Source organism: Oncorhynchus mykiss, chromosome 15 (genome assembly GCF_057628025.1).
Source record: "Oncorhynchus mykiss isolate SJ-2025 chromosome 15, ASM5762802v1, whole genome shotgun sequence".
Classification (NCBI taxonomy): Eukaryota; Metazoa; Chordata; class Actinopteri; order Salmoniformes; family Salmonidae; genus Oncorhynchus; species Oncorhynchus mykiss.
The window spans coordinates 14,446,842-14,589,966 of NC_143036.1; the positions used below are offsets into that span (position 1 = coordinate 14,446,842).

Genomic DNA, 143,125 nt, shown 5'->3' on the forward strand with positions numbered 1-143,125 from the left:
AATATTGACTGCTATTGATGTAAAAGATTACCAGGTCTTTAAGAGTTTATTCGGAAGATAGCAGCTCTATAAACATTCTTTCGTGGTGCCCCGACTTTCTAGTTAATTATTTACATGATTAGCTTAATCAGGTAATATTAATTACAGAGAAATTATTTTATAGAATAGCATGTCATATCACTTAATCCGGCATAGCCAAATACACAACATGTGTGTAGAATCAATACAGTACCAATCAAAAGTTTGGACACACCTACTCATTCAAGGGTTTTTCTTATGTGGTAACTCCTTCAAGACTGTTGGAAAATAATTGCAGGTGAAGCTGGTTGAGAGAATGCCAAGAGTGTGCAAAGCTGTCATCAAAGTATTGAAGAATTTAATATATTTTGATTTGTTTAACACCTTTTGGTTACTACATGATTCCACATGTGTTATTTCATAGTTTTGATGTATTCACTATTATTCTACAATGTAGAAAATAGTACAAATAAAGAAACCCTGGACTGAGTAGGTGTGTCCAAACTTTCGCCTGGTACTGTGTGTGGGGGGAGCATAAATATAAACACAACATGTAAAGTGTTGGTCCAATGAGCTGAAATAAAAATCCCAGAAATGTTCCATATGCACAAAAAGCTTATTTCACTCAAATGGTGTGCACAAATTTGTCTACATCCCTGCTAGTGAACATGTTTTCTTTGCCAAGATAATCCATCCACCTGACAGGTTTGGCATATCAAGAAGCTGATTAAACAGTATGATCATTACACAGGTGCACCCTGTGCTGGGAACAATAACAGGTAACTTTTGTCACAATGCCACAGATGTCCCAAGTTGAGGGAAAGTGCAATTGGCATGCTAACTGCAAGAATGCCCACCAGAGCTGTTGCCAGATAATTTAATGTTCATTTCTCTACCATAAGCCGCCTCCAACGTCATTTTAGAGAATTTGGCAGTATGTTCAACTAGCCTCACAACCGAAGACCACGTGTAACCAAGCCAGTCCAGGACCTCCACATCCGGCTTTCTTCACCTGCGGGATCGTCTGAGGGAGTGCTGAGGAGTATTTATTTATGTAATAAAGCTCTTTTGTGTGGAAAAACTCATTCTGATTGGCTGGGCCTGGCTCCCCAGTGGGTGGGCCTATGCCCTATCAGGCCCACCCATGGCTGCGCTTTATTACAATTGACTGATTTCCTTATATTAATTGTAACTCAGTAAAGTATTTGAATCTTTTAAAATCTATTTTTGTTCAGTATGAATAGAGAGGAGAATGTGCTTAACCAGTGCAGGCCGCAGACACAATCTACTAATTCAGGCTCTGGACATCTGACTGCAAGTTACCAGACACTGACAGCTGACTATGAACTCTGTACAGGGAAATGAGACGTACAGTTAGTTGCCTGCCTATGAAGCTTGTTGCACCACATTTGCAGACAGATTTTGAAAGATCAGTCAGTGACACAGTTGGCTTTGTGAGAGCATTCATGTCAATTTGGACTAAGGGCTCTAGTCAATCTGTAAAGCTGACGTGTTACAGATTCCGCGATATAAATTGTTAAGTCATTTACGACTGAACCTAAATATGCGTTTAACGTGAATGTAGTTTCCGCTAAAGCAGCAACATTGCATTTAAGTTTCAATCACGCTGTAAAGCGGATTTCCGTGATGCGGTTTGAATAGAGCGCTTGTTTGACTAATAACGTTACATATAATTTGGGCGAGGGAATTTTTGTGACTAGCCTACATAAGATGACTAAATAGCTAAAGTTAACTTTGCAAAATAGAGGTCGATAACATGCCAGCATTAGCTAATGGTGAGCTGCCACTTGCCAGCACATGACTCATTCACCTGGGGCGTATTCATTACGCCGAATATGTTGCAAAAGTTTCTAAAACGGAAGCAACCGGGACGAAACGTGGAGTGACATATAGCGGCTGTATTTATGCAATGGTAAATTCATTTTCCGTTTTGCGACGGTTTGGACAAATAATTACACCCCTGATTAGCCCTGTAGCGAAAACAGCTGACGTTAGCTAACTAGCGGTAACTACTTACTGTCCACATTGACATTAACCTAGCTAGTTAGTCACCGTCAACGAATGTTAGTACCCAGTGGCCGTTGCTTAATCTGGCAAAGTTAGCTAGATAGGTGCGCATCCAACTAGCCATATATAATGTAGCTAATTACAGTAACAAAATAAACCAGCAGGGACAAGTTTCTTTGATCGGTTCACAACATATGGTGAGAATAACAATGATGTATCAGCTAACGTTAACGTTCACAGTCATTGACCAAATAACTTATTGAAACAGTTTGCTTTGCGAACTAACGTTACATAGGCAAAGCAACTCACCTGGCCAATGTTGGCTAATATTCTCCTCTGCATACGATGTTAGCTAGTTTAGCCGTGTGTGTTGCTTTTCAGACCGCCCGTCAAGTCTACCTCCTCCAAAATGACATGTAAACAAAACGTTTCAGTAACCATGGGCACCAACAGCCTACGGAGAGCAAAAAAAAATCGATATTATTTTTAAAGGTTAAGTTTGTGTTAACGAACAATCTGAGGAATTTGAAAAATGTTTGTTTAAATTAGCAAACATTTATATTCGAAAAAAATCTCTGAACTTCTTTGCATTATTTTCAGGTGTAACCAGCAGATCCGACTCGCTTGTGACCATTAGCACTCGTTCATTCTTCTCTGTGTAACAATTGGGATGATGGGCCAATTCGGAGTACAATGTATTTCTGCTCCCTGGATTGGGGTACATTTTCCCGAGCCATATCTCGCGCCGGATCCGTGGTGTTTTAATCTACACAGGAAGATTGTCCGACCAGCTGTAAACCATAAGGTCGGATCTGCTGCCTATGGCAGGTCACAGGTGCTGTCTGGAATGTTGGCTGATAGAGAGGTTTGAACAATGAATACAAATGACAGATTTCAATAATGTTTATTTCTGAACATACAGTACACGACTGACATAATAAGATACACCATTCATTCACCACAAAATGAAATGAAAAAACATAAATCACTCAACAGTTATAGTGATAAAGCGTAGAAAGGTTTTCCCCTAATATTCCTTGGTGATAGTAAGCAGTGAACATCTATTGTTTCAACCTGGGCAGGGGATTGTACACATTAAAGTGCCATCTAGACTATTTTAAAGTAGGGTCCCAGTGGTAAGCATTTTCACAAAGTAGGAGTCCATAGGGCCCCTCAGGAGGAGGCCATACTCAGAAGGGTCCCTCAGGAGGAGGCCATACTCAGAAGGGTCCCTCAGGAGGAGGCCATACTCAGAAGGGCCCCTCAGGAGGAGGCCATACTCAGAAGGGTTCCTCAGGAGGAGGCCATACTCAGAAGGGTCCCTCAGGAGGGTCCCAGCGGTATGATCAGTAGGGTCCCTCAGGAGGAGTTATAGTCCGTATGGTCCCAGTAGTATGCTCAGTAGGGCCCCTCAGGAGGAGTTCATACTCCAGTAGATGGTATTGAATAGCAGGCAGGACATAGTGAAGGCCATGCGAGGAGTACGAGTCGATCAAGTAGGTGTAGCTAAGTAGCAGGTCCACGTTCTGCCGCACCAGCCGTTGTCGGTGGAGACATGTCCCCTCGGTTGGGGGGGGGGGGGGGGGGGTTGGGGGGGGTCCCTCAGGGTTCTGGGGTGGAGTTCCGTGGGAGTTTGACAGATGGGGGAACAGGGTCCACTTGATGTCATTGCCGTGGAAACAGCCGTCGAAGGCCATGGCCTGGCTGGCGTTATAAGAGGTTGGGAGCTGAATGGGGGGACAGACACGCACACATATAGAATACATCTCGATACACTGTGTGGATCATATAGAACATACTAGGAAAGAAACTTGTGGTGATTTCATGGAGTCATAATTTCTCATATCTAAACACTAGAGAGCAGTGTGGTGTAGAGAGAATACTCTCTCAACAAATATCCTGGAAATTAATGACCTCTGACCTTTCCTCTATTCAGTCGTCTCATGTCCTCTAGCATAGAACAGTAGTTGACAGCAGCGTATTCTATCACTGACAGGAACACAGACAGGAAGCTGGTCCATAGGTAGATGTCCACCACCTTCACGTTAGGACACCTGAATCACACACACATGCAGTGTACACACGCACACACACACACACAAACAAACACGCATGCAGGCACACACACACAATTACACTTACTTGTGGCATGGAGGAGGACACCCCAGTAATGATGGTGGACATGGTCAGTACTGTAGTGATAACTGAAGGAAGAGGACATGTGTGTGGGGGGAGGGGGACAGCAGGTGTGTTAGGACTCACTTCTGTCATCATGAAGTGCTTTGAGAGAATCACATCACCTCTACCTTACCTGACACCCTAGACCCACTTCAATTTGCTTACCGCCCCAATAGATCCAAAGACGATGCATTCACCATCGCACTGCACACTGCCCTATCCCTTCTGGACAAGAGGAATACCTATGTAAGAATGCTGTTCATGAACTATAGCTTAGCATTCAAAACCATAGTACCCTCAAAGGTCATCATTAAGTTCAAGGCCCTGGGTCTGAACCCCGCCCTGTGCAACTGGGTCCTGGACTTCCTGACGGGCCGCTCCCAGTTGGTGAACGTAGGAAACAACTGCTTCACTTCGCTAATCCTCAACACTGGGGCCCCACAAGGATGCGTACTCAGCCCCCTCTTGTACTCCCTGTTCACCCATGACTGCGTGGCCACGCACACCTCCAACTCTATCATCAAGTTTGCAGATGACACAACATTAGTAGGCCTGATTACCAACAATGATGATACATCGTACAGGGAGGAGGTGTGGGCCCTGGGAATGTGGTGCCAGGAAAATAACCTCTAACCCAACATCAACAAAACAAAGGAGCTGATTGTGGACTTCAGGAAACAGCAGAGGTAACATCTCCCTATCCACATCTACGGGACCACAGTGGAGAATGTGGTAAGCTTTGAGTTCCTCGGCGTACACATCACTGACAAACTGAAATTGTCCACCCACACAGACAGTGTGGTGAAGAAGGCGCAACAGCACCTCTTCAACATCAGGAGGCTGAAGAAATTTGTCTTGGCACCTAAAACCCTCACAAACTTTTACAGATGCACAACTGAGAGCATCCTGTCAGGCTGTATCACTGTCTGGTATGACAACTGCACCGCCCGCAACTGCAGGGCTCTCCAGAAGGTGGTGCGGTCTGCCCAACGCATCACCGGGGGCAAAATACCTGCCCTCCAGGACACCTACACCACCCAATGTCACAGGAAGGCCAAAAAGATCATTGAGGACAACAACCACCCTAGCCACTGCCTGTTCACCCCACTATCATCCAGAAGGCGAGGTCAGTACAGGTGCATCAAAGCTGGGGCCGAGAGACTGAAAAACAGCTTTTATCTCAAGGCCTCAAATAGCCATCACTAGCACATTAGAGGCTGTTGCCCTATATACATAGACTTGAAATCACTGGCCGCTTTAATAATGGTACACTAGTCACTTTAATAATGTTGACATATTTTGCATTACTCATCTCATATGAATATACTGTATTCTGTCCTATTCTACTGTATCTTAGTCTATGTCGCTCTGACATTGCTCCATTCCTTTACTTAGATTTGTGTGTATTGTTGTGAAATTGTTAGAGATTATTTGTTAGATATTACTGCACTTTTGGAGCTAGAAACACAAGACCTCTGAGATGCATCTGCTAAACACGTGTATGGGACAAATTCAATTGGATTTGATTGGATTTGGATTTAAATTGGATTTGAGATCTCTAAAGGGAGAGGTCTGTGTGGGGGACAGCAGGCGTGTAAGGTTGGATAGCTCTAATTTTGTATTTATTTATTTAACCTTTATTTAACTAGGCAAGTCAGTTAAGAACAATTTCTTATTTTCAATGACGGCCTACACTGGCCAAACCCGGACGACTCTTTGCCAATTGTGCGCCGCCCTATGTGACTCCCAATCACAGCCAGTTGTGATACAGCCTGGAATCGAACTAGGTTGTCTGTAGTGACGCCTCAAGCACTGAGATGCAGACCGCTGCGCCAACTCGGGAGCTCCTAAAGGGGGAGGTGTGTGTGTATAAACTACTATGTACTGTATTTAGTATGTAGAAGTATAATCATGTGAATTGGTCTGTGTGTGTGTGTTTAAACTATTATGTACTGTTTTTAGTATGTAGAAGTATAATCACATGAATTGGTCTGTGTGTGTGTTTAGCTCTAGCCAGGTGTGTTCAGCGGTGTGTGTGTGTGTGTTAACCCAGGGAGACCCGGCAGGCTGGGGAAATAGGTCTGCAGCATGAAGAAGAAGTGTCTCCCCAGGATGAAGTTTATTAACAAGCTGTTACACCAACCTGGAGAGATACAGAAAGGAAAGGTGATGGAGAGATACAGAAAGGAAAGGTGATGGAGAGATACAGAAAGGAAAGGTGATGGAGAGAGACAGAAAGGAAAGGTGATGAGAGAGACCGAAAGGAAAGGTGATGAGAGATACAGAAAGGAAAGGTGATGGAGAGATACAGAAAGGAAAGGTGATGGAGAGAGACAGAAAGGAAAGGTGATGGAGAGATACAGAAAGGAAAGGTGATGGAGAGATACAGAAAGGAAAGGTGATGGAGAGATACAGAAAGGAAAGGTGATGGAGAGAGACAGAAAGGAAAGGTGATGGAGAGATACAGAAAGGAAAGGTGATGGAGAGAGACAGAAAGGAAAGGTGATGGAGAGATACAGAAAGGAAAGGTGATGGAGAGATACAGAAAGGAAAGGTGATGGAGAGATACAGAAAGGAAAGGTGATGGAGAGATACAGAAAGGAAAGGTGATGGAGAGAGACAGAAAGGAAAGGTGATGAGAGATACAGAAAGGAAAGGTGATGAGAGAGACAGAAAGGAAAGGTGATGGAGAGATACAGAAAGGAAAGGTGATGGAGAGATACAGAAAGGAAAGGTGATGGAGAGAGACAGAAAGGAAAGGTGATGAGAGATACAGAAAGGAAAGGTGATGAGAGAGACAGAAAGGAAAGGTGATGAGAGAGACAGAAAGGAAAGGTGATGAGAGAGACAGAAAGGAAAGGTGATGAGAGAGACAGAAAGGAAAGGTGATGGAGAGAGACAGAAAGGAAAGGTGAAGGAGAGAGACAGAAAGGAAAGGTGATGAGAGAGACAGAAAGGAAAGGTGATGAGAGAGACAGAAAGGAAAGGTGATGAGAGAGACAGAAAGGAAAGGTGATGGAGAGAGACAGAAAGGAAAGGTGATGAGAGAGACAGAAAGGAAAGGTGATGAGAGAGACAGAAAGGAAAGGTGATGGAGAGAGACAGAAAGGAAAGGTGATGGAGAGAGACAGAAAGGAAAGGTGATGGAGAGAGACAGAAAGGAAAGGTGATGGAGAGAGACAGGAAGGAAAGGTGATGGATAGAGACAGTAAGGAAAGGTGATGAGAGAGACAGAAAGGAAAGGTGATGGAGAGAGACAGAAAGTGAGAAGATAATGGGGGGAGAGACAGAAAGGAAAGGTGATGAGAGAGACAGAAAGGAAAGGTGATGGAGAGAGACAGAAAGGAAAGGTGATGAGAGAGACAGAAAGGAAAGGTGATGGAGAGAAACAGAAAGGAAAGGTGATGAGAGAGACAGAAAGGAAAGGTGATGAGAGAGACAGAAAGGAAAGGTGATGAGAGAGACAGAAAGGAAAGGTGATGGATAGAGACAGTAAGGAAAGGTGATGAGAGAGACAGAAAGGAAAGGTGATGGAGAGAGACAGAAAGTGAGAAGATAATGGGGGGAGAGACAGAAAGGAAAGGTGATGAGAGAGACAGAAAGGAAAGGTGATGGAGAGAGACAGAAAGGAAAGGTGATGAGAGAGACAGAAAGGAAAGGTGATGGAGAGAAACAGAAAGGAAAGGTGATGAGAGAGACAGAAAGGAAACGTGATGGAGAGAGACAGAAAGGAAAGGTGATGGATAGAGACAGTAAGGAAAGGTGATGAGAGAGACAGAAAGGAAAGGTGATGAGAGAGACAGAAAGGAAAGGTGATGAGAGAGACAGAAAGGAAAGGTGATGGATAGAGACAGTAAGGAAAGGTGATGAGAGAGACAGAAAGGAAAGGTGATGGAGAGAGACAGAAAGTGAGAGGATAATGGGGGGAGAGACAGAAAGGAAAGGTGATGAGAGAGACAGAAAGGAAAGGTGATGGAGAGAGACAGAAAGGAAAGGTGATGGAGAGAGACAGAAATGAAAGGTGATGAGAGATACAGAAAGGAAAGGTGATGGAGAGATACAGAAAGGAAAGGTGATGGAGAGATACAGAAAGGAAAGGTGATGAGAGAGACAGAAAGGAAAGGTGATGAGAGAGACAGAAAGGAAAGGTGATGGAGAGAGACAGAAATGAAAGGTGATGAGAGAGACAGAAAGTGAGAGGATAATGGGGGGAGAGACAGAAAGGAAAGGTGATGAGAGAGACAGAAATGAAAGGTGATGAGAGAGACAGAAAGGAAAGGTGATGAGAGAGACAGAAAGGAAAGGTGATGGAGAGAGACAGAAAGGAAAGGTGATGGAGAGAGACAGAAATGAAAGGTGATGAGAGAGACAGAAAGGAAAGGTGATGAGAGAGACAGAAAGGAAAGGTGATGGAGAGAGACAGAAAGGAAAGGTGATGAGAGAGACAGAAAGGAAAGGTGATGAGAGAGACAGAAAGGAAAGGTGATGGAGAGAGACAGAAAGGAAAGGTGATGGAGAGAGACAGAAAGGAAAGGTGATGAGAGAGACAGAAAGGAAAGGTCATGAGAGAGACAGAAAGGAAAGGTGATGGAGAGAGACAGAAAGTGAGAGGATAATGGGGGGAGAGAGAGAGAAAAGTTGAGGGTTTTCTTAAAGAAGCAGTACGTTAGCCTAATAGTTACAAGAGACGAGACACACAAAGAACGCAAAACAGACACATATAAATACTCAGACAGACCCGTGCTGCTGTAGAAGGCAAGGCCGCTGGAAGGGTGGAACTTCTTGATGAATAACTGAGAGAGAACAATCTCATCTGTCCTCAGAGACTCGTTGCCATTCTTCCAAAACAACATCAGATCATTGTCATTATACGCTTCTAGAAAGGGGGAGAGAGAAAGTGTGGTGTGTATTTGTGTAACCAATCAATCAGCAATCAGATGTTTAGTGTGGGTGAATGTTTATTTATGTAAATATGTGTGTGCATGTCTGTGTTAGTGTGTGTGTGTGTGTGTGTGTGTGTGTGTGTGTGTGTGTGTGTGTGTGTGTGTGTGTGTGTGTGTGTGTGTGTGTGTGTGTGTGTGTGTGTGTGTGTGACTCAATGCTCTCTAGTTGTAGTAAACAGTTCTGAAGTCTATGGAGTAGAGAGCAGTCACTGGGATCCTGAACAACATAATAATCATATAAAAAGAGATAAGATATAGTATACCTACATACAGCATAGTAATATACACACAGACGCTGATGCTCTACCTGACGCTGTAGAGTATGGTTCCGTCAGGAGAGACCCTGATCATGGTGTTCTCCACGGTGGTGTCCTGGATGAAGGACCTCTTCGAGTGGGCAAAGAACACATCAGGAACCCACGTCTTCTTCACCAGACACCCACCAAACGTCCTGCTAACTTTGCTACGAGACATAAAAGCCAGCCACTCAGGAGTGACGCAGGTACAGGGTCATGGTGATACCCTCGGCAGAACACAGAAGATTGTTCAGATACACATGTGGATTGATTATACACACACGTGTATAGATTACACACCCATGTTGACCTCTGAGATGATGTCGATACTCTCCACCTGGACATCAATGCCCACAGGGATGGCTGCACCTGAGAACACACACACACACACACACACACACACACACACACACACACACACACACACACACACATATATATAGCTCGTCAGGACCGGAGGAGCTCCTCACCACGACCCAAACCACCAAACCAGAGCAACAAACACAAACACCCACAAATTCCTGCTACACCCACACACATGACATCACACTGAAGTCATTAATCAGGGCTATTCTCTGGTTGTCTCCAACCCTGGTCCTGGAGAGCTGTAATGTGTACACTTAGAAAAAATGGTTCCAAAAGGGTTCTTTAGCTGTCCCCATAGGAGAATCAAATCAAATTGTATTTGTCACATGCACTGTGTAGACCTTACCGTGAAATGCTTACTTACAAGCCCTTAAACAACAATGCAGTTAAAAAAATAGAGTTAATCAAATATAGGGTTGGTGACCATTGCGCTACTCTGAATATGGATCAGGATCAGGGTTGGTGTTCACTTCTCTACTCTGTATCAGGATCAGGATCAGGGTTGGTGACCACTGCTCTACTCTGTATATAGATCAGGATCAAAGTTGGTGACCACTGCTCTACTCTGTATATGGATCAAGATCAGGGTTGGTGTTCACTACTCTACTCTGTATCAGGATCAGGATCAGGGTTGGTGACCACTCCTCTACTCTGTATATAGATCAGGATCAGGGTTGGTGACCATTGCTCTACTCTGTATATGGATCAGGGTTGGTGACCACTGTCCTACTCTGTATCAGGATCAGGATCAGGGTTGGTGCCCACTGCTCTACTCTGTATATAGATCAGGATCAGGCTTGGTGACCACTGCTCTATTCTGTGTCAAGATCAGTATTGGTGACCACTGCTCTACACTGTATCAGGATCAAGATCAGGGTTGGTGATCACTGCTCTACACTGTATCAGGATCAAGATCAGTATTGGTGACCACTGCTCTACACTGTATCAGGATCAAGATCAGGGTTGGTGATCACTGCTCTACACTGTGTATAGATCGGGATCAGGGTTTGTGATCACTGCTCTACTCTGTATATAGATCAGGATCAGGCTTGGTGATCACTGCTCTACGCTGTTTCAGTGTCAGGATAAGGGTTGGTGATCACTGCTCAACTCTGTATATAGATCAGGATCAGGCTTGGTGATCACTGCTCTACTCTGTTTCAGTGTCAGGATAAGGGTTGGTGATCACTGCTCTACACTGTGTATAGATCAGGATCAGGCTTGGTGATCACTGCTCTACGCTGTTTCAGTGTCAGGATAAGGGTTGGTGATCACTGCTCAACTCTGTATATAGATCAGGATCAGGCTTGGTGATCACTGCTCTACTCTGTTTCAGGATCAGGGTTGGTGACCACCGCTCTACTCTGTGTCAGGATCAGGATCAGGGTAGGTGACCACTGCTCTACTCTGTTTCAGGATCAGGATCAGGGTTTGTGACCACTGCTCTACTCTGTATATAGATCAGGATCAGGGTCGGTGACCACTGCTCTACTCTGTGTCAGGATCAGTGTCGGTGACGACTGCTCTACTCTGTGTCAGGATCAGGGTTGGTGACCACTGCTCTACTCTGTTTCAGGATCAGGATCAGGGTTTGTGACCACTGCTCTACTCTGTATATAGATCAGGATCAGGGTCGGTGACCACTGCTCTACTCTGTGTCAGGATCAGTGTCGGTGACGACTGCTCTACTCTGTGTCAGGATCAGGGTTGGTGACCACTGCTCTACTCTGTTTCAGGATCAGGATCAGGGTTTGTGACCACTGCTCTACTCTGTGTCAGGATCAGGATCAGGGTTGGTGACTACTGCTCTACTCTGTATCAGGATCAGTGTCGATGACGACTGCTCTACTCTGTGTCAGGATCAGGGTTGGTGACCACTGCTCTACTCTGTGTCAGGATCAGGATCAGGGTTGGTGACTACTGCTCTACTCTGTATCAGGATCAGTGTCGATGACGACTGCTCTACTCTGTGTCAGGATCAGGGTTGGTGACCACTGCTCTACTCTGTTTCAGGATCAGGATCAGGGTTTGTGACCACTGCTCTACTCTGTGTCAGGATCAGGATCAGGGTTGGTGACTACTGCTCTACTCTGTATCAGGATCAGTGTCGATGACGACTGCTCTACTCTGTGTCAGGATCAGGGTTGGTGACCACTGCTCTACTCTGTGTCAGGATCAGGATCAGGGTTGGTGACTACTGCTCTACTCTGTATCAGGATCAGTGTCGATGACGACTGCTCTACTCTGTGTCAGGATCAGGGTTGGTGACCACTGCTCTACTCTGTTTCAGGATCAGGATCAGGGTTTGTGACCACTGCTCTACTCTGTGTCAGGATCAGGATCAGGGTTGGTGACTACTGCTCTACTCTGTATCAGGATCAGTGTCGATGACGACTGCTCTACTCTGTGTCAGGATCAGGGTTGGTGACCACCGCTCTACTCTGTATCAGGATCAGTGTCGATGACGACTGCTCTACTCTGTGTCAGGATCAGGGTTGGTGACCACCGCTCTACTCTGTACAATTGTTTTATACTGTCAACATCATAAACTGGTCGGGAACCCTCTCACAACCTCTGTTCCAAAAAGACTAGCTCAATATGGACAAGGGATCACACACACACACACACACACACACACACACACACACACACACACACACACACACACACACACATACACACACAGTGAGTATAATGTGAGCCAGTGTTGGTTTGGGAGCGATGTGTTCAATGTCTCAGAAACTCATTGGCCAGCACATCTTCTCATAACGCAGCTATTGCATGCATCATCAAAGGGGGGCAGAGATTGACTGATTGGATTAGTTTCATTGGGAGACAGAGAGCAGGTTAGCGATTTTCGTCATGGATCTTGTTCTGGAGGCAGCTAGGCAAAACCCTAACCTTAAATGAAGACCAAAAAGCACAGTTTGGTTTTCATGAATGTTTCCAATATAGCCCATTTTGACGTTGCAGCTGGCCTACCTAGCGGAATCTTTCAGTTCTGCCTCCAGGACAAGACCCATCACAATAAATGTCAACCTGCCAACAGAGATGGAGGTGTTTCCTGTGTATGTGGCACATGTGTGTTTCTGACCTCCAAAGCCAGGTCTCGTAGCGATGTCGTGTTCCTCGATCCTCAGCAGCCGTTCAGTCTTGATGAGTAGAGAGTTGGTGCTGTCCTGCCTCTTCAGCTTATGGTCTATAGGCCTGGAAAGACAACACACATTACAAACACACACAAACACGCCCTGCGATAGTTGAGTGATGTGTCTCTTTAATAAGCCTGTAATTGTAGGGTGTGATTGGAGAAACACTGCCTGCGGTTTCTGCAACAACCTTCCCACATACACACACTGCCTGATTTGGGTAATCAGCTACTCCCTAGAATCACTCCAGATTCCTTCCCGCATTCCGTAACTTAATGAAGACTGATATAGCCAGAAGCCAGTTGAAACGCAGGTCAGGCAGTAAGAATGACAGAATGTGTGGAGTTACAGGGGGTATGGGGGTTATGTGTGTACATGCATGAATGCCCATTGTACAGGGCATTCGGGAAAGTATTCAGACACCTTGACTTGTTCCACATTTTGTTACGTTACAGCCTTATTCTAAAATGGATTCAATATTTGTTTTTCCTCATCACACAATACTCCATAATGACAAAGAGAAAACACGTTTTTAGAAATCTTTGCAAATGTATCTACATTTTTTTTTAAATACCTTAGTTACGTAAGTATTCAGACCCTTTGCAATGAGTTTGCTGAAAATAAACGCAGTTGACAGTGAGGACGTTTATTTTTTTACTGAGTTTATAAGTGTATATACAGAGCCTTCGGGAAATTATTCAGACTCCATTTTGTTACATTACAGCCTTATTATAAAATGGATTCAATTAAATACAAATCCTCAGAAATGTACACAAAATGTATTGACAAAGTAATTTTTGCAAATTATTATTATTAAATAAAAAACTGAAATTCCTTCTTTACATGAGTATTCAGACCCTTAGCTATGAGACTCGAAAATGAGCTCAGGTGCATCCTGTTTCCATTGATCATCCTTGAGATGTTTCTTCAACTTGATTGAATTCCACCTGTGGCCAATTCAATTGTTTGGACATGATTTAGAAAGAAACAAGCGTGTCTATATACTGTATACAAGTGTGTCTATATACAGAAACTATACCATGAAGTCAAAGGAACTGTCCGTAGATCTCAGAATTGTGATGAGGCATATATCTGGGAAGGGTATTAAACCATTTCTAGAGTCTTGAAAGTTTCCAAGAGCACAGTGGTCTCCATCATTGGTAAATTGAAAAAAAAAGTATGGAACTACCCAGATTCTGCCTAGAGCTCTCCGTCCAACCAAACTGAGCAACCGAAGGACCTTGGTCAGGGAGGTGACCAAGAACCCAATGACCGCTCTGACAGAACTGCAGAGTTCCTTGGCTGAGAACCTGCCAGAAGGCCAACAGTCTCTACAGCACTTCACAAATATGGGCTTTATTGGAAAGTGGCCAGATGGAAGCCACTCCTGAGAAAAAGGCAGATGACAGCATGCCTGCATTTTGCCAAAAGGCACGTGAAGGACTGAGAGCATAAGGCAAAAGATTTGTGGTCTGATGAGACAAAAATGTAACTCTTTGGCCTGAATGCAAAGTGCTATGTCTGGAGAAAATTAGGCATAACTCATCACCCGTCTAACACATTCCTATCGTGAAGCATGGTGGTGGCAGCATCATGCTATGGGGATGCTTTTCAGCGACAGGGACTGGGAGACTGGTAAGGATAGATGGGAACAATGAATGGAGCCAAATGCAGGCAAATCCTTGATGAGAACCTGCTTCAGAGTGCAAACGACCTTAGACTGGGACCAAGATTTACGTTCCAACAGGACAATGACCCCAAGCACACAGCCAAAGCAACGCTGGAATGGCTTCAGAATAAGAATGTGAAAGTCCTTGAGTGGCCCAGCCAAAGCCCAGACTTCAATCCTATTAAAAATCTGTGGAAAAATGTGAAGATTGCTGTCCACCGCCGCTCCCCATCTAACCCATTAACAGAGTTTGAGAAAATCTGGAAGGAAGAACGGGAGAAAATCCCCAAATCCAGATGTGCAAAGCTGATACAGACATACCCAAGACGACTCAAAGCTGATACAGACATACCCAAGACGACTCAAAGCTGATACAGACATACCCAAGACGACTCAAAGCTGATACAGACATACCCAAGACGACTCAAAGCTGATACAGACATACCCAAGACGACTCAAAGCTGATACAGACATACCCAAGACGACTCAAAGCTGATACAGACATACCCAAGACGACTCAAAGCTGATGCAGACATACCCAAGACGACTCAAAGCTGATGCAGACATACCCAAGACAACTCAAAGCTGATACAGACATATCCAAGACGATTCAAAGCTGATACAGACATACCCAAGACGACTCAAAGCTGTTACAGACATACCCAAGACGACTCAAAGCTGATACAGACATACCCAAGACGACTCAAAGCTGATACAGACATATCCAAGACGACTCAAAGCTGTAATCGCCGCCAAAGGTGTATCTACAAAGTATTGACTCTGTGGTGTGAATACTTACAATATGTAATTGAGATATTTCTGTATTTAATTTTCAATCAATTTGCTAACATTTCTAAAAACACGTTTTCAATTTGTCATTATGGCTTATTGTGTGGCTGTATCACAACAAAATGCTGAATAAGCCAAGGGGTATGAATACATTCTGAAGGCCCTGTGTAGCCACTGTATATCCACTGTATGACCAAATCAGTACTTGACTTCTCTCTAAGGGGTTTGTGTTTTTCGCCCCTCTAACTCCGCCCATCCAGAGGGGTGTGTGTAATTACCCCCCTGTCTCTCCTTCAGTACATTGGGAAATGTGTGTGGCGTGTGCGAGAGAGGAAAGAGAGGGGGCTGGTGTGTGTGCGTGCACGTGTGCTTTAAGTAACCTGTTAGTCCAGTCAAACTCCTAACCCTTCAAAAGAAGTAGGGAGCAGCTCTCTCTCTCCTTCTCTCTCACATCTCCCTCTCCGCTTGACGTGGAACTCACGTAAGTCTGCTTTTCATTCTCTTATTCTCTCCGTTTTCTAGAAGATAACTTTATCTTCATCACTAGAGAGCCATACACCACACGGCACTGAACACACACACACACACACTTCATAGACTTGTAATATCTCTATACTTATTTGGTTTTTATCGATGTAGTTCTGTCCTTGAGCTGTTCTTGTCTAATAATGTTCTGCATTATGTCATGTTTCATGTTCTGTGTGGAACCCCAGGAAGAGTAGCTGCTGTTTTTTGCGACAGCTAATGAGGATCCTAATAAAATACCAAATACTATTAATACATTTTGTATGAAAACTAGTATGGGGAATCAGTCATGTAGTCCATTCCTTAAACAAACCCTTACAATCCTAACTAGAGCAAACACCAGGGCTGTTTTCCACCCACCATGATCAATATCTGATCAGCACCTTATAAAGTAAGCTACAGTTGACTGCTGTTAGGTATCAAGTCCGTATGGCCATGTCAAGACTATCTGCTTTTATGAACAGGGTAAACATAGTTATTTCTGTTAGCTCTGGGACATTATTGTGCTACACTAGGTCAGTATTGGTTTGTTTTTTAAATTCTGGTATCACCAAGGATATACGTTTTTGTTGTAGCCCTTCACTACAACACCTGATTCAGTTAATCGACAAATCATCAAGCCCATGATTAGTTGAATGTGCCCGTGTGGGGAGCTAGAACAAAAGTGTGAAATGGTGTGCAAGAGGAGGAGCAGAAAATACAAATATTGCACCAGATGACAATGACTCCATGGGTGTGTGATTATTCTGTGTTTGATGTCTAACCTCACTCTAACTGTTTCCATGTGATGCTCTGCCCTCTGTCCTGTGTTTTCTCTGTCCTGTGATCTATATCATTTATGGTGTGTGTGTGTGTGTGTATGTGTGTGTGTGTGTGTGTGTGTGTGTGTGTGTGTGTGTGTGTGTGTGTGTGTGTGTGTGTGTGTTTGTAGGTGCGTGAGTGTGTTTGTGTTTGTGTGTGTGTGTGTGTGTGTGTGTGTGTGTGTGTGTGTGTGTGTGTGTGTGTGTGTGTGTGTGTATGTGTGTGTGTGTGTGTGTGTGTGTGTGTGTGTGTGTGTGTGTGTGTGTGTGTGTGTGTGTTTGTAGGTGCGTGAGTGTGTTTGTGTTTGTGTGTGCGTGTAACTATGTGTGTGTGTGTGTGTGTGTGTGTGTGTGTGTGTGTGTGTGTGTGTGTGTGTGTGTGTGTGTGTGTGTGTGTGTGTGTGTGTGTGTGTGTGTGTGTGTGTTTGTGTGTGCGTGTAACTATGTGTGTGTGTGTGTGTGTGTGTGTGTGTGTGTGTGTGTGTAGGTGCGTGAGTGTGTTTGTGTTTGTGTGTGTGTGTAACTATGTGTGGGTGTGTGTGGGTGTTTTGATGTGATTGAATAAAGATGATTTGGACTCTTACATTACAGTGAATAGACTGTAGAATATGTAGCAGATGTGACCTACTCTCATCTCCTCTCTTCGCTTCGCTTCGCTTCGCTTCACTTCTCTTCTCTTGCCTTCCCTTCCCTTCTCTTCCCTTCTTCTCTTCTCTTCCCTTCTTCTCTTCTCTTCCCTTCTTCTCTTCTCTTCCCTTCTCTTCCCTTCTCTCTTCTCTTCCCTTCTCTTCCCTTCTCTCTTCTCTTCCGCTCTGTCATGCTCTACTCTACATCTTGAACTATCACATAAAGAAAGAGCGAGATAAGATATGATAAGGAAAGAGAGAGAAGATGTGATTAAGAAAGAGAGAAGATATTATAAGGAAAGAGAGAGATAAGATATGAGAAAAGAGAGAGATAAGATATGAGGAAAGAGAGAATATATAATTAAGAAAGGGAAGATATGATAAGGAAAGAGAGAGGTAAGATATGATTAAGAAAGAGAGAGCTAATATGTGATAAGGAAAGAGAGGGGAAACACACACAGGAAGACGTGGAGGGAGGGGAGAATAAAGGAAACCTCAACCAGATGTCTCTCTTAGCACACCCCCCCCAACCCCCCACCCCCCAATTAGGAGATCAAACTCTATTAGCCACAGCCTCCTGAACATGTCCTGTCCCGTTATTGCTACCACACCGCATGTCTCTCATTAGCTCTGAATGTGTGTGTGTTTCTACACTGCAAAGAGAAGAGAGACACAGGAGAACGAGAGAGAGGCTCGTGAAGAAAGATTAACCTTGAGGAAGAGACGGTGACCACAGAAGTGAAGATTGGACGGACGTGTGTGTCACTGTCTCTGGATGTGTGTTTTTGTGAGTATGTGTACATGTGTACACATGTGTGAGAGAGATTGACATGGCAGTGACATACACCTGGACCTGCCTCCTTCTGTGGATCAGCATCTCAACTCAGACCACAATCCCAGGTGAGACTGCCTCTGATTGGCCTTGATTGACATGGTGAGTTTAGGTGATTTGGTAACTGGTTGGTTAGAGCAGGTGGTTAGAACCCTGATCCTGGAGCAGCCAGGTCACACCAGACCAGTGCAGTATTCCAGGTCCCCGGGATGTCAGGAGATGCCTTCAGGACTGGCCAGTAGGGGCAGCAGTGAGCACTATTAGGATCAAGTAGGTCCACTGCTTGCTAGGTCATTATGGATGGAGATGGGCGGATGGGCGTAAGCCGCGTGCTCCAGCTTCCAAGATCACAGGTTCAATCCCAGTGCTACTCTACCCAATCACAAGCTCTAGCTCTGAAGATCACAGGTTCAATCCCAGTGCTAGGCACACATTTTATGTTTCTTTTATTTTTTTACCCTATCCCAAACCTTAGCTTAACTAATTGGAAAGAATGCCTAAACTTAACCGTCAAAACACAATGTTCACCCCCCACTTTCCCTGGACAAACTTTGAATACTGAAGTCAGACCGTATCAGACCGTATCAGACCGTGTGAGATCTGGTTCCCAGATGGAACTGCTCCACCACACCTGACTTTACTAATTACCTCACTAACTGAGATAATTCATCATTAAGCGATTGGTCAGATTTCACCTATTTGGCCTCCCAGTTCTAAAGCAAAAAAGGTCAACTCAAAAAGTTGAAGTACCTTCTGTTCTCCAGGAAGAACGTTGACTAACCCTGTGTTCAATGATCAATAACGGTTAAAGGTTGTGGTAAGCAGGCAGGTGACTCACAGAGCTGAGTAAGAATTGTGACATGTAGCACAATAGGGAGGTGTGTGTGTCTGACAGGAGTACGTGACTTCATGCTTGGCTGCAGATAATAAAAGCCAAGAATGATCATCGGAGCGTACCATGTTTGTTTAAGTTGGTTGGTTGGAGATGTGTTCAGGTAAGATGAAGAGCACACACACCACACACACTCACAAAGAAAGAGGAGTCTATCTGTTGTTTGTACAGTGAACTACTATGGTTTCATTCCACCACAAGGTGTTTATATGAATGCAATGCAGGTTTACTTGACTGAATTCCTCTGATTGCCAATAGGCCCTGAGGTGTATTGACAGGTGTGTGTGATCTCTTTACAGATGCTCACGTGACGTGTGTGTTCTTGGAGGAGTGTGTCCTGCCCTGCAGCTTCCAAACAGACCGTGATGAGGTCATCCGCTGGCTCAAACAGGAAGTGCCTGTCCACTCCTTCCAGCGAGGAGGGGAGTGGAGTGAGCATGAGCAGTATGCTGGCCGCACCTCCCTCTTCACACACCTGGTATCCCGTGGTAACGCATCGCTGCACCTGAGGGGGTGTGGCCCCAGGGACCGCGGCATATACAAGTGTCACGTGCGTACCTCTGCAGGCGTGCACGAAGCCCATGTCATCGTCAGGGTGGAGGGTGAGTCAAGCGGTCAATCGAATGGTAGACACAACCACAGTGACTGTCAATGTTCTATCAATGTATGATCAGTTGGTGTGTGTATATATATATATATATGTAACAGTACAGTATAGCTTCCGTCCCTCTCCTCGCCCCAACCTGGGCTCAAACCAGGGACCCTCTGCACACATCAATCACAGTCACTCACGAAGCATCGTTAGCCCTCGCATTACCCCTTCAAGGTCTCAGAGCAAGTGACGTCACCGATTGAAACGCTATTAGCACGCACCACCGCTAACTAGCTAACCATTTCACATCGGTTACATATATACACACCGACTTATATATATATATATGTGTGTGTGTGTAGCGCCCGTCCGGGCCCTGTCTCTGGAGTTGTCCAGACTAAGTGGCTATGAAGAGGTGAAGTGTACCACTCGACATGTCTACCCCGCCCCTCACGTTGCCTGGGCAACTGACCCACCCACCGCCCAGCCACTTCGACCAATAACGCGTAAACTGGCTGACCGACAGGGGCTGTATGCGGTGGAGAGCCGGCTGAGGAGGCTGAACAGCCAATCAGAGCTCACCTACATCTGTACTGTCATCTCCTCCTATGGATCACAGACCTGGACCGCTTCACTCAGAGAAAGAGGTATTACACACTCACATACACTGTTTTGTAAAACTTTAAAAGCTTTTTGTAATCTCTCGCTCTCGCTCTCTCTCAGAGATCAATGGAGTAGAAGGGAAGGATCTGACCATTCCTTGCCATGCCCCACCCTACCAGCCTAAATCCTCCGTCTCCTGGAGTTTCACAAATCACAACGAAGAGGCCCTCATCCTCACCTACGACAGCCAATCACAGCTCAGTTTTGCCTCAGCACCCTGGGAGGCCTGTGCAAGACTGGACGTCCTCAGGGTTCCGCTCGGTGACGGATCGCTGCAATTGGTCAACCCAGTCAGTCTGGAACACACAGGGACCTATACCTGTGTTTACTCTTCCCCCCAGAACACACACACAGAACACACCGGGGTCAACATCTCAGCTGTCACTGGTGAGAGAACACTCACACCTACACACTAAATTAAATCAAAAATCTAATCAAATTGTATTTGTCACATGCGCCGAATACAACAGGTGTAAACCTTACAATGAAATCCTTACTTACCAGCCCTTAACCAACAATGCAGTTAAGGAAAAAAAAGTAAGAGATAAGAATAACAAATGATTAAAGAGCAGCAGTAAATAACAATAGCGGGGCTTTATACAAGGGGTACCGGTACAGAGTCAATGTTTGGGGGCACCGGTGTCGAGGAAATTGAGGTAATATGTACATGTAGGTAAAGTTATTAAAGTGACTATGCATAGATAATAAGAGCATGCAAATATTCAAATAGTCTGGGTAGCATTTGATTAGCTGTTCAGGAGTCTTATGGCTTGGCGGTAGAAGCTATTTAAGAGCCTCTTGGACCTAAACTTGGTGCTTCGGTACTGCTTGCCGTGCGGTAGCAGGGAGAACAGTCTATGACTAGGGTGGCTGGAGTCTTTGACAATTGTTGGGCCTTCCTCTGGCACCGCCTGGTATAGGGGTCCTGGATGGCAGGAAGCTTGGCCCTGGTGATGTACTGGGCCACACGCACTACCCTCTGTAGTGCCTTGCGATTGGAGGCCAAGCAGTTGCCATATCAGGCGGTGATGCAACCCGTCAGGATGCTCTCGATGGTGCAGCTTTAAAACCTTTTGAGGATCTGAGGACCCATGCCAAATCTTTTCAGTCTCCTGAGGGGGAATAGGTTTTGCTGTGCCCTCTTCATGACTGTCTTGGTGTGCTTGGACCATGTTAGTTTGTTGGCGATTTGAATGCCAAGGAACTCTTGAAGCTCTCAACCTGCCCCACTACAGCCCCGTCGATGAAAAGGGGGGCATGCTTGGTCCTCCTTTTCCTGTAGTCCACAATCATCTCCTTTGTCTTGATCACGTTGAGGGAGAAGTTGTTGTCCTTTCACCACATGGTCAAGTCTCTGACCTCCCTATAGGCTGTCTCAGGCCTACCACTGTTTTGTCATCAGCAATCTTAGTGATGGTGTTGGAGTTGTGCCTGGCCGTGCAGTCATGAGTGAAAAGGGAGTACAGGAGGGGACTGAGCACGCACCCCTGAGGGGCCACCGTGTTGAAGATCCGCGTGGTGAATGTGTTGTTACCTACCCTTACCACCTGGGAGCAGCCCATCAGGAAGTCCAGGATCCAGTTGCAGAAGGAGGTGTTTAGTCTCAGGGTCCTTAGCTTAGTGATGAGCTTTGAGGGTACTATGGTGTTGAACGCTGAGCTGTAGTCAATTAATAACGTTCTCACATAGGTGTTCCTTATGTCCAGGTGGGAAAGGGCAGTGTGGAGTGCAATATAGTTTGCATCATCTGTGGATCTGTTGGTGCGGTATGCAAATTGGAGTGGGTCTAGGGTTTCTGGGATAATGGTGTTGATGTGAGCCATGACCACCACATCTATTGTTAGGGGTTTACTGTCTTTTTATGCTACCTGTGTGTCTGTTACCTGTGTGTCTGTTACTTGTGTGTATCAGAACTAAGAATAAGACCCAGATGCAGACAGCTTGAGTCCCAGACGTTTATTGACACAAACAAGGGGTAGGCAAAAGACAGGTCAAAGGCAGGCAGAGGTCCGTTATCCAGGGCAGAGTCAATAAGGTACAGAATGGCAGGCAGGCTCAGGGTCAGGGCAGGCAGAATGGTCAGAACCGGGGACACTAGGCAACATTTGAGAAAGCAGGGAGATATGAAAACATTCTGGTAAGACCTGACAAGACGAACTTTCAACAGACAAACAGAGAACACGGGTACAAATACACTGGGGTTAATGAGGAAGATGGGTGACACCTGGAGGGAGGTGGAAACAAGCACAAAGACAGGTGAAACAGATCAGGGCGTGTGTATATTACCTGTGTGTATTTTACCTGTGTATTTTATCTGTGTGTAGGTGAGCGTATGCGAAGTCAAGAGGAGTCTCGGTGGTGGATCTTTGCCGTGGTGATAGCAGTGCTGGCTCTCGCCCTCACAGGAATTCTGGGATATCTTAAAGTCAGAGGTAAGGAGTATGGGCAGGGGGAAAGGTTAACTATAATAATACACCTAACATTATCTGTCTATAATCACAAATGTGTAGTAATTACTGAGAGAACTAAGGCTGAATGAGCTTGCAGGTAAATTATGGTTTAAATACTTCTACATTTACCCTATCTGTACCTGACGCCCCTTTTCCTGTCACCAGGTGACCAGTCCAAGCCCAGAAAGAGACCAGAGGAAACCAGTGAGATGAAGCCAATGAAAGGTAAGTCACAGTCCACCCTTACTGTGGAGTGTATGTGTAGTACCCGGCCAGACCATCAACTAACTGTAGTATCCAGGACAGACCACAAGAAGGTGTAAGAGGATCATGAAGAACATTAGGCAGGAAGGAGTATGGTGGTCAGAACAAAGTGAATACTTACATCAGGAGTCAGGAGTATTGTTATATCTAGAAGCCTGTGTAGCAGAATCCAATGTACCTGTAGAGCTAGAGGATGCATTTACACCAGGGGTTGGAACTGGTTCAAAGAACCGAAAAAATAACATTTAGAGGAACAGAATCAGAACAGGTAACAAGTGATCTGTACTGTTCCGGAAGACAACTGTTATTTAAAAGCATGGAAACGGTTAATAAAGTTATTTTACATTCCGTAAAAAAAATTCAGTCCCCCCCCCCCCCCCCAAAAAAAGCAACAAAGTGCATATACCGTACAAGCCCTCCCTTGGTCACTCAGAAACGTATTCCAGTGTCTGCCTGCCAGCTGAGTATCTTTGCCAGTGTGTCTGCAAGCTGTGTGTTAGCAAGCTACTCTTTTCACACTGATTTGTGAAGTATTTCATGTTCAGCTAAATGTAAAAAAACAGATTGAAGTTTAAAAAGGAACATAAACGTAACGATGACGCTGTGAGTCGAAAAGCAGGTGCAACGTTTGTTTTATTAAACATGAAACGAGACAGTGTAAGTGGCGACATTGCATGAACAATACCGACCGAGGAATGAACGTAAGGGAAGGACAGATAAAGGGGAGGTAATGGAGTCCAGGTGTGAATCATAACGATCTGCAGCTGTACATAATGATGAATCCCAGGACCGGTGGTTAATACTCCGGCGACGAACGAGAGAAACAGCAGTAGACATGACAGTACCCCCCACACCCCCCCACCCGGTCCGGGCAGCGAAGGTGGAAATCACGGATGATGTTGGGATCCAGAATGTCCTCCACTGGAACCCGACACCGCTCCTCTGGGCCATACCCCTCCCAGTCCACCAGGTACTGTAGCCGACCCCCACGACGCCGGTAGTTCAGTAGAGATCTGACAGCATATGCCGGACTCTCCTCTATGTCTGGGGGGGGGGGGGGGACAGCATCAGCTAATGGAACAGGCACCACCGGCCTGAGAAGGGAAACATGAAGAGGGTGAGATCTAATAGTGACTGGGAAGCTGTAACCTACATGTCACCTCGTTGACTCTCCGGAGAACCTTGAATGGCCCCACAAACTGGGGGCTCAGTTTCTTGCAGGACTGGCAGAGTGGGAGGTTCCTGGTAGAGAGCCAGATGTGATCCCAGGGTGGAACACAGGGGTCTCACTGCAGTGGCGGTCTGCCTGTTCCTTTTGATGCTGGACGGTGTCAAACCACTCATCAACCGCAGGAGTGTCGGTCTGGCCCGGGGTCCACAGAGCCAGGGCCGTCTGAAAATCCAGAACACACTAGAAGGGGGTCAACCCAGTGCAGGAGTGACGTAGCTAGTTCTGGGCATACTCTGCCCATGGAAGGAATCGTGCCCACTCACGCTGCCGGCCCTGACAGTGACTCCTCAGGAACCTCCCCAGCTCCTGGTTCATCCTTCCCACCTGCCCGTTGGACTGAGGCCGGTACCCGGAATTGAGTCTGACCATGACCCCGAGCTTCTCCATAAAGGCCCTCCATACTCATGATGTGAAATGGGGGCAATGGTTGGAGACGATCAAATCAAATCAAATTTATTTATATAGCCCTTCGTACATCAGGTGATATCTCAAAGTGCTGTACAGAAACCCAGCCTAAAACCCCAAACAGCAAGCAATGCAGGTGTAGAAGCACGGTGGCTAGGAAAAACTCCCTAGAAAGGCCAAAACCTAGGAAGAAACCTAGAGAGGAACCAGGCTATGTGGGGTGGCCAGTCCTCTTCTGGCTGTGCCGAGTGGAGATTATAACAGAACATGGCCAAGATGTTCAAATGTTCATAAATGACCAGCATGGTCCAATAATATGGCAGAGCAGTTGAAACTGGAGCAGCAGCACGGCCAGGTGGACTGGGGACTGCAAGGAGTCATCATGTCAGGTAGTCCTGAGGCATGGTCCTAGGGCTCAGGTCCTCCGAGAGAGAGAAAAAAAGAGAGAAAGAGAGAATTAGAGAGAGCACGGAGACGATGTCCTCTGGAAGGCCATAATGCCGGAAGACCTGCTGGAAGAGTGTCTCAGTGACCTGGAGAGCAGTGGGGAGACCAGGAAGAGGGATTAAAACGACAGGGCTTAGAAAATATATTGACCACAACCAAAATGGTGATGAAACCGTCAGATGAGAGATTGGTTAAAGTCAATGGATAGATGTGACCAGGGTTGCTCGGGCATGGGAAGCGGCAGGAGCTTCACTGCTGGAGCGTTCCGGGGAGACTTGGTTTGAGCACATACGGAGCAGGAGTTGACATGGCGAGTGATGTCCTGCGCTAATGTGGGCCACCAGTATTTCCCAGAGATGGGTTGGATAGTGTGAAATACCTGGATGTGAAACGACAACAGCTGTGTGCGCCCAGGTCAGCAGCCGGTCCCGCTCGCTAACCTGAGCGGGTTGCTGAACGGGTTGTTGTGCTAGCTCGACTGGTTAAAAAGTGTCCTCCGCTAGTCGAAGCCAACGCCTCCGGGGTTGTTCTAGACGTTGCAAACTGCGAAGAACCTCCTCCATAGCCGTCCCCAGTTTTGCCAGCTGGTCATGGTGTTGATGTAGAAGATAAGCTTGTTCGTTGACTGTCAGAGACATTTGATTCTCCTGCTGCTTCCATAGTTTTGTGAGACAGTATTCTGTAACAATGACGCTGTGAGTCGAGAAGCAGGTGAAATGTTTAATCAAATATGAAACAAGACAGCGTAACAGTGGCGATATAGCATGAACACAGGAACAATGCCACCTGAGAAATGAACGTAAGGGAGGGACAGATAAAGGGGAGGTAATGAGGAAGGTAATGGTGTGAATCATAATGATCTGCAGATGCGGGTAATGATGGATGCCAGGTGTGCGTAATGATGGATGCCAGGTGTGCATAATGATGAATCCCAGGACCGGGGGTTAGGGGAGGAGCAGGAGTAAACGTGACAACAAAGAAACAATATAAACCGTTAGTGTTTTAGGGTTTGAACCGGGTCAGAACTTTATTTTTCTGGTCAGAACAGTGGAACGGAACAAGAACAAAAATAATGGTTCTGTTCAGAGTGAACCGATTAGAAAATAATTTTGTTTCCAACCGAAACGTAAACATCCGTACTGCTAGACTTAGCCTTGACGGCATGTTAACTAGTGTATGATGTGTGTACTTCTGTTTGGTGAGTAATCTCTCCCTTCCATATTGTCTCTTATCCCAGAAACCACAGCCAATGAGAGAGGCTTGTCTGTGAGCAGTCCCCTTACCACAGGAGAGACCTTGTCGACAAATGTCAACATCCTCACCCCCAAACATGTTCCCGCGGCCATGCCAGAGACGGCATGACCTACACAGCTGGTAGATGGAGCAGCAGTACCATGAGTAGGTCTACCTGAAGCCTTGGGATGCCTTGGGATCACCATCAGCTGGCCTGGAAGTGATCTACAGTTACAGCAGTGAACTGTAATATTTAGGACACATAACTGCAAGGGACTTCCTTCACCTGGAGTCTGCTGATATTGGCCTTTTACAGTTTGTCTCTGTTTTTACCTACCTGTGGTGAGCAGTATGTCAAAACTTTTTTTAAATGTTTGACAAAAAATAAATCTAAGTAATGAATGTTGAAGAACTTTAATTATATCCAGGAAATAATTGGCAACCATATCCTTGGTGGATATCCATGGAGAGTATGTGGAGGGGAGGCCAATTCATTGTCATGTCATTCATACAGACTTTAAAGATCTAATCGGCCAACCAGTAAAATGCTACATAGTCAGACAGATTCACTGAGTTGTTCAGTCATTATCTGCTTACCTTGCAGTCTATCCATGACATTTTGCTTTAGCACAGTCACTGCTTTGTCGTGCAAACCAAGCTCAGTCACAACTTCACAAGGGGGGAGTGTTTGTCTAAGAGCAGAAAGGCCCTATCTAATCTATAAATGTTTCACAATGCAGTACACTTTGCCCTACAATTATTTGGCCAATAGTAAAAAAACTGGAATGACAAGCACAGGTACTGTATTCTTTACAATCCATTAAGAGGGAGAGGAGTTTGTTTCCACAACGATAAACCTGGGGTCTGGTCTCCATGGAGATGGCCTGGGTTCTGGTTTCCATGACATTAAGGGGTCTGATGTTGGTGGTGATTCTGCTGTGGACTGTCACACCCACAGATGGGGGAGGTGAGTAACAACCATCATCAGTCTGTCTTAGTTCATCTGTCTTTACCTTCTGTCTGCCTCAAAAAATTGCATTCCAAAATAACTCCAATAGATGTACGATCTTAATTTGATCACTCTTTTGTTGCTGTGAATTTTATTGCACAATAGGAAATGCAAAGCTTTAGTGTACTCAAGTTTCAAAAAAGGCGTAACTATAATCCACATAATAATTCACATTTCCTGTTGCTGCAGGATTATTTTCCTGCTGTAGCAAACAGGCTCAAGGTAGATCATACATCTGTAGTCCTAGGTCTGTTTGACAGTAAGTGCTGAGCTAGCAGCACCTGGGAGGAGGGAAGTTGTTATCACACAGGACAGACAGGGTTTTACTGATATAAACTCACTGGAATCACCTCACATCAGTTTAACTGTAAAACAAGCTTCTCTGAAACATGAATTACTTAATTCAAGAACAGACTTTTCCTGTTGTGCGTAGTGATCTTTGGCCACTTCCACTCTAAGGCAAAGTGTTATACAGATGAAGGATCATGTGACTGAAAATGAGGTTTCATCAACGTCTCTCTGTGATTGTTTGAACATCTTCAAAGTAGGAATCTGTGATTCAACTTAACAGACAAGACAGGCTAAGATGGTTTATCAATGTAAATTATTACTGAATGGGTGTGTGGTATGATTAGAGGCATGAAGGAAGTGTAGTCATTCAGGTCTGACTGGAGTCTTTATTTTAGATTGTGATTTTAGTTAGAGGTTAGGTGCTGTGGGTGTGGAGGGGGGCAGGTGGAGGACCGAGGATGACCACAATGACAGAATGGACTCAGGTTAATATTAACAATAATAACAGGTTAATAACACTCTGATATAAACAAAGAGCCTACTCACTTTCCCAGGGTATCTGACTATTGGGGAGTGTAGGAGTCTGTGTTTGAATCCTCTCTTGTCCAGATGCTCACTTAACGTGTGTTTATTGTTTGTTCTCAGAGGATTGTGTCCTGCCCTGCAGCTTCCAGCGTGGCAGTGATGAACTCAGCCACTGGCTGAAAGTAGAAGACAAGGACCTGAACATCCACTCCCACTACAACAGTACAGATCAGCTCAAACAGCAGAGCCAGCGTTACAGAGGGAGAACAGCCCTGTTCAATGACCAGATCCCCAAAGGAAACGCTTCACTACTGCTGAGAGGGATCACACTCCAGGACCAGGGCAGATACAAGTGTTACACCAGCACTATTAAAGGCAACATGGAGTCCTTCATTAACATAGCAGTGGAAGGTACAGAATGTCTATCTGTCTGTCTATGATGATCACTTCATGCTGCTCCATGTGTAATGTCTACTTTGTTGCAGCTCCAGTCCGCTTGGTGGACATACAGTTATCAGATGACATCATCACCTGCAGTTCTACAGGTATCTACCCTGAGCCTAAACTCACCTGGTCCACTGGCTCACCTGGTCCACTGCATTTACTCATACTAGCTGTTTGTGTGTCTGAATCCTGCTAACTCACCCTAAACTCACCTATCCCCCTCCAGCAAATACAAATGGTCCAAATGAAAACGATCAGAGTGGAAAACCACTTCAGAATGAAGAAGGAAGAGAGGAAGACATAGAAAGACAACAAGGTCAGCCACTGCAGACACACTAGTGCCTCAGACAGAAGAGGAGACATAGACCCAGGGGAGGACAAAGAGGAAAGGTCACAATTGGATACTTTAAGTTGCAGATAAGCAAATAAGCAATGATGGCACCTACAAAAGGCAGTGGATCCTTCAGATCTACATGGAGTGCCTAGCCAGGGGTTTGTGGCTATTACAATACATTGGGAGAAGTAGTTGATTTATTGTGGAACATAGTTTAAGTTTTAGTTAAATTTATTGTGTGTGTGTGTGTGTGTGTGTGTGTGTGTGTGTGTGTGTGTGTGTGTGTGTGTGTGTGTGTGTGTGTGTGTGTGTGTGTGTGTGTGATGTTGTTGATTATGCACCAAGTTGCACACAAGGACCAATTCAAATTGGCCAGGTCAAGAGGGGATGTTTATAATTTGATAATAATAATAATAATAATAATAATAATAATATATATAAATAAAAAGTATATATATTTTTTATTACAGCTGCATGGCTAATGTTATTTTTTGGTGTACAAACACTTTTTCATATCAATATTGTAAAAGTTGTATATTTTAGTTTGGCCCCATCGCGGGTTATCTGTGTACCCCCTTATTGTTCTGTTTTGCCTGACCTTCGGCTAGCAAGGTATGTTGTCCTTGGCTCCAAAATTGTTCAATATAAAACTGTGGCAATGATACACAATGTACTGTTATGCTACCATAGGTTTGTTACAATGTGGACAATATAAAGATTTATGGTAACAAGTTTCACTGAGCTCGCTAACTAGGGTATCTATTGTAACTTGTGAGTACTTGGGACAGTGTTTGAGTGAGTGTCCATGTGCTTGCGCAGGTGCCTGAGAACTGTGAATGTGCCAAGGGCTAAAATATTGTGTGTTGTCTCTTCGTGTGCAGGTATGTCTTTTATTTTGTCTGAATTATGTTCTATATCATTTTACTTGTATTTTATGGTGTGCTGTTGTGCACTGAATGTGTGTACGCAGCATCCGCTATTCCTTTTTGGTTCTCTCCTGACCTTCAGCTAGCAAGGTGCCTGAGAGCTCCAACTGCGCCAAGGGCTAAAATATTGTGTGTTGTCTCTTTGTGTGCAGGGCAAATAAAAAATAATCCAACCAGCAGACATATAGTTGTGGCAGTGTCCTATTTAAAAGTACACAATGCAGAATGAACCATGCTACATGTGCACATGCATTTTGCTATGGGATGAGGAAGTAGCTACACTGTGATAGCATCACACCCACACCCACACCTTGAGGAATGTTCTTTACCTGTATATAGCAGGAAGTCCCAGACAGTCTCTCTCTGAAGAGAAGCAGGAACAATAAGTTACCTAAAATGGTTTGGGCTGCCGAGTGGCGCAGTGGTCTAAGACACTGCATCTCAGTGCAGCATGTGTCACTGCAGTTCCTGATTCAAATCCAGGCTGCATCACATCTGGCTGTGATTGGGAGTCCCATAGGGCGGTGCACAATTGGCCCGGGGTAGGCTGTCATTGTAAATAAAAATTTGTTCTAAACTGACTTGCCTATTTAAATAAAGGTAAAAAAAAAAAATAACCATAGTCAACTTCTTTTTAGCCATTTAACACACCATAATGTCCCGAATTTAGTAGAGAACGACAGTGGGAAAAAAATATGTAATTAACAGAAAATGTTAAATTTTTATTGCAGAGGATCTCAACATTTCTGTACAAGAAACACTTGGGACAAACTTTTTTTTAAACGAATGTTAGGCTATTTCCTGGCAATTGTGCCATTATTATGTTCCAGATGTTAAGATTACAAACCATTATAAATGGCCTATTTGCAAGTTTGACTTTCATTTTAATAGACACTGACTAAAATCTGGGTTTATAAATTGCAATTTAACATTGTCATGGTCTGCTGAGCTAGATGCAGCTAGCGTCTAGTATAGCATCTAGCATAGCCTCTGACAGTTCAACATCTCATTTCAGAGAAAAGTCCACAGGGAAACTGACATGACATGTGGAGAATGATACATTTGCGATAGAGCTGTGACCATGATCACAATTGACACATTTCAATTTAATTAACTAAACATGACCAGCTGTGCTGCCCTGTTCTGAGCCAACTGCAATTTTCCTAATTCCTTTTTTGTGGCACCTGACCACATGTTTTAACAGTAGTCCAGGTGCAACAATACTAGGTCCTGTAGGACCTGCCTTGATGATAATGCTGTTAAGAAGGTAGAGCAGCATTTTATGATGGACAGACTTCTTCACATCTTAGCTACTGTTGTATCAATATTTTTTAGTACATTTTTTTATTCAACCTTTATTTAACCAGGTAGGCTAGTTGAGAACAAGTTCTCATTTACAACTACGACCTGGCCAAGATAAAGCAAAGCAGCGCGACACTAAACAACAACACAGAGTTACACATGGAATAAACAAACCTACAGTCAATAACACACTAGAAAAAAAGTATTATTCAGTGTGTGCAAACAAGGGAGGTAAGGCAATAAATAGGCCATAGTCATAAAATAATTACAATTTAGCACTTAAACACTGGAGTGATAGAGACTGGAGTGATAGATTAGCAGAACATGAATGTGCAAGTAGAGATACTGGGGTGCAAAGGAGCAAAAAAATAACAGTACGGGGATGAGGTAGTTTGATGGGCTATTTACAGATGGGCTATGTACAGGTGCAGTTATCTGTGAGCTGCTCTGACAGCTAGCTAGTGCTTAAAGTTAGTGAGGGAGATATGAGTCTCCAGCTTCTGTGATTTTGAAATTCGTTCCAGTCATTGGCAGCAGAGAACTGGAAGGAAAGGTGGGAAAAGTAGGAATTGGCTTTGGGGGTGACCAGTGAAATGTACCTGCTGGAGCGCGTGCTACGGGTGGGTGCTGCTATGGTGACCAGTGAGCTGAGATAAGGCGGGGCTTTACCTAGCAAAGACTTATAGATGACCTGGAGCCAGTGGGTTTGGCAACAAATATGAAGCGAGGGCCAGCCAACGAGAGCATACAGGTCCCAGTGGTGGGTAGTATATGGGGTTTTGGTGACAAAATGGGTGGCTCCTGCTTCATATTCGTCGCCAAACCCACTGGCTCCAGGTCATCTATAAGTCTTTGCTAGGTAAAGCCCCGTCTTATCTCAGCTCTGATAGACTGCATCCAATTTGCTGAGTAGAGTGTTGGAGGCTATTTTTTAAATGACATCGCCAAAGTCGAGGATCGGTAGTGTTACGAGGGTATGTTTGGCAGCATGAGTGAAGTATGCTTTATTACGAAATAGGAAGCCAATTCTAGATTTAATTTTGGAATGTAAATGCTTAATATGAGTCTGGAAGGAGAGTTTAGTCTAACCAGACACCTAGGTATTTGCAGTTGTCCACATATTCTAGGTCAGAACTGTCCAGAGTAGTGATGCTGGACGGGCGGGCAGGTGATGGTAGCGATCAGTTGAAGTTTTACTTGCATTTAAGAGCAGTTGGAGGCCACGGAAGGAGAGTTGTACGGCATTGAAGCTTGTCTGGAGGTTAGTTAACACAGTGTCCAAAGGGCCAGAAGTATACAGAATGGTGTCTGAATAGAGGTGGATCATAGAATCACCAGCAGCAAGACAACATCATTGATGTATACAGAGAAAAGAGTCGGCCCGAGAATTGAACCCTGCGGCACACCAATAGAGACTGCCAAAGGTCCGGACAACAGGCCTTCCGATTTGACACACTGAACTCTGTCTGAGAAGTAGTTGGTGAACCAGGCGAGGCAGTCATTTGAGAAACCAAGGCTGTTGAGTCTGCCGATAAGAATGTAGTGATTGACAGAGTCGAAAGCCTTGGCCTACTCTACCATAGAAAATAAAGGCTCTCTATGGTCAGGACGTGACAGTGGAACCAGTCCGTGGACATTTAAGGAACAGTCATGTCGGGTTTGTTTCATTTGGTGACTTCATGAAGAACAGGAAACACACATTACTGTATCTTTGTTTGTATACACTTCTCAATTATGGGGTTTGCATCTGAATGTTGTATAAAATGAATGATTAAGCATAAGAATACTTTTGGTTAGGATAATGTGATCTTAGTCTTCTGAAGGAGAATTGTTTTAATTTGAGGTCTTGACCAAGTCAGTGGCCATGCCCACGTGAGCAGAGACATTACATCAGGCGTCATGGAACTCCCTTTTCCCATAAGTGTATCAAACCACTGGTGACAAAATGTACATTAGACCAGAAAGCATGGAGCTGTGTTACGCTCGTTGATTGAATGATCGGATCAAGGTGCAGCGTGGTAGGCGAACATCTTACATTTATTAAAATGAACACCGAAAAACAACAAAATACAAAACAAACGTAAAGTTCTGCAGCCTACACAACAACTATACAAAGTCAAGATCCCACAATCTAAGGTTGGAAAAAGGGCTGCCTAAGTATGATCCCAATCAGAGGCAACGATAGACAGCTGCCTCTGATTTTGGAACCATACCAGGCCAACAAATAAATAGAAAAACTTGTATGCCCACCCAAATCACACCCCGACCAAACCAAATAGAGAAATAAAAAGGCTCTCTAAGGTCGCTACATTTTGAAGTGGTTTGCTATTTATGATAATCCAGCCAATCTCAATTGATTGGATATCATCATCTCATTCAATTTAACTCGAGGTAAAATTACCAGACTTACCTTTTTCAAATAGGCATTTTGAATAATATCCAAATTGATTGGCTTCTATAAATGAGACAATTTCAACATTAACCTTGATACTGCTATGCTTTCAGGTTAATCAAAGTTTAATTCCCAAATAGCCTATACAGGTTTGATTTATCAGTCAAATTTGCTTTTGCAAAGCTCATTGAGTACAACCCCCAGTACTGACGGAAGCCCCGCCTTCACGGGAATCCCATGTAGCTTCAGCCTTTGGGATAAGTGACCCTGGTGGTGAATGTACCCTCACATTTGATTTACTGGTTACACTTATGATAATCCAGCCAATCTCAATTGATTGGATATCATCTCAATCAATTTAATAAGAAATTGTCTAACATACCTTTCAGGTTCTTCCAATTAAAATGAGATATTTTAAACATTCCCATATTAACCTAGATCAGTGGTTCCCAACCCTTTTACAGTCCCGTACCCCTTCAAACATTCAACCTCCAGCTGCATACCCCCCTCTAACACCAGGGTCAGCGCACTCTCAAATGTTATTTTTTCCCATTATTGTAAGCCTGCCACACACTATACGATACATTTATAATACATAATGAGTGTGAGTTGTCACAACCCAGCTTGTGGGAAGTGACAGAGCTCTTATAGGACCAGGGCACAAATAATAATCAACATATTTGCTATTCATTTAACCATCTTACATATAAAACCTTATTTGTACATTGAAAATTGTGAATAACTCATGTTAATGAGAAGGGTGTGCTTGAAAGGATGCACATAACGCTGTAATGTTGGGTTGTATTGGAGAGAGTCCGTCTTAAATCATTTTCCACACAGTCTGTGCTTGTATTTAGTTTTCCTGCTAGTGAGGGCCGAGAATCCATTCTCCCATAGGTAACGGGGTTGCAAAGGGCATCAGTATCTTAACAATACAATTTGCCAAGGCAGGATACTCGGAGCACAGCCCAATTCAGAAATCTGGCAGTGGCTACTGATTAAATTCAATTTTCACAGAACCACTTCTTGCAATTTCAATGAGCCTCTCTTTTTCAGATATCTGTAAGTGGACTGGAGGCAGGGCATGAAAGGGATAACGAATCCAGTTGTTTGTATTATCGGTTTTGGAGAAGTACCTGCATAATTGCGTACCCAACTCACTCAGGTGCTTCGCTATATCACATTTGACATTGTCCGTAAGCTTGAGTTCATTTGCGCACAACAAAAAAGCATACAATGATGGAAAGACCTGTGTGTTTTCCTTGTTAATGCAGACATAGAAGAGCTCCAACTTCTTAATCATAGCCTAATTCTTGTCCCGCACATCAAATATAGTTGCGAAGAGTCTAATCCTAGATTCAGATCATTCAGGCGAGAAAAAAACATCACCCAAATAGGCCAGTCGTGTGAGAAACTCGTCATCATGCAAGCGGTCAAACAAGTGAAAATTATGGTCAGTAAAGACAAATTTAAACTGGTCTCTCAATTATAAAAAAAAATAAGGATGACAAACGCAGAGAATATTACCGTTTACAGATAATTTATTCTTCCTTCACACAGTAAGGTGGGGAAAAGGGGCTGGACAGAACCAAAGCAAAGAAAGTCAAAGTTAAAGTTCCCCCTCATCTACATTACCTGCCTACCCAGTGGTTACCTATTCGTAATGCCACCTGGCGCGCTAACCAAAATACAAGGGGTGGTCCACAGTAATTACTACGGGTATATGTATGCCTGCAGCCCTCTTGCCTAAACTCTCCCAAGGTGCCGTCCCCTGGGAACAAATGAAACAGAATAATTCAAACTTAGTGAACAATTTGAATAAACCAAAAACACTAGGCACTATGGTATACACATACCTTTTGTAGGAGCAGCTACAAAATACTTTACAAATTATACCAGACTAACAACCAACACAGGACATACAAAGAAACTCCCTTTCCTAACAAAGGAACACTTGCTTTTCAAGCTGCAGAAGGAGTCGGTAATTGCAGACAGCTGTATCCCCTGACGAGAGGGCGGGGTCAGAGCTCTAATTAGTGATGGGCCGACCAATCAGCTGCTTTGGAATCCAGGAAGCCATCCTGAAATACACACATACAAACCCACAACAACACAGAAACTGTGGAACGTAACAGATACCACGAAATTGAGGAGAAAAAAGGGCTAAAAAAATGTATATATACATAAAAAAATATATATAATAATATATATTTTTTGAAAATACATGAGAGTTCAGGGGCCTTGCTTTAGCAAAGTGAACCATTTTCACTGTAGTGTCCAAAATGTCTTTCAAGCTATGAGGCATCCCCTTGGCAGCAAGAGCCTCTCGGTGGACGCTGCAGTGTACCCAAGTGGCATCGGGAGCAACTGCTTGCACGCGCGTTACCGCTCCACTATGTCTCCCTGTCATGGCTTTTGTGTAATCAGTACAGATACCAACATGAGCAGCAGCTACGTTTGGATTTCCCATGAGATAGCAATGGTTAATGTGATTGGATGTTAATTATTTGACTAGGCTACCTGTATGTGACGTGTTGTTATTTCTCTAATAAAACTTTTTCTAGATGGTATAATTGTATTTTTGGCAGTGAAACGAGGCTACTAAAACTCGTTGAAACGAGGCTACTAAAACTCGTTGAAACGAGGCTACTAAAACTCACCCAAATGTAAAGCCCCGTTGGAAAATATAAATGGACTGAGTAATCTTGTTTTTATTTTTATGTGAATCACGATTTTATTTTGCAAATTCATTCACGTCCAACTCCCGCATTGCTGATAGTATTGATGGTTAATTAACGTCTATAAATAGATAAAAATAAATCCAAACTCAAACTTTAAAATCATAGGGACATTTTTCCTCTCAAATGTTCTAATAATGTGCAAGCTATCAGAAGGGGTGGTCCATACTCCCCCGCTAATTAGTGACCCTCACCCCTAAAAGGATTGATCACTGACCTCAGCAGCAATTCAAACCCTAATTATGACATTAGCGGAACAATAGCAGGAATTGCGAACAACGCTCTCCAAAATCAACCAACGAACACAGGCTTTGTACGCTTCTCTCCACTTTAGCCCTGATGTATCGCCATCAAAGATTGGCATCGGTCCAGTACCGCAGTGCTCAGCAGAAGCAGGTGCCAGACATGGCTGACATGAAGGGACAGGTGGAGAGAACTGAGCAACTACTGACAAAAGCAGGAAATGAAAACATTCTGCTAGCCGAGGAACTGTGTTTCAAATCTGAACAATTAAAAGTAATTGCAAATACTTATGATGAATGAGCACAAACTCTAAAACAAAATAGTTTTCTACAGGAACAACTCGATTTAGCCAAAACTAAATACGATGTAGTCCACTTCAAACGTGCAATTTGATAACATGCAAGCAGTTTTGTTGAACGTTTCTCAAAGTAACATTACTGCAGACCAAAGACGATCAGTTAATGAACACAATGACGAAGTTGGATGACAAATCAGCAGAACTCATTGAAGTTGTTGACCCATGAATGATGAGCGAACTCAGGTGATGAAGATGGTCAAGTATTGATTTTCTAAGCAAGCGGAGGAAATCTCATCACTGAATCTCTCGCTCCATACTGAAGACCTCTATCTGCAAACCATGACAGATAAGTATGATACCGAACGGAGCAAGTGCCTCTAAGCGCTCAAGTTGACTCTGCTAGGCAGCAGAATATCACCCTTAGGTACCATCTGAAGGAATTTCAGAACGGTCATGCGCTACAGCGTGACTACCCAACCAAGCAACTGGAGCTCGGTACTCAAAGGAGTAAAGACATAGAAGGTTTCAGACTTTGCCTCCCTCATGTGTCCCTCAGTCTTATCCTCTTGGACTTTCGACCTCAATTTTCCCACATGATGAAGCCAACCCTCTCCGCCAAGTTGACACAGAGCGCCTTGACAAACTTGTCAAAAATGTCCCCACCTTTGACCCCATTCCAGGTCAGCCAAATGATACTGAGATGTTCCTAGCTGACATAGAGGACGCATTGGATGGCTACCTGAACGCTATGGATTCTGACAGGGTTACCTGTTGAAACGAACGTCAAATAGACAGGTGACGAGGTTAATGGTCTACAACAGCAACACATGCTAAACAACAACTGTCACAGGCGTCGTAAGTAGCGGTCCAAAGTGCAGCGTTGTGAGCGTACATATTCCTTTTATTTATAGAAAATGTAGCCAACAAAACAAGAAACGACTGTGATGCTTAACTTCGGTTATAATGCCTCTAACAAAGTCAACTGCCCACAAAACAACAGGGAAAGAAGGCTGCCTAAGTATGATTCCCAATCAGAGACAACGATAGACAGCTGTCCCTGATTGAGAACCATACCCGGCCAAAACATAGAAGCACAATCCTAGAAAACAAAACATAGAATGCCCACCCAAATCACACCCTGACCAAACCAAAATAGAGACAATAAAAGGCTCTCTCAGGTCAGGGTGTGACAACAATGCTAAACTTGCCACAGCTTTGAAATTAGAATTCAGTGGTTCTGCGACTTGCACACACATCAGCTCACTGGCTAACAATGTCAAATAACCTCAGAATGAACACACACGAGATTACTATCATAGGCTTTGTTCATCTTACTGTGGCCTACTCACTGAAACAGGAATGGAAGAGCTGTTACCATTTAAAGAAATGTTTCTGTTGAACATGTATCCCAATTTCATTACCTACTTGGGACCTACAGCCCACGATGGCTTGCCTATCTTACAAATCAGAGAGCTTGCAAGCACAGCTTTTGAAGCATCAAAAGCACACAACTCTAAGAGCCCTGACGTCTCAGTTTTGAAGTTTGACCAGGAGCATTCACTCCAGTTATAGAGGGTGCATTATCAGGTATTGGAGTGTTGAGAGATGACGCACAACAGCGGTTTCTACCACGAAATCACGACTCCAATAACCACAGCGGTCGAAATAACTGTAAAGTACGTCAACATGACTACCGCTACACTCGACCTGTTCACTACGTTCCTGCACCCAACCGACACAAAGGGTCAGAGCACAAGGGTAACAAAACGTTAAAGGATGATCAAAACATAGACCTATGTTCTCTAGAAGTTCCACTACGTGAAGAACTAAAGCGAGAAAAATGTGAGAAAAGGTTAAAAGATAAGTCACAAGGACTAGACGGGGAATTACCGGACACCAGGTCTGCAAGAATTAACACCCGTAGCAAGGAAGTTAAAAGTCTAATTTCTCCCGCTCGATCAAGAAACAAGCCCACAGGCTTTGTCTATATACTGTTACAAACGTTGCGAAGAAAAAGGTCCAAAGCTTCACTAAAGCCAAGCCCACTCAACATCCGAAAAGTTTATCTGCTTTCATCTTGAACAGATATGGCACATCACATCGTTGCGAACGACCACTCCACTTTGTGGGGAATATGTTCACTAAATGCAACTCTAAGCGGCCATACCTGGAAACAGTCCTGGAGGACTGCTTAACTTGTCATGCGCTGATTAATTCAAGCACAAAAATATCGGTCATCTCTCAAACATTGTTCAACGATCTCAAAATGGCTTTGAAGCCAACGTTTAGTTGGTTAAAAGTGGAACGATGCGACACTACCATTCCAGGTTTTACTCAGACTACCTCTCACATGCTGAAACCACACTTCCAGGACTTATCGCTTGAACACCCTGTGCATGTTACCAGCCTCGAATCTGAAACCCTGCTCCTCGGTGCAGACTTAATAGTTAGTTGTTACTGTTGTTGTATGCTGACTTTTATTTATTTCTGTAATATTTTATATGGGGGTAGTATTGTGTACAGTGTATTCATTTTCTCCTGTTTCAGAACCACTACCATTCCACTAGCTTTCCCATTTTTCATCCCAATGTCAATCACCATGTTTATCTTCCTTAGTGTGTTTAAGTACTTGTTCTGAGAACGGAAGTGATATTACAGGTTATTTGAAGTGTCGTATCATTAAATGTGAAGACTTCATTTATCAACTCAATTCTCTATGTAATTTAATTATGCTATTAAACTAATCATGTAACGTGAATTAACAAAGAAGTTGGGGCACCACAGGAAAATGTTTAAAAAGTTTCTATTTCCGAACTAACTCTCCAGATATTTTCATATCTTATCGATTACAGTCACTTATGAATGTAACATTACCTCATCAGTCAAATTCTGAATGTCGCAAACCCTTAGATATCTGCACGAACCCATAGATCATGAATCAGCGATATACAAATATACAGATCTATTGTAATATATTGTGTTTCCTTTCAAATGGTACCAAGAATATGCATATCCTTGCTTCAGGGCCTGAGCTACAGGCAGTCACATTTGGGTATGTCATTGTAGGCAAAAATGTTTTAAAAAAAAGGGCTAATCCTTAAGGAACAAAAGTTGTTCCAGTTGTTGATGGGCAGAGACGTTGCTCTCTGCCACTGCTTGAGATTTAGACCAAAACATTCCCCTCGTCTGTAGTTACCAGTTAAATAACATGTTACTACTGTATAGGTACAGGCACACACACACACACACACACACACACACATCCAATCATCATATAAGCTGCTGCTACTCCTGAGGCCGAGGTCACCTTACCCCTATACATATTGAGCCCTTCCTCTCCAGTACCCCTGCACATTGTAAATATGGTTTTGGAACGGACCCTGTATTTAGCTTACTTACACTCTCATGTTCTTCTTATTTCTATTTCCCATTTGTTTTTCTTCTACTTTACTTTATAGTACTATACTGTATATTGATATTGATTACTTACTGTATATTGATATTTATACTGTTACTGGGAAAAGAGCTGGTGTCACGACTTCCGCCGAAGTTGGTCCCTCTCCTTGTTCGGGCGGCGTTCGGCGGTCGAAGTTGCCGACCTTCTAGCCATCGCTGATCCTCTTTTCATTTTCCTTTGGTTTTGTCTTGTCTTGTATCACACCTGGTTCCAATACCATTCATTACATGTTATGTATTTAACCCTCTGTTCCCCCTCATGTCTTTGTCGGTGATTGTTTGTTTGTAAACATTGTGCCAGATATGTTCTGGTGTGCCACGGGTTTTGTTCCCACTTGTATTATTTTGTATATTTTGTTTTTCAGAGTTTTTGAGCACTTATTAAACTGCTCCGTTTTATACCAAGTTCGATCTCTTGCGCCTGGCTTCCCTGCCACCAGCACGCACCCTTACAGCTGACAAGAAAGGCATTGCACTGAACTGGTGCACGTGACAATACAAACTTGATACCTGAAAATATTAGCATGTGGAAACAGTGCCAGAAACTAAACCAAAGCATGAATTGCTGTCATACCTTGTCCATAGACTACTTACAGGGTAAGGAAACCAATGTGTCATTTTGTAATTTGAGTGAACTATCCTTTTACCTGGTCTACCAATGGCACTGCTCTTGAAGAGTGAAACTAGGCTTACTGCTAAGGAATGACATTCGCATACCAACACAAAACCGGAATGGGCACTTTACTCTGTGACTAACTGGATTTGGCTAAGTGTGACAACACAGCTACTAGATTCTGACAGAGAGGAGTTTGTATCCACAACGATAACACTGTGGTCTGGTCTCTGTGGAGATGGCCTGGGGTCTGGTTTCCATGACATTAAGGGGTCTGTTGTCTGGGGTCTGTTGTCTGGTGATTCTGCTGTGGACTGTCACATCCACAGATGGGGGAGGTGAGTAACAACCATCATCATTCTGTCTTAGTTCATCTGTCTTTACCTTATGTTTGTCTCAAAATATTACAGTGCAGACTCCAGACTCCATATCATATGATACCGTAAAACAAGCTTCTCAGACACATTAATTACTGTAGATCATAAACATGTTGGTCATTGCCGAAGACTGACAAATTAATTTAAGAGCTGAGTTTTCCTGTTGCGTGTAGTGATCTTTGGCCACTTCCACCCTAAGGCTAAGTGTTATACACTGATCATACCAATTTGGGCAGTAAACCCCCATTTTGCCCTCAGGACAGCTTCAATTCATCGGGGCATGGACTTTACAAGGTGTCGACAGCATTCCAAAGGGATGCTGGCCCATGTTGAATCCAATGCTTCCCACAATTCTGTCAAGTTGGCTGGATGTCCTTTGGGTGGTGGACCATTCTTAAAACACACAGGAAACTGTTGGTTGTGGAAACCCAGCAGCTTTGCAATTCTTGACACAAACCGGTGCGCTTGGCACCTACTATCATATCCTGTTCAAAGGTACTTGCATACAGTGGGGAGAACAAGTATTTGATACACTGCCGATTTTGCAGGTTTTCCTACTTACAAAGCATGTAGAGGTCTGTCATTTTTATCATAGGTACACTTCAACTGTGAGAGACGGAATCTAAAACAAAAATCCAGAAAATCACATTGTATGGTCTTAAGTAATTAATTTGCATTTTATTAACAAGTGACATCAGTAAAGGATCAATAAGCTTTCATCAATAAGCTTTCACCTGTACTCACCTGGTAAGTGAGGAAAGAGCCGGTGTCTTTAATGTTTTGTGTAGTCAGTGTTGATGAATCTGTGTTCTGTGTTTATTCTCTTCCAGACGTCCATGTAACATGTGTGTTCTCAGATGATTGTATCCTGCCCTGCAGCTTCCTGCCTGGCAGTGAGGAAGTCATCCATTGGATGAAACCAGAAGACAAGGACCTGATCATCCACTCCTACTACTACAGTACAGATCAGCTCAAACAGCAGAGCCAGCGTTTCAGAGGGAGAACAGCCCTGTTCAATGACCAGATCCCCAAAGGAAACGCTTCACTACTGCTGAGAGGGATCACACTCCAGGACCAGGGCAGATACAAGTGTTACACCAGCACTATTAAAGGCAACAAGGAGTCCTTCATTAACATAGCAGTGGAAGGTACAGAATGTCTATCTTTCTGTCTATGATGATCACTTCATGCTGCTCCATGTGTAATGTCTACTTTGTTGCAGCTCCAGTCCGCTTGGTGGACATACAGTTATCAGATGACATCATCACCTGCAGTTCTACAGGTATCTACCCTGAGCCTAAACTCACCTGGTCCACTGACCCCCCCTCTGACCTTTCATTTGACCCTGGAACCATCCAGAACTCCACCAGCATCAAGGTGGATGACCAGGGCCTCTATGACATCACCAGCACAAAACAGTTTAGCAGAGACCGAACCAACATCTGTACCGTGACCTCTGGGACAGTAGAAAGGACAGCAACTCTGAAACAGCAAGGTAATCAATCAATCAATTCATAAATCAATGAATAAATTCATCAATATATTTATCTGGCTGCAAACTGTACAAACACAACACATCAATGTGAGACAGAATATGCAAAGACCATCCTAAAAAGGCTCTTTCTCATGACCTCATCTCAGCTCCTGTCCAAGGATCTCCAAGCAGTGAGGTGTCCATCCCCTGCAGTGTCTCTCAGTCTGACCTCCTGACCTTTGACCTCACCTGGACGTTCAAGCAGATAGTCACCATCCTTACCTCCACCTTCACCAACGGTACAGCTCAGATGTATGTTGTTGACAAGTGGAAGGAGCAGGTTCAGAATTTGTCTGACTCTGGCAGCCTTCAGCTCCACAAGTTAACCATGGTCCACCAGGGGACCTACAGCTGTGAACTCTCTACTGCCAGAGACACACACCTGATCCTCACCTACCTGCAGATCACACCTGATAAACTATCTGATGGTACAAAGTTTACTCTTACTGTTTCCCCTCACTGTAAGTCACAGGATCACATTCAACAATAAAACTGATACTCTGTATTTTCTCCTTCAGTTTCAGATGGACTGAGTCCAGGTTCAATCACTGGTATAATAATAGTAGCAGTGATTATAGCAGCAGTGATATGTTACCTGCTGAGAGGTAAGTTATGATGATGATGATGACATCATAATCTGTTGAACCATTTAACACAACCACCTCCTGATGAACAGAGAGGAGGGTTACATTGGTGGCTTTTGATGAACAGCTTTCAGTTTCTGATATTTTTCTGTTTCCTGTCTCAAGGTTTTCTGTGCAAATCCAAAAAGCCCACAAGGTCTCAAGAGATGAACACCATCTCACCTGAAGAGGAAGAGTCACTCTCTGCCGCAGGTAGACCTTCATGGAATATTCATTTCCTTATGGTTACATGCATTTACTCATACTAGCTATTTGTGTGTCTGAATCCTGCTAACTCACACTAAACTCACCTATCCCCCTCCAGCAAATACAAATGGTCCAAATGAAAACGATCAGAGTGGAAAACCACTTCAGAATGAAGAAGGAAGAGAGGAAGACAGAGAAAGACAACAACAAGATCAAGGAGAAGAGGGATCAGTCACAGCAGACATACCAGTGCCTCAGACAGAGGGGGAGGATATTGATCCTGGGTAAGACAAAAAAGACATTCTAGAACTCTCTATGGTGTGTAAGCAGAGTCAAAAGTCAAGAAAAATATGATAAGAAATGTGTCAGTGTTCTACAGGATGTGGTCTTGGTGTCTCTTAATGGCTATTATTGATTAGCTAACACATTGATGACAAAACCACTACTGGCTTAGACACTAGAATCTTGTAGAGACTTGAATGAATTCAGTAACTATAACTATAAGCATTTTTTAAAATGTTTCCTACAGAAGACAAGGTGAAGTTATAATCAGAATCATTTAGGATCCATATGGAGTGGCAAGCAGGAGGGTAGGAGCTAGGGGTTCTTTCTGGACCAGCACCATATTTGATACAAAAAGCACTTTGTTTTGCAAATACAAAATGTGCATTTACCAATGACTGTCTTCTGTATTCATAATACTTACTATTCAGTGACAGTATATTATCCCCTGCTTTGTCTCATTCAACTTCATTGTGTCTTCGAGAGGCCTGTCAGCCTTTACACACACTGAATGGACAGGACAGGACCTGTTTCATTATCAGAAGTAACTTGCTGTTAATCAATTAGTTACTATACATTATTAGGAGAGGTAGTTGATTGATTGTGGGACATAATTTTTTAAAGTATTGGTTTACTTTATTGTGTGCGTGTGCATGGTGCACATATATATTGCCATGGGATGAGGAAGTAGCTACACTGTGATCTCTAGGTTATTTACTGTAGCATCACACCCACACCTTGATGAATGTAGGTTCTTTACCTGTATATAACAGGGTCCCTCTGGAAGTCCCAGACAGTCTCTCTCTGAAGAGAGAGGAGCTGTAGTAGCTGGGACAATAAGTTACCTGAAACAGAAAGGGAAGCTATTATGATGATAATACAGTGAGGGAAAAATGTATTTGATCCCCTGCTGATTTTGTACCTTTGCCCACTGACAAAGAAATGATCAGTCTATAATTGTAATGGTTTTAAAAGGTTTATTTGAACAGTGAGAGACAGAATAACAACAAATAAATCCAGAAAAACGCATGTCAAAAATGTTATAAATTGATTTACATTTTAATGAGGGAAATAAGTATTTGACCCCTCTGCAAAACATGACTTAGTACTTTGGTGGCAAAACCCTTGTTGACAATCACAGAGGTCAGATGTTTCTTGTAGTTGGCCACCAGGTTTGCACACATCTCAGGAGGGATTTTGTCCCACTCCTCTTTGCAGATCTTCACCAAGTCATTAAGGTTTCGAGGCTGACGTTTGGCAACTCAAACCTTCAGCTCCCTCCACAGATTTTCTATGGGATTAAGGTCTGGAGACTGGCTAGGCCACTCCAGGACCTTATTAATGTGCTTCTTCTTGAGCCACTCCTTTGTTGCCTTGGCCGTGTGTTTTGGGTCATTGTCATGCTGAAATACCCTTCCAGGGCCCATTTTCAATGCCCTGGCTGAGGGAAGGAGGTTCTCACCCAAGATTTGACGGTACATGGCCCCGTCCATCATCCCTTTGATGCGGTGAGGTCGTCCTGTCCCCTTTGCAGAAAAACACCCCCAAAGCATAATTTTTCCACCTCCATGTTTGACGGTGGGGGATGGTGTTCTTGGGGTCATGGGCAGCATTCCTCCTCCTCCAAACACGGCGAGTTGAGTTGATGCCAAAGTGCTCCATTTTGGTCTCATCTGACCACAACACTTTCACCCAGTTGTCCTCTGAATCATTCAGATGTTCATTGGCAAACTTCAGACGGGCATGTATATGTGCTTTCTTGAGCAGGGGGACCTTGCGGGCACTGCAAGATTTCAGTCCTTCACGGCATAGTGTGTTACCAATTGTTTTCTTGGTGACTATGGTCCCAGCTGTCTTGAGATCATTGACAAGATCCTCCCGTGTAGTTCTGGGCTGATTCCTCACCGTTCTCATGATCATTGCAACTCCACGAGGTGAGATCTTGCATGGAGCCCCAGGCCGAGGGAAATTGACAGTTCTTTTGTGTTTCTTCCATTTGCGAAAAATCGCACCAACTGTTGTCACCTTCTCACCAAGCTGCTTGGCGATGGTCTTGTAGCCCATTCCAGCCTTGTGTAGGTCTACAATCTTGTCCCTGACATCCTTGGAGAGCTCTTTGGTCTTGGCCATGGTGGAGAGTTTGGAATCTGATTGATTGATTACTTATGTGGACTCCCTTTAAGAGTGTGCTCCTAATCTCAGCTCGTTACCTGAGAGGGGGTCAAATACTTATTTCCCTCCTTAAAATACAAATCAATTTATAACATTTTTAGACATGCGTTTTTCTGGATTTTTTTGTTGTTATTCTGTCACTCACTGTTCAAATAAACCTACCATTAAAATTATAGACTGATCATGTCTTTGTCAGTGGGCAAATGTACAAAATCAGCAGGGGAACAAATACTTTTTTCCCTCACTGTAACAATCATAGTTAGCCTCTATTGAGCCATTTAACAAATCAAAATGTTCTGAATTTAGAATGATAGTGACTAATGGTTCTGATTGGGTTCTACAGAGAATGTCACCAGCAGCTGAATGTGAGATGACTGCCTCCACCACAGGTACTGTAGGAATGTTGTCTGTATACAGTGATATAAAGCTCTGTTCGTGGGATGAAATGAAACCGACTTATCCACCTATCTTTCTCTGTGCAGCTAATGAAAACGGCCCATTTGGAAAACAACTTCTGAATCGGGGACAAAAAGGGGGAGATATTTTGATGAACACCAAGGTGAAGTGCTAACATAGCAGCAATACTGTTGCAGTGTCTCAAGAATTAAGAAGAGGTTGACCTAGAGGTGAAAATGGACCTTATTCACAGTGGACATTCAAACATCTCACAGCAGGCAAATATATGTTTCCCATGCTAACCAACAGAGACTTTTAAAAACCAACAGAAGATTCACCTAGGCTGGAGTTACCAGTCAAATAACACATTCTGATTGGTTTCTTTACTTAAAGAGTGTCCTAATGTCCTTTGAGAAAATATTCATACAAGCCTTATCATTCCACGTAATACTATGAACAATGTTATTAAATATGTTAACTTCACTATACTTTGTTTGCTTCTAGTTCACGTTGCCTGCTCAACCCCAAACCAAACCTCTGTTTTCCACCTCTTAACAAGTGGATCAGTGAGTAGGCCTAGTCAATAATGCCTGGTCTCCAAGGAAACACTGCCCCAGTGTCTGAAAGGTTGTTGATGCATTACAGAGCCTGAATGGTATTCATGGGAACTGTCCACAGGTGAATGCAACCATTTTCCTGATCTCGTGTCCACATCAACCTGCCAGTAACCAGAAGACACTGGTCTAATACCATTGGTCCTGCTTGAGACTGGTCAGTGACTCCTGGATTCTGGGAGGAGGCTTGCAACCTTGCAGGATCATGTGCTGAACTTGTGTTCATGTTGGAGTAAGATAAAGGTCCCTCTAGAGAATCTGAGGTCAGTTTTGTATTCTCATTCAGGGTTTAGGATAAGACTTTAGGAAGGGAAATCTGATTGTAGATCTGTGCCTCAGGGCAACTCCTACCCAGAGATGGATCAGGTCAAAGACAGCCGAACATCGCCATCTAGTGGCCTGACAGCCTCGGCACCATATGCCCACACCTGATTGAACACAGATACATTAGGCCAGTGGTTCCCAAACGTATTCCCATTCTGATAACTGAAAATTCTCACGACCCCAACCATGTAAGAAAAAAAATATGTAATTAACAGAATGTTATTTTTTTTTATTTGGGGCTATGGCAGTCGATTGAGGAACATTGTAACAGTATTTCTAATTGTCTTCTCAACTCACCATCACATAATTGTAATGTGGGACTATGACAGTCGATTGCTAAGTAGTCTGACATAATGTTTCTTATCTCACCACCACTAATGAGTTAGGTGTGCCTGATGCATGTTGTGTAGGAGCTTCTCAAAGTCAATGGGCGTGGTCGACGTTGAGCACCTCATCTCTGCTGTCACATTAAACCTGGATCGATATTTGGTTTTAATGGAGACGAGAGCACTAATGGTTCTTTCAAGACTCCTGGGAACTCAGAAAAATCATAACGTCAGTGGTCTTCAGGTTGGAAAGTTGGAGCTCTAGAAACAGGCCTGAGTTCCCGAGTTGGAATTCCGGGTCAAAACTATTTATTTTCCCAGTTCCCATTTGCCTTGGATGCACTGAAGTCGGATGTCAGATATTTCCAAGTTCCCAGTTCCCAGTTAATTAAGGACAGACCCTCAACTAACTGTAGTATCCAGGAAGACCATCAACTAACTGTCGTATTCAGGACAGACCATCAACCAACTGTAGTATCCAGGACAGACCATCAACTAACTGTCGTATCCAGGACCCTCAACTAACTGTAGGATCCAGGAAGACCCTCAACTAACTGTAGTATCCAGGACAGACCATCAACTAACTGTAGTATCCAGGACCCTCAACTAACTGTAGTATCCAGGACAGACCCTCAACTAACTGTAGGATCCAGGACAGACCCTCAACTAACTGTAGTATCCAGGACAGACCATCAACTAACTGTAGTATCCAGGACAGACCCTCAACTAACTGTAGGATCCAGGACAGACCCTCAACTAACTGTAGTATCCAGGACAGACCATCAACTAACTGTCGTATCCAGGACAGACCCTCAACTAACTGTAGTATCCAGGACAGACCATCAACTAACTGTAGTATCCAGGACTCTCAACTAACTGTAGTATCCAGGACAGACCATCAACTAACTGTAGGATCCAGGACAGACCCTCAACTAACTGTAGTATCCAGGACAGACCCTCAACTAACTGTAGTATCCAGGACAGACCATCAACTAACTGTAGGATCCAGGAAGACCCTCAACTAACTGTAGTATCCAGGACAGACCATCAACTAACTGTAGTATCCAGGACAGACCATCAACTAACTGTAGTATCCAGGACAGACCATCAACTAACTGTAGTATCCAGGACTCTCAACTAACTGTAGTATCCAGGACAGACCATCAACTAACTGTAGTATCCAGGACAGACCATCAACTAACTGTAGTATCCAGGGAAAACCATCAACTAACTGTCGTATCCAGGACTCTCAACTAACTGTAGTATCCAGGGAAAACCATCAACTAACTGTAGTATCCAGGACAGACCCTCAACAATAGTTACTCACCATCAGCTGGCCTGGAAGTGATCTACAGTTACAGCAGTAAACTGTAATATTTAGGACACATAACTGCAAGAGACTTCCTTCACCTGGAGTCTGCTGATATTGGCCTTTTAGAGTTTGTCTCTGTTTTTACCTTAATAAATGTTGAAGAACATGAATTATATCCAGGAATTAGTTGGCAAGACTTAGTCTTTTCTAATCGTTTGGCTCCGAACAGTAGCCTTATTTTTGTTGTTGTTCCATTTCACTATTCCGACCAGCTAAATAAAGTTCTGAACCGGTTCAAACCCTAAAAAGGAACGGTTTATATAGTTTATTTCTGTTCACTATTAAACCTCTGAAAACATTTTATTTTTACATTTAGCAGAACATTAAATGACTTCACCATTCAGTGAGGAAAGAGCAGCTTACTATGGAGCAGGCAAGCGATAGTTACATGAAGCTTGGATTGAAGCGCTGGACATCTTGTTATGACATGCATTCTCTGAATTAGACCCACATAATTATACCTACATAGGAGCGGCATCTATGAAGGAACTTTTAATGTCTTTGAACTTCAGAGAGTTGGCTTAACGTTGATGCTAGCTTGCTTGTGTGCAGAGCGGCACAAGAATTCAAGTCTAGCAGTACGGACATTTTGCTTTAACACAGTCGCTGCCCTGTCTTGCACACCAAGCTCAGTCACAACTTCACAATGGGGGGAGGGGTCATTTGTCTAGGGAGGAAAGTCCACTCTGTAAATATTTCACAGTGCACTAATCTTTGCCCTACACTCATTCGGTAAATAGTGAAAGCACTTGTGTAAGGAGCAGCACACTCCTCACTTCACAACCTGGATGGAATAATCAGCGACAAAACTAGAATGACAAGCACAGGATCCTTTACAATCCATTAAGAGGGAGAGGACTTCATTTCCACAACAATAACCCTGTGGTCTGATCTCTGTGGAGATGGCCTGGGGTCTGGTTTCCATGACATTAAGGGGTCTGTTATCAGTGGTGATTCTACTGTCGACTGCCACATCCACAGATGGGAGAGGTGAGAGACAACCATCGTCTTAGTTAATCCATCTTTGAATTATACCTCTATTTAAGTCAGTTAAGAACAAATTCTTATTTACAATGATGGCCTACCCCGGCTAAACCCGGACCAATTGTGCGCAGCCCTATGGGACTCCCAATCACGGCTGGATTTGAACCAGGTGCTGCAGTGACACCTCTTGCAGTGATAGGCAGTGTCTTAGACCACTGCACCACTCAGGAGCCACTCTTTACCTTCTGTGTGACTCAAAATATTACATTCCAAAATATCTCCAACAGATGTAAGATCTTAATTTGATCAGTCTTTTGTTGCTGTGAATTATCCTGCACAGTAGGAAAAAAAACTTATAGTCTATTCAAGTGTAAAGGCTTCTAAAGATTGTGATTTCCACTTTAAAATGGCAGACATGATTTGCCCTAACGAAAACTGTATCAATATATTAATGTATCATGTCCATTAATTACAATCCACATAATAATTCACATTTCCTGTTGCTGCAGGATTATTTTCCTGCAGTAGCAAACAGGCTCAAGGTAGATCCTACATCTGTAGTCCTAGGTCTGTTTGACAGTAAGTGCTGAGCTAGCAGCACCTGGGAGGAGGGAAGTTGTTATCACACAGGACAGATAGGGTTTTACTGATACAAACTCACTGGAATCTCCTCACATCAGTTTGGGTGTGTGGTAAGATTAGAGGCATGAAGGAAGTGTAGTCATTCAGGTCTGTCTTTACTTTAGATTGTGATTTTAGTTAGAGGTTAGGTGCTGTGGGTGTGGAAAGGGGCAGGTGGAGGACCGAGGAAGACCACAATGAGAGAATATTAACAATAATAACAGGTTACTCACTTTACCAAGGTATCTGACTATTGGGGAGAATAGGAGTCTGTGTTTGAATCCCATCTTGTCCAGATGGTCATTAAATGTGTGTTTTTATTCTCTTCCAGATGTCCATGTAACCTGTGTGTTCTCAGAGGATTGTGTCCTGCCCTGCAGCTTCCTGCCTGGCAGTGAGGAAGTCATCCACTGGATGAAACCAGAAGACAAGGACCTGACCATCCACTCCTACTACTACAGTACAGATCAGCTCAAACAGCAGAGCCAGCGTTTCAGAGGGAGAACAGCCCTGTTCAATGACCAGATCCCCAAAGGAAACGCTTCACTACTGCTGAGAGGGATCACACTCCAGGACCAGGGCAGATACAAGTGTTATACCAGCACTATTAAAGGCAACATGGAGTCCTTCATTAACATAGCAGTGGAAGGTACAGAATGTCTGTCTGTCTGTCTATGATGATCACTTCATGCTGCTCCATGTGTAATGTCTACTTTGTTGCAGCTCCAGTCCGCTTGGTGGACATACAGTTATCAGATGACATCATCACCTGCAGTTCTACAGGTATCTACCCTGAGCCTAAACTCACCTGGTCCAGTGACCCCCCCTCTGACCTTTCATTTGACCCTGGAACCATCCAGAACTCCACCAGCATCAAGGTGGATGACCGGGGCCTCTATGACATCACCAGCACAAAACAGTTTAGCAGAGACCGAACCAACATCTGTACCGTGACCTCTGGGACAGTAGAAAGGACAGCAACCCTGAAACAGCATGGTAATTAATCAATCAATTCATAAATAAATGAATAAATTCATCAATATATTTATCTGCCTGCAAACTGTACAAAAACAAGACATCACTGTGAGATAAAATACACAAATATCAAGCTAAAAAGGCTCTTTCTCATGACATCATTTCAGATCCGGTCCAGGGTTCTCCAAGCAGTGAGGTTTCCATCCTCTGCAGTGTCTCTCAGTCTGACCTCCTGACCTTTGACCTCACCTGGAGGTTCAACCAGATAGACACCATCCTTACCTCCACCTACACCAACAGTACATCTCAGATGTATGTTGATGACCAGTGGAAGGATCAGGTTCAGAGTTTGTCTGACTCTGGCAGCCTTCAGCTCCACAAGTTAACCATGGTCCACCAGGGGACCTACAGCTGTGAACTCTCTACTGCCAGAGACACACACCTGATCCTCACCTACCTGCAGATCACACCTGATAAACTATCTGATGGTACAAAGTTTACTCTTACTGTTTCCCCTCACTGTAAGTCACAGGATCACATTCAACAATAAAACTGATACTCTGTATTTTCTCCTTCAGTTTCAGATGGACTGAGTCCAGGTTCAATCACTGGTATAATAATAGCAGCAGTGATTATAGCAGCAGTGATATGTTACCTGCTGAGAGGTAAGATTATGATGATGTTGTGTCTTTACTGTCATTAACTGAAAACTTATAGTTTTTATCAAAGATTCTCTGTAATTAGTGTTACACGATCAAACTGATTAATCATGTAACCGTAGTTACTAGGAAGTCGGGGCACCAAGGAAAAATATTCAAATTACAAAGTTATCATTTCCTAATTAACCTTTCAGATATTTTCATATCTGATCCATAGTCTTCTGATTAATGAATTATTTACTTTACCTCACGTTAGTCTCATTCCAAACGTCGTAAATTGTTGGTTATCTGCACAAACCCAATCTTCACTATGAGTCATCCATACATCAATTGTCTTAAATAATTTATTTAATACAAACTAAGTAATTCACAGAAATGCATGACCAAACAAACAAACAAGGTACATGTGGTTACAAGAAATGATAGGAGAATGTGCCCTAGTGGGCTAAACCGGCATGGCAGCTTGTTTGACAAAAGGGGAAGTGGGGGTCGACTAAGAAATCACTACAGAGTGACGATTATAACAATTGACATGCTAATCCTTTTCACATGAACGCTCACTCATTCGGGAACAATCAATATGTATATATTTATGCTCGGTGTGTCATCTTGTTCGCTGGTGAAAAGTTTGTTTCTGTTGGAGAGTTTTGTCCTCTCTCTCTCTCTCTCTCTCTCTCTCTCTCTCTCTCTCTATCTCTCTCTCTCTCTCTCTCTCTCCCTCCATCTCTCTCTCTCTCTCTCTCTCTCTCTCTCTCTCTCTCTCTCTCTCTCTCTCTCTCTCTCCCTCCATCTCTCTCTCTCTCTCTCTCTCTCTCTCTCTCTCTCTCTCTCTCTCTCTCTCTCTCTCTCTCTCTCTGTCTTGGTTAGAGGGGATAGTTCAGAGTGACATTCATTAATTTGTTATAGAATGGATGTTTCGGCGGTTGTCGTTCTTCTCGTTCAATGACACCGAATTCCTAGCTGCAGACTAGTAATTAATATCAAAGACTTGTTCTTATTCTGTCGGTATCGATAGTCTAAGAGTTTAACCACGTGTTATGGTTAAAAGATTCAACAATGGTCAACAACCTTTGTCCTCCCCTAATGGAGAAAAACATGGTCTGCTGATAATTTCTCAAAGTTGGGTTTTATTCAGAATGGCAGAAAAGGGCTGTCCCAGGACACCTGACCCTAACTGAGCTCAGGGGCGGTCCTCTGATTTAGTTAACTCTAATCCCCTTTTTGAGTTTTCCTTCATTAAACAGTCCAAAATCATATTACACAATTTTACAAACAGTATCATACTCACTCATTCATCTTATACAACAATTAGATGTAAACCTCATATCTGAGGCTATTATATAAACAGCGTTATGGTAATGTGGCCACACCGTCTCCCATGAGCTTCCCCAAGTTGTGACAAACGGACCAGTTCGTAGCTGGATTCTTCACCGATCTTTTATACTTTCTCCGGAACATGAAATTTGTTCATACCTCAAGTTCTGTGAGGTGGAAGGAATTGCTTTGTTCTCTATGAAAATTTACTCTCTATACTGTGTCGATCAGGAGATCCGTCAATTTACGACGTCTCTCTGACCACAGCAGCCTAGTTGAAGGAGAAAAGGGGGCGGCAGGGAGAGGGGGATGTGGCTTGCTATACTCAAAGAGGCCAACGTCATGACAATGATGATGACATCATAATCTGTTGAACCATTTAACACAACCACCTCCTGATGAACAGAGAGGAGGGTTACATTGGTGGCTTTTGATGAACAGCTTTCAGTTTCTGATATTTTGAAGTCTCCTGTCTCAAGGTTTTCTGTGCAAATCCAAGCCCACATGGTCTCAAGCGATGAACACCATCTCACCTGAAGAGGAAGAGTCACTCTCTGCCGCAGGTAGACCTTCATGGAATATTCATGTCCTTATGGTTACATGCATTTACTCATACTAGCTGTTTGTGTGTCTGAATCCTGCTAACTCACCCTAAACTCACCTATCCCCCTCCAGCAAATACAAATGGTCCAAATGAAAACGATCAGAGTGGAAAACCACTTCAGAATGAAGAAGGAAGAGAGGAAGACAGAGAAAGACAACAACAAGGTCAAGGAGAAGAGGGGTCAGCCATATCAACTTTGGTAATTCCTTGAATCAAGGAGAGAACATTGACCCAAGGGAGGACAAAGAGGAAAGTTGAAATTGGGGTAATTGTCCAATTGCATACAGTACCAGTCAAAAGTTTGGACACACCTACTCATTCAAGGATTTCTCTTTATTGTGACTATTTCCTACATTGTTGAATAATAGTGAATATCGAAACTATGAAATAACACATATGGAATCATGTAGTAACCAAAAAAGTGTTATACAAATCTTGCCTTGATGACAGCTTTGCACACTCTTGGCATTCTCTCAACCATCTTCGACACTCTTGAAGGTGTTCACACATGCTGAGCACTTGTTGGCTGCTTTTCTTTCACTCTGCAGTCCAACTCAACACCAAACCATCTCAATTGGGTGTAGGTCAGGTGATTAGGGATGCCAGGTCATCTGTGCAGCACTCCATCACTCTCCTTCTTGGTCAAATAGCCCCTACACAGCCTGGAGGTGTGTTGGATCATTGTCCTGTTGAAAAACAAATGATAATCCCACTAAGCGTAAATCAGATGAGATGGCGTATTGCTGCAAAATGCTGTGGTAGTCATGCTGGTTAAGTGTGCCTTGAATTCTAAATAAATCACTGACAGTGTCACCAGCAAAGCACCCACACACCATCACGCCTCCTCCTCCATGCTTCACGGTGGGAACCACACATACTGAGATCATCCGTTCACCTACTCTGTGTCTCACAAAGACACAGCGGTTGGAACAGAAAATCTCAAATTTAGACTCATCAGACCAAAGGACAGATTTCCACCGGTCTAATGTCCATTGCTTGTCTTTCTTGGCCCAAGCAAGTCTCTTCTTCTTATTGGTGTCCTTTAGTAGTGGTTTCTTTGCAGCAATTTGACCATGCAGGCCTGATTCACACAGTCCCCTCTGAACAGTTGATGTTGAGATGTGTCTGTTACTTGAACTCTGTGAAGCATTTCTTTAGGCTGCAATCTGAGATGCAGTACACTCTAATGAACAAATCCTCTGCAACAGAGGTAACTCTCGGTCTTCTTTTCCTGTGGGGGTCTTCATGAGAGCCAGTTTCATCACAGTGCCTTATGGTTTTTGCGACTGCACTTGAAGAAAAGTTCTTGAAATTTTCCGGATTGACTGACCTTCATGTCTTAAAGTAATGATGGACTTTTGTTTCTCTTTGCTTGTTTAAGCTATTCTTGCCATAATATGGACTTGGTCTTTTACCAAATAGAGCAATCTTCTGTATGCCACCCCTACCCTGTCACAACACAACTGACTGGCTCAAACGGATTATTAAGGAGAAGTTTATCTAAAGTCCATGCATAACACTTGAATTTTCATCAACATTTATAATGAGTATTTCTGTGAATGGATGTGGCTCTACAAAATCACCGCATGTTTTGGAACTACTGAACATAACACGCCAATGTAAAATGACATTTTTGGATATAAATATGCACTTTATCGAACAAAACATACATGCATTGTGTAACATGAACTCCTATGAGTGTCATCTGATGAAGATCATCAAAGGTTAGTGATTAATTTTATCTCTATTTGTGCTTTTTGTGACTCCTCTCTTTGGCTGGAAAAATGGCTGGGTTTTTCTGTGATTTGGTGGTGACCTAACATAATCGTTTGTGGAGCTTTCGCTGTAAAGCATTTGTGGTGGGATTAACAAGAATTTTATCTTTAAAATGGTGCCTAATACTTGTATGTTTGAGAAATTTGACATTTCCGCCAGCGGAACCCCATTCCCAGACAGGCTAATGTCCTAATGAGAAAATACTCATATACAAGCCTTATCATTCCACATAATACTATGAACAATGTTATTAAATATTTTAACTTTACTAGCCTTTGTTTGCTTCTACTTCACGTTGCCTGCTCAACCCCAACCCAAACCTCTTAATTTTCTACCTCTTAACATTTGGATCAGTGAGTAGACATAGTGAATAATGCACTGCACCAGTGTCTGAAATGTTGTTGATGCATTACATCCATAGTATTCATGGGAACTGTCCACAGGTGAATGCAACCTTCTCCTGATCTCTTAGGTCCACATCAACCTGCCAGTAACCAGAAGACACTGGTCTAATATCGTGTGTTAATATACTTAAGTATATTAAAAACCAAATACTTTTAGACTTTCTCAAGTAGTATTTTACTGGGTGAATTTCACTTTTACTTGAGTCATTTTCTATTGAGGTATCTTTACTTTCACTCAAGTATGACAATTGGGTACTTTTTCCACCACTGATTGCTAGCTATACCATTCATTCTTTGTTTAACAGTGTTATCTGACAAAGGTATTGATGTGAGTTTCTGTGCCTCTGTCTCCCCACACATTGTTTTAACCACATCAATTGCTGCCGGTAATAACAAAGTCTCTACAATAGTGTGTGGTTTCATAGAGTAGCGGGCCTTAACATTCACTGTGGGAATGATTCAAGTGCAACAGTCAAGAGCAAACTTTTCCCATGATCTAAGTGCGCTCTGGTTGAATTCTATCGTTTAGATTTCAATAATTCTCATTTAGATTTTGAAGGTTAACCACTTTACAATAATTTTGAGATACAAAGAATATATTCTAATATATGCAGTATATATATATATATATATATATAGTATATATATATTATTTTTGGGGGGGGGGATTCAGGATTTTGAAAATGTTATTTCACTGACTGTGCACAATCACATTATTCTGATGAAGACAGCTTGTCTGTCGAAACGTTGGTTATTAGGTTATTAAATTATTGCATCTGAGCTCCTAGAGAGTGCGGATCTCCTTTTCTTCAACGTTTATCAACGTTTCCCTTTACTGTGGCAATTGTGATCAAATCAATGCAATATTATCCACTTTCAATTATGCAACATACCAAAAACAAACTATGCAAGAGATTCCTACAAGAGCACAAAACGTGTCCATTTCTTGAAATCTTTTAAGAGTCTTAAAGGGGCAGTGTTGTATTTTGAGACAGGCTTGTCAATCGTTGTCTCTGATTGAGAACCATACTTAGGCAGCCTGTTTTCCCACCATGGGTGGTGGGTAGTTGTTTTCTGTTTTGTACCTTGCAGAACTGTTCGTTTGTCATTTTTTTGTTCAAGTATTTGTATTGATTAAAAGGTATGATGAATACTTACCATGCTGCACCTTGGTCTTCTCCTTCTCCAGAAAACAGACATTATTCGTATTGATTAAAAGGTATGATGAATACTTACCACGCTGCACCTTGGTCTTCTCCTTCTCCAGAAAACAGACGTTATTCGTATTGATTAAAAGGTATGATGAATACTTACCATGCTGCACCTTGGTCTTCTCCTTCTCCCGAAAACAGACGTTATTCGTATTGATTAAAAGGTATGATGAATACTTACCATGCTGCACCTTGGTCTTCTCCTTCTCCCGAAAACAGACGTTATTCGTATTGATTAAAAGGTATGATGAATACTTACCATGCTGCACCTTGGTCTTCTCCTTCTCCCGAAAACAGACGTTATTCGTATTGATTAAAAGGTATGATGAATACTTACCATGCTGCACATTGGTCTTCTCCTTCTCCCGAAAACAGACATTATTCGTATTGATTAAAAGGTATGATGAATACTTACCATGCTGCACCTTGGTCTTCTCCTTCTCCCGAAAACAGACGTTATTCGTATTGATTAAAAGGTATGATGAATACTTACCATGCTGCACCTTGGTCTTCTCCTTCTCCCGAAAACAGACGTTATTCGTATTGATTAAAAGGTATGATGAATAATTACCATGCTGCACCTTGGTCTTCTCCTTCTCCCGAAAACAGACGTTATTCGTATTGATTAAAAGGTATGATGAATACTTACCATGCTGCACCTTGGTCTTCTCCTTCTCCCGAAAACAGACGTTATTCGTATTGATTAAAAGGTATGATGAATACTTACCATGCTGCACCTTGGTCTTCTCCTTCTCCCGAAAACAGACATTATTCGTATTGATTAAAAGGTATGATGAATACTTACCATGCTGCACCTTGGTCTTCTCCTTCTCCCGAAAACAGACATTATTCGTATTGATTAAAAGGTATTATGAATACTTACCATGCTGCACCTTGGTCTTCTCCTTCTCCCGAAAACAGACGTTATTCGTATTGATTAAAAGGTATGATGAATACTTACCATGCTGCACCTTGGTCTTCTCCTTCTCCCGAAAACAGACGTTGCACTTGCATCAAACAACACAACAACATTTTCTTGTCTGAAGGACAAGTGGATAAACAGGTTAATGTCAAGTTCTGCATGTTTTTTTTCAATGGTCCCGTGGAATGTTGGCCTACATTGAACACCACACATGGTGTGGCTGCTACTGTAGGCTGAATGATAGAACAGCTATTTCCATGTTAACATTTCATGGGATGCATTTTCTCTTTTTGATGGTAGGCCACTCTGGTAGGCCTGCATAAGGATAAAATAGCCACAGTAGCCTGCCAACTTAACCAGTTTTTAATCTGAATTTTCACGAAGTTCAAGTTTGTGTTCAGCAGACCTGAAATTTGTTCAGTGCAGAAAAAAAATAGAAGGAACTTTGTTATAAATATCCAATACTATCAGATCTACATTAAGTGCATACAGTCATGGCCCAAAAGTATTGTCACCCTTGCACTTTCACCTATTGTCACCCAAGTAACTCACAATTTTCCCTACAAATAAGTTGACATTGACCAAAGTATTTAGTCTCCAACAATTCTTTATTTCACTGTTAATATTACAGATACTTTGTTTTTGATTCAGAACTTAATATGTCAATTTAAACCAGAAAATAAACAGAAATGGCATGGACAAAATTATTGACACCCTAGACTTTATTTGGTTCTTTGGTCAAAATAACTGCAATCAAGCGCTTCCTGTAGCCATCGATGAGCTTCCTGCACCTCTGTACTGGCATTTTGGCCCACTCTTCTTGTGCAAACTGCTCCAGTTCTCCCAGATTTGAAGGGTGCCTTCTCCCGACTGCTTCTCCCGATCCACAAGTTTTCAATTTGATTTACATCTGGACTCATTGCTGGCCACTTCAGAACAGTCCAGCGTTTATCTTGAACCATTCCTGGGTGCTTTTTGAAGTGTGTTTGGGGTCATTGTCCTGCTGGAAGACCTGTGACCTTCAACGAAGACCTGGCTTTTTGACACTTGCTCCAACATTGCGCTCCAAAATGCCTTGGTATTCTTCTGATTTCATGATGCCATGCACACGCTCAAGGCACCCAGTGCCTGAGGCAGCAAAGCAACCGCAAAGCATCACTGAACCTCCTCCATGTTTGACTCTAGGAAAGGTGTTACTTTCTTTAAAGGCTTAATTTTGTTCTTTACCAAAAAAGCTCTAATTTGGTCTCATCTTGAAACTGTCGTACCTTTTGTCTGAAGGTCAGCTTGAATCTGTGTGGCAGTTGGTCGAGGTGCTCTCACCACCATTCAAACAATCTTTCGCTGCAATCTTCCATCAAGACTTTTCTTGCAGCCACGACCAGGGAGGTTGGCTACAGTGGCATGGACCTTATACTTCTGGATAACATTACGTATGTGGAAACAGTAACATGAAGGTCTCTGGAGATGGACTTGTAGCCTTGAGATTGTCCTCCTCAGATAATTCAATGGTTTTCTTTCTTTTCTCCATGCTCATTGTGGTTCACACCGTGACACAACAAGAGAATTAGTATTTTTCTATATTCAAACTGGTATAATTCATGATTTTTATATTGCAGCCACCTGCAGCTCACTACAGGTGAGTTCAATTCCAACGTAAAGGAGAATCACTTCCTTGAAATCTAATTCTAGAAGGTGCCAATAATGTTGTCAGGGCCATTTTTGAATGTCTTTGTGGAATTGGCTAACATTTAGTAAATTATTCATATATAATTGCAAACCAAATACATACTTATGTGGATACCAAAATATTTTTGAATTTCGACAGTTCAAGGGTATTTTTGACATAACTGTATGTGTTTGGGGTTAGATGCGGGGTCCTGGGGTGGGTTTGTGATTGACAGTAAGTGCTGAGCTAGCAGCACCTGGGAGGAGGGGAGTTGTTATCACACAGGACAGACAGGGTTTTACTGATATAAACTGACCAGAATCACCTCACATGAGTTTAACTGTAAAACAAGCTTCTCAGACACATGAATTACTGTAGATCATAAACATGTTGGTCATTACAGAAGACTGACAATTTAATTAACCTTTCTGATCTCCCCATCCCGGATCCGGGATCGTGAATACAGACTCAAGCTCATTACCATAACGCAACGTTAACTATTCATGAAAATCGCAAATTAAATGAAATAAATATGCTAGCTCTCAAGCTTAGCCTTTTGTTAACAACACTGTCATCTCAGATTTTCAAAATATGCTTCTCAACCATTGCAAAACAAGCATTTGTGTAACAGTATTCATGGCTAACGTAGCATTTAGCATTAGCATTCAGCTGGCAACATTTACACAAAAAAACAGAAAAGCATTCAAATAAAATCATTTACCTTTGAAGAACTTCAGATGTTTTCAATGAGGAGACTCTCAGATAGCAAATGTTCAGTTTTTCCTGAAAGATTATTTGTTTAGGACAAATCGCTCCGTTTTCTGCGTCACGTTTAGCTATGAAAAAACCCCTGTATCCAGGATTGTGTAAATCTATCAGCAAGCTCATTAGCATAACACAACGTTAACTATTCATGAAAATCGCAAATGAAATGAAATAAATATGCCATCTCTCAAGCTTAGCCTTTTGTAAACAACACTGTCATCTCAGATTTTCAAAATATGCTTCTCAACCATAGGAAAACAATCATTTGTGTAAAAGTAGCTAGCTAGCGTTAGCATTTAGCGTTAGCATTTAGCGTTAGCATTTAGCGTTAGCATTTAGCGTTAGCATTTAGCGTTAGCATCCAGCACGCAACATTTCAACAAAAACATAAAAGCCTTCAAATAAAATCATTTACCTTTGAAGAACTTCTGATGTTTTCAATGAGGATACTCTCAGTTAGATAGCAGATGCTCAGTTTTTCCAAAAATATTCTTTGTGTATTAGAAATAGCTCCGTTTTATACATCACATTTGGCTACCAAAAAAAATCAGAAAATTCAGTCCTCAAAACGCGAACTTTTTTCCAAATTAACTCCATAATATCGACTGAAAACATGGCAAACGTTGTTTAGAATCAATCATCAAGGTGTTTTTCACATATCTCTTCATTGATACATCGTTCTTGGACACATGGTTTCTCCCCTATATCAAATGGAAAAGTACGAGCAGCTGGCAATTGCGCACCGAATTCCACGCAGGACACCAGGCGGACACTTGGAAAATGTAGTCTCTTATGGTCAATCTTCCAATGATATGCCTACAAATACGTCACAATGCTGCTAAGACCTTGGGCGAACGACAGAAAGTGTAGGCTCATTCCTTGCGCAATCACAGCCATATAAGGAGACAATGGAAAACAGAGCTTCAGAAATTCTGCTAATTCCTGGTTGATGCATCATCTTGGTTTCGCCTGTAGAATGAGTTCTGGGGCACTTACAGACAAAATCTTTGCAGATTCTGAAACTTCAGAGTGTTTTCTTTCCAAAACTGTCAAGAATATGCATAGTCGAGCATCTTTTCGTGACAAAATATCGCGCTTAAAACGGGAACGTTTTTTATCCAAAAATGAAATAGCGCCCCTAGAGATCTAACAGGTTAAAGAGCTGACTTTTCCTGTTGTGCATAGTGATCTTTGGTCACTTCCACCCTAAGGCAAAGTGTTAAACATTGATTATAACTATTTGGACAGTAACCCCCCATTTTACTCTCAGAACAGCCTGAAGGTGTCGAAAGCTTTCCACAGGGATGCTGGCCCATGTTGACTCCAATGCATCCCATAGTGGTGTCAAGTTGGCTGGATTTCCTTTGGGTGGTGGACCATTCTTGAAACACATGGGAAACTGTTGGGCGTGAAAAAACAGGTAGCTTTGTAGTTCTTGCCACAAACTGGTGCGCCTGGCACATACTACCATACCCTGTTCAAAGGCACTTACATCTTTTGTCTTGCCAATTCACCCTCATGAATGGCACACATACACAATCCATGTCTCAATTGTCTCAAGACTTAAAAATCCTTATTTAACTAGTCTCCTCCCCTTCATCTACACTGATTGAAGTTTATTTAACAAGGGACATCAATAAGGGATCAATAAGCTTTCATCAATGCCCACTGCTCTGAGGCTAGGAAACACTGTCACCACCGATAAATCCACTATAATTGAGAATTTCAATAAGCATTTCTCTACGGCTGGCCATGCTTTCCACCTGGCTACCCCTACCCCGGTCAACTGCCCGGCACCCTCCACAGCAACCCGCCAAAGCCCCCACCATTTCTCCTTCACCCAAATCCAGATGATGTTCTGAAAGAGCTGCAAAATCTGGACCCCTACAAATCAGCTGGGCTAGACAATCTGGACCCTCTCTTTCTAAAATTATCTGCCGAAATTGTTGAAACTCCTATTACTAGCCTGTTCAACCTCTCTTTCGTATCGTCTGAGATTCCCAAAGATTGGAAAGCTGCCGCGGTCATCCCCCTCTTCAAAGGGGGTGACACTCTAGACCCAAACTGCTACAGACCTATATCTATCCTACCCTGTCTTTCTAAGGTCTTCGAAAGCCAAGTTAACAAACAGATTACCGACCATTTCAAATCCCAGCGTACCTTCTCCGCTATGCAATCTGGTTTCAGAGCTGGTCATGGGTGCACCTCAGCCACGCTCAAGGTCCTAAACGACATCATAACCGCCATCGATAAGAGACATTACTGTGCAGCCGTATTCATCGACTTGGCCAAGGCTTTCGACTCTGTCAATCACCACATTCTTATTGGTAGACTCGACAGCCTTAGTTTCTCAAATGATTGCCTCGCATGGTTTACCAACTACTTCTCTGATAGAGTTCAGTGTGTCAAATCGGAGGGCCTGTTGTCCGGACCTCTGGCTGTCTCTATGAGGGTGCCACAGGGTTCAATCCTCGGGCCGACTCTCTTCTCTGTATACATCAATGATGTCGCTCTTGCTGCTGGTGGGTCTCTGATCTACCTCTACGCAGACAACACCATTCTGTATTCTTCTGGCCCCTCTTTGGACACTGTGTTAACTAACCTCCAGACGAGCTTCAATGCCATAGAATTCTCCTTCCGTTGCCTCCAACTGCTCTTAAACGCAGGGGAAACTAAATGCATGCTATTCAACCGATCACTGCCCGCACCTGCTCGCCTGTCCAGCATCACTACTCTGGATGGCTCTGACTTAGAATACGTGGACAACTACAAATACCTAGGTGTCTGGTTAGACTGTAAACTCTCCTTCCAGACTCACATTAAGCATCTCCAATCCAAAATTAAATCTAGAATTGGCTTCCTATATCGCAACAAAGCATCCTTCACTCATGCTGCCAAACATACCCTCGTAAAACTGACCATCCTACCAATCCTCGACTTCGGTGATGTCGTCTATACAATAGCCTCCAACACTCTACTCAACAAACTGGATGCAGTCTATCACAGTGCCATCTGTTTTGTCACCAAAGCCCCATACACTGCCCACCATTGCGACCTGTACGCTCTCGTTGGTTGGCCCTCGCTTCATACGCGTCGCCAAACCCACTGGCTACAGGTTATCTACAAGTCTCTGCTAGGTAAAGCCACGCCTTATCTCAGCTCACTGGTCACCATAGCAGCACCCACTCAGAGCACGCGCTCCAGCAGGTATATCTCACTGGTCACCCCCAAAGCCAATTCCTCCTTTGGTCGTCTTTCCTTTCAGTTCTCTGCTGCCAATGACTGGAACGAACTGCAAAAATCTCTGAAGCTCATATCTCCCTCACTAGCTTTAAGCACCAGCTGTCAGAGCAGCTCACAGATCACTGCACCTGTACATAGCCCGTCTGTAAACAGCCCATCTATCTACCTACCTCATCCCCATACAGTATTTATTTATTTGTCTTGCTCCTTTGCACCCCAGTATCTCTACTTGCACATTCATCTTCTACACATCTACCATTCCAGTGTTTAATTGCTATATTGTAATTACTTCGCCACCTGCTCCTTTGCACCCCAGTATCTCTACTTGCACATTCATTTTCTGCATACATCTACCATTCCAGTGTTTAATTGCTATATTGTAATTACTTCGCCACCATGGCCTATTTATTTCCTTAACACCCTTATCTAACCTCATTTGCACTCACTGTATATAGACTTTTTGTTTTATTTTGTTCTACTCTATTATTGACTGTATGTTTTGTTTATTCCATGTGTAACTCTGTGTTGTTGTATGTGTCAAACTGCTTTGCTTTATCTTGGCCAGGTCGCAGTTGCAAATGAGAACTTGTTCTCAACTAGCCTACCTGGTTAAATAAAGGTGAAATAAAATGAATGTAAAAAATAAAACAAGCTTCCACCTGTCTTCCCCTGGTCAGTCTATGACATGGGAAGAGCAGGTGTCCTTTGTATTTTGTATAGTCAGTTTGTATAAATAATCATGTGATCATGTGATTGACTATGAGGTCTCAACAAAGTTGCTATGTGATTGTTTGAACAACTTTATAGGAGGAATCAGAGATTCAGCAAAATATGGGGCAGGTTAAGGTGGTTTAACACTGTAAATGATTGCTGAATGGATATGTGGTATAATTAGAGGCATGAAGGAAGTGTAGTCATTCAGGTCTGACTGGAGTCTTTACTTTCGATTGTGATTTTAGTCAGAGTTTAGGTGCTGTGGGCGTGGAGGGGGGCGGGTGAAGAACCACAATGACAGAACAGACTCAGGATAATATTAAAAATAATAACAATTTAAAAACACTCTGATATAAACAAAGAGCCGACTCACTTTACCAAGGTATCTGACTATTGGGGAGAATAGGAGTCTGTGTTTGAATCCCATCTTGTCTAGATGGTCATTAAATGTGAGTGTTTATTCACTTGCAGACGTCCATGTAACGTGTGTTCTCAGAGGATTGTGTCCTGCCCTGCAGCTTCCTGCCTGGCAGTGAGGAAGTCATCCACTGGATGAAACTAGAAGACAAGGACCTGACCGTCCACTCCTACTACTACAGTACAGATCAGTTCAAAGAGCAGAGCCAGCGTTACAGAGGGAGAACAGCCCTGTTCAATGACCAGATCCCCAAAGGAAACGCTTCACTACTGCTGAGAGGGATCACACTCCAGGACCAGGGCAGATACAAGTGTTACACCAGCACTATTAAAGGCAACATGGAGTCCTTCATTAACATAGCAGTGGAAGGTACAGAATGTCTATCTGTCTGTCTATGATGATCACTTCATGCTGCTCCATGTGTAATGTCTACTTTTTACTCTGGGACAGTAGAAAGGACAGCAACCCTGAAACAACAAGGTAATCAGATGATCAACCTATTTAATCAAATAATTCATAAATCAAATAATAAATTCCTCAATCAATTTTCTGTCTGTAAAATAAACAAGAACAAGACAACATTGTGAAACAAAATATGCAAAAATCATCCTAAAAAGGCACTTTCCCATGACATCCTTTCAGATCCGGTCCAGGGTTCTCCAAGCAGTGAGGTGTCCATCCCCTGCAGTGTCTCTCAGTCTGACCTTCTGACCTTTAACCTCACCTGGAGGTTCAACCAGATAGACACCATTCTCACCTCCACCAAGGGAGCATCTCAGATGTACATTGATGACAAGTGGAAGGAGCAGGTTCAGAATTTGTCTGACTCTGGCAGCCTTCAGCTCCACAAGTTAACCCTGGTCCACCAGGGGACCTACAGCTGTGAACTCTCTACTGCCAGAGACACACACCTTCACCAAAGAGTGATCCGGATCGGCCAGCACGGGAGCCGAAGTAAACAGAGCTCTTAGTTGCCCAAAAGCCCTGTCCGTCTCAGCCGACCACTGCAACCTTACAGGACCCCCGTTCAGCAGTGAGGTAATGGGCCAGCAACCTGGCCAAAACCCCGGATGAATCTCTGGTAGTGATTGGCAAACCATAAAAATCGCTGCACCTCCTTTACCGTGGTGGAAGTCGGCCAATTAGGCACGGCTGCAATGCGGTCACTCTCCATCTCCACCCCTGATGTGGAAATGCAATACCCTAGGAAGGAGACGACCTGCTGAAAGAACAGGCATTTCTCAGCTTTGACGTACAGGTCATCCTCCAACAGTCGTCCAAGTACCTTGCGCACCAAGGACACATGCTCCGTGCGTGTAGAGTAAATCAGAATGTCATCGATATACACCACTACGCCCTGCCCGTGCAGGTCCCTGAAAATCTCGCCAACAAAGGATTGGAAAACTGATGGAGCATTCATCAACCCGTACGGCATGACTAGATACTCATAATGCCCTGTGGTGGTACTGAACGCTGTCTTCCACTAATCTCCCTCCCGGATACGCACCAGGATATACACACTCCTGAGATCCAGATTCGTGAAGAAGCGTTCCCCATGCATTGACTCAATCGCCGTGGCGATAAGAGATAGTGGGTAACTATACTTCACCGTGATTTGATTGAGGCCTCTATAGTCAATGCACGGGCGTAAACCTCCATCCTTTTTCTTCACAAAAAAATAAACTCGAGGAGGCGGGTGAAGTAGAGGGCCAAATGTACCCCTGACGCAGGGATTCAGAGACATATGTATTCATAGCCACTGTCTCCGCTTGCGACAGGGGATACACATGACTCCTGGGAAGTGCAGCGTCTACCAGAAGATTTATGGCACAATCCCCCCCATCGATGAGGTGGTAATTTAGTCGTGAGAGAAAGAGAGAGCCAAATCGGCATATTCTGGGGGGATGTGCATGGTGGAGACCTGGTCTGGACTTTCCACCATGGTAGCACCAACGGAAACCCCTACACACCTCCCTGAGCACTCTCGCAACCACCCCGTGATAGCCCTCTGTTGCCAGGAAATAGTGGGGTTATGTAGAGCCAACCAAGGATGGCCTAGTACCACAGGAAACGCAGGAGAGTCAATGAGAAAGAGACTGATTCTCTCCTCATGACTCCCCTGCATAACCATGGCCAAGGAGATGGTGGCCTCCTTAATTAGCCCGGACCCTAATGGTCGACTATCTAGAGCGTGTACTGGGAAGGGTCTAACTATGGGAAAAATAGGGATCCCTAACCTAATGGCTAATGCTCTGTCGATAAAATTCCCAGCTGCGCCTGAATCGACGAGCGCCTTATGCTTTGAATGTGGGGAAAACTCAGGGAAACAAACAGGCACAAACAGTTGATCAACAGAGGACTCTGGATGAGTGTGGTGCAAACTCACCTGAGGTGATGCCAGAGTGCCCTGCCTGTTGCCTCGACTCCCAGAGGAACCAACACGGCACCGACCGGCAGTGTGTCCTCTGCAGCCACAGATGGCGCACGTGATGGCTCCTCCTCCAGTCTCCCTATGAGCAGCCCCTCCTAACTCCATGGGCACTGGAGCAGGAGTGCTGGATGATGGAACTGACAGAGCCCCCTCTGGACGTCCGCGGGTGACCAGCAGGTTATCCAACTGGATGAACAAATCCACCAGTTGGTTGAAGGAAATGGTGGCATCCCTGCAGGCCAGTTCACGTCGGACGTCCTCTCGTAGGCTGCATCGATAATGGTCGATTAGGGCCCTGTCGTTCCAGCCTGCTCCGGCGGCCAAGGTCCGTAATTCCAGGGCGAAGTCCTGGGCGCTCCTCGTCCCCTGTCTCAGATGGAAGAGCCTCTCCCCTGCTGCTCTGCCCTCAGGTGCATGGTCGAAGATGGTCCTGAAGCGACGGGTGAATTCCTCGAAGTGGTCTGGCGCCACGTCTCCTTCCCTCCACATGGCGTTTGCCCACTCCAGTGCTCTTCCTGTGAGACAGGAGACGAGGGCAGCCACTCCCTCCCCTCCTGAGGGAGCTGGATGCACAGTGGCCAGGTAGAGGGCCAGTTGTAACAAGAATCCCTGGCACTGTGCTGCTGTTCCATCATACTCCCTAGGAAGGGAGAGACGCATCCCACTGGAACTCTCTCTGGATGGAACGGATGGAGATAATCCCGGTTGTACTGGTCGAGGCACTGGAGAGACTTCCTGTCTCTCCCAGCGACCCATGGTCTGGGCAACGCGATCCGTCATGGCACCAAGATGTTGTAACATGGCCAAATGTTCCTGGACATGCTCCTCGACTCCTCTAACCGGGGTACCAGCTCCTGCGGACTCCATTGAAAGTGTGTAATTCTGTCAGGATGGTGTATTGGAGGCGAAGTCAAGTGCAGGAGAGCAGATTATATTGAACAGGTGCACTTTTATCATAGTTCCAAAAAACGAGAGCACTACATGAATCAAAATGTTCTCAAAAAACGGAACATAAAAGTAGAGCACCACCTAACATGAAAACAATTACACACAAAACATGATGGGAAAGAGGGTTACAAGTAGCTTAATTGGGGAAATGAAAACCAGGTGTGTATGGAAACAAGACAAGACAAATGGATATACGAAAAATGGAGGGGCGATGGCTAGAAAGCCGGTGATGTCGATTGCCGAACGTCGCCCAAACAAGGAGGGGCTGACTTCGGCAGAAGTCATGACAGGATGACTGAGGTGCCCAAAGTAAACTGCCTGTTACTCAGGCCCAGAAAATAGGACAGAAAACTGTTAAAATAATGTCTGTGAGTATTTTTATTTTATTTAAGTAGGCAAGTCAGTTAAGAACAAATTCTTATTTTCAATGACAGCCTAGGAATAGTGGGTTAACTGCCTGTTCAGGGGCAGAATGACAGATTTGTACCTTGTCAGCTCAGGGGGTTGAACTTGCAACCTTCCTGTTACTAGTCCAACGCTCTAACCACTAGGCTACCCTGCCGCCCCGAAGTATAACAGAACTGATATGGCAGGTGAAAACCTGATGAAAATCCATCCAGGAAGTGGGATATTTTTGATGTGTGTAGTTTTCAATTGAATGCCTATTAGGACCCAGATTGCAGTTCCTATGGCTTCTACTAGATGTCAACAGTCTTTAGACATTGTTTCAGGCTTGTATTCTGAAAAATGAGGAAGAATGAGACCATTTTATAAGTGGCATGCAGAATGACCAGAGCTCCTTTGCGCGCGTGACCAATTGCATGCCCTTTGTTCTTTTTCCTTTCTATTGAATACGTTATTGTTGAAATATTATCGATTAATTAGACAATAGACAACCTGAGGATTAATTATAAACATTGTTTGACATGTTTCAATGAACTTTACCGGTACTATTAGGATGTATTCGTCAGCATGTTGTGACAGCCGTTGAGCCAGTGAATTACTGAACAAAACGCGCCAAGAAAACTGAGTTTTTGGGACATAAAGAGGAACTTTATCGAACAAAATAAACATTTATTGTATAACAGGGACTCTTGTGAATGCAACGAGATGAAGATCATCAAAGGTAAGTGATTAATTTTATCGCTATTTCTGACTTTTGTGACTCCTCTACTTGGCTTGAAAATGTTTGTATGCTTTTGTACGCGGGGCGATGTTCACAGATAATCAAATGGTATACTTTCGCCGTAAAGCCTTTTTGAAATCTGACACAGCGGCTGGATTAACAGCGGCTGGATTAGCTTTATTTTGATGTATAACACTTGTATTTTCATGAACGTTAAATATTGATATTTTTGTCATTTGAATTTCACGCTCTGCCATTTCACCGGATGTTGTCGAGGTGTGCCGCTAGCGGGACGCCTATCCTAAAAAGGTTTTAAGTGTGTTCAGGTGTGTTGGCTGAGCCCACAAATTGGTCACTCCTGATCGTAATGAGTGCCTGTTTCCTTTGAAATAGGGTTTGTTTGAATAGACACAAATGAACAGCTTTGTATGAGTTAAAAGAACATGGCATGGTAGCTCCATCCTGATGGCTCAGTGGACTAATTCCATGGATTAAGAGCAGAAGATCGTAGTTTTGAATCTCACCGACACCATGCCACAATAAGAAATTAATGTGTTAAGCAAATTAATTTCCATGTGTGCTTGGAGTTCACACAGATTCAAGCACATCTCTTCTTCTTTTAAAAAAACAACACAGTTGTAAATATTGAATAAAAGCACACAAGTAAATATGTAGATATGTCAGAAACAATCATGTCCAAATGTTCTTCAGCAAGTACACACAATAACACCCAATCTAGGGAAATGTCAAAGTAAAAACAGTCTAGCTAACTGAACGTCACACATATTGAACCAAGGCCATCAAACTCGGAGTGACTGAGCCTCATTGGAAAGACAACAAGTGGTTTTGATGGGCTGTAGAATGACCTTTATACAGTAGGATTGGGTGTAGTGTGTGTGTGTGTGTTAGAGAGAGAACAAAGTCCATCCTCCTGGATGTTCATGACAAACAGATGTATGGAATGGGTCACAAGGTTAAGATTAGTATGAAAGATACTTAGAATTCACAGCAGACAGTATGTCATTGTGGAGGGACCAGGGTCTGGCCCTGGTGTCATCTCTCCCTTGTACCTTATAGAGCAGAAACATTAACTCGTGCTCTGGAATGCGGTAATCACCCAAAGACATTGTACATCTCCTGTCAGTGTTATCTCACAGAGGCCCACATTCAGTTGCATAAAACAACCATTTGATGCAATAAAAGTATTATTACATAATCTTGCAATGTTGCTCTCACAGTGTGTGTGCATGTCACATAGTGTCTGTGTGTATCAGATGTGTGTGATTTCCTCCAGCTCTAAACCAATTGGTGATATATAACACCATGTTTCAGGTTATTGAATGTAATGAAGTCAACCAGCCCCTCAATAAAGGAGGGAGGAGAGGAAGACAGAAGGACACAAGTAGCAGAGGGTAATGCAGTGACAGAAAATGGAGGAGAATTACAGTTAGGGGCCATTCACACACCGCTGGACCAAAGTCCCCAAAGAAGACTGTGGTGGCTAAATTGTCCAATATAATTTTCCCAATAAAATTTCACAAATGGAGAGTGTTGAAATGTTAGTCTTGAAGCATACAAATCCCATGATCAGGGCAAGGTGACCGGAAACATGACCAAATACAAACAGTGTAGCTATTCCCTCCGCAAGGCAATCAAACAAGCTAAGCGTCAGTATAGAGACAAAGTAGAATCTCAATTCAACGGCTCAGACACAAGAGGTATGTGGCAGGGTCTACAGTCAATCACGGATTACAGCCCCGTCACGGACCAGGATGTCTTGCTCCCAGGCAGACTAAATAACTTTTTTGCCCGCTTTGAGGACAATACAGTGCCACTGACATGGCCTGCAACGAAAACATGCAGACTCTCCTTCACTGCAGCCGAGGTGAGTAAAACATTTAAACGTGTTAACCCTCGCAAGGCTGCAGGCCCAGACGGCATCCCCAGCCGCGCCCTCAGAGCATGCGCAGACCAGCTGGCCGGTGTGTTTACGGACATATTCAATCAATCCCTATACCAGTCTGCTGTTCCCACATGCTTCAAGAGGGCCACCATTGTTCCTGTTCCCAAGAAAGCTAAGGTAACTGAGCTAAACGACTACCGCCCCGTAGCACTCACTTCCGTCATCATGAAGTGCTTTGAGAGACTAGTCAAGGACCATATCACCTCCACCCTACCTGACACCCTAGACCCATTCCAATTTGCTTACCGCCCAAATAGGTCCACAGACGATGCAATCTCAACCACACTGCACACTGCCTGGACAAGAGGAATACCTATGTGAGAATGCTGTTCATCGACTACAGCTCGGCATTTAACACCATAGTGCCCTCCAAGCTCGTCATCAAGCTCGAGACCCTGGGTCTCGACCCCGCCCTGTGCAACTGGGTACTGGACTTCCTGACGGGCCGACCCCAGGTGGTGAGGGTAGGCAACAACATCTCCACCCCGCTGATCCTCAACACTGGGGCCCCACAAGGGTGCGTTCTGAGCCCTTTCCTGTACTCCCTGTTCACCCACGACTGTGTGGCCACGCACGCCTCCAACTCAATCATCAAGTTTGCGGACGACACAACAGTGGTAGGCTTGATTACCAACAACGACGAGACGGCCTACATGCTGCCATTCCAGTCACTCCCAGTAGGCCTTGTAGCAAGTCTGCCTTTGAACATTATTCTCCATTGGCCTGTAGTGGGGGGGGAAACACACTTGACAGGGTATTCATGGCAAAAACACACTGGACAGAAAGTGTCTCAGAGTTCTATAGAAATATATTATGGTCTCTGTTAGGGAGGGTCAGTATACAAGGACTCACACAGACACATTGCCAGTGGTGTAAAGTACTTAAGTTTTTTTTTTAAATGGGGTATCTGTACTGTACTTTACTAATTATATTTATGACAACTTTTACTTTTACTCCACTACATTCCTAAAGAAAGGAAGTTTACTCTATATGTTTCCCCTGACACCCAAAAGTACTCGGAACATTTTGAATGTTTATCAGGACAGGAAAATTGTCTAATTCACGCACTTATCAGGATAACATCCCTGGTCATCCCTCCTGCCTCTGATCTGGCAGACCCACCAAACACAAATACTTTGTTTGTGTTGAACTGTGCCCCTGGCTATCCTTAAATGTAAAAAGAACAAGACATTCGTGTTGTCTGGTTTGCTTAATATAAGAAATGTTTAATTATTTATACTTTTGCTTTTGATACTTAAGTACATTTAAAACCAAATACTTTTAGACTTTTACTCAAGTAGTATTTTACTAGGTGAATTTCACTTTTACTTGAGCCAAATTCTTTACTTTTACTCAAGTACGAAAATTGGGTACTTTTCCACTACTTCAACTTGCAAAACTTGAATAATAATAATACATGATGGAAAATGTTGAATGGAGGAAAATTCCATCTGTAATGTCTCCTGTACAGATAGTACATCTACTGAGCCTGGACTCTGTCTGGACACAGTGACGTCAGAGGTCTGTTGCTTTGTATTGTTTTACTAAGATGTGTGTCCAGAAGAGACTGTTACAAGGAGTACTTGTTACTGGGACAAGGTCCCCATCTACTGGTTTTCATGTGTATAACATCTTAAACTGGTTTGTGGATCCGCATTCATCAGGCAGCGTTCAGTGCTGCATGATGGTACTAGATTCTACACAGGACAATAAGGCAGGGAGGATTTTTCATTCATGGCAATAACCCTGGTGTCTGGTTTCCGGTTTCCGTGGAGATGGCCAGAGTTAAGGTTCTCATGACATTAAGGGGTCTGGTGTCAGTAGTGATTCTGCTATGGACTGCCACACCCATGGAGGGGGGAGGTGAGCAACAACCATCATTACAGTCAGTGTTATTTTAACTGTCTTTACCTTCTATCTATCTCTATATGTCTCAAAAAACTAAATTCCATGGTGATCGCTAGCCACAATTTCTCTGGGCCCCACCAAGTAGACCACCGGTCGCTGTCCATAGTGCTGAAATTGCAACATGTCTATGAGGCTACATGTCTATCGAAACGATGATATGCTTTCTAAGGTGCAGGGCATGGCTTTGCTTTAGCTAATGGACACATGTTTATAGGTAGGCCTATTTGGTCGTCACGTTCTCAGGTTAAGGCTAACATTTCACGAAGCTATAGAGCCTACACAGTGTCTCAAGTGGCAATAATGTAATTACAATGATAGAAATGTACTGTACATTTTACAGTAAATTACTGGCAGTTAAGTTGCCAACAAAGTACTGTGAACTTGCAGTATTTTATTGGCACTTTATTGCCAGTAAATTACTGTAAATGAGGCACCAGTAACTTACAGTAAATATATTATAGTACCGTAAATGAACAGTAACTCACTGTAAATCAACATTATTACAGTACTTTATTGGCAACTTAATTGCCAGGAAATTACTGTAAATGGGATACCAGTAACTTACAGTAAATATGTATCATAGTACTGTAAATCAGATTCCAGAACCCAACTGTAAATACACATTTTGTTCCAGCATTTGATTGGCAACATAATTACCAGTAAATGTATGTAAATTGCTATTACAGTGTTGTAAATGAGAATCCAATGCCCTGTTGTACGTTGAGTAACATAATATTAATGTAAATTGCTGTAACCATTCAAATAAAACAACTTTGTGTTCAGCAATAGAATAGAAGACAAGAAACGTAAGTATAGTTAAATGAACTTTAAGTGGACAGCAACAGCAGGTTTCCATTTTAATATAGTTCTACATGTACAATAATATAGGTCTACATGTACAATAACAAACTGTAGTACAATCTGTCCCCACTATCACAGTGACAAGTAAATGTCCTCTTAGAAGTAGATTGTGGTAAACAGGGGATGTAAGCACCAGCCTTTTAATGAACTAAACATAACCCTAAACTTGTCAATGTTCTTGCCTAACGTTAATACATGCTAACATCATTCACTGAAGAAGCCTCTATGCTGAAACGTTTGAAGCTGTGTGGCCTCATCTTACTCAAACACACTGAGTTGAGGGTCACTCACTCTGAACCATCTCATCTAAAATGCACACTTTTCTCCTCTGAATCCACAAGCCGTCTCTATTTCCTGCATTAGGCAAAAGCAATCAATTGGTTCTCTGACTAGTTTACTTCCTGTGATAAAGTTGAAACATGACTAGAACTATTCAAAGTCTGACTTGGCCTTCCACACTGACCATCCAGGGTCCGCTGGTCAGAGTTTCACCTGAAACCAAAGATCGATAATGGTCAAACATTTACATTAAACATCTACTGAAATAAGTGCTTTTCTACCTAAACCTACAACAGTTATGGTTGTGCTGAGGTACAATAAAGATGACTTTCAGAGTGAGTGAGTGAGTGAGTGAGTGAGTGAGTGAGTGAGTGAGTGAGTGAGTGAGTGAGTGAGTGAGTGAGGGAGTGAGTGAGTGAGTGCAAGAAGGAAATAATACATATCCAGTAACATGAGTTGAGGAAGGTATGGAAGTTGAGTTGAGGAAGGTATGGAAATGCTCATTGAAGTTATTCTCCCAGTCATGTCTGACATAGACCATTAGAATTGCATGGTTAGCCACATCTGTGGATTCATCCATCTGCAGTGCGTAGTGGCTATTTGCCCTGATGTGTAATGTCCTCAGACATGTCCTGGATTCTCCTCCTCGTGATGTCATTGGATCAGGGAATGGTTTTAAGTTAATTGGTGGCTTACTCCCAAGATTTCACTGCACATATTAATCACAGCAGGGAGTATGAGATCCCCTGCACTGGTGTGGGCTTTTTTTGCACTTAGCAATGCGCAGGGTCACAAGGTATGATGCGCAAAGGGCCTTTTCTTGGGTTGATACATTCTTCAATTAATCTTGTGAGGCCTCCAGAGAATTTCAAAAAAATGTTTTAAGTCAGCTGTCTTATCTTTGTGGCGTGGATGCTTGGTGTCCAGATGCCTTCTCATTTTATATAGGTATTTTCTCTTCTTGACAGGGACCGAGCTGTCTGCCTTGATATTGACATTGGAAGCAGCAGTAGATGAAGAGGGAGCTGCACGGTTTAAAAACGTCTCTATGATTGTACTTTGACAGTTAGCCTATTTGAGTTAAATGACAGTTAACTATCCACATGTGCAATGCCTGCAGAACATGTCATCATAGTTAGCTGTCAATCAAGATAGCTGCCAGAAGAAGATCTGTATTATCTGATTGGACATGTCACAAGTATTTTTATTGGATCAGTGTTTGTTTGTGTCGAGAAATATGTAATTTCATTGGATATGTTCGTGTGGGTGGGGCGAGAACGTTATTGTATTGGTCAGTGAGTGTGTGCAGCGCGAAAACCCTCCGAGACTGAGCCTAGCTAGCCATACATTTTCACCACTGCAGACGCGCTGCACGTGTAACGTCAGCAACAATAAGCGTGGTTGACCTTCAAAATAATGTTTAAATAAAAGTTGTGACCCTCCAGTTGAGAATCACTGTATTAAAGAACAGTGGTTTTCCTTAGTATTTCTTAGACAAGAAAATAAAACAATATCAATAACACAGAAATAATTACATAAATATTCAAATTGACAATATTTATGAAAATGTTATGTGGTTTCCATGACATCCACAAAAAACAACTAAATCCTCTGTAAATAGGAAAGTAAATGCAAAACATTTGATTAGTTAACCTTCTTAGGTACGCCGCTTTGGATACAAGTGTCTGTTAAATTACTCAAATGTAAAATGTACAACTTATAGATTTGTCTATCGATGGCAGTGTTGTGCTGAAGCAACACAAGCACAATGATAAACACAATTTTTTAATTCATTTTATTTCACCTTTATTTAACCAGGTAGGCTAGTTGAGAACAAGTTCTCATTTGCAACTGTGACCTGGCCAAGATAAAGCATAGCAATTCAACACATACAACAACACATGGAATAAACAAAACATACAGTCAATATACAGTACAGTAGAACAAAAGAAAACAAAACGTCTATATACAGTGAGTGCAAATTAGGTAAGTTAAGGCAATAAATAGGCCATGGTGGCGAAGTAATTACAATATAGCAATTAAACACTGGAATGGTACATATGCAGAAGATGAATGTGCAAGTAGAGATACTGGGGTGCAAAGGAGCAAGATAAATAAATAAATACAGTATGGCGCTGAGGTAGGTAGATAGATGGGCTGTTTACGATGGGGCAGTATGCTGACTGAATTAATTAAACTTTGTCTCAAAGTATATCTGAAACTGCACTGTTCATAACCTGGTCCCCAGGCTGACCATAGAATTCTATGGGAGTGACCTACTGAGTAAAGTATTTGTCATCATTTAATTTTAGCGAATCACAAGACTGAGAGGCATGGCTGCAAATGGAGGCAAGAGGTTGTGAGGGGTTGTGAGAGATGATTGGTTGATAGATTAAGCCGATGCTAATGAAGACCAAGTTTGACATGTTGGTCCACCAGACTCTTTGTTCATCTGGGCAGAAGTGTCTGGGAACAGGTGCCTCCTGTGGCACAGTAGTTTAAAGCACTGCATCGCAGTGCTAGCTGTGCCACTAGAGATTCTAGTTCAAGTCAAGGCTCTATTCCAGCCAGCTGCGACCGAGAGACCCATGGTGGGGTACACAATTTGCCCAGTGTCGTCCCGGGTTAGGGGAGGGTTTGGCCGGCAGGGATGTTCCGGGGAACAATGGGTTAACTTCCTTGTTCAGGGGCAGAACCACAGATGGATACTGGATGCGGATTCGACAAGCAGCGTTCCGTTCTGTATGCTCGTACCAGATTCTGCACAGTGCAATAAGACAGGGAGGAGTTTGTATCCACGATGATAACCCTGGTGGTTTCCGTGAAGATGGCCAGTGTTCATGTTATTATGACATTAATGGGTCTGGTGTCGGTAGTGATTCTGCTATGGACTGCCACACACGCAGAGGGGGGAGGTGAGCAACAACCATCATTACAGTCTGAGTTGTTTTAACAGTCTTTACCTTCTGTCTGTCTCTGTATGTCTCTGACTTTGACTTTGTCTGTTTAAATCCATAGTGATCACTAGCCACTGTGTCAGTAAACATCAGCAAAAAAAGCGTAAATAAATTGTTGCCAGCAGCACAGTTACAGTCACCAACACTCTGGATAACATGAGAACAGCCTAACCAGCTCTGCTAGGGCAAATAAAATAGTTAGAGTGATGTGTTCCCTCATTTATGTCTGGAAGTAACTAGCAAGCTAGCTAACTTTATCCAGTTAGCTTGGGTGCTTGATTGCCGTTGTGAGGTCAGAATGCTTGGATCAACCCTACTCCTCGGCCAGAGTGACCAGAGTGGCTAAAATCTCTCTGGTGTAATCAATTAGTCAAGATAGGAAGAACATAATGACTCTTAACAATAAACTACTGATATGATCGTGGATCAATTTGTTGATGATTTGTTGATGATGACATGCAACTAGATCCAGATTACAGACAGACTTGTCTTCTTCGTATTACAAATAGTATCATATTTAAAATAAAAAACATATTGTCTACTTTATTACTAGAATGGGATGCTTGTACGGCTTGTGTGATAAGAGTAAAGTGAGAGACAAACACACAGAACTTGAGCCCTTGTATCAGACAAGATAAATGACACATCTGAATGTGGTTTTTCATCCTCAACTTTCTTTATCCTTTTCCAGCCAGCCTTCTTAGCCTGCAGCAGGCTATTTACCCCTTGGCAAATGATAGCAGTATTCTCCTTCAGGCTATTTACCCCTTGGCAAATGATAGCAGTATTCTCCTTCAGGCTATTTACCCCTTGGCAAATGATAGCGGTATTCTCCTTCAGGCTATTTACCCCTTGGCAAATGATAGCGGTATGCTCCTTCAGGCTATTTACCCCTTGGCAAATGATAGCAGTATTCTCCTTCAGGCTATTTACCCCTTGGAAAATGATAGCGGTATTCTCCTTCAGGCTATTTACCCCTTGGCAAATGATAGCGGTATTCTCCTTCAGGCTATTTACCCCTTGGAAAATGATAGCGGTATTCTCCTTCAGGCTATTTATCCCTTGGCAAATGATAGCGGTATTCTCCTTCAGGCTATTTACCCCTTGGCAAATGATAGCAGTATGCTCCTTCAGGCTATTTACCCCTTGGCAAATGATAGCGGTATTCTCCTTCAGGATATTTACCCCTTGGCAAATGATAGCGGTATTCTCCTTCCGGCTATTTGTCCTTGGCCAATGATAGCAGTATGCTCCTACAGGCTATTTACCCCATGGCAAATGATAGCGTTATTCTCCTTCCGGCTATTTGTCCTTGGCCAATGATAGCAGTATGCTCCTACAGGCTATTTACCCCTTGGCAAATGATAGCGGTATTCTCCTTCCGGCTATTTGTCCTTGGCCAATGATAGCAGTATGCTCCTACAGGCTATTTACCCCATGGCAAATGTTAGCAGTATGCTCCTACAGGCTATTTACCCCATGGCAAATGTTAGCAGTATGCTCCTACAGGCTATTTACCCCTTGGCAAATGTTAGCAGTATGCTCCTACAGGCTATTTACCCCATGGCAAATGTTAGCAGTATGCTCCTACAGGCTATTTACCCCATGGCAAATGTTAGCAGTATGCTCCTACAGGCTATTTACCCCATGGCAAATGTTAGCAGTATGCTCCTACAGGCTATTTACCCCATGGCAAATGTTAGCAGTATGCTCCTACAGGCTATTTACCCCATGGCAAATGATAGCAGTATTCTCCTTCCGGCTATTTGTCCTTGGCCAATGATAGCAGTATGCTCCTACAGGCTATTTACCCCATGGCAAATGTTAGCAGTATGCTCCTACAGGCTATTTACCCCATGGCAAATGTTAGCAGTATGCTCCTACAGGCTATTTACCCCATGGCAAATGATAGCAGTATTCTCCTTCCGGCTATTTGTCCTTGGCCAATGATAGCAGTATGCTCCTACAGGCTATTTACCCCATGGCAAATGATAGCAGTATTCTCCTTCCGGCTATTTGTCCTTGGCCAATGATAGCAGTATGCTCCTACAGGCTATTTACCCCATGGCAAATGATAGCAGTATTCTCCTTCCGGCTATTTGTCCTTGGCCAATGATAGCAGTATGCTCCTACAGGCTATTTACCCCTTGGCCAATGTTAGCAGTATGCTCCTCCAGGCTTGCAACAAAAACAATAAACAAAAGTGACTAAACTTTACTAAACTGTGACCACTCACTGAATTAAAGGTTCCACTTGAAGTCTCTCATCACCCGTCAAAGGAGTAATCTCAGGGAGGACAACGGATGTTCTGGTTGAATACCTGAAGAAAATTCCTATTGTGGTTGGTGCCCGGCATCTGACCCGCTGGGTGAATGGAGAAGAAGAAGAAAGTCTGTCAGTCCTGTTGTTTTATGATAAAGAGCAAATACCTACGTACTGTACTTATTTTCCACCATAATTTGCAAATAAATTAAGTAAAAATCCTACAATGTGATTTTCTGGATTTTATTTTCTCATTTTGTCTGTCATAGTTGAAGTGTACCTATGATGAAAATTACAGGCCTCTCTCATCTTTTTAAGTGGGAGAACTTGCACAATTGGTGGCTGACTAAATACTTTTTCCCCCACTGTATGTGAAGCTTGGTTATGTACTGTAAGATACGCTGTTAGAGCTTTCGTCCCCAAACCATTACAGTGTCAGACTTCTAAAGGATTTGGTCATATTTCAAGTGTGTACTGATGGACAGAGTGTATTCCCTTCCTGTCAAGAGTCTCTTCCTGTCAAACTCACAGCAACACCTGTACAGTGTATTCAGTAACATGCATTTCGTAATATCACCACTACTAGGTAGGGTTTCCACAAGTTGCCTCAGCCACAAAGTCAAATTTGTCGTTAAAATGAATGGAAACAAAACTGTCACTTTTGGTCTTACTTTAAGGTTAGGCATAAGGTAAGCATTTGTTCTAAAAACATCTGGCCTACTTTAACAAACGTTGATTTGCATAAAAAAATCTAGTGTTGATCGAAATAATCAAATCCTATAAAAATGCATTTAAATCTCTTGTTCGCTATACATTTTGCATTGATTGTCGTAGAAACATTAACACAAGTGCAAATTGACTCTGATATGAGCTTTTGAACACCTGAGGAAGCTCCACTCATTGCACCGTCGTAGCCTTGACCACGGCATATGTTCACCGATATCTCCCTTATACTTTTCTTTTTCACGAGCTGTGGCACTTTTTCAGTCACTTTCCAGAAGCCCAAGATATAAAAGCCTTATGGCTTGTGTTCACTAGCATGCGGTAAATTGGCACGTGCCACTTATGCCACCAAGAGTGGCTTGCTTGTGGGCGTGCTGGCAGCATATGGCAGCATATAACAGCACATTCGATGGTGCATAAAGAATTCACCTTAGCAAGTTTGTATGAAGGTCTGGTTATTTTTTTTATTTTTATCTCACCTTTATTTAACCAGGTAGGCTAGTTCTCATTTACAACTGCGACCTGGCCAAGATAAAGCATAGCAGTGTGAACAGACAACAACACAAATGGGTACATAGTTAAATAGCAATATGCTCCAAAACGCTCTGGTGTCAAACAAACCTTGCTGCCCTGTTTCCAATTGTCCACATAGCTGGGTGAACATATTCAAGTAAGTAAACACATTTTGAAAATGTAAAAAAAAAACATTTATTATTAGCTAACTAGCTACAGTGCAGGCTAAATCAAAAGAGCTGCTAATGTAGCTAGCTAGCTATCTAACCAACTTAACATACTCTATAGATAGCTAGCTGAGTTAATTAAATATCACCAGCTACCTAACTTCATATTAGCTAGATATCTTGATGTATTTATCAATGTAAACATTTTTTTTTTTAAATGCGTTTGTAGGTAGCTAGCTAACATCCATGGAGGAGGGTGAAAGGATAGCAGCCCCAACTGTCAAAGTGAGAGAGTATGCTGTTCTGGATAGGGCAGGTACTTTTGTGTAGTTCCAGTCACTAGAAGTGAGGACAAAGATAATAGTAACATAGTATTCAGTGGTGTCTAATTTGAGTATTATGAAGTCTGTGTCTTGTGATGTTTTCTGTCCTCAGATACAGAGTGTTGTGAAAGCCTGTCTATGGATGAAGGGGTCCCAATGAAGAGCAGTGGTTCTCAGTCCTGGTCCTGAGGACTCAAAGGGGGGCACATTTTGCCTTAGTACTGCACAGCTGATTCAAATGATCAACTCATCATCAAGTTTAAAGTGTAATTTATGTATTCATTTGTCATGATATCCTTGATATGATCCTGCTATTGTCATATGCTACACATGCACATGTGTCCACATGCATCTATCTAAACTGGTACTGAAGCACGCACAGCGATGTGGTACGTAGCTTGATTTGGCCTCTGCACACCTCTGGAGGCCCCAAAATTACGTCACACCATCCATACCAAACCTCCGGACACATTTCCAGATCATGCATAATCAGCTTTGAAAGTGTGGCGAGGGAGCAGGGGCACTGGAGCCCCCACAAGGCAGGGGGGCCCACGAACTCTGGGGGTTAATGTGCCTGTCATTGATGTCTATTTTATTTCAATGTAATAAATCAATTCCTTCGACCTCATGGCTTTGCTTTTGCTCTGATGTACACTGTCACAACTGTGGGACTTTATATAGACAGGTGTGTGCCTTTCCAATACATGTCCATCAATTGAATTTACCACAGGTGGACTCCAATCAAGTTCTAGAAACATCTCACAGATGATAAATGGAAACAGGATGCACCTGAGCTCAATTTCGAGTCTCATAGCAAAGGTTCTGAATAATAATATTAATAAGGCATTTCTGTTTTTTTATTTTTATATATTTGCTCAAATTAAAAAATATATGTTTTGGGGGATTTGTCATTATGGGGTGTGTAGATTGAGAAAGAGGAAAACTATTGAATACATTTTAGAATAAGGCTGTAACGTAACAAAATGTGAAAAATGTTGAAGGGTCTGAATATTTTCCAAATTGCAACATGCAACAAGGGAGTGGGAAGGGAGGGATAAGGGAGTGGATCAGAAAACCAGTCAGCATCTGGTGTGACCACCATTTGCCTAACGTAGCACAACAAATCTCCTTCACATAGACTTGATCAGGGTGTTGATTGTGGCTTGTGAAATGTTGTCCCACTCCTCTTCGATGGCTGTGCGAAGTTGCTGGATATTGGTGGGAACTGGAACACATTGATCCAGAGCAGTGGTTCCCAAACTTTTTATTGTCCCTCACCCCTTCAAACATTCAACCTCCAGCTGCACCAGGGTCAGTGCACTCTCAAATGTTGTTTTTTGCCATCATTGTAAACCTGCCACACACACAGACTATACGATACATTTATTAAACATAAGAATGAGTGTGAGCTTTTGTCAAGTGAGCTCGTGGGAAGTGACAGAGCTCTTATAGGACCAGGGCACAAATAATAATATAATAATAATCAATAATTTTGCTCTTTATTTAGCCATCTTACATATAAAACCTTATTTGTTCATCAACAATTGTGAATAACTTACCACAGGTTAATGAGAAGGGTGTGCTTGAAAGGATGCACACAACTCGGCAGTGTTGGGTTGTATTGGAGAGAGTCTCAGTTTTAAAGTCATTTTCCACACACATTCTGTGCCTGTATTTATTAGTTTTCATGCTAGTGAGGGCAGAGAATCCACTCTCATATGGGTACGTGGTTGCAAAGGGCATCAGTGTTGATTTGCCAAGACAAGAAACTCTGAGTGCAGCCCTTTCCAGAAATCTGGCAGTGGCTTCTGATTAAATGCAATTTTCACAGAACAGCTTTTTGCAATTTCGATGAGGCTCTCTTGTTCAGATATCGGGAAGTGGACTGGAGGCTGGGCATTAAAGGGATAACGAATCCAGTTGTTTGAGTTTACTGTTTCGGTAAAGTACCTGCGTAGTTGCGACCCCAGCTCACTCAGGTGCTTCGCTATATCACATTTGACGTTGTCCGTAAGCTTGAGTGCATTTACACACAAAAAATCGTACCATTTTTTTCTGTGTAAATGTGTTGTCCTTGCTAATGCAGACAGAAAGAGCTCCAACTTCTTAATCATAGCCTCAATTTTGTCCCGCACATTGAATGTAGTTGCGGAGAGTCCCTGTAATGCTAGATTCAGATCATTCAGGCGAGAAAAAAACTGATCAAAACCAGATCACCCAGATAGGTCCAGTCGTGTGAGAAATGTGTCATAATGCAAGTGGTTAGTGAAAATCAAAATGATGGTCAGTAAAGAAAAGTTTAAGCTTGTCTCTCAATGAAAAAAAAAGTGTCAATGCTTTGCCCCTTGATAAGCAGCGCACTTCTGTATGTTGTAAAAGCATTACATGGTCGCTGGCCATATAGTGCAGAAAATACACGAGAGTTCAGGGGCCTTGCTTTAACAAAGATAACCATTTTCAATGTAATGTCCAAAATGTCTTTCAAGCTGTCAGCCATTCCTTTGGCAGCAACAGCCTTTTGGTGGATGCTGCAGTGTACCCAACTGGCGTCGGGAACAACTGCTTGCACGCACATTACCACTCCACTATGTCTCCCTGTCATGGCTTTTGCACCATCAGTACAGATACCAACACATCTTGACCACCAAAGTCCATTTGATGTGACAAAGCTGTCCAGTACAGGAAATATCCTCTCATGTCCTGGTTTCCAGTGGTTTGCAGGAGAGGATGTCTTCCTTAATTGACCCTCCCCATAAACGTAATGGACATATACCAGGAGCTGTACCAGGCCCGCCACGTCTGTTGACTCATCCAACTGCAACACATATAATTCACTGGCTTGTTTGCGAAGCAGTAATTGTTTCAAACCATCTCCTGCCGTGTCACTGATGCGTCGTGAAACAGTGTTGTTTGATGAAGTCATTGTCTGTATAGTTTTTGGGCCTTTTTCCCCAGCATTGTACTAGCCTTCAACACTCTACTAAGGAAAATGAATGTAGTCTATCACAGTGCCATCTGGTTTGTCACCAAAGCCTCATATACAACCCACCACTGCGATCTGTATGCTTTCGTTGGCTGGCCCTTACTACATATTCGTCGCCAAACCCACTGGCTCCAGGTCATCTATAAGTCTTTGCTCGATAAAGCCCCGTCTTATCTCTGCTCACTGGTCACCATAGCAACACCCACCCATAGCACACGCTCCAGGAGGTATATTTCACTGGTCATCCCCAAAGCCAACACTTGCTTTGGCCGCCTTTCCTTCCAGTTCTCTGCTGCCAATGACTGGAACTAATTGCAAAAATCACTGAAGCTGGAGTCTTATATCTCCCTCTCTAACTTTAAGCATCAGCTGTCCGAGCATCTTACCGATCACTGTACCTGTACACAGCCAATCTGTAAATAACACACCCTACTACCTCATCCCCATATTGTTATTTATCCTCTTGCTCTTTTGCATCCCAGTATCTCTACTTGAACATCATCATCTGCACATCTACCACTCCAGTTTTAATGCTAAATTGTAATTATTTATCCTCTATGGCCTATTTATTGCCTTACTTCCCTACTCTTCTACATTTGCACACAATGTACATAGATTTTTCTATTGTGTTATTGACTGTATGTTCGTTTATCCCATGTGTAATTCTGTGTTGTTGTTTCTGTCACACTGCTTTGCTTTATCTTGGCCAGGTCGCAGTTGTAAATGAGAACTTGTTCTCAACTGGCCTACCTGGTTAAATAAAGGTAAAAAACATTTTTAAGCCATATCGGGGGCTTATTTTTCAAAATTTAATGTTACGTTTCTAAATGTCTGCGCAAGAGTGAAAGTTTCCTGCGAGAGAGTAACGGTTGGGTGGCATGTCTTGTGGGTATGCAGGCCATGGAAGAACTGGGACATTTTCAGCTTTCAGGAATTATGAACAGATCCTTGCTACATGGGGCTGTGCATTATCATGCTGAAACATGAGGTGAAAGTAGTGGATGAATGACATGACAATGGGCCTCAGCATCTCGTCACGGTATTTCTGTGCATTAAAATTGACATTGATAAAATGTCATTGTTTTCGTTGTCCGTAGCTTATGCCTGCTCATACCAATGCCATTTGCATGCTCCCTCAAAACTTGACACATCTGTGGAATTGTGTTGTGTGACAAATCTGCACATTTTAGAGTGGCCTTTTATTGTCCCCAGCTCAAGGTGCAACTGTGAAATGAGCATGCAGTTTAATCAGCTTCTTGATATGCCACACCTGTCACATGGATGGAATATCTTGACAAAGGAGAAATGGTCACTAACAAGGATTTAAACAAATTTCTGCCCCCCAATTTTTTGGTTTGTGTGTGGAACATTTCTGGGATCTTTTATTTCAGCTTATGAAACATAGGACCAACACTTTACATGTTGCATTCATATCTTTGTTCAGTGTAGATTCATCATCATGTGATCATGTGAATGACAATGAGGTCTCAAGGAAGTCTCTCTGTGGTTATGTTTGAACAACTTATGGAAGATCAGTGATTCAACATACCAAACGGGACAGGCTAACTTGTCTTATCAATGTAAAAGATTGCTGACTGGGTGTGGTATGATTAGAGGCATGAAGGAAATGTAGTCATTCATGTTTGACTGGAGTCTTTACTTGAGATTGTGATCTTAGTTAGAGGTTAGGTGCTGTGGGTGTGGAGGACCGAGGACCGAGGAAGACCACAATGACAGAATAGACTCAGGTTAATATTAACAATATTAACAATAATAACAGGTTATTAACACTCTGATATAAACAAAGGGCCTATTCACTTTCCCAGGGTATCTGACTATTGGGGAGTATAGGAGTCTGTGTTTGAATCCCCTCTTGTCCAGATACCCACTTAACGTGGGTTAATTCAATTGCAGATGTCCATGTAACCTGTGGGTTCTCAGAGGATTGTGTCCTGCCCTGCAGCTTCCTGCCTGGCAGTGAGGAAGTCATCCACTGGATGAAACTAGAAGACAAGGACGTGACCGTCCACTCCTACTACTACAGTACAGATCAGTTCAAAGAGCAGAGCCAGCGTTACAGAGGGAGAACAACCCTGTTCAATGACCAGATCCCCAAAGGAAACGCTTCACTACTGCTGAGAGGGATCACACTCCAGGACCAGGGCAGATACAAGTGTTACACCAGCACTATTAAAGGCAACATGGAGTCCTTCATTAACATAGCAGTGGAAGGTACAGAATGTCTATCTGTCTGTCTATGATGATCACTTCATGCTGCTCCATGTGTAATGTCTACTTTGTTGCAGCTCCAGTCCGCTTGGTGGACATACAGTTATCAGATGACATCATCACATGCAGTTCTACAGGTATCTACGCTGAGCCTAAACTCACCTGGTCCACTGACCCCCCCTCTGACCTTTCATTTGACCCTGGAACCATACAGAACTCCACCAGCATCAAGGTGGATGACCAGGGCCTCTATGACATCACCAGCACAAAACAGTTTAGCAGAAACCTAACCAACATCTGTACCGTGACCTCTGGGACAGTAGAAAGGACAGCAACCCTGAAACAGCAAGGTAATCAATCAATCAATTCATAAATCAATGAGTAAATTCATCAATATATTTATCTGGCTGCAAACTGTACAAAAACAACACAACATTGTGAGACAGAATGCAAAGATTAGGCTAAAAAGGCACTTTCTCGTGACATAATTTTAGATCCGGTCCAAGGTTCTCTAAGCAGTGAGGTGTCCATCCCCTGCAGTGTCTCTCAGTCTGACCTCCTGACCTTTGACCTCACCTGGACGTTCAACCAGATAGTCACCATCCTTACCTCCACCTCCACCAACGGTACAGCTCAGATGTATGTTGTTGACAAGTGGAAGGAGCAGGTTCAGAATTTGTCTGACTCTGGCAGCCTTCAGCTCCACAAGTTAACCATGGTCCACCAGGGGACCTACAGCTGTGAACTCTCTACTGCCAGAGACACACACCTGATCCTCACCTACCTGCAGATCACACCTGATAAACTATCTGATGGTACAAAGTTTACTCTTACTGATTCCCCTCACTGTAAGTCACAGGATCACATTCAACAATAAAACTGATACTCTGTATTTTCTCCTTCAGTTTCAGATGGACTGAGTCCAGGTTCAATCACTGGTATAATAATAGCAGCAGTGATTATAGCAGCAGTGATATGTTACCTGCTGAGAGGTAAGTTATGATGATGATGATGACATCATAATCTGTTGAACCATTTAACACAACCACCTCCTGATAAACAGAGAGGAGGGTTACATTGGTGGCTTTTGATGAACAGCTTTCAGCTTCTGATATTTTGAAGTCTCCCAACTCAAGGTTTTCTGGCCAAATACAAAAGTAACATGGGCATCTGAAGAGGGAGAGTCACTCTCTGCTACAGGTAGACATCCATGGAATTTTCATGTCCTTATGGTTAAATGCATTTACTCATACTAGCTGTTTGTGTGTCTGAATCCTGCTAACTCACCCTAAACTCACCTATCCCCCTCCAGCAAATACAAATGGTCCAAATGAAAACAGTCAGAGTGGAAAACCACTTCAGAATGAAGAAGAAAGAAAGGAAGACATAGAAAGACAACAAGAATAAGGTAAAGGAGAAGAGGGTTCATCCACAGCAGACATAGTTATGCCTTCAATCAACATGTAGAAAACTTTCCATAAAAACCACAAAACATTAGCAACGTTCAAAGACTACAACTGCACCTCCTTCAACCGCAGGGCTCTCCAGGACACCTACAGCACCCGATATCAGAGTAAGGCCAAGAAGATCCGCAAGGGTGTCATCAAAGCTCGGACTGAGAGATTGAAAAACAGCTTCTATCTCAAGGCAATCAGACTGTTAAATAGCATTCAATAGCTGGCTTCCACTCGGTTGAGGGTGCTGCCCTATATACACAGACTTGGAATCACTGGCCACTTTAATTATGGAACAGTAATCAATTTAATAATGTTTAAATAATGTTTACATGCTGCTTTCATCTCATAAGTATATACTGTATTATATTCTACTGTATTTCAGCCAATGCCACTCCGATATTGCTCAATATAATATTTCAATATTTCTTAAAACCTATTTGGGCTAATCGTCCCGCTAGCGGGAACATTTCTGGTGAAACTGGAGGGAGCGCAATTCAAATAAATGATCATAAAAATGATGGATATTAAACATTTATGTACATACAATTGTCTTCTATTGGTTGAAAGTTTAAGTTCTTGTTAATCTCACTGCACTTGCCGATTTACAGTAGCCATTGCAGCGATAGCATGCCATGCGATTGTTTGAGGACGGCGCCCAACATCAAAATATTTTTCCACCGGCACAGGTTTGAGCGTCATCAATTTGAGCAATCCACTCGTTCAACAGCAGAGAAAGGAATTCAAAAATCTACCGCTAAACTTTGTTAAAACAAGTCAAAATACATTTCTATTGACTCCTCAGATACCCTAAAATGTAATCAAACTCTAATATTTCATATGGAAAGAAGTATGTCCAATAGGAAAACGATATTAGCAGGTGCGTCTCCTCTTCATCGCATGCCCATACACGAAATTCCAAGACTGTGTCCCTGTAGTAAAACTCATTATTCTTACTCGTTTTGGAAGAAACAAGCCTGAAACCTTGAACATTGAGTGCTGACACCCAGTGGAAGCCATAGGCATTGCATACTGGGAGCTAGATTTAAGCATTTCCCTATACTTGCCATTGTAAGAGAATGGGCTCTAAAAAAAAACAATTCTGGTTGGTTTTTCTTTGGATTTTCTCCTACCATATCGATTGTGTTATAGTCTCCTACATTATTTTAACATTTCTACAAACTTCAAAGTGTTTTCTTTCCAATGGTACCAATTTTATGCATATCCTGGCTTCAGGGCCTGAGCAACAGGCAGTCTACTTTGGGGACGTCAATCAGGCGGAAATTGAGAAAAAATAACCCTAGCCTGAATACGTTTTTGATTCCATTCTTTTACTTTAAATGTGTGTGTACTGTTGTGAATTGTTAGATACTACTGCACTGTTGGAGCTAGGAACACAAGCATTTCGCTACACCCGAATTTACATCTGCTAAATATGTGTATGTGACCAATAACATTTGATTTGATTTGAACAGCATTCAAAGAATGTTATTTAAAAACATATACATTCCGTTCTCAGCATCAACAAAACTCTGTATATCCTCTATCTTGTTAAGTGGCCACTCCTGATCTTAATTAGTGTTTGTTTCTTTTGAAATAGGGTCTGTTTGAATAGACTAAAATGAACAGCTTTGTATGAGTTTAAAAACAAACATGGCAAGATAGCTCCATCCTGGTGGCTCAGTGGACAAATTCCATAGATAGAGACCAGAAGTGTTACGATCTACTAGGTGTGGTGGATGGAATCAGGCGCAGAGAGCAGGGTTCAGTCGTTTCTTCAGATTTATTCCCCAGCGCAACAAAAACAGTCACGCCAACACACAGGGCGTAAATAAGTTGCTAGTCCAAAACAACAACAGGACTAAACAGTCCGGAGAATAAATACAAGAATAAATCACACCATCAAAACACAGAGTAACAAAAACAAGCCCGCACAAATACCCAGCGGGCCTAGTGCCCCTAAATACCCTACAAACAAACCCTAATACAAAACAGGTGTACCCAATTAACCAATAACCCAAAACAAACGGAAAGGGAATCGATGGCAGCTAATAGGCCGGCGACGACGACCGCCGAGCACCGCCCGAACAGGAAGAGGCACCATCCTCGGCGAGGTTCGTGACAGTACCCCCCCCCCTGACGCGCGGCTCCCGCAGCGCGCCGAACCCGGCCTCGAGGACGACCCGGAGGACGAGGCGCAGGGCGATCCGGGTGGAGGCGATGGAAATCCCTCAAGAGGGAAGGATCTAAAATGTCCCTCCCCGGTACCCAGCACCTCTCCTCCGGACCGTACCCCTCCCAGTCCACGAGGTACTGCAGGCCCCTCACCCGGCGTCTCGAGTCCAGAATAGCTCGTACTGTGTACGCCGGGGACCCCTCGATGTCCAGAGGGGGTGGAGGGACCTCCGGTACCTCACCATCTTGTAGGGGACCAGCTACCACCGGCCTGAGGAGAGACACATGAAACGAGGGGTTAATACGATAATAAGAGGGAAGTTGCAATCTATAACACACCTCGTTTATCCTCCTCAGGACTTTAAATGGCCCCACACACTGCGGCCCCAGCTTCCGGCAGGGCAGGCGGAGGGGCAGGTTTCGGGTCGAGAGCCAGACCCTGTCCCCTGGTGCGAACACCGGGGCCTCACTGCGGTGGCGGTCAGCGTCTCTCTTCTGCCGTTCACTGGCCTGCCTGAGAGAATCCTGGACTGCCCGCCAGGTCTCTCTAGAGCGCTGTACCCACTCCTCCACCGCAGGAGCCTCGGTCTGACTCTGATGCCACGGAGCCAGGACCGGCTGGTAGCCCAGTACACATTCGAATGGCGACATATTCGTGGACGAATGTCGAAGAGAATTCTGGGCTAACTATGCCCACGGGACGTACCTCGCCCATTCTCCTGGCCGGTACTGGCAATACGACCTCAGAAACCTGCCCACTTCCTGGTTTACTCTCTCCACCTGCCCATTACTTTCAGGGTGATAACCAGAGGTAAGGCTGACCGAGATCCCCAGACGCTCCATAAACGCCTTCCAAACCCGAGATGTGAACTGGGGACCCCGATCGGAGACGATATCCTCTGGAACCCCATAGTGCCGGAAGACGTGGGTAAATAGAGCCTCTGCAGTCTGTAGGGCCGTAGGGAGACCAGGCAATGGGAGGAGACGGCAGGACTTAGAGAACCGATCCACAACGACCAGAACGGTAGTGTTCCCCTGAGATGGGGGAAGATCAGTAAGGAAATCTACCGAGAGATGGGACCATGGCCGTTGTGGAACCGGGAGGGGCTGTAACTTCCCTCTAGGAAGGTGCCTAGGAGCCTTACTCTGGGCGCATACCGAACAGGAAGAGACATAGAGCCTCACATCCCTAGCTAAGGTGGGCCACCAGTATTTCCCTCTAAGACCCCGCACTGTCCTATCGATCCCCGGATGACCCGCAGACGGTAGTGTGTGAGCCCACCGAATCAACTTATCACGGACACCAAGCGGTACGTAACTTCTACCAGTCGGACACTGTGCAGGCGCAGGTTCAACCCTCAACGCCCGCTCGATGTCCGCGTCCACCTCCCATACCACTGGGGCCACCAGCCGAGAAGCTGGAAGGATGGGAGTGGGTTCGATAGACCGGTCCTCGGTGTCATAGAGACGGGACAGTGCGTCGGCCTTAGTGTTGAGGGAACCTGGTCTGTAAGAGATCGTAAATCTAAAACGTGTAAAGAACATGGCCCACCTAGCCTGGCGCGGATTCAGTCTCCTCGCTGCTCGAATATACTCCAGATTACGGTGATCAGTCCAGATGAGAAAAGGGTGTTTAGCCCCCTCTAGCCAGTGTCTCCACACCTTCAGGGCCTTTACCATAGCTAGTAACTCCCAGTCCCCCACATCATAGTTCCGCTCTGCCGGACCCAGCTTCTTAGAAAAGAAAGCGCAGGGACGGAGCTTCGGTGGCGTACCCGAGCGCTGAGACAGCACGGCTCCAACCCCAGCCTCGGACGCATCCACCTCCACTATGAATGCTAACGAAGGGTCCGGATGCGCCAACACGGGAGCCCCAGTGAACAGTGCCTTCAACTGGTTGAAGGTTCCATCAGCCTCTGCTGACCACCGCAAATGCACCGGCCCTCCCTTCAGCAGTGAGGTAATGGGCGCCGCTACTTGGCCAAAACCCCGGATAAACCTCCGGTAGTAATTGGCAAACCCTAAAAACCGCTGCACCTCCTTTACCGTGGTCGGAGTCGGCCAATTACGCACGGCGTTAACGCGGTCACACTCCATCATCATCCCCGAGCTGGAAATGCGATAACCCAAGAAGGAAACGGCTGGTTTGGAGAACACACATTTCTCAGCCTTGACGTATAGGTCATGCTCCAGCAGTCGCCCAAGAACCTTGCGCACCAGGGAAACATGCGCGGCGCGTGTGGCAGAATAAATCAAGATGTCATCAATATAGACTACCACAACCTGCCCGTGCAAGTCCCTGAGAATCTCATCTACAAAGGATTGAAAGACGGCTGGAGCATTTTTCAACCCATACGGCATGACGAGGTACTCATAGTGGCCTGATGTGGTACTAAACGCTGTTTTCCACTCGTCTCCTCCCCGAATACGCACCAGATTATACGCGCTCCTGAGGTCCAGTTTTGTGAAGAAACGCGCTCCGTGGAATGATTCCACCGCCGTAGCGATGAGAGGTAGCGGATAACTAAAACCCACTGTGATCGAATTGAGACCTCGATAATCAATGCACAGACGCAGACCTCCCTCCTTTTTCCTCACAAAAAAAAAACTTGAGGAGACAGGTGACATGGAGGGCCGAATGTACCCCTGTCTCAGAGCTTCCGTGACATATGTTTCCATAGCCAGCGTCTCCTCCTGTGACAGTGGGTACACATGACTCCGGGGAAGTGCAGCGTTCTCCAGGAGGTTTATCACGCAATCCCACCGTCGATGGGGTGGTAATTTGGTCGCCTTCCTCTTACTAAAAGCGATAGCCAAATCGGCATATTCTGGGGGAATGCGCACGGTGGAAACCTGGTCTGGACTCTCCACCGTCGTGGCACCGATGGAAACTCCTATACACCTCTCTGAACACTCGTCTGACCACCCCTTAAGAGCCCCCTGTTTCCAGGAAATAAGGGGATTGTGAATAGCCAGCCAGGGAACCCCCAACACCACCGGAAACCCAGGTGAATCAATAAGGTAGAAACTGATCCTCTCCCTATGATTCCCCTGCGTTACCATGTCCAGCGGAATCGTGGCCTCCCTGACCAGCCCTGACCCTAGCGGTTGGCTATCTAAGGAGTGCACGGGGACAGGTGGGTCTATCTGCACTAACGGAATACCCAATTTACGGGCGAGTCCACGATCCATAAAACTCACAGCTGCGCCTGAATCGACTAGCGCCTTATGCTGAAGAGAGGGGAAAAATGCAGGGAAAAAAATTAACAAAAACATGTGACCAACAGGGAGCTCTGGGTGAGTTTGGTGCTTACTCACCTGGGGTGGCCGAGGAGCGTTCTGCCGACCATCTCGACTCCCAGAGGGACTCCTCCAACACCGGTCCGAAGTGTGTCCTCTCCGTCCACAATAGGAGCAGGAGGAGCCCCCTCTGATCCCCCTAGATGCAGCTCCTCCCAACTCCATCGGAGTGGGAGTGGGAGAGCTGGAAGGTGGAATTAACAGGACCCCTTCTGAACGCCCGCGGGCAGCTAGCAGGTTGTCCAATCGAATAGACATGTCTATTAGTTCATCCAGGGAGAGAGTTGTGTCCCTGCAAGCCAGCTCCCGGTGGACGTCCTCCTGGAGACTACACCGGTAATGGTCCATCAGGGCCCTGTCATTCCACCCAGCACCAGCAGCTAGGGCCCTGAACTCCAACGCGAAGTCCTGCGCGCTCCTCGTCTCCTGTCTGAGGTGGAACAGTCGCTCACCCGCCGCTTTACCCTCTGGTGGATGATCGAACACTGCTCGGAAACGGCGGGTGAACTCCAGGTAGTTGTCCCGAGCCGAGTCTGGACTGTTCCAGACTGCGTTAGCCCAGTCCAGGGCCCTGCCCGTTAAACAGGAGACGAGGAGGCTCACACTCTCCTCACCCGAGGGAGCCGGACGCACGGTAGCCAGGTAGAGCTCCAGCTGGAGCAAAAATCCCTGGCACCCAGCAGCCGCTCCATCGTACTCCCTCGGGGGGGAGAGACGTAGTGCGCCGGACCCAGAGGACGACGTAGGTGGAGTAGGTGGTGTCGGCAGTGGGGGAGCTGGGGTAGACGTCGGGAGACCACTCCTCTCCCATCGTTCCATCCTCTCCATCATCTGGTCCATCGCGGTACCAATCCGATGGAGGACAGCTGTGTGGTGATGAACGCGCTCCTCCATAGTGGGGAGAGGAGTGGTCGCTGCTCCTGCTGACTCCATTTCAAAGGTGCGGGCTTCTGTTACGATCTACTAGGTGTGGTGGATGGAATCAGGCGCAGAGAGCAGAGTTCAGTCGTTTCTTCAGATTTATTCCCCAGCGCAACAAAAACAGTCACGCCAACACACAGGGCGTAAATAAGTTGCTAGTCCAAAACAACAACAGGACTAAACAGTCCGGAGAATAAATACAAGAATAAATCACACCATCAAAACACAGAGTAACAAAAACAAGCCCGCACAAATACCCAGCGGGCCTAGTGCCCCTAAATACCCTACAAACAAACCCTAATACAAAACAGGTGTACCCAATTAACCAATAACCCAAAACAAAAGGAAAGGGAATCGATGGCAGCTAATAGGCCGGCGACGACGACCGCCGAGCACCGCCCGAACAGGAAGAGGCACCATCCTCGGCGAGGTTCGTGACAAGAAGATCATGTGTTTGAATCACACTGACACCATGCCACAATAAAAAATGTATGTGTTTGCAAATTCATTTCCATTTGTACTTAGAGTTCACACTGACCACAGATACAAGTACATCTCTTCAACAGTGTGTCAGTTATACATATTTAATAAAAGCACACAATTAAATATGTCCACATGTCAGAAACAATCAAGTTAGTCAAAATTGTCTTTAGCAAGCACACACAACCTAGGGAAATTTCAAAGTAAGAACAGTCTAGCTAGCTAACTGAACGTCACACATACTGAACCCAGGCAGAGAGAATATAGCATGGGTATGTGTTAAAAAGTGATGAGCTGTCCATGTGTCCTGTGTTTATGTCCTTTTGAAAAGTGTAACACAGATAAACCATAGAAAACTACAGAAAACATGTCTCCTAGACCAATTCTATGTGTTTTGTGTCCTACATGTCTGGGCCACAATGACAAAACCATCGATTCCATTCTTTGTGATGTACATGATTGTTTTAATGGTGTGATTGATACGAGTGACAGCCATATGGGTTACATTTCCAACCAGACGATTCAACAGTGAACATTTTCACAAAGAGCTGCCTCAAAACTCTTTTTCAGCCAAAAAACTGGAGTTTTTCTCTTTTGTTAATATTTACGAAGATGGTCCGAGATAAAATGCGAGATAAACATTTACTCTGAGCTGCATTTCGAAAGATGGGTTGAAGATGGAAGACTGGTTTGCCCAGCAGAGATCGCCATTGGCCTTTGAAGAATCTTTGTGGTCGAAGTACCCCGTCGTTCTTAGGAGATTGTCTGTTCTTTCCTAGGCCACGTATGTTTACAGTTGCAGCTGATAACTCAACATCAGGATGTCGCACTTCTTCTTTAGTGAAGAATAGTTCAAAGTTCAAACCAAGTTGCCATATTCAGCTCGTGACTAGACTCAGCTCTGACAGGTCTAGTTGAAATTCACCATTCCAGCGTGGTGATCATCACCTCCACGTGATCTGGCTCACGCCGGAGTTTGCTTAGTCTGATGTGAATTGGGTCATAGGGGCTTTTGTACTAGAGAAGAGAAGGGAGTGTTTCATCCCTCTCCAACCAAAGTCTGTGGCCACTGAGTGAGCATAAGTGTCACGCCCTGGTCTTAGTATTTTGTGTTTTCTTTATTAATTTGGTCAGACCAGGGTGTGACATGGGTTTTTTATGTGGTGTGTTTTGTCTTGGGGTTTTTTCGTACGTATCGGGATTGTGGCTTAGTGGGGTTTTCTAGGTAAGTCTATGGCTGTCTGGAGTGGTTCTCAATCAGAGGCAGGTGTTTATCGTTGTCTCTGATTGGGAACCATATTTAGGCAGCCATATTCTTTGAGTGTTTCGTGGGTGATTGTTCCTGTCTCTGTGTTTGTTTGTGCACCAGTCTAGGCTGTTTAGGTTTTCTCACGGTTGTTGTTTTGTATTATGTTCATGTTTGAGGTTTTCCTTTATTAAAGATCATGAACACCAACTATGCCGCATTTTGGTCCGATCCTTGCTACACCTCGTCGGAGGAGATAGAAGAAAACCGTAACAATAAGTTAACTTAAGAAAACAATTATCTTAAATGCTAAAAGTGCTTAAAAATGCTAAAAGTGTTACAACCATCCACGGTCTCCCTTACTTCTGCATTTCGTACTGAGTAAACACATTCTAAATAGGCTTGCGATAACTCCTGATAAAGTTGGGTAGTTGATATTTAGAGCTGAAAAACCAAGTTGATTTTAGTCACAGGAATCAGGAATACTAAAGCCAATGCAATTGCCTGTTTTAACAAATGGTGGGCCTACCACATGGATGGGAATTCATAAAATCCCATTGGGGCCAACATGGTAGGCTACTCCCCAGTAAGCACGAGCTGACGTCTTTTGGAAGTGGGAGTTTTTTTTGGACCGACCTTGATTTCCACTGACATTTCTTTTCGTTCTGGTCCGGACCCACTCTGAACCAATCATAGACGTCTTGATGGTAGATGTTTGGTTCCGATTCGGTGAGGTCCAGATCGGCTTTGCTTTCAACGTCCACGGACATACAATAAAACGAATGTCCCATGTCTTAAATGTAACCAATAAAATACCATTGGCCAATGAAAAGAGGGGATACACATATTTTAGGCCTACACTATGAGGAACAAATTATAGTCCACCAACTTTCCAGTGGCACTCATCTATTCAAATACATTTTTCCCACAATTATATTTAGACATTTTTCAAAATACCTTCTAGCCACTGCCTGCTGTTCATTGACAGCCACAACTCAACAATCAGCTGTTTGATATTTGCCGCGTGGGCTGCTCAATCGACTGTAAACTAGGCCTACACTGTGAGTAGGAAATTATAGTTCACCAACTTTCCAGTGGCTCTCCTCCATTCAAAGAGATTGGACGGGCTGCTCAATCGACTGGAAACTAGGCCTATATGCTCATATTGTGACAAAACACAATCTACAGCATTTAAAATAAATAGCTATTATTTCTCTATGGCTAAATTAGGCTGGTATAGCATTTTCAATGATTTCAGTTATATGTACAGAGACAGGAGTAATTATACAATTTGGCAAATGCAATTCTATTTATCTGCAGCACTTCCAGCACCCCTTCCTGCATCGCTATGATTTATTCCATGTGCTGTTATTATTATTATTCATAATAATAATTCAATCGATTTTGGTCAATAACCCCATCTAAGGTTATTGTGTAGGTAGCCCTACTGTTACAGTACATCTGACATTGATTGATTTATCAAGATGAGATGTCTCAAAGCAGCACAATAAGGCTGTCCCAATGATCAGTTGACCACACATGGCAGTTGCTTTACATTGATTAAAACCAGTGGTATAGTGCTATTTGTTTAGGTATTCTACCACAGCACCGTTTTTATTATTATTATTAAGCCATCATTTCTGAATGAAATTTGTTACCAAAGAAGACGATTGTATAAAATAATTGTAGAATACACTTACAATGCGTCATCCAAATTGCATTATTACCTACGCCTACACATACTGCAAGTATGGAAAATGTTAAAAGGTATTTTAAATATTTTTAAAATACATATTTTACAGGATGTTGAAAAGGCATATTTTATGTTGGTCATTATAGAAGACTGACAAATTAATTCAAGAGCAGAGTTTTCCTGTTGCGTGTAGTGATCTTTGGCCACTTCCACCCTAAGGCTAAGTGTTATACACTGATCATACCAATTTGGGCAGTAAACCCCCATTTTGCCCTCAGGACAGCTTCAATTCATTGGGGCATGGACTCTACAAGGTGTCGACAGCATTCCACAGGGATGCTGGTCCATGTTGACTCCAATGCTTCCCACAGTTGTGTCAAGTTGGCTGGATGTCCTTTGGGCGGTGGACCATTCTTGATGTACACGGGAAACTTTTGAGCATGAAAAACCCAGTAGCGTTGCAGTTCTTTACACAAAGCGGTGCACCTGGCACCTACTACCATAACCTGTTCAAAGACACGTCTTTTGTGTTGCCCATTCACCTTCCGAATGGCACACATACACAATCCATGTCTCAATTGTCTCAAGGCCTAAACAGTCCTTCTTTAGCCTATCTCCTCTCTTTTATCTGCAACGATTGAAGTGGGTTTAATATGGACATCAATAATTGATCAATAAGCCTCAAAAAATAAGCTTTTTCCTATTTTCACCTGGTCAGTCTGTCATGGAAAAAGGTGTCTTTAATGTTTTCTAAACTCAGTGTGTATAAATCATAATGTGATCATGTTAGGGACTATTAGGTCTCAACAAAGTCTCTCTGTGATTTTTTAAACAATTTTATAGGAGGAATCAGTGATTCAACAACAGATTGGACAGGCTAAGCTGGTTTATCAATGTAAATGATTGCTGAATGGGTGTGTGGTATGATTAGAGGCATGAAGGAAGTCTGTCTTTACTTTAGATTGTGATCTTAGTTAGAGGTTAGGTGCTGTGGGTGTGGAGGAACGAGGAACGAGGAAGACCACAATGACAGATCAGACTCAAGTTAATATTAACAATAATAACAATAATAACAGGTTAATAACACTCTGATATAAACAAAGGGCCTATTCACTTTCCCAGGGTATCTGACTATTGGGGAGCGTAGGAGTCTGTGTTTGAATCCTCTCTTGTCCAGATGCTCATTTAACTTCAGTTTGTGTGTTTTTATTCTCTTGCAGAAAACCACGTAACCTGTGTCTTCTCAGAGGATTGTGTCCTGCCCTGCAGCTTCCATCTTGACAGTGAGAATATAATCCACTGGCTGAAAGTAGAAGACAAGGACCTGACCGTCCACTCCTACTACTACAGTACAGATCAGTTCAAAGAGCAGAGCCAGCGTTTCAGAGGGAGAACAACCCTGTTCAATGACCAGATCCCCAAAGGAAACGCTTCACTACTGCTGAGAGGGATCACACTCCAGGACCAGGGCAGATACAAGTGTTACACCAGCACTATTAAAGGCAACATGGAGTCCTTCATTAACATAGCAGTGGAAGGTACAGAATGTCTATCTGTCTGTCTATGATGATCACTTCATGCTGCTCCATGTGTAATGTCTACTTTGTTGCAGCTCCAGTCCGCTTGGTGGACATACAGTTATCAGATGACATCATCACCTGCAGTTCTACAGGTATCTACCCTGAGCCTAAACTCACCTGGTCAACTGACTCTGACCTTTCATTTGACCCTGGAACCATCCAGAACTCCACCAGCATCAAGGTGGATGACCAGGGCCTCTATGACATCACCAGCACAAAACAGTTTAGCAGAGACCTAACCAACACCTGTACCGTGACCTCTGGGACAGTAGAAAGGACAGCAACCCTGAAACAGCAAGGTTATCAATTGATCAAACTATTAATCAAACAATTCATAAATCAATGAATGAATTCATCAATGCATTTTTCTGGCTGCAAACTGTACAAAAACGTGATGTGAGACAGAATGCAAAGATCAAGCTAAAAAGGCTCTTTCTCATGACCTCATCTCAGCTCCTGTCCAGGGTTCTCCAAGCAGTGAGGTGTCCATCCCCTGCAGTGTCTCTCAGTCTGACCTCCTGACCTTTAACCTCACCTGGAGGTTCAACCAGATAGTCACCATCCTCACCTACACCAACAGTACATCTCAGATGTATGTTGATGACCAGTGGAAGGATCAGGTTCAGAGTTTGTCTGACTCTGGCAGCCTTCAGCTCCACAAGTTAACCATGGTCCACCAGGGGACCTACAGCTGTGAACTCTCTACTGCCAGAGACACACACCTGATCCTCACCTACCTGCAGATCACACCTGATAAACTATCTGATGGTACAAAGTTTACTCTTACTGTTTCCCCTCACTGTAAGTCACAGGATCACATTCAACAATAAAACTGATACTCTGTATTTTCTCCTTCAGTTTCAGATGGACTGAGTCCAGGTTCAATCACTGGTATAATAATAGCAGCAGTGATTATAGCAGCAGTGATATGTTACCTGCTGAGAGGTAAGTTATGATGATGATGATGACATCATAATCTGTTGAACCATTTAACACAACCACTTCCTGATGAACAGAGAGGAGGGTTACATTGGTGGCTTTTGATGAACAGCTTTCAGTTTCTGCTACTTTACTGTCTCAAGGTTTTCTGCCCCAATGCAGACGTAACATGGTCATCTGAAGAGGAAGAGTCACTCTCTGCCACAGGTAGACGTCCATGGAATATTCATGTCCTTATGGTTACATGCATTTACCGAAGGGCAGGTAGAATCAAGGTCAGGGCATTTGTATTCATGAACCAGCTCGGCTTTTGTTATGTAGTAAAAGTCTATTTGAACTCACAAGCTCCGGTATTTGTGAAATATGATTGACCGAATATTTCCACGATAAGAACCATAGAAAAACATTTGCAGATTCTCCCTACAACCTAAAAATGTACATTCCCAGAACAGGCAAAATGTTCACTTCCATTCTCAGAACGTTTAGAAACGTTCAGTTTTAACGGTCAGGAAACGTGTGGCATTGTTACCAGAACCAATGGGAAACCAAAAAAAACGTACATTCCCACAACTTCCAAGGAACCAAGTGTGCTAGCTGGGCTAACAGCCATAACCACAATACTGTAGCAGTGCTTCAGAATCAAGACAAGGTTGACCTAGAGGTGAAAATGGGCCTATTCAAAGTGGACATTCAAGTGCTTCTTATGCTAAGCAAGACCTTTTGACTAAAAACTTCCCCTCCTCTGTAGTTACCAGTTAAATAACATGTTTACGGCCCTCCCGGGTGGCGCAGTGGTTAAGGGCACTGTGCTTCTTATAGCAGCAGTGATATGTTACCTCCTGAGAGGTAAGTTATGATGACATCATAATCTGTATAACCATTTAACACAACCACCTCCTGATGAACAGAGAGGAGAGTTACATTGGTGGCTTTTGATGAACAGCTTTCAGTTTCTGCTACTTTACTGTCTCAAGGTTTTCTGCCCCAATGTATACGTAACATGGTCATCTGGCGCTGTACTGCAGCACCAGCTGTGCCATCAGAGTCCCTGGGTTCGCGCCCAGGCTCTGTCGTAACCGGCCGCGACCGGGAGGTCCTGGGGGCAACGCACAGTTGGCCTAGCGTCGTCCGGGTTAGGGAGGGATTGGTCGGTAGGGATCTCCTTGTCTCATCGCGCACCAGCGACTCCTGTGTTGCGGGCCGGGCGCAGTGCGCGCTAGCCAAGGTTGCACTGTGTTTCCTCCGACACATTGGTGCAGCTGGCTTCTGGGTTGGAGGCGCGCTGTGTTAAGAAGCAGTACGGCTGGTTGGGTTGTGTATCGGAGGACGCATGACATTCAGCCTTCGTCTCTCCCGAGCCCGTACGGGAGTTGTAGCGATGAGACAAGATAGTAGCTACTACAACAATTGGATACCACGAAATTGGGGAGAAAAAGGGGTAAAAAATGTTAAAAAATAAAATAAAATGTTACTGTGATTATTTTCTATTGGTCCATTTAGTTATCTGTGCATGTTTGTTTTCCTAATGTTTTGATATTGAGGAGAAACGTACTGCCATAATAGCACTGGATCACTCCTCATTATACTGTGAACATGAAATACATTGACTTTACTAGTCTTATTTTACTTCTACCTCATGTTGCCTGCTCAACCCCAACCTGTTTTCCACCTCTTTACATTTGGATCAGTGAGTAGGCCTAGTCAAAAATGCCTGGTCTCCAAGGCAACACTGCACCAGTCTTTGAAAGCTGTCTGGTGCATTATAGTCTGAATGACATTCCGAGGACATTATAGGGCATGTGTGCGTTCGCCTGTGTGTTCGTGTGTGCGTTCGCCTGTGTGTTCGTGTGTGCGTTCGCCTGTGTGTTCGTGTGTGGCCGGGGCACAGATTATAATTTAAAGAGCAAAATGCCCACTGTGTCTCTGTACACAGTGCTGTAGGGAAGTTGGATATGTCTAAAACTCCCCTTCACTGTCCTGTACCCCACCTGTGAGTCCAGTCTACTACAGCCTCTGCTAAGAGGTCGGGACTTCGATAAGAGGTCAGGTCATTCGTCCCATAAAACACTGGGTTGCTGGTTCAAACTCGGCTCCTGCTGTTCCCACTATGTCACTACAGATAAAATCCCAAACACACGGATCATCAGACCAGTCAATATTTATTTCTACGTCAATACAACAGACAGAAAAACAGATGGTAAAATAATGGTAAATGCAGGATATATGGACAATAGGTTTAAAAATGCAGATAGCGGTACATTAAAATGACAGAAATTGGTTACTAAATCAGTTTAAAAATATCCATTCCTTCTGATCCTGTGTGTGTGTGTGCAGATGTCACAGAGACAGATTGGCAGTGTGTGTGTTTGTGTCTCAGAGGGACAGGTTGACGTCACTCTTCTGTTTGCCAGAGCTGAGGCTGTGTATCATGGCGATCATAGAAGAGTGTTTGTTCAGCTCGTCCTCTTTCTTCTGCAGTTTGGCCTCCACCTGGGCTTTCTGCAGCTCCAGAGAGGACGCCTGGAGAGGAGAGGACACGAGAGGGGACAGGAGGAAAGGACAGGAGAGGAGAGGGGAGGGGACAGAGAAGGAGAGGGGACACAGACTTAGCCAACTTCCTTTCCAGAAAGGACTTTGTATTATAATCATTTAGATCTCCCATTGTGGGTGTATGGAGTTGGTTATTATCTTATTCAGTACTGTGTACAAGCTAGCTGGCGACACCCTCCCTCCTCCAATACTTTACCAGTGTGTTCTTACCCTGATGCTGGCGTCTTTTCTGGCCAGCTCAGTCTTGTTGAGTTCCTTCCTCAGAATATCCACTGTTTCCTCTAGTTCTTCCCTCTCTTTCTCTTTTGCTCTCCCCCTCTCCTCCTGACCCCGCAACTCACCACGCAGACCTGAGAGAAGAGGGACAGAGTTAGCGAGAGAAAGGGAGAAAGAGAGAGACAGTAAAAGTGAGGGAAAGTAGGAGAGAGAAGGGGTTGGGAGTAAGAGAGGGAAGGAGAGAGAGTAAGAGAGTGGTGACTGGTTTAGCTCAAACTGACCTGTGATGTCACAGTCTCTCTGCTGAAGCTCTGATTGAAAGGATTTCATTTGCTCCTGCCTCTCTCTCAGCTCACACAATGCCCTGAAAAAGAGAAAGAAAAAATGATTGTAAATAGTTGTCGAGGGAATGTTTTTATTGCTACTGTGTGTGTCTTACTTGTCGTGCTGTAGTCGTAGTGTGTCCTGGGTCTTCCTCAGTGTGTCCATCTGTTTAATGAGGGAGATATGAGCCACCTGCAGCTCCTTCAACAGACGCTCACTCTCATTAAACCTACACAGGAACAGGAATCGCATCATCAAATACATGCATATGAAACGTCTTTGTATAGAGAAGACCATAGAGATCAGTGTGTGAGAGTGTGACCTGTTAAGCAGCTGGTTATAGGATCCTTTGAGAGACTGGTGTTCCTGAGAGTCAGCCTGCAGTCTAGCATTGTGTTGCAACAACTCCTTGATGTCTCCCTTCGCCCTCTCTGCCTCCAGCACCTGGCTGCCCAACTCCACCTAACAGACACACACCGGTTAGCATCTGCTAGCTAGTCTTTAGCAGAACAGTAATGCTAAACCTCTTAGCATGTGCTAACTCTTCTGTTACGAACCTGCAGCGCCTCTCTCCTCTGTTCTGCCTCCTTCAGCATAGATGCTAGCTTACGTGCCTACAGAGAGACCGAGACAAAGGCCATCTGTGTTAGAAGCCAAGGCCTCTGTGTGCGCGTCTGTGTGTGTGTGTGTGTGTGTTACCTCGGCCTCTGCCTGAGCTCGTTGACAGCGGTACTGAGTGATGAGGCGGTCGGCCTGAGAGAGAGCCAGAGCTTTGGCCTCTAACAGATCCTGTAACCTCCCCTCCTTAGACTGGAGAGAGAGAGGGAAAGAGAAGCAGTTACAATACTAACTCAATTAAATGTCTCATAGTGGTTACATCACATGCAAAGAAATGGTGGAAAAGAGTTGACAGTTGACAGCACCACCGTGACCATCAGAGTTGACAGCACCAGCGTGACCATCAGAGTTGACAGCACCAGCGTGACCATCAGAGTTGACAGCACCAGCGTGACCATCAGAGTTGACAGCACCAGCGTGACCATCAGAGTTGACAGCACCACCGTGACCATCAGAGTTGACAGCACCAGCGTGACCATCAGAGTTGACAGCACCAGCGTGACCATCAGAGTTGACAGCACCAGCGTGACCATCAGAGTTGACAGCACCAGCGTGACCATCAGAGTTGACAGCACCAGCGTGACCATCAGAGTTGACAGCACCAGCGTGACCATCAGAGTTGACAGCACCAGCGTGACCATCAGAGTTGACAGCACCAGCGTGACCATCAGAGTTGACAGCACCACCGTGACCATCAGAGTTGACAGCCCCACCGTGGTCAACAGTTGACAGGTATGGAGTTGGAAGGTCTGGGAGAGATCCTCACCGCCAGAGAGGAGATCTTCTGTTCATAAACATCCATGATCTCTGACACACGCACATCCTTCATCTGATCCTGCAACTACAACACATATACGTCACACACACCATCTACACGTCACACACACCATCTACAACACATACACGTCACACACACCATCTACAACACACGTCAGAATACAGACACACACACACCATCTACAACACACGTCAGAATACAGACACACACACACCATCTACAACACACGTCAGAATACAGACGCACACACACCATCTACAACACACGTCAGAATACAGACGCACACACACCATCTACAACACACGTCAGAATACAGACGCACACACACCATCTACAACACACGTCAGAATACAGACACACACACACCATCTACAACACACGTCAGAATACAGACACACACACACACCATCTACAACACACGTCAGAATACAGACACACACACACACCATCTACAACACACGTCAGAATACAGACACACACACACCATCTACAACACACGTCAGAATACAGACACACACACACACCATCTACAACACACGTCAGAATACAGACACACACACCATCTACAACACACGTCAGAATACAGACACACACACACCATCTACAACACACGTCAGAATACAGACACACCATCTACAACACACGTCAGAATACAGACACACCATCTACAACACACGTCAGAATACAGACACACACACACCATCTACAACACACGTCAGAATACAGACACACACACACCATCTACAACACACATCAGAATACAGACACACACACACCATCTACAACACACGTCAGAATACAGACACACACACACACCATCTACAACACACGTCAGAATACAGACACACACACACCATCTACAACACACGTCAGAATACAGACTCACACACACCATCTACAACACACGTCAGAATACAGACACACACACACACCATCTACAACACACGTCAGAATACAGACACACACACACCATCTACAACACACGTCAGAATACAGACACACACACACCATCTACAACACACGTCAGAATACAGACACACACACACCATCTACAACACACGTCAGAATACAGACACACACACCTCCATGCCGTTCTGTAGTTTCTCTATGAGGCTGTGAATGCTGTGGGAGGGGCTGGAGGGAGAAGGCCCTGACAGGCTTTTCCCCATGGGGGCTGGGACATCCTGTTGCACAGCAACCCGTTTGACAGACAGCTCAGCCTCCCTCTGGCGATATGCATTGTTGGCAGCGATGCTCTCCCCTAGACTGAGACACAGGCAGCAGTCAGAATAAACACTGACTGACTAAACATGTGGGTGTGTGTTCAATCACTCACACCAGCGAAGGGAAGTCTGGGAGAGGCGTGGCCTCCAACAGTAGACGAAGCCCGGTCTGAACATGCTCTCTGTGACTGGACGTCAGCGCCAGAGAGAGGGGCGTGACCATCCTCTGGTCCTGTAGGGAGAGACATTTAACTATGGCAATCTTTAAGCTCGGCTCCACAGGTGTGTGTGTGTGTGTGTGTGTGTGTGTACCTGTAGTATTCTGTAGAAGCTGGTCTCCATGTCCTTCACCTGCTGTCTCAGTTTACTCATCAACTCCACAGCCTTCAACACAGCCTCACCACACACCTGACTGGAACACACACAGGTGTTGACAACCATGCTCTGTGTGTGTGTATGTTCTGAGGGTGTGTCTGGTCACTGACCTGAGGCTACTGTCGTGGCCGGTGAGGGGGCAGGTGAGCGGGTCATTGTTATGGCAACAGGAGAGCAGTAGTTCCACCTGAGAGAGACAGAGCTGGGAGCTCATCTGACGAGACACCACCCTACACACCGAGTCCTCACTACACAGCAGTGGAAGAGTTAAGGCTGATACACACACACACACACACACACACACACACACACACACACACACACACACACACACACACACACACAAAGGATATTTAGCAGCAGGCTGGTGGTGTGTGTTGTGCGTATGCAGTGTGTTCTGAGCTGGCTGTCTGGTGCGGCTGGGTCCAGTCCCTGCAGTAGATCCAACACCACTGGAACCAACAACTCAACGAAGCCCAACACGCACACAGACACGACCTGTGAACCCAACGCCTCCTGGAGGGAAAAACACCAGGACAAAGAGCCAATCAGTGCAAGTCCCTTTATCTGCAGGAGTCATCACTGTGCTAGACTGAATTGGTGAAAGCGTTGTAGTGAAATCCAGGTTTCCACTTTTAGTTCTGTGTGTCTGTGTAGGGCTGCCGTACTTCCAGTAGTTCAGTCAGCAGCTGCAGGGCCTGTAGACAGCATAACTCCTCCCCCTCAGCCGGAGAGCTCAGCCATTGGATGAGAGCTAAGCCCGGCTCGGTTTTCTGCCCTGCGTCTAGGCCCACCCCCTGTCTGCGGCTGGCAGCTCGGAGCCGTGGGGCGGCGGGACGGAACACGACCTCACACAGCAGAGACCTCAGGCCTGACACACCACACAGAGCCAGGAGCAGCTCCAACACCTTGGCAGCAGAGTCTGGGTCTTTAACATGTAGCAGACCCAACACCTGGGACACGCACACTGAGAAGTGTTCATACCTACAGAGAGGAGGGAGAGACATACACAACATTACTTCTATTCTTCTAGAAAACTATATATGTGTGTGTGTGTGTGTGTGTGTGTACCTAGTCAGGTAGTCAGCCATCTTGGGGTTCTTTAGCAGGTCCACCAGTAGGTCTACAGAGTACTTCCTGGTTAGGGTTCCGTCGCCGTTGACGATGATGTTAAAGATCAGCTGGAATGTCTGGTGGATGTTCTTAGAATGGAACAGCTGAAACACACACACACACACACACACACACGTCACAGAGCCCAGACAGAGAGTTGTCACCACCAGAACTAAAGATAGAGAAAACCTTGGTGTCTGTGTGTGTGTCTCTGCGTGTCATTGTGTGTGTGTGTGTCTCTGCATGTCATTGTGTGTGTCTCTGCGTGTCATTGTGCATGTGTCTACGTGTGCATGTGTCTACGTGTGTCTACGTGTGCATGTGTCTGCGTGTGTCTGCGTGTGTCTATGCTTGCCTACGCGTGTCTACGCGTGCCTACGTGTGTGTTTCTACGCGTGTCTACGTGTGTTTCTACGTGTGTCTGTGCGTGCGTCTCGGTCTGTGCGTGCGTGTGTGCGTGCCTCTCTGTGCGTGCGTGAGTGCGTGCCTCTCTGTGCGTGCGTGAGTGCGTGCCTCTCTGTGCGTGCGTGCCTCTCTGTGCGTGCGTGAGTGCGTGCCTCTCTGTGCGTACGTGAGTGCGTGCCTCTCTGTGCGTGCGTGACTCTCTGTGCGTGCGTGAGTGCGTGCCTCTCTGTGCGTGCGTGAGTGCGTGCCTCTCTGTGCGTGCGTGAGTGCGTGCCTCTCTGTGCGTGCGTGCCTCTCTGTGCGTGCGTGAGTGCGTGCTTCTCTGTGCGTGCGTGAGTGCGAGCCTCTCTGTGCGTGCGTGAGTGCGTGCCTCTCTGTGCGTGCGTGAGTGCGTGCCTCTCTGTGCGTGCGTCTCTGTGCGTGCGTGAGTGCGTGCGTCTGTGCGTGCGTGAGTGCGTGCGTCTCTTCGTGTGCGTGAGTGCGTGCCTCTCTGTGCGTGCGTGAGTGCGTGCCTCTCTGTGCGTGCGTGAGTGCGTGCCTCTCTGTGCGTGCGTGAGTGCGTGCCTCTCTGTGCGTACGTGAGTGCGTGCCTCTCTGTGCGTGCGTGACTCTCTGTGCGTGCGTGAGTGCGTGCCTCTCTGTGCGTGCGTGAGTGCGTGCCTCTCTGTGCGTGCGTGCCTCTCTGTGCGTGCGTGAGTGCGTGCTTCTCTGTGCGTGCGTGAGTGCGAGCCTCTCTGTGCGTGCGTGAGTGCGTGCCTCTCTGTGCGTGCGTGAGTGCGCGCCTCTCTGTGCGTGCGTGAGTGCGCGCCTCTCTGTGCGTGCGTGAGTGCGTGCGTCTGTGCGTGCGTGAGTGCGTGCGTCTCTTCGTGTGCGTGAGTGCGTGCCTCTCTGTGCGTGCGTGAGTGCGTGCCTCTCTGTGCGTGCGTGAGTGCGTGCTTCTCTGTGCGTGCGTGAGTGCGTGCTTCTCTGTGAGTGCGTGCCTCTCTGTGCGTGCGTGAGTGCGTGCCTCTCTGTGCGTGCGTGAGTGCGTGCCTCTCTGTGCGTGCGTGAGTGCGTGCCTCTCTGTGCGTGCGTCTCTGTGCGTGCGTGAGTGCGTGCGTCTGTGCGTGCGTGAGTCTCTGTGTGTGCGTGAGTGCGTGCGTCTCTGTGCGTGCGTCTCTGTGCGTGCGTGCGTGCGTCTCTGTGTGTGTGTGTCTCTGTGTGTGTGTGTCTCTGTGTGTGTGTGTCTCTGTGTGTGTGTGTGTGTCTCTGTGTGTGTGTGTGTGTGTGTGTCTCTGTGTGTGTGTGTGTGTCTCTGTGTGTGTGTGTGTGTGTGTGTCTCTGTGTGTGTGTGTGTCTGTGTCTCTGTGTGCGTGTGTGTGTGTCTCTGTGTGTGTGTGTGTGTGTGTCTCTGTGTGTGTGTGTCTCTGTGTGTGTGTGTGTGTGTCTGTGTGTGTGTGTGTGTCTGTGTGTGTGTGTGCGTCTCTGTGTGTGTGTGTGTGTGTGTGTGTCTCTGTGTGTGTGTGTGTGTGTCTCTGTGTGTGTGTGTGTGTGTGTGTGTGTGTGTGTGTGTCTCTGTGCGTGTGTGTGTGTGTCTCTGTGCGTGTGTGTGTGTGTCTCTGTGCGTGTGTGTGTGTGTCTCTGTGCGTGTGTGTGTGTGTGTCTCTGTGTGTGTGTGTGTGTGTGTGTGTCTCTGTGCGTGTGTGTGTGTGTCTCTGTGCGTGTGTGTGTCTCTGTGTGTGTGTCTCTCTGTGCGTGTGTGTGTGTGTGTGTGTCTCTGTGTGTGTGTGTCTGTGTGTGTGTCTCTGTGTCTGTGTGTGTGTCTCTCTGTGTGTGTGTCTCTGTGTCTGTGTGTGTGTCTCTCTGTGTGTGTGTGTGTGTGTGTGTGTCTGTGTGTCTGTGTCTGTGTGTGTGTGTGTTACCTTCTCCCCCACATCTTCATTGAGAGTGAGGCTGGCCAGTATGGAGAGAGCGAACACCACCACCGTCAAACTGTTGTGGGCCAGGAAGTTAATCAGGGTTCGGTAGAACACCTTCACATTGCTCTGTAGGAACACACACACCCAGATGTTAACCAACATTCAGTAGAACACCTTCACATTGCTCTGTAGGAACACACACACCCAGATGTTAACCAACGTTCAGTAGAATGCCTTCCCATTACAACAAGCCGTTCCATCAAAGAGAACGAGGGAGAGAAAAGAGGGTGAGTAAGGGTTAAATGGAAAAGCTGGATGGACGGTGGTAGAGAGAGGGTGGTCCTCACCAGAGCTTTAATGTGAGTCTGGACTGACAGGTTGTAGCGAACCAGGTTAGCCATCAAACCCAGGCACGGCATGGTGATGTCATCATTGTGCGACTGGCTGGAGGGAGATGGGGGGGGTATACAAAGAGGACAAAATTAAACATTCACCTCTGCTATACTGTGGAGTGGGAGAAGAGAGAGAGGAGAGGTATCTTACATGTTGCTCATCAGAAAGTCTATGAGCTCATGGATGTAGTTGGCACAGTGGAATATCCGTCCGTTATAGGTGAGTCTCTGTAGCACCTTTAAACACTGAGACACACAGAGTTACTACAGCAGTTATACGTGAGTCTGTAGCACCTTTAAAACTTCTTGTGGCTAGGGGTTCCGCTAGCGGCACCCCTCGACAACATTCCGCTGAAAAGGCAGTGCGCGAAATTCAAAATATTCTTCAGAAATATGTAACTTTCACACATTAACAAGTGCAATACACCAAATGAAAGATTAACAAGAAGTTGATCTACCCATCGTGTCCGATTTCAAAAATGCTTTACAGCAAAAGCACAACATATGATTGGTTATGTTAGGTCAGAGCCAAGTCACAAAAACACACACAGCCATTTTTCCAACCAAAGATAGGAGTCACAAAAGGCAGAAATATAGATAAAATTAAATCACTAATCACTAAGCCCAGTAATCCATCTTCATGAGGTGCGAGCACTAGGTCCAGACAAAGTCCAAACGTTCTGTCCAAAGTTCTGTTACAGTCAGTAGAAACATGTCAAACGATGTATAGAATCAATCTTTAGGATGTTTTTAACATAAATCTTCAATAATGTTCCAACCGGAGAATTCCTTTGTCTGTAGAAAAGCAATGGAACGAGAGCTACTTCTCACGTGAACAAGCATCACGAGCTTGTGGCACTCTGCCAGACTACTGACTCAAAGAGCCCTTATGAGCCCCTCCTTTACAGTAGAAGCCTCAAACAAGTTTCTAAAGACAGTTGACATCTAATGGAAGCCTTAGGAAGTGCAATTTGACCCCATAGGCACTGTGTTTTCAATAGGCCAAGCTTTGAAAAACTACAAACCTCAGATTTCCCACTTCCTGGTTTTTGCCTGCCATATGAGTTCTGTTATACTCACAGACATCATTCAAACAGTTTTTAGAAACGTCAGAGTGTTTTCTATCCAAATCTATATGCATATATTAGCAACTGGGACTGAGTAGCAGGCAGTTTACTCTGGGCACGCTTTTCATCCAAACGTGAAAATGCTGCCCCCTATCCCAAACAGGTTTTAAACAATGAGACAGAGTCACTACAGCAGTTATATGTGAGTCTGTTGCACCTTTAGACACTGAGACACACAGAGTTACTACAGTAGTAGTTGAACATCACATTCTACAGCCATGTTTCCCACCAGAGCTGTGGCTTTGTGTAGCGCCGTAATTCTCCAAGACCAGGGTTCATGACACCTGGTTAAGTCTCATCATGTCATTCTGGTGAGTAGCCTGAAGACCAGACGTTGATTTCATATAATTCTACGTCGGGGAGAAATTAGTGTTTGGAGCAGGAGAGTTCTCTCACGACCTCTACAAGCCAGAATGCTGAATAAAATGTTACTTTACCAGTTGTCCGTGTGGTTGGTCCCTTTTCAGGTAGGAATGTCTCACAATATATCCACAGGAAAGTATAAATGCGTAAATATTTCAAAGTGCTGGAAGTGGGTTCAGATTTCTATCACGTGAAGCATGCCCACAAGATGAAAATACAGGCACGTGAAGCATGCATACTTGCCGAGCTCATGCGCGTGTTTACATGGTTCTGCGCATGCTTCAGGAGATAGGAATCTGAACGCACTTCCAAACAAACGTATGACATTAATGTTAGACTGTGAACCAGAGGTATCCCAGTCTGATTGTCAGGCAATATGGAGAGTTCTGTCCTTACTTGTAGTACCAGCGGCTCCCTGGGGGTGGAGCTGTGGCAGTGGATGATGGAGGCCAGAGTGCTGGTCAGGTTATAACTGCTCTGGAGAACATCTCTGCTCTCATCATCACAGACTGGGGGAGAGAACACACACACCAACACAAGTTCAATTGGTTTTGTATTATTTTTGAGTGAGAGAAACATTGTCGGCTGTTGACAAAAATGGTATGACTGAAATGTGTTGGGAATTTGTGTGTGTGTGTGTACCTAGTTGGGCCAGTAGAGAGATTATGGTTCCGGTGAGTGCGGGGCTAGTGTTAGGGTCTCCTGCCAACTCCACAAGTCCACAGACACACTCACTGGGCAGGACCTGGCCCGACGACAGCAGACGAACACACTGCATTCCTGACAGCTCCTACACACAACACACACACACATTTACATGCACACTAATAATTTGATAATAAACCGATTATGGCAAGACATGTAAACAGCTTAATTTGCGTTTTAGCTGCGTATTTGAAGCAACTTGAAGCAGCAGCTTTGGCGCAATCAATCAGAAGTGGACAGCTCATGGTGCTGAAAGTAGGCAAATTCCAGTAGGTATAATTCATTTAAACCGTCTTCATTTTAGTTGGACTTTACTAACAAGAGGGCTTTGTGTTGAAGCCTATTTCTTCCTATTTAAGAAACAAGAGGCATTCCTACCTGTTCGACAGACAAAAATTAGGCTATAGGCTGCTATATGCATAGATTTAACGGTCAATTCCTTCACCAATCATGCACTCTTTAAATAACCTACCTATGTGTCAGTAGAAGGGCTGTTAAAACCAAGACTCGAATTGAGGGGATATGCTATATGCCTACCTTTCATTAAACTAAATGGCAAAAAAGCACAGGCCTACCCCTTGTAAGCTTAAGATTTGGAAGAAAACTAAAACGGATCTGATTATATAAAGTGATCTATAACAGCGCTTTGGTCCGCAATACTTTATGCTTGAAACAAGCAGTAAAACACCCTGGAAAAACATGACTGCGATGCATATAGTGATGTCATTGTTTTGTTTCTTTGACATTCAGAGGCTGAGCTACAACTTTCTGTAGCTGAGGAGACAAAAATATATACTTTACTTCACAAGCAATCAATTGATTAAGCTATTAATTTTCTGTACAATAGAAAATGTTTCAACCAAGACAGCTTTTAGGGAAACACTTGTGACCTTCTCTCGTTGAGTTAAGCAACAGAAGAAGAGCAGCCAGCAGTTAAAGCTTCCATTTTTCTGCATCAGTAGGCCTACTCTGGCTGGGATGGAAAGGTAGGCCTAACTTTCGAAAGTACCATGCTCAGATTCCTAATGACGTCTCAGTTTTTATTATTTGCAAACAGGGACAGTTTCGTTGCAAACAAGATACATCGATTTGGCATTGGAAAAATATGACAAGAACAACACATATATCTATCTCCCTGGCCATTCTTAGACTGTAATTTTGGTCATTTAAAAAGGTATAGAAATAGATTCTGCTAATATGTAAAATGACGTAGAGCTGCATGACATTTTTATAAAAGGCTATTTTTTTCCTGACCTGCAAATACGATGATAGATTCATGCAATGTTTTTACACTAAAGGAGATCATTCCAACCCCTACTCTTGTCCAAAGTGGTCTGCAAACCCAACACCTTCTGGCCCGCAGACCTGTGCACTATCAAAATTCCTGCGTTGCCATGTAATACTTACAGGATGAATAACAGTTTCTAAAACTGCATATCTAAGGCTCTGGTCTGTCCAAGAAGTGAGGGTAAATGGTGGACAAGTTCTCTGTTATCTACGTTATATTTTAATTATTATTTGGGGTATAGGGGAGGGTCCCTTGTTTTTTTCAAGCATTCAGGGAGGGTTTAGGTCAAATGTATTTTTCTGAAGGGAGGCCCATCCATTTTTATTTCAGTGGTCCAATTTTCTGTAACCCTTATTATAAATAACGTTCACTCCCAACTCGTATTGTGTGCATGTAACCGTGCTCAGTTGATATATCTCACAAAGTAGACTTGTGCTTTGGCACTCTGTGGACATGTTGAAACTGACCTCCACTTGTTTCTGCAGCTGGGCAGCGTTATGGGCCGTCCTGTTGTCTCTGTACTGGTGGATGGCCAGCAGGAGAGACTTCAGACACGTCGTTACGTCCATTCTGCAACACAACAGCCCTTTTGAGCTCAGTAGCAGTTCATCTGTATGACACTGTTTATCAGCTACAGGCGTTGTTTGGAGCGTTTGCTGGGAAGCTTAGTCAAACAGTATAGATAGTTACACTTTTAAAAACGCAATGGCTGAACTACAGCTGATACGGCTTTGGTTTGACAACTTGTTAGCAAAGGAAAACAGTTCATGCTAACTAGCTTGCTACCTAGGCTAACTATTGTTATGATCCCCGACTAATGTTTAGATGTGGCAAATTATAACGGCATTGATGATCATTATTCACGTAACTTTATGAAATATACATCAATAACATAAACACCAATTTGATTTAAAAAACAAATAAATACATACATTATTTCTGTCCTCTTCTGTCAAGCGTTGTCGTACCTCTTCCACTTCCTCCCGCTTTCCACTTCGAACAGCGGAACAGCCAATGAGATACTGAAGGGGGTAGCTGCATTCCAATATGGCGACCGGAGTATGGGCAAGTGGGTGTGTTGGTCGAGAGGAAAGTAGTGGGCGTGTGGAAATTAGTAGGTGTGTCGAAAGCGCTCTGCTATAGGTTAGACGGTTTTGATTGAGCGGTGTTTTTTGTCTTCCGTTTCTAACCACGCAACTACCGTACATATTTGAGCTACCATATCGCGAGAGTTTGGAATTCGTTTTTAAGCCAGAGGATGAGTTTGAGTCGCATATCACAGTTAGTTTTACACAAATAATTGTACATTTCAGTTATAAAACTGATGATTGATTATTTTTTATTAAAAGTATTCATTATGGGTGTACTGTTGCTTCATGCGTTGTATGCATGTGCTTACTTTGACTGTTGCCCTGAAATTAGCTACTAGGTAGCTACTTCCCATTTGTTGCCAGTAGTTCTTGTCAAGCAGGAGCTAAGGGCACTGTCACAGTGTCGCCTTCCATGCCCTCCCATTGAGTAGTAGGCTATGTATAAAGGTGACATCTAGATGGTTATCAATATTTGTTATTTATTGGGTAGGCTGCTATCATTCTTGAAAAAAAATTGTGAGAGAAAACAATTGCCACGTTAGCTAAATAAAGGTAAAATAAAAATATTGCTGTTACATTGCACAACCTTCAATGTTATGTCATAATTATGTACAATTCTGGCAAATTAATTATGGTCTTTGTTAGGAAGAAATGGTCTTCACACAGTTCACAACGAGCCAGGCAGCCCAAACTAGTGTATATACCCTGACTCTGCTTGCACTGAACTCAATAGAAGTGACACAATTTCCCTAGTTAATATTGCCTGCTAACATGCATTTATTTTAACTAAATAGGCAGGTTTAAAATATATATACTTCTGTGTATTGATTTTAAGAAAGGCATTGATGTTCATGGTTAGGTACATTTGTGCAACGATTGTGCTTTTTTCGCGAATGTGCTTTTGTTAAATCATCACCCGTTTAGCGAAGTAGGCTGTGATTTGATGGTAAATTAACAGGCACCTCTTTGATTATATGCAACGCAGGACAAGCTAGTTAAACTAGTAATATCATCAACCGTGTGTAGTTAACTAGTGATTATTTTTGTCCCATGAAATAAATGTTGTGGATCTTAATATTTTTCCTCATAATCCTGGACTATCGGACCACCATTTTATTACGTTTGCAATTGCAACAAATAATCTGCTCAGACCCCAACCAAGGAACATCAAAAGTCATGCTATAAATTCACAGACAACACAAAGATTCCTTGATGTCCTTCCAGATTCCCTCTGTCTACCCATGGACGCCAGAGGACAAAAATCGGTTAACCACCTAACTGAGGAACTCAATTTAACCTTGCGCAATACCCTAGATGCAGTTGCACCCCTAAACACTAAAAACATTTCTCATAACAAACTAGCTCCCTGGTACACAGAAAATACCCGAGCTCTGAAGCAAGCTTCCAGAAAATTGGAACGGAAATGGCGCCACACCAAACTGGAAGTCTTCCGACTAGCTTGGAAAGACAGTACTGTGCAGTACCGAAGAGCCCTTACTGCTGTTCGATCATCCTATTGTTCTAACTTAATTGAGGAAAATAAGAACAATCCAAAATTCCTTTTTGATACTGTCGCAAAGCTAACTAAAAAGCAGCATTCCCCAAGAGAGGATGGCTTTCCTAGGACCTGAGCCCTAGGACCATGTCTCAGGACTACCTGACATGATGACTCCTTGCTGTCCCCAGTCCACCTGGCCGTGCTGCTGCTCCAGTTTCAACTGTTCTGCCTTATTATTATTGGACCATGCTGGTCATTTATGAACATTTGAACATCTTGGCCATGTTCTGTTATAATCTCCACCCGGCACAGCCAGAAGAGGACTGGCCACCCCACATAGCCTGGTTCCTCTCTAGGTTTCTTCCTAGGTTTTGGCCTTTCTAGGGAGTTTTTCCTAGCCACCGTGCTTCTACACCTGCAGAATTTCGAACAAAATACAACAATTCCCTACAAACCCATCACCTTCACCCAAAATACCACCCAATCCCCATCCCCGTCCAACCTCTCTGACCCTGTCAAACAACCTCTCCCTTTCAATACATGTTCCACTGTTTCCTCTACCATACAGCATTACACATCCCAGTACCATGTTTTCGTATCAATTTCAAAGAGGAAATCAATCCTGTATGCCCTAATCTCATACTACACAACATAACTTCCTCCCTTCTGTTCCCATTACATACTACTATAACAATGTCTGCCCTTACTACTTTCATCCCATTGTCTCTGCCAGATATATAACCCATTTTTCCTAGCCCATGTTTTAATTTTCCCTCTACCTGTTTAGCCACCATATTATTTTACAAAGCTTTTTTTGCTATTATGTCTATATTATTTCCATTAACTCCCATATGAGCCGGCAAGGAAGATGTCAAGGAAGTAAGTTTGTCTTTATACAGGATGTACCGACCCCACCTACCGTCAACCAGTCATGTCAACGCGGAGCTATATGGAGCTATAAGCCAAGCATCAAGGAGTTCTTCTCCCTAAATTCCCTTTCCCCTTCTTGTTTCACTCACTCAATTGCGTTCTGACTGCTCCATCTACACACCTGTCCTGAATCTACACACAAGCTCCTACACAAGGGTCTGCTTAGCTAGATGGCTGGATAGCTAGTAACGTTAGCTAGATGGCTACCAAAGCCACACGTCTAAGCTAGCTAAATAGATAACCTAGACCTGCATTCGGTCTGAGAATTCAGTCATGGATGTGTGCCTGCGTAGCTATGATATCGTTAACTGTGTCAGCTTTCGTTACTTTTATTAGGCGTGTGTGCCTTGTACTAGTTATGGAATCTAGAATGCAGCGAAGCCAAGGAGAGAGCAGGGAATACACAGGGATTTTATGGATTTTATGTATTCAGAATGCCATAGTGACTAAAACATAATCATGAGATGAATGAGCCGTAAATTATATGGGATGTTTCTATAGAGTGTAGAGAAAAATAAACATCGTTATGTCAGGTATGAATGCCATTACTCCTTTCTACCCCAAACCATTATGAATAAAACAACTCTACCAGCACTGGGTAATGTGACAGACCCAGCCTACGGATAGTAGGATTTAAGGATAGTGAACTGTCTGGACGGTATGTCTGAGCAGCTCTGATGAAGAACTCGGAACACTGAGAGATGGAACGAAACTAACAAATGGACAGACAAACTGTGTGTGTGTGTGTGTGTGTGTGTGTCAAGGTGTGTTACCTACTCTCATAATCAGGCACCTCTTTGATGATATTGGGGTCAGGGAGTTGAAGCAGAGTCTTTCTCTTGACTAAGTGGCACAGGTGCTGGACCAATCCCTGCCCTCGACACTTATAATGGTGGACCAGCTCCTCTAATGTCTTAAAGAACTTCTCTTCTACACCAGGTGTTGTCTACACACACACACAAACACAGGCCATCAAAAACACACAGACACAGACCATCAGAAACACACACACAGGCCATCAAACACACACACACAGACCATCAAAAACACACAGAAACACACACAGACCATCAGAAACACACACACACAGACCATCAGAAACACACACACACACCATCAAAAACACACACACACACACACAAACACAGACCATCAGAAACACACACACAGACCATCAAAAACACAGACACACACACACAGACCATCATAAACAGACAGACAGACAGACAGACCATCAGAAACAGACAGACAGACAGACAGACACAGAGATCATCAGAAACACATCAAAATGTATTTGTCACATGCGCTGAATACAACGGGTGTAGTAGACCCTGTTGTGAAATGCTTACTTACAAGCCCTAAACCAACAGTAAGTAAGAAACACACAGAGGGTGTACCTGCAGGATGTACATGCTCTTGGGCTCCCGAGTGGGGCAGCGGTTTAAGGCACTGCATCTCCTTGCAAGAGGTGTCACTACAGTCCCTGGTTTGAATCCAGGCTGTATCGCATCCGGCCGTGATTGGGTGTCCCATAGGGCGGCACACAATCGGCCCAGCGTCGTCCAGGTTTGGACGGGGTAGGCCGTCATTCTAAATTAAAATTTGTTCTCAACTGACTTACAATTTTTTTTAAAATGTAAAACCTGCAGGGTGAAGTTTCCAGGTCTGGGGTGAGGAGAGAGAGAACACAGGGAGAGGAGAGGACAAGCGGAGAGGAGAGAAAGAGAAGAAAGGAGGAGAAGAAGCATCCTACAACAAGAAGAGAGGAGTGAAGAAGCAGGTTGTTGACCTCCTGTTGACCCCCCCCCCCCCCCCCCCACGTGGGGTAGTTACCATGGCGTTGGCTCTAGTGGTGTACCACGGGACAATCAGTAAATTGGAGTGTGAGGATCTGCTGGCGAAGAACGAGAAGAACAGAGCTTACCTCATCAGAGACAGCAAAACCATCCAAGCAGCCATGTGTCTGTGTGTCTAGTAAGTACTACACTCTTTGTTCTTTTAAATATTGTGGGGTGGTTTGGTGCTTTAGGGAACACTAGTCAGAACCAGTGCTTGACTTGGACACTGAATATCCCTTTGAACATAGTGAAGTTATTAATTACACTTTGGATGGTATCAATAAACCCAGTCACTACAAAGATACAGACGTTCTTCCTAACTCAGTTGCCAGAGAGAAAGGAAACTGCTGCATCCTGTTTGCAACAAGTGTAAAGGGTTGCGTGAATTCGGATCTGGTATCAGAACAAGTATGACACTGAGTCACCGATTGTATACTATGTACTTTTTGTTAGCTAAGCAATAAGTGGTAAATGCGGATTTCGTATATACGGGCTCTCTGTCACACCTCGCAGGGCAAACAGAGAACTGGCTTGTTCCTGACAAAGTTATTATATACTCTGACAGAAGTAGTTCCTGCTTCTGAGCCGGCCTGTCAGAGTAGAGACTGGGCGTGGTTTAAACTCACTCAGCCTATCGTTGATTGTTGGCGCACGAACTGGTCCCAGCCCCTAGGCACTTTAGCAGTCAGGCGTTGTAGCTGTGTAGAATATCTATGCGCTCATACTCTCGATACAGCTATCACACACCTGGCTCCTGTTATCTAACAAAAGACCGTTTGTTCTCTACACTACATTCTGTATGTGTCCCCCGCAACTCATTGCACAGTTCCTGTTTTTTTGTTATTCTGTATTTTTCCATCACGAGAAAGGCCCATGGCCCTGAAACTGTTGACAATGTCTCAAGTCAGCTATGTTGCATAACACATACACCCACACAAGCCAACAGCAGATAATATTCAATCACATATGATATGGTAACGAGCTATAGTGCATAACATAGAACCTCACACAAGGCACTAAAGTAATACTGCAAAAAACGTGGCAAAGCAATTCGCTTTTTGTCCTAAATACAAACTTATGTTTGGGGCAAATCCAATACAACATATTTTTGCGTACCACTCTCCATATTTTCAAGCATGGTTGTGGCTGCATCATGTTATGGGTATGCTTGTCATCGTTGAGGACTGGTGAATTTTTCAGGATAAAAAAAAAACGGAATGGCACAGGCAAAGTCCCAGAGGAAAACCTGGTTCAGTCTGTTTTCCACCAGACACTGGGAAATTAATTAACCTTTCAGCAGGACAATAACCTAAAGCACAAGGCCAAATCTACACTGGAGTTGCTTACCAAGAAAACAGTGAATGTTCCTGAATGGCCGAGTTACAGTTTTGACTTAAATCTACTTGAAAATCAATGGCAAGACCTTACAATGTTTGTCTAGCAATGATCAACAACCAATTTGACAGAGCTTGAATAATTTAGAAAAGAATAATGGGCAAATGTTGTACAATCCAGTTATGATTTATGATTTATGATTCACTTATGATTTACCCAGAAAGACTCACAGCTGTAATTGCTATGAAAGGCGCTTCTACAAAGTATTGACTCAGGGTTGTGAAAACTTATGTAAGTTAGATATTTATGTACTTCATTTTCAATACATTTTCGAAAATGAGTCATTTTGGGTATTGTGTAGATGGGTGAGAGGAAAAATATATGTAATCCATTTTGAATTCAGACTGTAACACAACACAATGTGGAATAAGTCGGTATGAATACTTTCTGAAGGCACTGTATGTGTAAGCCTGTTTTCCCAGTCTGTCGAGAAGCTTCCCTGGGCTGGCCCACATTATCTGAGCTTCGTGACATGCTCGCAGTTCCATTTCTTGCTCTGGTCCAAGCAGGCAAGGTTTTATTTTTGAAGTGGACATTATGAGCACTGATTTGATTTAGTCCCCATTTGATCTCTTTTAGTCCCCATTTGGACTAATCTTCCAAGAGTCCTTAACATTAAAATACAATTTATAATACAAACACACTTTCACATATAACACACTATTACAAACATACATAATATACTAGCATAATGACCCAATAAATACTCAATCAAAAAAATATTGATTCTTCATCTACTATAGTCCCACAACATTTCTATATACTATATTTAAATTGTTTTAAAATATTGTTTAAATTTATATATTGAAAGGTTTCTAGTTTGCTCAGTTAATTTATTCAATTTCTTTATTGCTCTAAATCGAAATGTTCTTTTGCCTATTTCTCTTTTCTGTCTGGATAACGCATAGATGGTGGACAATCTATTCCTAGTATTTACGGAATGTCTGTCTCTTACTAAACTGAATACCATTGTGAATAGAACTTGGCCATGTTAAATTATGTATATTATAAAATAAAATAAGCATGTTTTTTTCAATATGGGATATGCTAAAAAAGTCAAGACTGTGTTTTATGTCGTGCAATCTATGAACTGCTTACCTATGGGTAACAAATGGACAAAGGAGTCACGGAAAACCTGGAAAAACTGTCTGGAGCCAGATGTGTCAAACTATACCCTTCTGTTAGTTACTAGGCAACTCTTGACGCTTTGTAGAAAAGGTGGGTTAGTGCCTCTCCATAGAACCAGTGTTGCCAACTAACTGTCGCTATATTTAGGGAGCATTCAGAATTCTCTAGCGACAAATTTTCAAAAAAGCAACTAGCAACAAATCTAGCGACTTTTTCTGGTGTTATCGGAGACTTTTGGAGACTGACGTGAAAGCACATATCGTTCTTACTCTTCTCAACGAGTAGCGTGTGCTGCCGTGGGCCCCACCCCTGTCCCAAAGCACTCCCAGGAGGCCCTGTCCTCGTCCCTCTCAGCTGCTGTCAGAGCAGGAGATGTTCACCCCTTCGCGTCCAGACTGTAAATGAATCGCGCATCCGGGAAGCCGCCGCTGGCTGATCCCACCCTGGCGTGATGTAAATGTAAAATGTTCTTTGTCTAAAATAAATTCACTGCACAAAAATAAACCCAAAAACTAAACATTTAATTAAATCAAAATTGTAATAAAAAACTAAGTAACTCCGCCAGAGTATCTCTTTTGGGTCATTTTTGCCGGTCCCAAGACCAGATAAAGGAGGAGGGGTGGAATTGTGACATAAAACAATACAAGAATCGACAGAAGAAAGTTAATTTGCAGTTCTTAACATATTTAGGGTGTTTTTACTCCCTTTTTGTCTCTCCCACAACGTTATTCCTCTCTCCTACAGCGTCCATCACAATTACATGCACATGGCCAATTATGCAAATTCGGTGATGACCTCATTTAGCGACTTCTAGCAACTTTTAGGACAGCCAATAGATACTTTCCTTACTGAGGAGTTGGCAACACTGCATAGAACTACGTTTCTACTGAACCGTTGCTCACACTTCGTTATACAACGTTTATGGAGTGATAACTCATATTCAACCAGAGTCAGAATGCAACAATGTCGGGGTTGACGAGGTCTATGAATGTGATGCAGCTGATGCTGATAACGTCAAAATTAAAGCACAATCGTCAGGTAGCCTGTTTGTGTGTTTCATATTTCACCTTTTCATCTTTTTATCAACTATAAATAGGAAACAGCAGGAGATAGTTTACAGTATACGGTATGTAGTAGCTACATAAAATAACTATTTTATACAGTCAGAAAATACTTTTTAAGTGCCAACTGCACTTTTGAAAAATTACAATTTGGTTTCCTTGCCCACCACAGCACATAGACAGCCTTAGTTAAAGTGGCAAATTAATTTAGAGCCACCATAGATGCCAAAACAGCTCTCTGTCCTTGTACTCTTGGATTTAAGTGCTGCACTGTTACATTCGAAAACACTGTTGACTATGATGTCCTTCTGGAAAGACTGGACTCCAGTCCAGTTCTGAATTGGTTTAGAACCTATTAAACTAAGTTAGTTGTGAGTTTATTGTCACCCTTGGTGAACATAACTCTGAGAAAATACATATCACTTGATGTTCCACAAGATCCACACATATCAAAATGTGGAAAAGGGGAAGGGGTCTGAATACTTTCCGAATGCACTGTACATTATAAATGTAGAAGTATACTTGCCCTACTGCATGGCACATTAGGAGGTAACCAGGGAAATGGGCACACACCCCTACTAGGGTTGGGCAGCTTAATGATTAGTTACTTTTGATGCCTTTGAAGCTCCTGCCCTGTACTCTGCCTGTAAATGACATGTATTTAAATCCATACTCTACACTTAGTCAGTGACTAGTGTCAGCGCTGGGTATAGGCAGGGCAGGGCTGGTTACTGTGTCCACATCTCTGATGCTATTAATATCCTTGCAGATATAGCGCTCCAGAAGGAGAGGCTCCCATCAGAACACAGCTGCCCCACAGAGAGCACTCCTGCCTGGGCTGGCCTGGCCAGCTAAGCCCCCTGGTCCTCACATGTTTGGGAGAGTAGGGACTGATGGTATTGAGTACATAGTGGCAGAGAGTAGGATGGAGAGGACCGAGTATAGAGGGGGAAGCAGAGGAGAGAGGGATGGAGGAAATAGAGAGTAAAGGAGAGGCAAGGAAGGAACGAGAGATAGAGAAAGACTGAGGCGCATAGGAATGCTTTTATACAGGTAGTCTAATTCTGATATTTGTTTAACTAATTGGTCTTTTGACCAAACAGATCAGCTCTGAAAAAGATTGGATGTGAAAAGATCTGATGTGATTGGTCAAAAGACCAATTAGTGGAAAAAAGATCACAATTGGGCTTCCTGTCTAAACACAGCCATTGTGACTCATTGTAAACAGAGGAAAGGGAGGGTAATTATAATCAGTGGCATGTCTTGTGTCTTTCTTCTCCCCCTTGCAGTACAATAATGTGTTAATTGGCACTAAATCTTATCAAAGACACAAAAGTATAGGATCAAGTAGGAATAAAGAAATAAGTTAGTAATACTTTCTGTCTCTCTTCTTTCATCTATCATTCTCCTCTGTCTGAAGTGAGGTGTGTAGGTCAGTTGGGGTGTGTAGGTCATTGAGGTGTGTAGGTCAGTGGGGTGTGTACGTCTGTGGTGTGTTCAGTGTAGGTCAGTGGTGTGTTCAGTGTTGGCAGTGTGTGTTTCATTGGGTAACCCAGAGACCAACCCACCTAGTCACCTCAACGACTACATCTCACTCACTCTATCTCTCTCTTTCTGCTCTTGTCACTGTCAGTGAGCTCTTGTCTGCTCTCTCTCTCTCTCTCCCTCCCTCCCCCTCTCTCTCTCTCTCTCGCTCTCTCTCTCTCTCTCTCTCTCTCTCTCTCTCTCCCTCCCTCCCTCCCTCCCTCCCTCCCTCCCTCGCCTCAATCTCTGTTTTACTACGAGCTCCCAGTCTTTCCTCTCTAAGACAAGGCTCGCTCTAGTATTGTCCGGTCTTCTCTCCCTCCTTCTTTCCCTCTTTCTTTGGTTGTAGGATGTTACTCTGGCAACTCTTTGGTCTGATAGGCTTCCTAACGCTTTGCAAAGGTAAGACTCCTTTTTCTGTAACCTCAGTGGTGTGTGTATGTTGAACTAGCTGTGTGAGGTCTCCTCTCTATCCCCCTAACCCAGGTCTAACCCAGGTCTAACCCAGGTCTAACCCAGGTCTAACCCAGGACACACTCTTAGAAAAAAGGGTTCCAAAATGGTTCTTCAGCTATCCCCATAGGATACCCCTTTTTGGTTTCAGGTAGAACCCCTTTTTGGTTCCATGTAGATCACTTTTTGAAGAAAACAACTAGCAGCGATCAACCAGAAAGCAGCCAGCCAACAGTGGCTTTTATTCCACGTCTAAAATAAACTAACTTGTACATTATTTGATTTGCCCTAAGTGTCTAAACACTGAACTGAAAATCACCATAGACTTCACCAACCAGTGATTCTGTAATTCAAATCAAATCAAAGTTTATTTGTCACGTGCGCCGAACACAACAGATTTACAGTGAAATGCTTACTTACAGCCTCTAACCAATAGTGTGAAAAAAAGGTGTGTGTGTGTGTGTGTGTGTGTGTGTGTGTGTGTGTGTGTGTGTGTGTGTGTGTGTGTGTGTGTGTGTGTAAGTAAATAAATAAATCAACAGTAAAAAGACATTTGAAAATAACAGTAGCAAGGATACAGTGCCTTGCGAAAGTATTCGGCCCCCTTGAACTTTGCGACCTTTTGCCACATTTCAGGCTTCAAACATAAAGATATAAAAGTGTATTTTTTTGTGAAGAATCAACAACAAGTGGGACACAATCATGAAGTGGAACGACATTTATTGGATATTTCAAACTTTTTTAACAAATCAAAAACTGAAAAATTGGGCGTGCAAAATTATTCAGCCCCTTTACTTTCAGTGCAGCAAACTCTCTCCAGAAGTTCAGTGAGGATCTCTGAATGATACAATGTTGACCTAAATGACTAATGATGATAAATACAATCCACCTGTGTGTAATCAAGTCTCCGTATAAATGCACCTGCACTGTGATAGTCTCAGAGGTCCGTTAAAAGTGCAGAGAGTATCATGAAGAACAAGGGACACACCAGGCAGGTCCGAGATACTGTTGTGAAGAAGTTTAAAGCCGGATTTGGATACAAAAATATTTCCCAAGCTTTAAACATCCCAAGGAGCACTGTGCAAGCGATAATATTGAAATGGAAGGAGTATCAGACCACTGCAAATCTACCAAGACCTGGCCGTCCCTCTAAACTTTCAGCTCATACAAGGAGAAGACTGATCAGAGATGCAGCCAAGAGGCCCATGATCACTCTGGATGAACTGCAAAAATCTACAGCTGAGGTGGGAGACTCTGTCCATAGGACAACAATCAGTCGTATATTGCACAAATCTGGCCTTTATGGAAGAGTGGCAAGAAGAAAGCCATTTCTTAAAGATATCCATAAAAAGTGTTGTTTAAAGTTTGCCACAAGCCACCTGGGAGACACACCAAACATGTGGAAGAAGGTGCTCTGGTCAGATGAAACCAAAATTGAACTTTTTGGCAACAATGCAAAACGTTATGTTTGGCGTAAAAGCATTACAGCTCATCACCCTGAACACACCATACCCACTGTCAAACATGGTGGTGGCAGCATCATGGTTTGGGCCTGCTTTTCTTCAGCAGGGACAGGGAAGATGGTTAAAATTGAAGGGAAGATGGATGGAGCCAAATACAGGACCATTCTGGAAGAAAACCTGATGGAGTCTGCAAAAGACCTGAGACTGGGATGGAGATTTGTCTTCCAACAAGACAATGATCCAAAACATAAAGCAAAATCTACAATGGAATGGTTCAAAAATAAACATATCCAGGTGTTAGAATGGCCAAGTCAAAGTCCAGACCTGAATCCAATCGAGAATCTGTGGAAAGAACTGAAAACAGCTGTTCACAAATGCTCTCCATCCAACCTCACTGAGCTCGAGCTGTTTTGCAAGGAGGAATGGGACAAAATGTGCAAAACTGATAGAGACATACCCCAAGCGACTTACAGCTGTAATCGCAGCAAAAGGTGGCGCTACAAAGTATTAACTTAAAGGGGCTGAATAATTTTGCACGCCCAATTTTTCAGTTTTTGATTTGTTAAAAAAGTTTGAAATATCCAATAAATGTCGTTCCACTTCATGATTGTGTCCCACTTGTTGTTGATTCTTCACAAAAAAATACAGTTTTATATCTTTATGTTTGAAGCCTGAAATGTGGCAAAAGGTCGCAAAGTTCAACGGGGCCGAATACTTTCGCAAGGCACTGTATATACAGACACCGTTAGTCAGGCTGATTGAGGTAGTATGTACATGTAGATATGGTTAAAGTGACTATGCATATATGTTGAACAGAGAGTAGCAGTAGCGTAAAAAGAGGGGTTGGTGGGTGGTGGGACACAATGCAGACAGCCCGGTTAGCCAATGTGCGGGAGCACTGGTTGGTAGGGCCAATTGAGGTAGTTAAAGTTAAAGTGACTATACATATATGATAAACAGAGAGTAGCAGCAGCGTAAAAGAGGGGTTGGTTGGGGGGGGCACACAATGCAAATAGTCATTTGATTACCTGTTCAGGAGTCTTATGGTTTGGGGGTAAAAACTGTTGAGAAGCCTTTTTGTCCTACACTTGGCACTCTTGTACCGCTTGCCATGCGGTAGTAGAGAGAACAGTCTATGACTGGAGTGGCTGGGGTCTTTGAAAATTTGTAGGGCCTTCCTCTGACACCACCTGTTGTAGAGGCCCTGGATGGTAGGCAGCTTTGCCCCAGGGATGTACTGGGCCATACGCACTACCCTCTAATGAGAATGAGAATGGGGGCGTACTCAGCCCCCCTTTTCCTGTAGTCCACAATCATCTCCATAGTCTTGGTGACATTGAGGGGTAGGTTGTTATTCTGGCACCACCCGGCCAGGTCTCTGACCTCCTCCCTATAGGCTGTCTCGTCGTTGTCGGTGATCAGGCCTACCACCATTGTGTAGTCTGCAAACTTAATGATGGTGTCGGAGTCGTGCCTGGCCATGCAGTAGTGGGTGAACAGGGAGTACAGGAGGGGACTGAGCACGCACCCCTGGGGAGCTCCAGTGTTGCGGATCAGCGTGGCAGATGTGTTCCTATCTGCCCTCACCACCTGGGGAAATTCAAAATTTTCTTAAAATATTTTTTTTTTTCAATTTTGGGGGGATACCTAAAGGGTCCTAAAATTCTTAATCAAATAGCTAAAAGATCCATCGTATGACCGTCTTAAAACAATTCCACGTTAGCTTAGTACCCCCACCCGCCCCTCCCCCAACGACTTAGACTTTGAGGTTAATTTACCAACATTTCTGATATAATATATAATATAGTGTTTTGGAATGAAACTCTTGAAACATAACCTTTATTACAATTGCATTTAGTTTAGTTTTTCTTTTTGAAAACACTGGTAGGGGTCAAGAACAATGTAAAAATCTAATCACATTTTATTGGTCACATACACATGGTTAGCAGATGTTAATGCGAGTGTAGAAAAATGCTTGTGCTTCTAGTTCCGACTATGCAGTAATATCTAACAAGTAATCTAACACATTCACAACAACTACCTAATACACACAAATACAGTGCCTTGCGAAAGTATTCGGACCCTTTGAACTTTGCGACCTTTTGCCACATTTCAGGCTTCAAACATAAAGATATAAAACTGTATTTTTTTGTGGAGAATCAACAACAAGTGGGACACAATCATGAAGTGGAACGACATTTATTGGATAATTCAAACTTTTTTAACAAATCAAAAACGGAAAAATTGGGCGTGCAAAATTATTCAGCCTCCTTAAGTTAATACTTTGTACCGCCACCTTTTGCTGCGATTACAGCTGTGAGTCGCTTGGGGTATGTCTCTATCAGTTTTGCACATCGAGAGACTGACATTTTTTCCCATTCCTCCTTGCAAAATAGCTCGAGCTCAGTGAGGTTGGATGGAGAGCATTTGTGAACAGCAGTTTTCAGTTCTTTCCACAGATTCTCGATTGGATTCAGGTCTGGACTTTGACTTGGCCATTCTAACACCTGGATATGTTTATTTTTGAACCATTCCATTGTAGATTTTGCTTTATGTTTTGGATCATTGTCTTGTTGGAAGACAAATCTCCGTCCCAGTCTCAGGTCTTTTGCAGACTCCATCAGGTTTTCTTCCAGAATGGTCCTGTATTTGGCTCCATCCATCTTCCCATCAATTTTAACCATCTTCCCTGTCCCTGCTGAAGAAAAGCAGGCCCAAACCATGATGCTGCCACCACCATGTTTGACAGTGGGGATGGTGTGAGCTGTGTTGCTTTTACGCCAAACATAACGTTTTGCATTGTTGCCAAAAAGTTACATTTTGGTTTCATCTGACCAGAGCACCTTCTTCCACATGTTTGATGTGTCTCCCAGGTGGCTTGTGGCAAACTTTAAACGACACTTTTTATGGATATCTTTAAGAAATGGCTTTCTTCTTGCCTCTCTTCCATAAAGGCCAGATTTGTGCAATATACGACTGATTGTTGTCCTATGGACAGAGTCTCCCACCTCAGCTGTAGATCTCTGCAGTTCATCCAGAGTGATCATGGGCCTCTTGGCTGCATCTCTGATCAGTCTTCTCCTTGTATGAGCTGAAAGTTTAGAGGGACGGCCAGGTCTTGGTAGATTTGCAGTGGTCTGATACTCCTTCCATTTCAATATTATCGCTTGCACAGTTGTCATTGGGATGTTTAAAGCTTGGGAAATCTTTTTGTATCCAAATCCGGCTTTAAACTTCTTCACAACAGTATCTCGGACCTGCCTGGTGTGTTCCTTGTTCTTCATGATGCTCTCTGCACTTTTAACGGACCTCTGAGACTATCACAGTGCAGGTGCATTTATACGGAGACTTGATTACACACAGGTGGATTGTATTTATCATCATTAGTCATTTAGGTCAACATTGGATCATTCAGAGATCTTCACTGAACTTCTGGAGAGAGTTTGCTGCACTGAAAGTAAAGGGGCTGAATAATCTTGCACGCCCAATTTTTCAGTTTTTGATTTGTAAAAAAGTTTGAAATTTCCAATAAATGTCGTTCCACTTCACGATTGTGTCCCACTTGTTGTTGATTCTTCACAAAAAAATACAGTTTTATATCTTTATGTTTGAAGCCTGAAATGTGGCAAAAGGTCGCAAAGTTCAAGGGGGCCGAATACTTTCGCAAGGCACTGTATAAAGGGATGAATATGAATATATACATATAAATATATGGATGAGTGATGGCTGTGCGGCATAGGCAAGATGCAGTAGATGGTATAGAATACAATACACACATATGAGATGAGTAATGTAGGATATGTAAACATTATTAAAGTGGCGTTATTTAAAGTGACTAGTGATACCTTTATTAAGTTCATTTATTAAATGTACTGTATTAAAGTGGCCAGAGATTTGAGTCAGTGTGTTGGCAGCAGCGACTCAATGTTAGTGATGGCTGTTTAACTGTCTGATGGCCTTGAGATAGAAGCTGTTTTTCAGTCTCTCGGTCCCAGCTTTGATGCACCTGTATTGACCTCACCTTCTGGATGATAGCGGGGTGAACAGGCAGTGGTTCAGGTGGTTGTTTTCCTTGATGATCTTTTTGGCTTCCCTGCGACATCAGGTGGTGTAGGTGTCCTCGAGGGCAGGTAGTTTTCCTCCAGGGATGAGTTGTGCAGACCGCACTACCCTCTGGAGAGCCTTGTGGTTGAGGGCGGTGCAATTGCCGTACCAGCCGGTGATACAGGCCGGCAGGATGTTGTCATGACGCTAGCCCTTTCAGTGATTTGGCTAGCAGAGATGTGAACAACCCCCTCTTCTGTTGGGGGGGGGGGACAGTTTTACAACTTAACCCCCACGTCATAAATTCTGTAAAGAGACTCTCCCTTGTCCATGCAGTATGGAGAGTTTCACAGTAGAACAAAGGAACTTCTACTACATCACAGAATTTGAGAACTGAGTGTGTAAACGGTCAGTGGAGAAGCCAGCCACGACCCGGTCCGTTTTGTTTTATGTTTGTGACCTCAAGAAGGACAGAAAACACACAGCTATATCTCTGAATGGGTACATTTCTCAATGATGGTGTTTGAATGTCCGTCTGCTGGAGAGTTAATCCGAGTCGCTCTCTCTCTTTCTGTTTCCCTGAAGATCAAAGTATTTTGAGGTTAGAATGGATACTTTAGAGTACCATTCAGAAATATTCTCATAGATAGATGTTTTGGCGGTTGTCGGTATTCGCTTCCCAGGTTTACATAATTTCTAGCTACAGACTAGTAATTAGTATCTAAGATTTGCTCTTACTCTGTAGGGATCGACAGTTTCAGAGTTGAACCATTTCCAGCCGTGTAGCCAATGCTCCACGTATTATGGTTTTCTAATCTTGGTACTCAAACCTGTGCCACTTCAGCATACACCGAGGTATGTGTGCTCTAAACTATTCGCAATCACAGTTCATGCTGTGAGTTTGCTCAGTCTTAAGAGCATTTCCTCAGCAGGTGTTTTTATTCGTAACAATAGGAAAGGGCTGTTCCATGACACCAGATCATGTCTGTGCTCACGGGGGCAGGCCAATGACTTAGTTAAACTTTAAAGGGAATACAATTATCTCACATTAAAGGTTTAACATCACATTCCATCATTTCACATAGTTTCATCTTTACTCATTCATTTTATACAAGAATTAGATGCAAACACCATAACTGAGAAATGTACACATTCAGAGACATAGTTATGTGTGTTTCCTGTCCTTCGTGAGGTCACCAAATGAAACACACTCAACATAACTGTCCCTTAAGTGTCCACGAACCCTTCCCAAATTCTCACAAGTGGACATATAGTTTCATTTTTACATTTTGGGGATTTAGGAGTTCGGCCATGTGAAATTCTTTGTTCACTCTGTGGTCTCTCTCTCTGCATGGCCAGGGGAAGAGAGTCTCCACCAGGAATTTACAACCTGAGATAACAGAACCTGGGTGTAGGAGAGGGTGAGAAGCCACGATCTATACCCAGAAAGGACCAGGTCATGACAATGCTCTCGATTGTGCATCTGTAAAAGTTTAGTGTTTTCGATGACAAGCCACATTCCTTCAGCCTCCTGAGGTTGAAGAGGTTGGAGTATTCACCAGCTGCCTGATCATGTTTAAATGCAAAATGAAAGAAGTTGGGGTTCACAGTAAGAGCAGAGAATGACCTGACCCTGACCTAGGGCTAGCAGCGTATCAATGAACACACACACACAGCAGAGGAGGCTGGTGGGAGGAGCCATAGGAGGAGAGCACAGGCTCATAGTAATGGCTGGGATGGAATAAATGGAACGGTATCAAACACATCAAACATATAGAAATCACGTTTGACTCCTTTCCATGAATTACATTCCAGCCATTACAATGAGCCTGTCCTCCTATAGCTCCTCCAACCAGCCTCCTCCGACACACACACCCCTCCTCCCCCTTCTCTCCCCAGGCCAGGATAGTGGTGTAGGTGCACTGTGTGATGACTTTACAGAGCTGGACTTCCATGAGAGCTTCCTCGGGACCACCCTGAACATTAAGCTGCTGCTCTACACCAAGTAGGTTAGAAAGAGAGAGTGTGTGTGTGTGTGTAAGCTATTGGATAAAAAGTAATGACATTTTCTCAATAAAGTCTTCTCCTTTCTCCCTCCTTCAGGTATAACCTACGCTGCGGCAGAGAGTTGAACCACCACCAGCTGTCCTCCCAGCCACTCTTCAACCTCTCCCTGCCCACGGCTTTCGTCATCCACGGCTACCGGCCCACCAGGGCCCCTCCGTTCTGGGTGGACCACGTCGTCCAGCTGCTGTCTGAGCAGGAGGACATGAACATCCTGGTAGTGGACTGGAACAGAGGAGCTGCTAACCTCAACTACTTCACTGCTGTGACCAACACACGACAGGCTGCCAACAACCTCACCGGCTTCATACTCAACATGCAGGTGTGTGGCTTGAGGGACGGGGGGATGGTGGGGGTGGGGGGGGATTGTGGAGTGTTGCTCATTTTCTGAGAATCTTCAGTTGTTCTATGAGTCTTTGGTCAATGTTGCTTAATGTTCACTGTGTGTGTGTGTGTGTGTGTGTGTGTGTGTGTGTGTGTGTGTGTGTGTGTGTGTGTGTGTGTGTTTGTGTGTGTAGGCAGAGGGAGCGCCTCTGAGTTCGGTCCACCTGATCGGGTCGAGTCTGGGAGCTCACCTGGCTGGGTTCGTAGGAGCAAACCTGAAGGGCAAGATCGGCCGCATCACAGGTAGGATAAGAGAGTCTGTGCCCTTTGAAGCTATTATTTGATTAATTCATTAATTGGATCATTAATTGATTCATTGTTGTCCAGGTCTGGACCCAGCAGGGCCCATGTTCACTGGAGCGACACCTGAGGAGAGACTTGACCCTTCAGACGCCATATTTGTAGATGTACTACACACTGACATAAACTGTAAGTACTGACATGCTGTGCGTGTGTGTGTGGCGAGGGATTCTCTAGATGTGTATTTTTGTCTTCCTATTTGTTCATGCAGCGTTTGGTCTCAGAGGTCAACATGGTCATATTGACTACTACGCCAACGGAGGATCTGACCAGCCAGGCTGCCCCAAGACCATCTTCTCAGGTAAGTCTAACACACACACACACATGTAATAACACTGTAATAACTCACCGCTTCTGTCTTTTGAAGGGAGGTCATATTTCATGTGTGACCACCAGCGCTCTGTGTTCCTGTACCTGTGTGCTCTCAACCGAACCTGCAGTCTCACAGCCTACCCCTGCTCCTCCTACAGCGACTTCCTGGATGGCCGGTGCCTGCAGTGTGAGGCTTTTAAGCCCGCACCCTGCCCTATGCTAGGTGAGGACCGCCTTCCCACTGGTCAACCCAGAATCTCACTGAATCCGTAAACAAGGAAAGAGATGCTTGTCAACAAATCATTGATCAAGTGGTTTTGGTTGCCATACCAACAGTCCTAAAGTTGTATCCATGGTTACCGTCCCAGGTTATGACGTCAGCAGGTGGAGGGATATTCTGCTGCGATTGGGTCAGACCAAGGTATACTTCACCACCACTGCCACGTTGCCCTATAAAAGTAAGTTCAACACCCCTGACTATCTATTAGTGATTAACATACACTACATTACCAAAAGTGTGTGGACAACTGCTTGTTGAATATCTCATTCCAAAATCATGGGCATTAACATAGTTGAATGCCCCTTTACTGCTATAATCATGAAAAACAACCCCAGACCATTATTCCTCCTCCACCAAACTTTACAGTTGGCACTATGCATTCGGGCAGGTAGCATTCTCCTGGCATTGGCCAAACCCAGATTCGTCCGTCGGACTGCCAGATGGTGAACGTGATTCATCATTCCAGAGAACGCGTTTCCACTGCTCCAGAATCCCAATGGCGGCGAGCTTTACACCACTCCGTCCAACGCTTGGCCTTGCGCATGGTGATCTTAGGCTTGTGTGCGACTGCTCGGCCATGGACACCCATTTCATGAATCTCCTGACAAACAGTTATTGTGCTGACGTTGCTTCCAGAGGCAGTTTGGAACTTGGTAGTGAGTGTTGCAGTCGAGGACAGATGATTTTTACACACTATGCGCTTCCCTTTCTGTGAGCTTGTGTGGTCTACCACTTCACGACTGAGCCGTTGTTGCTCCTAGACGTTTCCATTTCACAATAACATCACCTACAGTTGACTAGGGCAGCTCTAGCAGGGCAGAAATTTGATGAACTGATTTGTTGGAAAGGTGTCATCCTATGACGGTGCCACGTTGAAAGTCACTGAGCTCTTCAGTAAGGCCATTCTACTGCCAATGTTTGTCAATAGAGATTGATCGCATGGCTGTTTGCTCGATGTTATACACCTGTCAGCAGCGGGTGTGGCTGAAATAGTCGAATCAACTAATTTGAAGGGGTGTCCACATACTTTTGTATATGTAGTGAACATAATGCTTCTGAAGCAATGAGTTCTTAAAGATTGTGTGTGACACGTTGTGCATGTGTGTGTGTGTATATATAACACAGTGTGTGTGTGTGTGTATATATATATATAGAGGTCAGCTACATGGTGGACATGGTGACATGGAACCGGTACCCTCGCTGGGGAGTCCTCATCCTCAGACTCCACAGTGGCAGGAACTTCACTGAGGCACGCATTGACCAGTCAGTCTCGCACGCTTACACGCACACACACATTTGTTGCAGTAAGACCTCTATCGATCCCTCTCACCCTCTCTCTCCTCCAAAGTAAGCTGTTCAGGTTTGAGCAGTACACCTCCACCCGTCTGTTGGTCCAGTTTGATGAGGACCTTCAGCCCATCCAGAAGATATCCCTCAGCATTGCTACCAGAAACATGATAGGCCCTCGCTACAAAATCCGACTAATCCGCATCCGCCTCGCCCCCCTTGAGCAACCCGACAGGTGAGACCACCACACACCTGAGTTACACACTTTGCCCCCTCTTTTCTGCATTCCCCATATACTCCCTCCTCCTTTCTCTAACTCTCCCTTTCTCTCCTCCCTCCAGGCCGCTGATGTGTCGCTATGACATCATCATGGAGGAGAATATTGAGGTGGCGTTCCGCCCTCTGCCCTGTGACCCTCGTCTCTGAGCCACCACCAGAGGGCCTCCCCAGCCAAACACCCAGATGAACCACAAGGGGCAAACACTTGACATCGTCCCCCCCCCCCCCCCCCCCCCCCTGCTTCTGCCGTTGTATAGTCTAGCCAGGCTGCAGGATCACATGCTTTGGTATAGACGGTGAAGACACCGTGTTTCTTGCAGCTCTCCAGTTCTATGACATCTGATTACAGTGTGGATTAGGGGTCATCTTGGTTGGAAAACACAACAGAACACTGGTGGACCATACAGAGATAACTGAAGAGCTGAATAATGATGTGGCTGATCAGGGGGGTTGTTGGGAGTTTTCCTCTCTTTCACTGCTCTCTATTTCTGTGCCATAATGAAGGTTGATGGTGTTGCTATGACAATTCTGTATTTTAATGCAGTCAGAGGGCATTCATAACCTGCTATAACCAGTCATATGATGTTGTAACTCCTCATTGTAGCTCCTGGTTTGTGTCAGTGTCTTGTCCATGTGTATTGCAGCACTGACTTAACTGAGCAGCTAAAAAAACAACTTGAAACAATGAAGTTGTATTAAAAGTGGAAATGTTTTTATAAATTATATTTAAAAAAATCATGGAACAGTGATGTAATCTTATTTTTGTAAAGACTTTGTGTTTCTACCTACATTGTTTGAAATAAATACACCATGTGTTTCACTGTGATCTGACTGGATTTTCTCCCACATCGCCTCTGCTCTTGTGGGGTTAAAGGTTAAGGCCTGACTGCCTCTGTTTGTAACTGTGGGGTTAAAGGTTAAGGCCTGCCTCTGCTGCTAAGCACTATCCACCTGTACAGCTGGATATCCTCATGACCAGTCAGCTCTGTTTAGTCCAGCGGGGAATTATTCCATGGTTCTGCTGACTCTAGAAAAGTCTGACCCTTGACCTATCTGTCTGGCAGGGGCATTAACTCTGTTCCTTGAATAGTCCTGGCCAGCCCGGTTTACCTAAAGCAGGCCTGGGTGGAAGAAGGCAAGATTGACCTGTTAAATATCTGCAAGGATCACTTCTGTACCTGACAGGTGTGTACAGGTGAGAGATGTGGACAATCCTGCCTCATCTCAAGACATCAGTCAGGAAGTTAAAGCTTGGTCGCAAATGGGTCTTCCAAATGGACAATGACATCAAGCATACTTCCAAAGTTGTGGCAAAATGGCTTAGGAACAACAAAGTCAAGGTATTGGAGTGGCCATCACAAAGCCCTGACCTCAATCCTATAGAACATTTGCAAAGAGGCCTACAAACCTGACTCAGTTACATCAGCTCTGACAGGAGGAATGGGCCACAATTCACCCAACTTATTGTGGAAAGCTTGTGGAAGGTTTGACCCAAGTTAAACAATTTAAAGGCAATGCTACCAAATACTAATTGAGTGTATGTAAACTTCGGACCCACTGGGAATGTGATGAAAGAAATAAAAGCTGAAATAAATCACTCTCTACTATTATTCTGACATTTCACATTCTTAAAATAAAGTGGTGATCCTAACTGACCTAAGACAGGTAATTTTTATTAGGATTAAATGTCAGGAATTGTAAAAAACTGATATTAAATGTATTTGTCTAAGGTGTATGCAAACTTCCGACTTAAACTGTATGTTATATGTGCACTATTTCTATGCTTCCCGTTCTTACGTTTCATTTTTGCGTCTTTTACTTTCGGCTTTAAACACACGCTTCAAACTACTGAAAATAAAATATTTTTGGTTATGTAAAAGTTATTTCACTGCATGCTCTTCATGTTTTTGATTTAACCAAACTAGAACATCTGGTGTATTGAATTTAGGCAATTATTGAACTGATCAATTAGCTCAGTTGGCAGGGCCGGCGTCCAAATGAAATATTGAAAAACTGAGCATTTATTTGACCGAGAAAATGTGTCGACAAAGACTCATCGATCTCAGTTAAAGCATCGGCGGGGGCAAAACAGCGCCCCCCGTCTCCGTATGTGTAGACCATGTGTCTGATGCTGTCTGGACCAAGAGTATGGCATGTCATAATATTTCTGTCAGATAAATATAGAGGGCCATGTTTCGCTCGATCAGATGCTTTCTCCGGTGATGTAGTTTCAGTAGAGGAAGAGGCGAGGCAAAGCAAGAGGGCTCACTCTCGCCAGAATATGTCCAGTACAAGACCAACGCGTTTCTATGGGAATAATATGCAGACCTAAGCTTGTCGCCTGCCTTCACGCCTTTGGGACACAGACTCCCATTGTTAGGGCAGAAAAATTAGCATCTCGTCATTACATACAGATCTCTGGTTTCAGCTTCTTGCGAATTGGAAAATAAAGTAGGGGAGTGCACATCGCACAGCTAGGATGCTGGACTGCATCCTAAAATAAACATTTATTCCTGTCCAAATAAAAACATTCAAAATACTTCACCAGGGACATGACTTATCCACAGACGATCATTAGTTTATTGTTTTTTTGTGTGTAGGCCTATGCCTATTTGGGATGCCCACAATTTGGGCACACGGGAATATGTCTAGCTGATTGAGTTGCGTGGCCAGTGAAAAGCCTCTAAAATATGTATGAAGTTAATGTGTTTTGAGTATCATTTAAAATGTTGCATCAAGATGGGGAGGGGTTGTGTGGATCTCTCCAGAATACATGCATATGTAGGAACGTGCTCATTTGGCAATGTTGGATTACCGATTGTCTTAACTCACCACGTCCACCACCAATAAACAGAGTTTCTCAGTCATTTTTTCTTTGCCTCGCACAAGCCAACGAAGTCTGTTTTTTAACATCCATTGCGAATGATAGTTCCTAAGTATTAGAACAACCTTTCCAACACTCCCGGCCTCGATAATCACCAAGCCTCGGCGTGAAAGAGCAAAATATCATGATCTGATGACCCCATATAGTCAGTGGAAATGCTATTTTAAAAAACAGTAGTCTGTCTAGAGCTCACTGGGTGGGAAACTCTGAGGGCCCAGAATAGGCTAGTTGATACAATGTTGCAGTTCACTAACAATAGCTCAAGTCAAGACAGATAGAAAGGGAGGCAGACAGGTGGAGAAGAGAGATGATTGTGATTGAAAGAAACAGAATTTTCATCAGGTCATTTTCTACTGTTTTTATTTGTCAGCTTTACTTAGTTGAGATGGAAGTTACAGGCCTACTGCTGCATTGGCCTATAGGCTGTCTCGGAGTTCTATGAGCTCATTTCTTTAGCCAATGGATCACAGTGTATCAATGTGTTCATGTGGCAGAGGCTGCTGCTCTCACCTCAGTTCAATTTTAACTGACATTTTTATCATTTTATTTCAGATTTTTATGATTAACCACGTGACAATGATTGAGAAAATAAAATATTGAAATGAAACTGTTGCACAAAAATGTGCATATAAAACAATTATCATAACTGACACTAAGAACGGTAGAAATGCTAGGGTAAACTGGAAACATCCACAAACTTGAAACTCACCAGCTGCCTATGGTCTTTACTATTACAATCTGAACATGCAAGAGGATGCACACATAAGGTGGTCCTGGGAAAAAACATGCCCCGCCTATGGATGTCAAAGGCCGGTCCAACTGATTAGTTCTGCCCCCGGCTCTGTCAATTGGTCAGGTGTGGGTGCCTAGACAGAACAAAATCCCGCAGTACCAGCGGGACTCCAGGAGCACGGTTACCTACACCTGCTCTACACTATACTTGCTCGTTTTGTAACAAACTGAAATTAGGCAAACATTTTGCAACCAGGAAATGGTGGAACGATTTATGCATAGTGCATCTTTAAATATCAGTTGGCCATCTTACTTCCCCACCACATTACTCTCTCTGTCAGGAGAGCAGCTACATTGCATGGGCTTTACATTGACAGCGTGGTACAGAATGTCAGGTGGTCAGGTGGTCGTGGTTCAGGCTGTGGTCAGTCTGCAGCAGTGTGATCTATAATATATACAGCCTATCAACAGTTAACCACTGACTCCATTTGGATTGCTCCAAGCTTCCATTCACCAGTTGGCACCTGTGAGAGAGCGAGAGAGAGAGAGAGCGAGAGAGAGAGAGAGAGCGAGAGAGCGAGAGAGAGAGCGAGAGAGAGAGAGCGAGACAGAGAGTGCGAGAGAGAGAGAGAGAGAGTGTGAGAGAGAGAGAGAGAGAGCGAGACAGAGAGTACGAGAGAGGTCTTGTGAATATAGGTGTTAGGTTAAGAAGTAGGGCAGCTAGGGTTGTAATGGTCCTATTAGTGGGCAAGATGATTGTCTAGAGGAAAGGAGAGGACTTGATTGGCTCAGGGTCAGACATAAATGAGATCTAGGGAACAGATGGACTGACTGACTAATGTACGTAACCAGACAGGAAGGTAAACAGAGGCCAGTCATAGGAATTACACTGTCAATCAACCAACCAATCAGTGAATGACTGAGGTCACTGAACATGGCTGGGAAGTTGTGGTTCTCTGAACAGGTCTGTGAATGACAACACACTGTACTTTTTAACTTCTGTTTCCTGGTTTACATTGACTGTACATACTTATGTTTTGGGGTACCAACTGACCGTTAATATTGTGGTTCCGTTGTCTCGTTGATCCAGACAGGTTGCAAGGGCTTTTAGGAGGCCAGTTGTTCCTTTGCTGGTCTCCCATGTCTTGTCTAATCATGCCACCTCTCCTCTGACCCCCCTAGAGAGAGAGAGAGAGAAAGCGAGAGAGCAAGAGAGAAACATCCAAGATATATTTAAAGAAAGATACAGATAATATCCATTTTATTCACTTCCCTACCAAATGTAAACAGACACACGCACACCCTCACACAGTCTCACCATGTCTGCAGGCCACCTCCTCCCTCTCCGTGGTGGGCCTGACCAGCCTGAAAAGCCCTCCTGTTCCTCGTCTTCCTCTCTACCATACCCCCCCTGATGGTCACTGAGACAGAGTGTGTGAGAGGGAGAGATGGTATAAAAATGCACCCTTCCTCCACTTCTTAAGGTAATCACTGATCTGACAGATTGGGTGAACACAAGGATCTGTAGATCAGTGATGACTCCAAGAAAGGGAGGAAGGAATCATTGTAATATTCAAAAGAAGCCCCATCATGTCTTCACTGTGTTGTAGTACCTCCCGGCAGCCAGGGGGTGCTGTGAGAGCCTGCCTCCAGGTATGGTGACCTTCACTCCCTCCAGCCTCTCCTGTCTCCTTCTCTCCAGGTCATGTCTCAGGTCTCCGGGATCTCTCACTGCCTGCTGCTGCCTCTGATCACACAACACATCAATAATACATCACTCAATCAACCAATACATTCAGGAACCAATCAGTCCATTGACATATCAATCATAAACCTCTACACATTATTGTACCTGCATGCGGCCAACTTTAGAGAAGACAGGTTCCATATCAGGTTCTGACATACTCATGTTGAACAGCCTGGACGAGAGGAATACAAATATATTGTTTGTAAACAGCACATTAAAGGCTTAAACAAAAGCTCTAAAGATATTCAAATTACCGTGGTAACCAGGTGTTCATGTACCTGTTCAGAGTTGGTCCTTCTTCCTCCTGCTCCTCCTCCTCAGGCAGACCTCCATCTTGGGGGCCAGAGAAACGCTCGTTCAGTGTCACACCATCGCCCCTAAAGTAATGCTCTGGAGAATATCAGAGAAAGAAAGAGTAAGAGATTGATTGCCTTGAAGGCTGTGATAAGTATCTATAGGTTCTGTCTGAGGTGGGCACATTAGTGTCAATGAGCGGTGTGTGTGTGTGTGTGTGTGTGTACACAAGTGGCTGTGCGCAGCGCATATTCAGGTTGTATTTGTTTCGTTTCCTAACCTTTGACCTGGTGCACCAGGGTGATGATCTCCTGGGCGAAGGTCCCAGAGTGCATTGCGGACTCCTGGTACGTCCCAGAATGCTCTAGCATGGGCAGGAAGTCTAGGCGCTGGCGGCCCACGTTGACCAGATCCAGTGACAGCTGGCGGTCTGAGGAGTAGCACAGCTGGCTGGAGGAACGGAGGAGGGATGAGAAACGGAGGAGGGATGAGAAACGGAGGAGGGATGAGAAACGGAGGAGGGATGAGCAACAGAGGGATGAGCAACGGAGGAGGGATGAGCAACGGAGGAGGGATGAGCAACGGAGGAGGGATGAGCAACGGAGGAGGGATGAGCAACGGAGGAGAGATGAGCAATGGAGGAGGGATGAGCAACGGAGGAGGGATGAGCAACGGAGGAGAGATGAGCAATGGAGGAGAGGAAGGAAGTGGTGGAGGCATTACAATCTGAGATCAGGCCTGAATACAAGGGTTTAACTATGAAATTATAGTACTAGTAGTTTACAGTGGTAGCTAGCTGATGGGCAATTTGTGGAAAGGGTTTGATTTAAGTAAAGACTGTAGTTTGGGGGTGGAACTAAGTCATTTGTTCTGAACAACAAAATGTATGCATGCATGAATAAGTCATTTTGGATAAAAGCATCTGATAAATGGTATATTTATATTCTGAATTCAATAATACTGTTAAGGGGAGTTAAGTGGATCTCTTATGTAAATCAAATATAACTAAACATTGTGTACTGAACAACCTTACCTTGACCGAGGCATCTGTAAACACACTACACTTACCTTCACATTTTAAAGCTTTAGGAAAAATGACTGATTAAGTACATCATCAAGAGCTGTTGGTTTGGACATATTTGCAAAAATGCACTTAAAGTCCAAATTAGGTCAAATTGTTTAAAATGAGTTTGAAACGCAACAGGAAGAGAGTGATACATTACTCGTCTCCAGGAAGAGAGTGAGACATTACTCGTCTCCAGGAAGAGAGTGAGACATTACTCGTCTCCAGGGATGTAGTTGTGAAACGCTGAACGCCAGTCGAGATAACGGGTGGGGGGGGGGGTAACGCTAATGCTAACCAAGTGTATGTGGTGTAAAAGGTGCATCAACGCTCTTGATGAAATAAAATAAAAAAGGTGTGTGAACAGTGATTATCCTCCACTACATCCCTGCCCACTTCCTGTGCCAGTGTATCACTGTGCCAGTGTATCACTGGCATGGGTCAAAGGTGAAAATACATGCTTCTTTAAATGTTTCGCTGTCTGCATTTGTCAATCGACAGTGTAGTTCTTGTCCTTGGTTGGTGAAATGTTGACAGTGTAGATGCTTGTCCTTGGTTGGTGAAATGTTGACAGTGTAGTTCTTGTCCTTGGTTGGTGAAATGCTGAGAGTGTAGTTATTGTCCTTGGTTGGAGAAATGTTGACAGTGTAGTTGCTTGTCCTTGAACGGTCCAGAGTGGACAGGATAGATCTCGTCTTTGATTGACCCAAGGTAGACAGTATGTTCTCTTGCAGGTGTGGTTTTCGTGAGCAAGTTGTGCCAAGATGA

General features: G+C 44.0%; 9 protein-coding genes and 1 long non-coding RNA gene across 18 annotated transcripts in view; 6 read left to right on the plus strand and 4 right to left on the minus strand.

The window, feature by feature from the left end:
• Positions 1-2,920, minus strand: part of LOC110489620 (la-related protein 4B) — a 19,028-nt gene extending 16,108 nt beyond the window's left edge. For 3 of the 6 annotated variants that reach the window (XM_036943765.2, XM_036943766.2, XM_036943764.2), the window contains exons 1-2: positions 2,628-2,919; positions 2,356-2,500 (exon numbers count right to left, since the gene is read on the minus strand). The gene's annotated coding sequence lies outside the window, so the exon portion shown is untranslated. Of the gene's footprint in view, positions 1-2,355; positions 2,501-2,627 lie in introns of those variants that run through there. The other 3 variants (XM_090199320.1, XM_090199321.1, XM_036943763.2) reach the window with 2 other exon arrangements.
• A 24,215-nt stretch (positions 2,921-27,135) lies between these two features.
• On the plus strand, positions 27,136-30,103 carry LOC149977396 (V-set domain-containing T-cell activation inhibitor 1-like). Its single transcript, XM_090199323.1, has 4 exons — positions 27,136-27,360; positions 28,339-28,629; positions 28,704-28,763; positions 28,889-30,103. The coding sequence occupies exons 1-4, from the start codon at positions 27,267-27,269 to the stop codon at positions 28,999-29,001; spliced, it is 558 nt and encodes a 185-aa protein (XP_090055449.1). The 5' UTR covers positions 27,136-27,266; the 3' UTR covers positions 29,002-30,103.
• A 10,961-nt stretch (positions 30,104-41,064) lies between these two features.
• On the plus strand, positions 41,065-47,038 carry LOC149977397 (CD276 antigen-like). The gene is made up of 9 exons (XM_090199322.1): positions 41,065-41,302; positions 42,172-42,489; positions 42,564-42,836; positions 42,983-43,303; positions 43,394-43,480; positions 43,625-43,711; positions 43,824-43,989; positions 46,503-46,548; positions 46,642-47,038. The coding sequence occupies exons 1-8, from the start codon at positions 41,203-41,205 to the stop codon at positions 46,531-46,533; spliced, it is 1,383 nt and encodes a 460-aa protein (XP_090055448.1). The 5' UTR covers positions 41,065-41,202; the 3' UTR covers positions 46,534-46,548; positions 46,642-47,038.
• A 2,849-nt stretch (positions 47,039-49,887) lies between these two features.
• On the plus strand, positions 49,888-57,685 carry LOC110489621 (uncharacterized). Its single transcript, XM_021562356.3, has 7 exons — positions 49,888-50,181; positions 51,128-51,445; positions 51,520-51,792; positions 51,939-52,259; positions 52,350-52,436; positions 54,224-54,307; positions 54,420-57,685. Exons 1-7 carry the CDS (start codon positions 50,094-50,096, stop codon positions 54,557-54,559), a joined length of 1,311 nt encoding a protein of 436 aa, XP_021418031.3. The 5' UTR covers positions 49,888-50,093; the 3' UTR covers positions 54,560-57,685.
• LOC149977398 (uncharacterized) lies at positions 54,899-61,603 on the minus strand. Its single transcript, XR_016486549.1, has 3 exons — positions 61,511-61,603; positions 61,052-61,113; positions 54,899-55,034 (listed from the first exon to the last, which is right to left on the minus strand). It is a non-coding gene; the product is annotated as an uncharacterized LOC149977398 (long non-coding RNA).
• A 3,932-nt stretch (positions 61,604-65,535) lies between these two features.
• LOC149977399 (CD276 antigen-like) lies at positions 65,536-66,572 on the plus strand (the record flags this gene model as incomplete). The annotated part of the gene is made up of 2 exons (XM_090201537.1): positions 65,536-65,856; positions 66,064-66,572. Coding segments are annotated over 2 exons (699 nt in total), but the record flags the coding sequence as incomplete, so codon positions are not given.
• Positions 66,573-73,573: 7,001 nt separating this feature from the next.
• On the plus strand, positions 73,574-102,872 carry LOC110489622 (uncharacterized). Its single transcript, XM_090201538.1, has 11 exons — positions 73,574-73,801; positions 86,829-87,146; positions 87,221-87,493; positions 87,638-87,958; positions 88,049-88,135; positions 88,280-88,309; positions 88,642-88,740; positions 99,633-99,950; positions 100,025-100,291; positions 100,446-100,760; positions 102,865-102,872. The coding sequence occupies exons 1-11, from the start codon at positions 73,714-73,716 to the stop codon at positions 102,870-102,872; spliced, it is 2,124 nt and encodes a 707-aa protein (XP_090057664.1). The 5' UTR covers positions 73,574-73,713.
• A 199-nt stretch (positions 102,873-103,071) lies between these two features.
• Positions 103,072-117,125, minus strand: cip2a (cellular inhibitor of PP2A). 2 transcript variants are annotated; one of them, XM_090199080.1, is made up of 22 exons: positions 115,239-117,125; positions 114,774-114,876; positions 112,956-113,103; positions 112,710-112,822; positions 110,975-111,069; positions 110,779-110,875; positions 110,435-110,557; positions 108,087-108,232; positions 107,684-107,999; positions 107,369-107,531; positions 107,126-107,273; positions 106,953-107,052; positions 106,754-106,872; positions 106,500-106,683; positions 105,406-105,474; positions 104,721-104,831; positions 104,579-104,635; positions 104,344-104,483; positions 104,137-104,250; positions 103,979-104,061; positions 103,692-103,831; positions 103,072-103,451 (listed from the first exon to the last, which is right to left on the minus strand). In XM_090199080.1, the coding sequence occupies exons 2-22, from the start codon at positions 114,873-114,875 to the stop codon at positions 103,305-103,307; spliced, it is 2,715 nt and encodes a 904-aa protein (XP_090055206.1). In that variant the 5' UTR covers position 114,876; positions 115,239-117,125; the 3' UTR covers positions 103,072-103,304. The 2 variants fall into 2 exon arrangements, with proteins under 2 accessions (XP_090055206.1, XP_090055205.1); XM_090199079.1 differs by having other exon boundaries at positions 105,406-105,480.
• Positions 117,126-124,821: 7,696 nt separating this feature from the next.
• On the plus strand, positions 124,822-136,463 carry LOC110490921 (lipase member H). Of its 3 annotated transcripts, none has more exons than XM_036945573.2 (11): positions 124,822-125,173; positions 132,631-132,736; positions 132,835-133,117; positions 133,314-133,422; positions 133,507-133,608; positions 133,691-133,780; positions 133,847-134,014; positions 134,160-134,249; positions 135,226-135,334; positions 135,420-135,593; positions 135,700-136,463. In XM_036945573.2, the coding sequence occupies exons 1-11, from the start codon at positions 125,122-125,124 to the stop codon at positions 135,782-135,784; spliced, it is 1,368 nt and encodes a 455-aa protein (XP_036801468.1). In that variant the 5' UTR covers positions 124,822-125,121; the 3' UTR covers positions 135,785-136,463. The 3 variants fall into 3 exon arrangements, 2 of the variants coding, with proteins under 2 accessions (XP_036801468.1, XP_090055451.1); XR_016486551.1 differs by having other exon boundaries at positions 124,858-125,173; positions 133,950-134,014; XM_090199325.1 differs by having other exon boundaries at positions 125,052-125,173; positions 132,631-132,740.
• A 2,403-nt stretch (positions 136,464-138,866) lies between these two features.
• LOC110490922 (uncharacterized) overlaps positions 138,867-143,125 on the minus strand; it is a 10,818-nt gene continuing 6,559 nt past the window's right edge. The window contains exons 5-11 of the mRNA XM_090199326.1: positions 141,575-141,744; positions 141,279-141,390; positions 141,106-141,172; positions 140,867-141,000; positions 140,572-140,674; positions 140,308-140,431; positions 138,867-139,777 (exon numbers count right to left, since the gene is read on the minus strand). Of these exons, the coding sequence (XP_090055452.1) occupies positions 139,764-139,777; positions 140,308-140,431; positions 140,572-140,674; positions 140,867-141,000; positions 141,106-141,172; positions 141,279-141,390; positions 141,575-141,744 (724 nt within the window). The 3' untranslated portion in view covers positions 138,867-139,763. The remainder of the gene's footprint in view (positions 139,778-140,307; positions 140,432-140,571; positions 140,675-140,866; positions 141,001-141,105; positions 141,173-141,278; positions 141,391-141,574; positions 141,745-143,125) is intronic.

Bases quoted from the DNA above. Each gene is read 5' to 3' on its own strand.
- LOC149977396 (XM_090199323.1), top strand. From the start codon at position 27,267: ATGGAGATGGCCTGGGTTCTGGTTTCCATGACATTAAGGGGTCTGATG. The intron at 27,361-28,338 runs GTGAGTAACAAC...GTTTGTTCTCAG, and splicing joins CACACCCACAGATGGGGGAG to AGGATTGTGTCCTGCCCTGC. The intron at 28,764-28,888 runs GTATCTACCCTG...ATCCCCCTCCAG, and splicing joins CATCACCTGCAGTTCTACAG to CAAATACAAATGGTCCAAAT.
- LOC149977397 (XM_090199322.1), top strand. From the start codon at position 41,203: ATGGCCTGGGGTCTGGTTTCCATGACATTAAGGGGTCTGTTGTCTGGG. The intron at 42,837-42,982 runs GTAATCAATCAA...ACCTCATCTCAG, and splicing joins AGCAACTCTGAAACAGCAAG to CTCCTGTCCAAGGATCTCCA. The intron at 43,990-46,502 runs GTAAGACAAAAA...TGGGTTCTACAG, and splicing joins GGGGAGGATATTGATCCTGG to AGAATGTCACCAGCAGCTGA.
- LOC110489621 (XM_021562356.3), top strand. From the start codon at position 50,094: ATGGCCTGGGGTCTGGTTTCCATGACATTAAGGGGTCTGTTATCAGTG. The intron at 51,446-51,519 runs GTACAGAATGTC...ACTTTGTTGCAG, and splicing joins CATTAACATAGCAGTGGAAG to CTCCAGTCCGCTTGGTGGAC. The intron at 51,793-51,938 runs GTAATTAATCAA...ACATCATTTCAG, and splicing joins AGCAACCCTGAAACAGCATG to ATCCGGTCCAGGGTTCTCCA.
- LOC110489622 (XM_090201538.1), top strand. From the start codon at position 73,714: ATGGCCAGAGTTAAGGTTCTCATGACATTAAGGGGTCTGGTGTCAGTA. The intron at 87,959-88,048 runs GTACAAAGTTTA...TTTCTCCTTCAG, and splicing joins ACCTGATAAACTATCTGATG to TTTCAGATGGACTGAGTCCA. The intron at 99,951-100,024 runs GTACAGAATGTC...ACTTTGTTGCAG, and splicing joins CATTAACATAGCAGTGGAAG to CTCCAGTCCGCTTGGTGGAC.
- cip2a (XM_090199079.1), bottom strand. From the start codon at position 114,875: ATGGACGTAACGACGTGTCTGAAGTCTCTCCTGCTGGCCATCCACCAG. The intron at 110,558-110,778 runs GTGAGGACCACC...GTGTTCCTACAG, and splicing joins AGACTCACATTAAAGCTCTG to AGCAATGTGAAGGTGTTCTA. The intron at 107,532-107,683 runs GTACGGCAGCCC...TTTTCCCTCCAG, and splicing joins TGCTGACTGAACTACTGGAA to GAGGCGTTGGGTTCACAGGT.
- LOC110490921 (XM_036945573.2), top strand. From the start codon at position 125,122: ATGTTACTCTGGCAACTCTTTGGTCTGATAGGCTTCCTAACGCTTTGC. The intron at 125,174-132,630 runs GTAAGACTCCTT...TTCTCTCCCCAG, and splicing joins CTTCCTAACGCTTTGCAAAG to GCCAGGATAGTGGTGTAGGT. The intron at 134,250-135,225 runs GTAAGTTCAACA...ATATATATATAG, and splicing joins TGCCACGTTGCCCTATAAAA to AGGTCAGCTACATGGTGGAC.